The sequence below is a fragment of the Microcaecilia unicolor genome, chromosome 11 (assembly GCF_901765095.1).
Source record: "Microcaecilia unicolor chromosome 11, aMicUni1.1, whole genome shotgun sequence".
NCBI classification, from domain to species: Eukaryota; Metazoa; Chordata; class Amphibia; order Gymnophiona; family Siphonopidae; genus Microcaecilia; species Microcaecilia unicolor.
The window spans coordinates 56,969,953-57,091,848 of record NC_044041.1 but is presented as its reverse complement, the minus strand read 5'-3'; the positions used below and the strand labels follow the sequence as shown (position 1 = coordinate 57,091,848).

The following is a 121,896-nucleotide window of genomic DNA, read 5'->3' as shown; positions in this document are numbered from 1 at the left end:
TTTATTTGTTGCCTTTGTATCCCACATTTTCCAACCGATTTGTAGGCTCAATGTGGTTTACATAGCCCAGTGCCTCTCTAGCCCCCATGTCGCTGTCTGGGTGGGGGCTTGGGGGGCTCTGGGCTACCAGGGCCCGGACCTGTCAAACAAGTGTGGAAGTATGCGCTCAGGCACAATCCTCCCGCATTTTTCTCCTATGATCAGTGCTAATAGTGTGCCTAAATTTGCATGCTATCAGCTCTGCTCATGGCGGTATTACTGCCCCATGCTGTTCCAACGCTAATTTTAGAGCGCTGTTTGGAACAGCGTGAGTCGTCTGATCATCGGGGCCAAAATTAGGAAATGGAGAAGGCACACTGCATATAGGCAAATATTAACCATTTATTGGGCCCTAGGCAAACAAGCACATTGGGTCCCTCATCATAATATAAATATAATATAAATAATCCTTAAATAAATATTATTATTAATAAATACATATAAATATGTTTTACAACTCCTACAAACAGGATGACTAATTCTGGCTGCAGCGGAAAACTGGCAGAGGAGGAAGCAGCAGGTAAGAAGCTCCTCATTGATTCCTGCTGACTAAAGGAGAGGGCACAATGGGTGGGGGGATCAGATTTACAGTGGAGGGCAGCCATGGCTCTGGTTCCCCTGCCCTCCTTTCTGTCAGCAGCTAACATACCAGGTCACACATCTTCCTTAGGCGCTATAGAATTGCACCGTTAAGACAGCCTCTCCTAAACATCTGGGTCCTAGGCACCTGCCTAGTTTGCCTATGCCTTAAACCTGCTCAGTCTCATTGCACTAGGGCAACCAGCGAGAATACGATACCCAGGGGCGCGCACTGCACACAGCCCCCCCAACCCAGCGCCGGGCACATTTTTGTCACGCGCCTGTTGTTTATCCCAGCCTCCCGCGCACGCGCTCCATCCCCCGCACGCAGTCAGGCGCGCGCCCCTTGTTGTGGCTGCAAAAAAACCCACACACTCCCAAGGTCACGCCTCCTTTCCATTTTGCTCCCGCCCAGCATTGCTTACCCAATTGGACTCCTAACCCTCTTTCATTACTTGGCAACTGCATTTACCAATCACAGTTGGAGTTCTTATTCTCTCTCTCCTCTCTTGTTATTTTGTAATGACACGTGCTTCCCTCCCCCGTCTCGCGCGTTGTCTGGTACAAACTGCTGGCTTCCCCTGACTATTCGTTCTCGTCTTCCCTCCTCTCTTTAGCAAAAGAAACATCCTTTGTCTCGAGGCGCCTGAGGTCCGGGATTGGCCCCGGCTGTCTTGCGCGCGCCGCCCATTGGCTGCAGGCAGGCGCTGACGGCATCAGCAGCGCCCGGTCATTGGCCCGGCCGGCTGGGCCGTGAAAATTGTCCAGTAACCGCCGTTTGTACCCTTGCGCCGCCCGCAGCGGCGCAGACTGATTGAGAGTGGACACAGAGGAAAAGAAAGGCGAGCAGAACGCGGGGAGGATGTGTCGCGCGGTACCGGCCCCCGAGGGAAGGGACGGCCCGCGGAGCCCGACGGCCAGTTTATGACGGCGGAAGAAAGCGGCGTAGAGCTGGGACGTGACGGCCGCAGGTTGGGGCTTTCTTTTCTCCTGACGGAAAGGGTTTCACCAAGGCCACGGGAGGGGGATGATGAATGAGCGGGCGGGAGATCCCGGGGCCCCCTCCGGCCTCGTTTATCTGCGCTGCTCCCTTAATGAGCTTCTGAGGAGGGCGGCGGGGACACAACAGCGCAGTGAGTAACCATATTTATCTGGGCCACCCGTACTCGTCCAGGGGAGGAGGTGCTGTGTCCGGTCAGGTGCGAGAATGAGGGTAGTTGTACTCGAAGGGGCAGGTTGCAGGTATTATATCTGGGGAGCGGGCTGATAAAGTAGATGGTGGGGTATTGTTCCCGAGAAAGGGTTAACTACTGGTAGAGGATGGGGGCTCAACACTGGAGAAAGGGGTAGGTGCGGGTAGAGGATGGGAGCAGCACGCCTGAGACAGGGGCAGCTCATGTATGGCCATGATTTTTTTGGAGGGGGGGGGGCTTCTATAGGTTGTTTTTTGACTCCCCCCCCCCCCTCTCCCTTCTAAAAAAAAATGTCCTATTCCCGTGGGGCAAAGTTCAGTGATTTGAGGGGTGATGGGTACATGGCTAGGAGCAGGTACATGAAGGGTTGCCAAGGATTGGTCAAGTAATATGGTTACTGCCAGTCAAGGCAAAGAAAAAATTGGGAACGGAGACACCAAAAGCAACCATTGCTTGGTATAATTTTGGACATCAGCTGCCCTGGGCGAGGGAGGGTGTCTTGCCGTAGTTGTTGTGGGCTTGGTGTATGCTACATATGGATGGGTGGGGGGCGAGGCAGGATAGAATTGTAAGCAGTCCCAGTTCTTTTTTTTGTTTTTGTGAGATGTTACAGGACATAGGGGGCAATGAATATGGAGGAGCGAATGGACAACCGGTCAAAATTTTGTCTAATACTACTTTGATTGTCGGTGTATAACAGCATTCTCTACACACTACAAAACATACGTATATACGCACTACAAAACATACGTATACGTATGTTTTGTAGTGTATACAATTGTTATCTTTCACTCTAAAGTCTTCAGTTAAACAGTGCACGCTCATCAGCCTTTCATCCCCAGTTATTGGTAATCCTTAGGCGTTGAGTATTTATCCTTCCAGAATATTTTGTTTTTTCAGGTAGGATCGCGTGCCCCGTTTCTAGCCATTGTTTAGGAGGAGGATAGTATGAGGTTAATCCCGCAGTCCTGTATGATTTTCACTCTGTACTGTGTGGGCTGGTTGTTGATTCAGTCTATTTTTAGATCGCACCCGTGTACATAATCTGAAAAAGCTGCCTTGATTTTTTTAGACTGTATGTTTATTATTTCTGGCAGAGTTATTCAGCTGGAAGCAGAGCTTTGATTTGTAAGGCTCGTGATGCAGAGATGTTTTCAGTTCTGTAGTCCGTAGTAAACCAGTTCTGAATTGGCTTTCCCTGCTGAAAGATGTTTCTTTGAAGTTTCGAAACAGGGTAGATCTTTGCAGATACATTATTTTTGTATAAATACAAACAGTGAATTAATGCTTTATTGAATACTTCCTTATCTTGGTTTTATATATTATATAATTAATATTGCCCTGATCTATGGATATGGCCGTCTCAATATCAATTAAGAGATGTTTTTGAGTCATCTAGATTTAGGGCTTCTTTTATAAAGCGGCGCTACAGATTAGCGTGCACTGAAAGTGAAGAAACCAATGGAGATTGAATGGGCTTCTTTGCATTCAGGGTGCGCCGCTTTATAAAAGGAGCCCATAGTTTATTACACATACAACTGGAATAATAAATACGGGTCAAGCCTTTTGTCTGCTGACTAGTTGCTAAACAATAGCCATAGACAAATTTCATAGGCCGTAATTAGAGCCACGTGGTTTCCGACGGCGTGCTTCTGCATCTTTTGTGTGCTGGGAGCATTATGGGCGATAGCCATAAAAACAAAGCAAGACTAAAATTACCCAAGACCCTGCTTGCTTAGTTGGGTATACTTGATGCCAGTAACACTTGTAGCCGGTATGTTTGATTCTCATACATTTTCGAAAACTTCGAGAAAGCTAGATAACATAAATAGTATGCCGTAATTAGTTACAGAGCTAGTATATCAGCTTGTACTAAGTAGCCGCGGGGATTTCAGAAGCTTTTGTTTTACACAATAAAATAGACGATAGGTTTTTATGCTAAACCTAACTTACTGACTATAACGACGTAAGATATTTATCTTAAAAGACTGTAAATGTTTGAAAGTAGCCCAGGCATTGTTGGAATACGTGTTGGGAGGGCATGTAATGTGTCTGGCGATAGATATAACAATTTTTAAGCGGAAACACTACTAAGATTATTCATTATAAGAATGTAGTTACATTTTAAAGACTCTGGATTAAGGATCATAAAATAGAACAGTGAAACATTTTTTTTCTTTTTGTAGATGTATATGATGTATTATGGCTCTTAAGCACGATTGTTTGGATAGCAGAGGCCACTTTTAAAAGTCTGTTCGTACTTAGAGGCTGCTGCTATTCTGTTCTGCACATGCTCAACGTGCTTCAGAGCAGTATTTGTTTACACATCCGGGAGCAAAAATAGGACCGCCCATGCTGTTTTCTGATTGGTTCTCCGCTGATGCTTAGCAAAGTTCAGCCGCCTTAAAATGTCAAGTAAAGAAAGCTAAAAGATATGGGGTCGTGCTGGCAATTTATCATCAATCCCTGCGTCCTAATTTCCGTATTGAAACATTTAAGCAAGGCATGGTATTTCCGATATGGTAGTGAGGTGTGGGAGCCGTGTCAGTCCACTTTTAAAGGTAATCATCAATAGAAATAAAAGAAAATAAGATGATACCTTTTTTTATTGGACATAACTTAATACATTTCTTGATTAGCTTTCGAAGGTTGCCCCTCTTCGTCAGATTCACCCCCATCCTGTTAGACTGTCACTGGAATGCTTTGATGTTTCATTTATACTGTCATTTACTAACATTTGCTTATTTCCGATCTGACGAAGAAGGGCAACCTTCGAAAGCTAATCAAGAAATGTATTAAGTTATGTCCAGTAAAAAAAAAAAGGTATCTTATTTTCTTTTCCATGTTTTATTTTGTTTTATTTCTATTGATTACCGCTATGGTAGTAAATCGGATGTTTCTTAAACACCCAGTTGTCAACAGTTTCTCGACTAAGAAAAGTAATTGTATAAATGAAGTCATTAAGGTTAGATTTTTTGGCAAGTAATGTATAGTTTATGTGGTTGTAAAGAGTTAATATTTTTAAAGATATTTTTAATTATTAAAACAAAGGAGGCGATGTAAAGGGATGTTGATATAACAGTCATGCAGTCCTGTATCCTTAAGATTTACCATGTTTACTAATAAAACTTTCAAATATAGTTTTATTTACTATTCTTTGAAATACTTGTGTTCTATTTGTTTGCAGCTATTTAGTAATAAAGAAGTTGATGACAGCAGGGCTGGTCCTACCATTGATCAACTGTGTTTTTTGACACATGGCCCTGTTTTTCAGCCCTACCAACTTACACAAATGAGGTACTTCAGTGAGACTCTACACATGTCTCTGTATTATCCACGGGGCTGCCCCTGGATGGCAGAAGGCTAGTAAACCCATCCAGTCTGCTCACTTAGCCCTGTCCACATTGCAGGGATCTATCCCAGCTATAGAAGCTTGACCACCTGTAGTACATCACAACACTATGGGATGCTTTGCCTAATGAACTAAGAATATGAATAACTACTTTCAGAAAGAAATTGAAGGTGTATAGGTTTTTCCAGCATTTTGTATTAATGAGACATTAGCTTAGCTGATTGAGGTGGTACATATGGCAGATATAGAAACATAGAAACTTCCTTATCCCCAGCAGCAGATGAATCCAGGAACTGGTGGGTTATATCCGCTTACCAGCAGGTGGGAATAGAGAACATTGAAGTGGTGACTCTGGACGTCCAACTCCTTGTGCCTTCAGTATATCTCTATCTCCAGCAGGTGGTGGACGGATTCCCTCCAGCTTTGAGCCAGTAGAGTGAGGGGGGTGTGTGGCTGATGGTGCCACCTTTGAGGACATACTTGGCTCCAGGTCCCTGTCCTACCCCACCCTCCCCTGCTCCCTGAGGTTCTGTCCCTGAGCTGCTTTGCCTTCCTTACATTAAAAACAAAACAAAAAAATGCCAGCATTAACCTCCCCCCCCCCCCCCCCCCCAAAAAAAAAAAAAAAAAAAAACAGGTTTGGGCTGTGGGGAGCGGGAATGCTGTTTGGGCTTCCTCTGGGAGTCGCTGTCATCTTTGGGTTTACCTTTGCTGCCCCGGTGAGTGTTTCTCAGTTTCTTGTCTGGTCTTGGGCTCCAGGTGGGCCAGACTGCGTTATGGCGGTGGAAGCTGTGAACAGGTGTTCCTGCTGCGGGTCCCAGCGTTCTGCAGCGGGAGCATGTATTGCTAGATGCTCCGATAGTTTTGGCAGTACGGTGGGCCATTTGGGGTTGAGGGTGAACCCTCCCACACGGAGGTTGGTGCGCGCGTCATTACAGCTGCAGTTGAGGATTCTGCGCCTTTTTTTCTCAGAGGAATTGTCTCACCCTTCTGGTTTGGCGATTGGAAGTGCTAGCAGTGGGGGGGGGGGGGGGGGGGGCTCTGGAGCCGTTTCAGGCACTTTTTATCCTGCTTTTACATCGGGCTTATTTGCTCCTGGGCAAGCTCAGTTGTCTCAGTCTGCAGGTCTAGAGGGCAGGGATCTTCTTTCTAGCCACAATGAAATAGTGACGCAACTCCATTTTAGAGGTTCCTGCCCAGAAACATAGGAGACTGGTTTCTTTGACTGAGGGAGGGTCCTTGGGGCCCCATTTCCCTCCTCTGTCCATTTTGGTGACCTCTGAGGAATCAGGTTATTCTTCTAGGTTGGAGGAGGGTGCGCTCCTCCAGAGCGAGCAGGATGATCTGACGGCTGTTCGGATTTTTCACAGGGATGAGCTGTAGTCCCTGATTTTGGTGGTCTTGAAGGCCTTAAATATTGAGGACCTGGAGGTGCAAGCGACTTCTTCCATCAATATGATGTTGGCAAGTATGCGGAAACCGTCTAAGGCCTTTCCAATCATGAGTCCATTCAGGAATTAATCACCACCCAATGGTCTGACCCAGGTGCTGGGCTCAAGGTGGTGAGGGTGATGGCCCTCTTTTACTCGGTGAGTCTACTATGTTGGAAACCTTTGCTCTGCCTAAGGTGGACGCCTTGGTTATGGCAGTCACCAAAAAGACCACTCTTCCGGTGGAAGGGGAGGGGGGTGGTGCTCAATGACATGCAGGATTGGCGGCTCAAGGCCTCTCTCAAGCGATTATTTGAAGTAGTAGTGTTGGCTATACAGGGGTCCATCTGTAGTTCTAATGCAGCCAGGGCATGTTTCTCCTGGTTTCAGTAGGGATTGGAACAGGACCAGGACTCTGCTTCCGTTTGCAGTCCTGGTTCCCATATGAAGTCAGGCCTTGCCTGTCTGGTGGATGCTCTCTATAATTTGGTCCAGATATCCACTAAGCTGATGGCTCTGGCGGTTTCTGCCCGCCATCTGTTGTGGTTGCGCCACTGGTTTATGGACATGGTGTCCATACAGCGTCTTACAAGGTTTCCCTTTTGGGATAAGTTGCGCTTTGGCCAGGACCTCAAGAAGATTTTGAAAGATTTGGGAGATTGTAAATCCCATCGTCTTCCGGACGATAGGCCTAAGTCTGGAACTAGGGCAGGTACTTCGAGGTCTCATCAGTATCGGTCCAGTCGGTGGTTCGGCGACTTTCCAGCAGTCCAGATTCCAGCAGCTGTCATACTTTCAAAATATGCGGACTTCTGGATCAATGGCCAGACCTAATGCTCCATGACACCCCTCCCAATGATGGGGCGCAGGTTCACTCTTCGGTGGTTCACATATGGGGTCAGCTGACCCTCTTTTATGAAGAGTGGGCCAAAATTACTACGGATCAGTGGGTTCTCAATCTTGTCAGACAGCTACATACGCAAATTTGTATCACCTGTCGGAGATTCCTTTTTGGAGTCTTGGTGCGCCACCTCCACCAGAAGGGCGGCCGTGGAAGCCATATTGCGGATGTTGCTAGACATCGGGGCAGTAGTTCCAGTACTGCCAGCCGAGGTAAGTGCCGGTTGCTATTCAATTTATTTTGTGGTTCCTCGGAAAGGAGGTTCCTTCCGACCGGTGCTCGACCTCAGGAAGCTGAACCAAGGTCTACGGATGTGACATTTTTGCGTGGAAACAGTGTGGTCGGTGGTGGCATCTGTTAAACCAGGAGAGTTCCTGACAGCGCTGGATCTGAAAGAGGCCTATTTGCACATTCCGATATGGCCCCCACATCAGTGGTATCTAAGGGTTGCGGTGCTATGGCTTCATTTTAATTTTGTATTCTGCCATATGAGCTTGCCACAGCTCCCTGCACGTTTTCCAAAGTGATGGTGGTAGCAGCGGTGTTCCTGCGGAAGGAAGGGGGTCAAGGTTCACCCATACCTCAACGATTGATTGATCCGTGCGGAGTTAGAGCAGGACAGCCGATTGGCCTCCGTTCGGGTTCTGCCATTTTTGCAGTCCCTGGGCTGGGTGGTCAACTTCCCCCAACAGTCACTTGGTTCCTTCCCAGACATTGGAGTATCTGGGAGTGCAGTTCGACACGGCACAGGGACGGGTCTTCTTACCAGAGGGCAGGAGACTCAAACTCATTTCTCAGGTTTGAGGTCTGTTGAGATCTCCGAACCCTTGGGCTTGAGATTATGTTGAAGTACTGGGGTCAAACGGCTGCCACTCTGGAAGTGGTGTCATGGGCTAGAGCTCATATCACCTGCTTCAGCACTCGTTCTTGAGTCGCAGGTCTCCAGTGTTTCAGGATTATCAATGCTGTGTTCCTTGGCTGCCGCAGGCGAGGGGCAGCATGTCCTGGTGGATGTGTGACTGCAACCTCTGGCGGGGAATGCCTTTGGCATCCCCGCAATGGGTGATGTTAGTCACAGATGCTAGCCTTGCAGGGTGGGGAGCTTACTGTCTCCACCAGGTTGTGCAGGGCTGTTGGTCAGAAAAGGAGGCAATGTGGCCCATCAGCCGCCTGGAACTGAGGGCAGTTGTGAAGGCCCTCTGGTTCTTTCAGGATCTGCCGGAGGGTCAGGCGGTTCGAGTCCTGTCTGACAACACCTCAGCAGTGGCCTACATCAACCGCCAGGGTGGTATTCAGAGCTTGACATTGGCTGCATAGGAGTTCAAGTCCGCCGGATTGGACACTCCTCTGCAGCCTTGGCCAGAGGCAGTTCTCCTGTATGTCTTCTCTCCGTGGCCGGATCTGCACCGGATCAAGTGTCATCGGGGGCTGGTGCTTCTGGTGGCCCTGGACTGGCTGCGCTGTCTGTGGAACGTGGATTTGGTTCAACTACTTCAGGGAATCTCCTCTTTGGTTGCTGGTCATGCAGGGGCTCCTGCATCGGGGACCAGTTCAGATGGAAGACTCCTCTCACTTTGGTCTTAAGGCTTGGCTCTTGAGAGGGCGAGACTAAGGAAAAAGGGCTACTATTGCCACTTTGCTTTGAGCCAGGAAGTGTTCCACTACCACAGCTTATGCCAGAGTTTGGTGCACATTTGACACGTGGTGTGTGGCTTGAGCTTGGTCACCCTTTCAGGCGTTAGATTTTGGCCTTTCTGCAAGACTGGTTGCAGAAGGGTTTGGCCTACAACTCGCCAAGGTGCAGGTCATGGCCTTGGTTTGTTTCTGGGTCGGGTGTCTGCTTTGGGATGTCTCCTATACTGAAGGCATGAGGCGCTGGATGTCCAGGGTCACTACTTCACTTTAGTGTTCTCTATCTCCACCTGCTGGTAGGTGGATACAACACATCAGTTCCTGGATTCATCTGCTGCAACTAAAGGAAAGAAAATTTTCAGATAAGACACAATTTTTCCATAGAAATATAACGACAGATAAAGGCCTAATGGCCCATCCAGTCTGCCCATCCTCCGTAACCACTAACTTTCCCTTTTCCTAAAGGATCTCACATGTTTGTCCCATGCTTTCTTTAATTCTGACACAGTCCTTGTTTCCACAACCTACACTGGAAGGCCATTCCACGCTTCCACCATCTTTTCCATAAACAAATACTTTCTTAGATTTATCCTAAGTCTATTTCTTCTTAACTTCACCCTATGCCCCCTCATTCCAGAGTGTTGCTTTATTTGAAAAAGGCTCCCTTCTTGTACATTAATGCCCTTGAGATATTTAAACATCTCTGTCATATCTCTCCTCTTCCTCATCTCTTCGTGTATACATGTTGAGGTTCATAAGCCTATCCCTATATGTTTTATGTCCAAGATCACTTACCAGTTTTGTGGCCACCCTTTGGACCAACACATTCTTGTTTATATCCTTCTGTAGGTGCGGTCTCCAGGATTGCACACGGTACTCTAAATGGGGCCTCACCAGAGACTTATAAGGGCAATATCACCTCTTTGTTCTTGATGGTCATCCCTTTCCTTATGCACCCAAGCATCCTTCTGGCTATGACCGTCTCGTTTTGTACCTGTTTGGAAACTTTAAGGTCATCAGACACAATCACCCCCAATCACTGGTATTTTCTTTAGTTTGAATGTGTTTTTTTTTTTGTTTTGTTTTTATTTTTAGATAGTGTCTAAATGTTTTTTGTTTTTATTTTTTTCTGAAATTGTAGTAATTTTTGGTGGTATTTATGTGTTTATTGTAATACGGACTACACAGCAAAACAGGGAAACACCTCTACATGAAGTCCAAGAAGAAAGAAGAAGTAGAGAGTGTGACACAAGCTTCAACACAGGGAATATCTGTCACAATTCCTTTATTGCACCAGAGACCCTACACGGGGCTGTGTTGAAAAATACAGTATCTGTTGTTGAATGAATTAGAAATCACTAGTGCCCAAAAGGAAATGCGTTGAATACACAGATTCCAAAATTGTGCAAAAAAACGCGTTGTCAACAAAATCGTGACCCATGTCTGGTCTCTGGTGCACTGCAGAAATCATGACAGATACTCTCTGTGTTGAAGCTTGTATTCAACTCTCTACTTCTTCTTTCTTGTATTTATTGGTATAAATCCTCGGCGTTACAATGGACCGCAACTTAACACTAGAGAGCCAAGTGATATCCACAACAAAGAAATGTTCCACTCAATGTGGAAACTCAAAACGCGTGACACAATTCTTCCCAAGGGGAACATTTCGCAACCTGATATAATCAATGGTACTAAGCCATGTAGACTACTGCAATGGAATTTATGTGGGATGCAAAGAATAAACCTTAAAGAAATTCAGACCGCTCAAAACATGGCAGCTAGGCTCATCTTTGGAAAGACGCGATTTGAAAGTGCAAAACCCCTTCGTGAAAAACTGCACTGGCTCCCAATCAAAGAATGCATTGCTTTCAAAATCTGCACTCTGATTCACAAAATTATCTATGGTGAAGCTCCGGGATACATGACAGATTTGTTCGACCTACCAACTAGAAACACAACCGAATCAACACGAACGTGCCTAAATCTGCACTACCCAAGCTGCAAAGGACTCAAATACAAATCAACTTACACGTCCATTTTTTCCTTACATAAGCACACAACTGTGGAACACATTACCAAAAACCTTGAAAATTACGAACGACCACCTAAACTTCCGAAAACACTAAAAACTAACCTGTTTAAAAAGGCATACCCTACCGATCCAACATAAATGCCTGACTCTGCAACACAACAAAACTAAAGAACGTAATGGACATAACACAACTCTTCCGTTGTACGATTCATGTGGCACAGCCACACTAGGGAACTTTATCTTACCACAACATCACTTTGTATTTGTTTACACCAGAGTCTCCGGTACTATGTAAGCCATATTGAGCCTACAAATAGGTGGGAAAATGTGGGATATAAATGTAAAAAATAAATAAGCATTTGATAAAATAAAATACTTTCCCAGTCAGGTTTTGATTGCTTTCTGATAAGTTCTACATGATTTCAGATAACCATACAAACTCCTATTCTCAAACCAGCACCCAGATCACCATCCACCACCATGCCTTACCACCAAGCTCCATAATCTAGAAGGCTATAAATCTAAAGAACTAGCCTTCTAGAACTGTGTGGTCTTGCTGAACAATAACCAGCCATCATAAATGCTGTGCCTACACCATGACCTTCACTCATTCTCTATGAAATGTTTTCAGGAAAGACATTATGATGGTTACTTTACTATACCCACATAAATCTTGAATTAAATTATATTTTGCCTTATCCGCAAAGTTCAAAGTGGTGTACAACATTAAAAATTCAATTTCCTTAACATCAGGGCAGTGCCATCCTTAATAAGCAGGAAGGTATGAGAAACTGATTAGTGGCATTACAGGTATAACCTGCTGATGCTCATAGGAAAGTTCCAGTATTTATCTCATCAGAGGGTAGGTTGTTCAGGCTGGTCCCTGACCTAGCTCCAACATTGCAGGCCTTTACCTTGCGGTTTGGTTGAGCCTAATGGCTAGCTGCTAGGTTTTCTGGACTGGCCCTGGTTGAGCGTGGGGTTTATCTCTGCTGCCCACAATCATCTCCTGTGGGTGATGCTTATGGCTCAGCCCCATGGGGCCTTACAATAAGGGGTGTGGGTCCCCATCCTTCCTACCCCTTACTGCCTTTGCACCTTTTTGGATGCTCTCACAGGGCTCCTATGCAGCTAACTTGTTTGGTTTAGCTTTTCTGCATAGAGAAGCTGTAAAAAAAATAAATAAATAGAAGCTGTCTTTGCAGCCTTAGAGAGTCAGTGCATCTGGAGTAGCAAGCAGGCCTCATGACTGAGCATGGCAGCCAGCCAGTGCTACATGACCTGCAGGAGTTGGCAGTGCAGTACAACTGGTGATTCCCTGTGCCCCTTCATGACAGTTTCCGACTTCAGAAATGGGTCTGGGGGAATACCCAGATGTCTGTGGAGACACCCTCCTCAGACATTGGGACTCTGAACAGCCCTGACGGGTCAGGACTGGTGTCTGCTGTCTCACCCCCAGGTTTATCATAGAATGGACAGATGTTATAAGATTGTATAAATACATAGTTAGAAATATATAGAACAGAATATCATTCTGCCTCATATTGGAATATTGTCATGTCCAACAAGTTCCACATGGCTTGTGAATCTATAAGGAACCTAGGTTCCTTGATAATGTTATTCCATTGACCAGTATACTCTGCATCATCTCCAGTTGTTCCCTAGATTTAATGTTAATAACCATTGATAAAATGATGCAACATTTGCAAGTAGAGTTCGATGTTAAAATATCTACTATAATAAAACTCACCCTCAACATTCTGAAGTCACTCCCTGAAGGGTTCGTCAGTTCATGGTGGTGAAGCCACAACACTGACCATGTCTCTCAGCCCCGCCCTCGTATGACGGACCAATCAGAAAAAACACACTTAACGTTCTGAAACACAAAGGACCATCACAAAACCGTTCCCAGGCAACGCTAGGCAACGTAAGACGGACCTATCAGAGGAAACTACGTGGCAATAAGGGAGGAGCATTCACCAGCTTGAACGAGAGAAGAATATTCCTGCTGTGGTTATGTGCAAAAATAGACCGGGGGGGGGGGGGGGGGGGGGGAGAAATTTTTAAATGCCTAATGCCGGTACTGAAGAGTGCCGGACGGCCTATAGCACAGACTATATTTGGGTTCGCTAGACATGGAGTCTGTGGAGCCAGAGAACAGTGTGCCCCTCACTATCTGGGACGTGGGCGAACAGGACAAGCTGTGGCCCAGCTGGAAGGATTACCTGCGACACAGCCAGCAGCAAACAGCGACCAAGGAAGGGGGAGGAGCGTGTTTCCCTACTCCTTCCCTGCCTAGGAATCGCTGGAGACTGGCTGCCAAACTAACGAAACAACCGCACACCGACGCACCACCTCCATCATTCGAAAGGCATCCACTCTTTCTTCAACAGAAATGCAAACTAATAATACAAAACAAACAAAGAATACCCGGTTTCTCACGCGGCTGCAGGTAACTCCCCACCCCCTTCCTCTTCCCCTTTTGCTGAAGCGGCCAAGGACGTGCCCAACCATCCCCAGCCTCAGGCAAGCCATCTCCCACCTCGGGGATTCCCCAAGCACCCGGAAAAAGATGGCGCTGCTTCCCGCAGCACATAAATGTTCCAGCATTCCCCTGCAGCAGGCCTGAAATGGACCGAACATACCGGATCACCCCCCGATGGCCCAAGACCATGCTCCTCTCCCGCCAACTTAAAACAACCATCCCCATCCTCAGGAAAGCCATCTCCCACCTCCAGGATGCCCAGAACCCCAGCCCAACGGAAAAAGACGGTGCTGCTTCCCACAGCACATTTCACTTCCAGCGTTCCCCTACAGCAGCCCTGAAACGGCCAAAAAATACCGACAGACCAAGAACGTGCTCCTCTACCTTCCGCCCATCTAAAACAACACTGCTGCCTCAGCACAACACAAAAAAAACAAACCCGGAAAAAACAATCCACCACTCAGCAAAGGCTGACCCCCCTACAGCCACATTTACATTTCACCAACAGAAAGACCCCCCTTTACAAACCTCCTTGACAGACAAAACCACACACACACAATACAACAGAAACACACCCTCAAAGCCACACATCAATCCATCCCACTTTGCCAGCACAGCACATCCCCCAACCCCCCACCCAAAAAACAAATACAAAAAAAAGACACACATCAACAACCTGCGCACACACCCCACCCTCACACACACACACAATAACTCTGTGACACATACACACACACACACACACACAAAAAAAAGCCACATGCTAGCGCCCGTTTCATTGGTTTCAGAAACGGGCCTTTTTTTACTAGTCTACTATAATAAAATGCACCCTCAATGTTCTGAGGACACTGACGTCACTGAAGTCAGACTCCTAGAACGGTTCGTAGATTCATGGTGGTGAAGCCACCCCATTGACCCGTGCCCCGCCATCGCGTCAAACGTCATGACGTCGAGGGCGGAAAAAATACACTAAACTAAAGAAAGGGATCGCACCCAGGCAGGGGGAGGAGTAGTTTCCCTACTCTTCCTCCTGCCTAGGAAATGCAGGCTACCAACCTCCCGACCCACCCGTGGAAAAAATGTGGAGGGAAACCACCTCCAAAGCTCCGGAGTCCAAATGACTCTGGAGACCACCGTTCCACGTCCAACCCCCCCCCCCCCCCGCATACGCCCCGCCCACAGAATGCTGGACCCTCCCCCCCGCGTGCCCCCCCCCCCCAAAGCTGAAGTTCAAAAGAAGCCCTGGCCACAAAATGCAGGACGTCCAACACCCCCCCCTCCTAAGCCACCCACCATCGCGTTGCTTTGCCGGCAGGGGACCCGAAACCCCGCCAGCACAAGTCCTCCTGTCTGCTGACTACAGCGTGATCTTCGGTGTTGCTAGCCTGTGCAGGCAGGGCTTCTGTGCGTCTGACATCCTGCACGTGCAGGACGTCAGATGCACAGAACCCCTCCCTGCACAGGCTACCAACGCCGAAGATCGCTGGAGTCAGAATCAGCAGACAACACAGGACTTTTGCTGGCGGCATTTTGGGTCCCCCGCCAGCAAAACTACGCGACGGTGGCGACGGTGGGTGGGATGGCGGCGGGCGGGTGCATCGCGGTGGGTGGGATGGCGAGGTGTCCCGGCAGGACGAAGAAGGAAAGCTGCTGGGGCTGTCTCGGGTGACTGATCTCAAATCTCAAACACAAGTTAGAAGTAGGGAACTGCACGTGAACGCGGTTTCTGGGAATCCCACGGCGATGGAAGTACCGTATGAGTCTATCAGTAACAACATACCTACCCAGGTTCTCTAAGACGTCTCTTCAATAATTTATGCACAGCCAACTACACTTACTGTCTGCCCGACGAGCAAGGAGGTTTAGGTACACACACACACTCCCACACACCCCTCCAACACACACACACTCTCTCTCACTCTCATCTGGCAGCGCTTCCTGAACCCCCCCCACACACACACACTCACTCAATCAGTCATCTGGCAGCGCTTTCTGAACCCCCCCCCCCCCCACACACACACACACACTCTCAATCGCATCTGGTAGCGCTTCCTGAACCCCCCGCACCCCTCTTCTTCCAAGCTGACCCCCCCAACACATCCCCCCCCCACACACACACACACTCTCTCTCTCCCCCTCCCCTCCTCCAGCACACCAATTGCTTGGGTGCAGTGCCGGGAATCTGACACCAGAGACGGGGGGGGGGGGGGGGGGCTGACACCAGAGAGAGAGAGAGGAAGGGAGGTATCTGTCACACACACACTCTCTGTCTCACATGCAGTGTCTTTCTGACTCTCACACTCTGTCTCACATGCAGTGTCTTTCTGACTCTCACTCTCACACTCTCTGTCTCACATGCAGTGTCTTTCTGACTCTCACTCTCACACACTCTCTCACACTGTATCACATTCACTCTATGTGTCACACAGTCACTCACACAATCACTTGGTCTCATACACTCACTCTCACAGAGAATCTGTCTCGCACACACACACACTCACACTGTGTCTCACATACGCACTTGCACACACTCTCATTCTCACACACACACTCTCACAGACACACTCACACCCAGACTCACTCTCTCTCTCACACACACACTCACACTTTCACTCTCTCTCTCACACAGTCACTCTCACATACACTCTCCCAAACATACACACTCTGAGGAAAACCTTGCTAGCGCCCGTTTCATTTCTGTCAGAAATAGGCCTTTTTTACTAGTATGCATTAAAACACATTCGGGCTGAAGCTGTTTTTGACCATGGGCTGAACATACATCTAGTATATATGTATTTATTTGGATTTTGCTTGCACCTTTTTCAGTAGTAGCTCAAGGTGAGTTGCATTCGGGTACACTGGGTATTTCGCTGTCCCTGGAGGGCTCACAATCTAATAAATATGAACAAGAAATTGGAGCCCGAAAAGTAGCAAAATATAAGCATGAGCAAGATTATACCATAGATTTTATTTTTCCATGGATAGACAAACATAGATGGTCATGAAGAAATCACAAGTCCAAGAGGTTGGGATTTTTAAATTAATCTAGTGATTCCTCTGGATAAGAGAACCAAACATCAGATAAAACAGATGCAAACATTAACATGAACAATCAAGTAGGTATTCCTAATGCTTCAGCTACTTCCATATCATCATGCTGATCAATCCATAGACTGGTGGGTTGTGTCCATCTACCAGCAGGTGGAGATAGAGAGCAAACTTTTGCCTCCCTATATGTGGTCATGTGCTGCCGGAAACTCCTCAGTATGTTCTCTATCTCAGCAGGTGGTGGTCACACACAGCAGCAGCTCTGGCTAGGCCTCCAAGCCTAATTTTTAGGTTTTGTTGAGTGCCTGGGGTTGAGGGCTCTTCTTGAGCAAGTGCAAACCTGGTGGCGCCAGGTCCCTCCTTTTCTCCCCCCTCCCGCTGGCTCCGTTAAAAAAAAAAAAAAAAAATTTTGAACGTCCTTAAAGGCGTTTATTTCGACGTTTATTTAAACGTTTATTGCAGCTACTCACTGGGACACCAGGTCGTTACAGCTCGGAGCAGAAAGCAGGTAATTTTTACCTTTTTATAGCGGGCAGGGGGTTCCCCGATTGATCTCCACGTGGCCTATGGCGTCGGAGGGCGAGGGCGCAAAGATTCGCTCCCCGGATCGCTTGAGCGCTTCTAGAGGGGATGCGGGGGTCTTAAAGTCTGATTCGCCCTTGTTGGGTGACAGTTTCGTGACCGATGAGTGTCCCGGTCCTTCCTCCGGTGTGGCGGTTTTTCCCGCCATAAACGCCCATCCCCCGCTGCTCGCCTCCGCCATCTTGGCCGGCCACTCTGCTCGGTCGGCTTCTTCTTGGGCCGCCCTTGAGGTGGGAGACATTAATGCCATGAACGCCCTTAATTTGGGCGACGGCACAAAAGCGGCTAAAGTTAAGCGCCGTTCTTCCCGCGCGGCTCCTTCGCGGAGTGTCGCGCCAGACGCCATCTAGGATGCGCAGCATGTCTCCCCCGCTCTTGCGAGCGCCGGTTGAGGGTGCGTCTAGGGCTGTAGCCCAGGCTGCGTAAGTGCACAGTCTGGGGGGTTTCTCCCCCGAGTTTGTTTTGCTGCTGCATCAGGCCTTCCTTATGCAAAACGCTGCCCCTGCTCCCTCGTCTGGTAAAGAGGTTGAGGCCCCCGGAGGTAAACGCCCTCGGGTTGATTCCCAGGCCTTGGAGGACTTTGTCTCCTCTGATGTAGATGAGGGCAGCGTATCTGAGTTCTCCCAACGGTCCTTTGCGGATTCCTTGGAGGAGACGGATCCCCGCTCGGATGGAGCGGATGACCCCTCTGCAGCGCGGCTCTTTAGCTCAGAGGATTTGCCCAACTTGTTAGTGCAGGCCATGGGCATTTTGAAGATTTCCTCTCCGGAGGACGTCTCTCCCTCAGCCCCTGTTGGCTCTGCCATTATGCTTGGGACGAAGCGCCCGCCTAGAACCTTCCACGTGCATGATGCCATGCACACCTTAATTTCGGCTCAATGGGATGTCCCGGAAGCGAGCCTTAAAGTGGCTAGGGCTATGTCCCGCCTCTATCCTTTGCCTGAAAGTGAACGTGAGGCCTATCTGTGGCCTACCGTGGATTCTTTAATCACTGCGGTGACTAAGAAAACGGCGTTGCCGGTGGAAGGTGGCACGGCCCTAAAGGACGCCCAAGACAGAAGATTGGAGGCGGCCTTAAGGTCGTCCTTTGAGGCGGCTGCTTTAAGTTTGCAGGCCTCAGTTTGCGGCTCCTATGTGGCCAGGGCGTGCCTGACTATGGTGCAGCGGGCTTCCCCCTCGGATCATTCCTTGAGGGCTGATTGGCCGGCCCTGGAATCGGGCTTAGCCTATTTGGCAGACGCTGTATGATGTCTTGAGGGCCTCAGCTAAAGGCATGGCTCAGACAATCTCTGCGCGGCGGTGGCTTTGGCTGAAGCATTGGTCTGCTGACCACGCCTCTAAATCCCGCCTGGCTAGATTGCCTTTTAAAGGCAAGCTGCTCTTTGGGGTCGAGCTGGACAAAATCGTGACTGATCTCGGCACGTCTAAGGGCAAGAAGTTACCAGAGGTCAGGGCTCGGGCTAGTACTCGCCCCGGTACCTCCAGAGGACGGTTTCAGGAAGCCCGTCGGTACCGCCCCGGGCAGGTCGGGCTCCTCTGCCCCCTCTTCCTTCAAGAGGATCTTCTCCCCCAAGCAGCATTCCTTTCGCAGAGACCGCCGTCCCGGAGGTGCTCCCTCCGGTCCTCCCCAGGGTCTCGTACCCAATGACGGGGCCTTGGTCCACGCCCCAGTGCAGATTGGAGGACGGCTGTCCTCGTTTCTGGGAGAGTGGACCACAATAACTTCAGACGCTTGGGTGCTGGAAGTCATCAGAGACGGCTACAAGCTAGAGTTCTGCCGACCCTTAAGAGACGGGTTTGTACTCTCTCCCTGCAAGTCTCCGGTCAAAGCTGTGGCAGTGCAGCAGACCTTGGACAATCTGATCCGCCTGGGTGCGGTCGTTCCGGTGCCAGAAAATCAGCTTGGCAAGGGGCGTTACTCCATTTACTTTGTGGTACCAAAGAAAGGAGGTTCTGTACGGCCTATCCTCGACCTCAAAGGGGTCAATCGGGCCTTGAAAGTTCGGCACTTTCGCATGGAGACTCTCCGCTCTGTTATAGCGGCAGTGAAGGCAGGGGAGTACCTGGCTGCCTTGGACATCAAGGAAGCATACTTGCATATTCCCATCTGGCCTCCTCATCAACGCTTTCTGCGTTTTGCAGTCCTGGGCCGACACTTCCAGTTCAGAGCCCTCCCGTTCGGGTTGGCTACTGCTCCGCGGACCTTCTCCAAAGTAATGGTGGTCATCGCGGCCTTCCTGAGGAAGGAAGGAGTACAAGTCCATCCTTATCTGGACGACTGGTTGATCCGAGCCCCCTCTTATGCAGAGTGTGGCAAAGCTGTGAACCGGGTGGTTGCTCTTTTGAGCTCCCTGGGGTGGATCATCAACTGGGAGAAAAGCCAGCTGCGCCCAACTCAGTCCCTGGAGTATCTGGGAGTTCGATTCGACACCCAAGTGGGCAGAGTGTTCCTGCCAGACAATCGGATTGTCAAGCTTCAGGCTCAGGTGGACCAGTTCCTAGTAGCCTCTCCTCTTCGGGCTTGGGACTATGTGCAGCTGTTGGGCTCTATGACGGCCACGATGCAAGTAGTGCCCTGGGCCAGGGCTCATATGAGACCACTACAACACTCTCTGCTGCAGCGCTGGACTCCAATGTCGGAGGATTATGCTGTGCGCCTTCCCTTGGACCCAGCAGTGCGCAAGGCGCTGAGCTGGTTGACGCAGACAGACAAGTTGTCTGCAGGAATGCCTCTGGTGACCCCGGAGTGGATTGTCGTCACGACAGACGCCTCTTTGTCGGGCTGGGGAGCCCACTGCTTGGGAAGGACAGCGCAGGGGCTCTGGTCTCCTGCAGAGGCAAAGTGGTCTATCAACCTCCTGGAACTCAGAGCCATTCGGTTGGCGCTTTTGGAGTTCATCCCGGTACTGGCGTTGAAGCCAGTACGGGTCCTGTCGGACAATGCCACGGCTGTGGCCTATGTCAACCGCCAGGGAGGTACCAAGAGCGCCCCTCTAGCCAAGGAGGCCATGAATCTATGCCAGTGGGCGGAAGCGAACCTGGAACAGCTGTCAGCGGCCCACATTGTCGGAGTCATGAATGTCAAGGCGGACTTTCTCAGTCGCCATACCTTGGAGCCCGGAGAGTGGCAGCTATCTGCTCAGGCGTTCTTGGACATCACGAAGCGCTGGGGCCAGCCGAGCCTAGATCTGATGGCGTCATCGGCCAATTGCCAAGTGCCGCGCTTTTTCAGCAGAGGACGGGACCCTCGATCCCTGGGAGTAGATGCTCTTCTCCAACAGTGGCCGACACAAGAGCTTCTCTATGTGTTCCCGCCCTGGCCCATGTTGGGCAGGGTGCTAGACCGGGTGGCAAAGCATCCAGGCCGGATAATCCTGGTGGGTCCGGATTGGCCCAGACGTCCCTGGTATGCGGACTTGATCAGGCTCTCAGTCGACGATCCTCTGCGGCTGCCAGTGGAGCAGGGCCTGTTACATCAGGGTCCCGTGGTGATGGAGGATCCCTCCCCCTTTGCTTACAGCCTGGCTATTGAGCGGCAGCGTCTGAGAAAGAAGGGCTTCTCAGACAAGGTCATCGCCACTATGCTGAGAGCGAGGAAGCGCTCTACTTCTACGGCTTACGCCAGGGTTTGGCGTACCTTTGCAGCGTGGTGTGAATCGGGCTCACTTTCTCCCTTCACTGCTCCAATTTCTTCAGTGTTGGCGTTCCTGCAAGAAGGTCTGGAGAAAGGCCTGTCGCTCAGTTCCCTTAAAGTCCAGGTAGCGGCTCTGGCTTGCTTCAGGGGCCGCCTGAAGGGTGTTTCCCTGGCTTCGCAGCCAGATGTGGTGCGCTTTCTCAAGGGAGTTAATCACCTGCGCCCTCCTCTGCACTCAGTGGTGCCTGCGTGGAATCTCAACCTGGTACTAAGAGCCTTGCAGAAGCCGCCTTTTGAACCCTTGTCGAGGGCATCTCTGAAAGACCTGACGTTGAAAGCAGTCTTTTTGGTGGCTATCACTTCAGCCAGAAGAGTTTCCGAGCTCCAGGCACTCTCATGTCGAGAGCCTTTTCTGCAGTTCACTGAGGCAGGAGTGACTATTCGCACAGTGCCTTCCTTCCTGCCCAAGATTGTTTCTCGCTTCCATGTGAATCAGCAGCTCTGTCTCCCTTCATTTCGTAGGGAGGACTACCCAGAGGAATTCTCTGCTCTCAAATATCTGGATGTGAGACGAGTTATCATCAGATACTTGAAAGTGACCAATGATTTCCGGAAATCGGATCATCTGTTTGTCCTGTTTGCAGGTCCTCGTAAGGGTCTGCAGGCTGCTAAGCCTACAGTGGCAAGATGGGTCAAGGAAGCCATTGCAGCGGCTTATGTGGCCGCAGGGAAGGTGCCGCCTATCCAGCTGAAGGCTCACTCCACTAGAGCTCGGGCGGCCTCGATGGCAGAGGCCGGGTCCGTCTCCTTGGCAGAGATATGCAAGGCGGCAACTTGGGCATCGGCCCATACATTCTCCAAGCATTACCGCTTGACTGTGGCTGCTCGGGCGGAGGCCCGGTTTGGAGCTTCAGTGTTGCGGTCAGGGATTTCAATGTCCCGCCCTGGGTGAGTACTGCTTCGGTACATCCCACCAGTCTATGGATTGATCAGCATGATGATATGGAAGGTAAAATTATGTATCATACCTGATAATTTTCTTTCCATTAATCATAGCTGATCAATCCATAGCCCCTCCCAGATATCTGTACTGTTTATATTCTGGTTGAATTTTAGGTTCAAGTTTAGTCTTCAGTTACTTCAGGAGGACTTCGTGTTCAAGTTTTTTCACTTGGATTCTTCAAGAGTTGAGACGAGTTTGTGTTACAGTGAGCTGCTGCATTCCTCTCCCCTCCGTTTTACGGGGCTGGATTGAGACTTAAATTCTGCCGGCACTCCCTCCCGCTTCGTGCGGCTGTAGGGCAGCTTTGTACCCCTCCCGCTTCGGCGGTGTTAGGGTCAGTCAGCTCCTCCCGCGGTTGCAGGATAGGCCAGATCCCCCCGCATCGGCGGGGTGGTGTCCCTCCCCCGCTCCGCGGGGATGAGCTGGACGGATTCCCCTCCCCCACTTGTGTGGGGATGAGCTGGGTTCATTCCCCTCCCCCGTTTCGGCGGTGGTGAGCTGGGCAGAGTGTCCCTTTGTGGGTGTAATTCTCTAAGTGCTGAGTCCTGCGGATGGAGCTTTGATATCGACATACTGAGGAGTTTCCGGCAGCACATGACCACATATAGGGAGGCAAAAGTTTGCTCTCTATCTCCACCTGCTGGTAGATGGACACAACCCACCAGTCTATGGATTGATCAGCTATGATTAATGGAAAGAAAATTATCAGGTATGATACATAATTTTACCTTTTTTGCCACTCACCGGGCTGACACAGGCACAGTCTACAGTGGTAACAACAGCAGGGAGAGCTGCACCCAGATACCATTGTAACATCAAGAAATAATAAATGCAGTCTTTAACTTGTCATCAAAAAATTAGATGAGTTTCAAATTCAGGTTTTACAGTTAGTATTTTCATATGTACCATGTCAGCAATATGATGCATTTAAATTGCAAACAAATGTATATAAATGTTTCAGAAAGTTGAGATTGCAAGTACGTTTTGGTTATTCAGCTTCAAATATTGGATAACAAAATGAAACTCAAACCTTTTCGGATAAATATAATTTTTCCGAGGACATGCAGCCCATAATTCTTACAATTGGGTAGCATGCCTGGTCCGGAGCATCTAACAAGCTTTATCAGAGCTTTGTGGAGTGTGAGGCATGCTCCACCGTTCATGCTCGAGTGCCTTTCTGCCTGCCTTGAGAGCGCAGTTTATAGTTTTGTTTTTTTTCTTTTTCACCGCAATGGAGAGTGGTTGCATTTTGCAGCTGCTCTTCATAATCGGTCCAGGAAGAACTTTTTTTGTGTGCCTTTTGGCATGTTTTTGCTGTATTTTTCATGTGCCCATCTTCGGGTTTTCCCTTTTCCTTCTTCCTTTTAGTGTCTTTTTTTTTTTTTTCCTTCCTTTCTTTTCCGTGTCAGGCCACGTTTAGGCCTTGACTTTGGTAGGTTTTTATCTCTGGTGCCATGCCCCTTTTTCTGGCATCATCACTTCGTTTGATTTGGCTGCAGAAGTTTTTCCGTCAGTGTCCACTCAAGTTTCCAGTGGCTTCAAGTGCTGTACCCGGTGCAGTCGGACCATCTCAGGCAAGGACACCCATTCTCGCTGTGTTTAGGGCCCGACCGTAGCCCTGCTAACTGTGTCTTAGGATGAAGAAGCAAACCTAGATTGACAGAGAGGCTCAACATGAGAGAAGTAACCACACTCTCATGGTAGGCAGGAAGGCACTTGCGCATGAGTGAAGTGACTCCTGTGCTCCACAAAGCTTTGTTTTTTTAACTTGTTACAAGCTCTGGACCATCGTGTTACCTAATTGTGAGAATATAAGGCCTTCTGTCTTAGGAGAATACCTGCTTTATATGATTAATAAAAGTTTATTGATAATCTAAAAGATGCGTAGTTTTGTGTGCTATCTTACATATTCGATAAGGAGATAGAGATGCCCTGTGAAGGATTCTATATGAGCATTCTATAGTTGGCACTGAGAACATTTTTGGGGATTTTACTATAATAGAGAAGTTAACATTTCTCCTTACCCTACCTATTTTTGTTTCCCAGTGTCTACGAAGGTTATCATAAATGTTAGAGATGGCTTGTCCAACCTACAGCCCATGGGTCAGAATCTGGTCCACCAAGTGCTTTTTTTCTGGCACTTGGAAGCTTGGTAGTAATTGTGGTGCTTACAGCGGGATTCCTGTTTTCCCACTATGACTCGGCTGTTTGTAATCTTGAGTTATGTAGTGCCAGATGTTTGGATGGGTAATGTGATATCTAGTCTTGTGAGACTTGAAACTGCGAGACCAACCTGACCTTCTGGCACCATGCAAGTCAAGCTTGCAGAGAGCTGTTGTTGCAGTGGGGAAGCAGGTGTCTCACTGTTTCTTCTGCAGCTGAAGCCAGGTGAAGGGAAAGAGTGGGTGAAGATTGAGGGAGAGGTACATGAGATCGCGTGAGAGAGACTGTGGCGAGGGGATATATATGAGAGAGAGACTGATTAAAGGCTGGAGAAGAGACAATGCACATCATTTTGCCACTATTCGACTAAACATGCGGCAAAATATGATGGTGCATGTTTTGGTCTTCTGAATTTGACCCCTGTAAGAAAAAGGTTGGACAAGCCTGTCCTGGAGGGGCCCAGTGTCCTGAGGGCCTTATGCATGATAGAAGAGTCTTCCCACTCTGGGTATGAAACAAACTTCTCAATTTAGCAACAAAATCCGCTAATAGTGATTGGGACCTTTAAAGTAGTAATATAATGGCACAGTTGGAAATACTCGTAGGTATCCCCTGAATAGCTTTCCCAATGAATATTCACAAGATAGATTTGTTTGCAGTAGAGGCAGTGCATGCAGATCTATCTCATGAATATTAATTGTGGGTATCCTGGAAACCTGACTTGCTGAAATACCTCTAGGGCCAGGTTTGGGAACCAATGCCATAGTCTCTAAGGGGCCCTTTTACTAAGCTGCGTTAGGGCTACCGCATGCCAAATCAGCCCTACCGCCAGGGTAGCGCAGGAGTCCAGCAGTAGTTCCAAAGTTTTTGTGCAATTTCCTGTGGTAGAAACTAATTTTCTACCATGGGGAGCTTTCTCGGCGGTAATCAGTTCGGCCACATTGCAGCGTGGTGCCCGGTTACTGTACAAGTAGTTTGTGAGCCCTTACCGCCTACTAAATAAGTGGCGGTAATGGCTCAGGCAGTAAATAGCCATGCGCTAATTTTAATATACCGCAGGCAAACAAACAAAAAAAAGCAACACTGGGCCTTCAAACTGAGACAACAGGGGTATTTTATTGACAATTGACCTGACACGGGCCGTGTTTCGGCGTTAACGCCTGCCTCAGGGGTCAGGGTTTTAATTGTAAAATGTATGGAATGTATATAGTTGTCCAATGCCTCTGAGAATGGATGTAGAAAATGTTTGAAATCAAGCGTTCCTTTCGGAAAAGGTAACTGCAGTGTGGAAAACGAACTCCTGTATTAGCCTTTTCTTTCACAAAACAGATTTCACAATTGTCAATAAGATACTCCTGTTGTCCGTCTTGAAGGCCCAGTGTTGCTTTTTTTGTTTGTGTACTTTTTATGTATGCTGTATACTCTCTCTGTTTGGCTAATATTACCGCAGGGCCATCTACTACCCCATTTTTAAAAAGGCCTTTTTCCCTGCTGTTATAAAATGTGGCCCATGTGCCCATTTCATGTGCCAAAGCTAGTGCAGATCACTCTTTACTTTGGCTTAGTAAATAGGCCCCTAAGTTCTTCTCCAGTAGGAATATTCTGTGCTTATTTCATCGTTTTAGTTTTTTTTAAATCTGTTATGTTGGATGTTTCTACCTCTTGCTGTGGGAGTTGATTTCATGCATCAATCACCCTCGCAATAAAATTTTTTTTTTTTTCTGATATTGCTTGAGTCAACTATGCTAGGATCTCATACTGTGCTCGGTTCTAGAGCATGTTTTCTTCTGAAAAAGATTTGCAAAGGTTTAATTTAAATTTATAAATATTGCAAGGCAATACATTTGAGATCTTTATAATAAAGGTTAATAAAAGAGATTGTTAATGTTTTTGATGCTAAATACTATAACCAAGTTCTCTATTTTCCTCTTCACTGGTCATATTGCACAAACAAGTGCAGTGTAGTAATGCTGTAGTATATCATGGCAGATCTAATTCAGACTGGCTAAAGTGTAGCTGATGTGAATATTCTGCATGTTATTAACCTTGAGAATAGTTTCTGTATTCTATGTTTGTGGTGTTCATTTAAAATACTCAAATATTTGAGAGTTTAAAGACAAGTTCTGATTCTGGTAATAAGGATTTCATATTGTCTATATTACCCATGTTTCAATATGTTCCATGGTGTTACCTTCTGATATAAGGAAGTTTCTTGATGATGTATGCTAATATTAAGTTTCCATATCATCATGCTGATCAATCCATAGACTGGTGGGTTGTGTCCATCTACCAGCAGGTGGAGATAGAGAGCAATCCTTTTGCCTCCCTATATGTGATCATGTGCTGCCGGAAACTCCTCAGTATGTTCTCTATCTCAGCAGGTGGTGGTCACACACAGCAGCAGCTCTGGCTAGGCCTCCAAGCCTAATTTTTAGGTTTTGTTGAGTGCCTGGGGTTGAGGGCTGCTCTTGAGCAAGTGCAAACCTGGTGGCGCCAGGTCCCTCCTTTTCTCCCCCCTCCCGCTGGCTCCGTTAAAAAAAAAAAAAAAAAAAAAATTTTGAACGTCCTTAAGGGCGTTTATTTCGACGTTTATTTAAACGTTTATTGCAGCTACTCACTGGGACACCAGGTCGTTACAGCTCGGAGCAGAAAGCAGGTAATTTTTACCTTTTTATAGCGGGCAGGGGGTTCCCCGATTGATCTCCACGTGGCCTATGGCGTCGGAGGGCGAGGACGCAAAGAATCGCTCCCCGGACCGCGTGTGCGCTTCTAGCGGGGATGCGCCCTTGTTGGGTGTCAGTTTGGAGGCCGGTCAGTGTCCCGGGTCTTCCTCCGGCGCGGCGGTTTTTCCTGCCATAAACGCCCATCCCCCGCTGCTCGCCTCCGCCATCTTGGCCGGCCACTCTGCTCGGACGGCTTCTTCTTGGGCCGCCCTTGAGCTGGGAGACGTTCATGCCATGGCCGCCCTTGATTTGGGCGACGGCAAAAAGCGGCTAAAGTTAAGCGCCGTTCTTCCCGCGCGGCTCCTTCGCGGAGTGTCGCGCCGGACGCCATCTTGGATGCGCAGCATGGTTCTCCCCCGCTCTTGCGAGCGCTGGTTGAGGGTGCGTCTAGGGCTGTGGCCCAGGCTGCTGAATTGCACAGTTTGGGGGGTTTCTCCCCCGAGTTTATTTTGCTGCTGCATCAGGCCTTCCTTATGCAGAACGCTGCCCCTTCTCCCTTGTCCGATAAAGGGGTTGAGGCCCCCGGAAGTAAACGCCCTCGGGTGGATGCCCAGGCCTTAGAGGACGCTGTTTCCTCTGATGTAGATGAGGGCAGCGTATCTGAGTTCTCCCAACGGTCCTTTGGGGATTCCTTGGAGGAGACGGATTCCCGCTCGGATGGAGCGGATGACCCCTCTGCAGCACGGATCTTTCGTTCAGAGGATTTGCCCAACCTGTTAATGCAGGCCATGAGCATTTTGAAGATTTCCTCTCCGGAGGACGTCTCTCCCTCAGCCCCTGTTGGCTCCGCCATTATGCTGGGGACGAAGCGCCCGCCTAGATCCTTCCACGTGCATGATGCCATGCACACCTTAATTTCGGCTCAATGGGATGTCCCGGAAGCGAGCCTCAAAGTGGCTAGGGCTATGTCCCGCCTCTATCCTTTGACTGAAAGTGAACGTGAGGCCTATCTGTGGCCTACCGTGGATTCTTTAATCACTGCGGTGACTAAGAAAACGGCATTGCCGGTGGAAGGTGGCACGGCACTAAAGGACGCCCAAGACAGAAGATTGGAAGCGGCTTTAAGGTCGTCCTTCGAGGCGGCTGCCTTAAGTTAGCAGGCCTCAGTTTGCGGCTCCTATGTGGCCAGGGCGTGCCTAACGTTGGTGCAGCGGGCTTCCCCCTCGGATCCTTCCTTGAGGGCTGACTGGCCGGCCCTGGAATCGGGCTTGGCTTATTTTGCAGACTTACTGTATGATGTCTTGAGAGCCTCGGCTAAAGGCATGGCTCAGACAGTCTCTGCGCGGCGCTGGCTTTGGCTGAAACATTGGTCTGCGGACCACGCCTCTAAGTCCCGCCTGGCTAAGTTGCCTTTTAAAGGCAAGCTGCTCTTTGGGGTCGAGCTGGACAAAATCGTGACCGATCTCGGCACGTCTAAGGGCAAGAGGTTACCAGAGGTCAGGGCTCGGCCTAGTGCTCGCCCTGGTATCTCCAGAGGACGGTTTCAGGAAGCCCGTCGGTACCGCCCGGGCAAGTCGGGCTCCTCTGCCCCCTCTTCCTTCAAAAGGAACTTCTCCCCCAAGCAGCATTCCTTTCGCAGTGACCGCCGTCCCGGAGGTACGCCCTCCGGTCCTCCCCCAGGGTCTCGTACCCAATGACGGGGTCTTGGTCCATGGCCCCCCAGTGCAGATTGGAGGACGCCGGTCCTCGTTTCTGGGCGAGTGGACCAAAGTAACTTCAGACGCTTGGGTGCTGGAAGTCATCAGAGACGGCTACAAGTTAGAGTTCTGCCGACCCTTAAGAGACGGGTTTGTACTCTTTCCCTGCAAGTCTCCGGTCAAAGCTGTGGCAGTGCAGCAGACCTTGGACAACCTGATCCGCCTGGGTGCGGTCGTTCCGGTGCCAGAAAATCAGATTGGCAAGGGACGTTACTCCATTTACTTTGTGGTACCAAAGAAAGGAGGTTCTGTCCGGCCTATCCTCGACCTCAAAGGGGTCAATCGGGCCTTGAAAGTGCGGCACTTTCGCATGGAGACTCTCCGCTCTGTTATAGCGGCAGTGAAGGCAGGAGAGTTCTTGGCTTCCTTGGACATCAAGGAAGCGTACCTGCATATTCCCATCTGGCCTCCTCATCAACGCTTTCTGCGTTTTGCAGTCCTGGGCCGACACTTCCAGTTCAGAGCCCTCCCTTTCGGGTTGGCTACTGCTCCGCGGACCTTCTCCAAAATAATGGTGGTCATCGCGGCCTTCCTGCGAAAGGAAGGAGTAGAAGTCCATCCTTATCTGGACGACTGGTTGATCCGAGCCCCCTCTTATGCAGAGTGCGGCAAAGCTGTGGACCGGGTGGTTGCTCTTTTGAGCTCCCTGGGGTGGATCATCAACTAGGAGAAGAGCCAGCTGCGCCCGACTCAGTCCCTGGAGTATCTGGGAGTTCGATTCGACACCCAAGTGGGCAGAGTGTTCCTGCCAGACAATCGGATTGTCAAGCTTCAGGCTCAGGTGGACCAGTTCCTAGTAGCCTCTCCTCTTCGGGCTTGGGACTATGTGCAGCTGTTGGGCTCTATGACGGCCACGATGGAAGTAGTGCCCTGGGCCAGGGCTCATATGAGACCACTACAACACTCTCTGCTGCAGCGCTGGACTCCAATGTCGGAGGATTATGCTGTGCGCCTTCCCTTGGACCCAGCAGTGCGCAAGGCGCTGAGCTGGTGGATGCAGACAGACAAGTTGTCTGCAGGAATGCCTCTGGTGACCCCAGAGTGGATTGTCGTCACGACGGACGCCTCTTTGTCGGGCTGGGGAGCCCACTGCTTGGGAAGGACAGCGCAGGGGCTCTGGTCTCCTGCAGAGGCAAAGTGGTCTGTCAACCTCCTGGAACTCAGAGCCATTCGGTTGGCGCTTTTGGAGTTCATCCCGGTACTGGCATTGAAGCCAGTACGGGTCCTGTCGGACAATGCCACGGCTGTGGCCTATGTCAACCGCCAGGGAGGTACCAAGAGCGCCCCTCTAGCCAAGGAGGCCATGAATCTATGCCAGTGGGCGGAAGCGAACCTGGAACAGCTGTCAGCGGCCCACAATGCCGGAGTCATGAATGTCAAGGCGGACTTTCTCAGTCACCATACCTTGGAGCCCGGAGAGTGGCAGCTATCTGCTCAGGCGTTCTTGGACATCACGAAGCGCTGGGGCCAGCCGAGCCTAGATCTGATGGCGTCATTGGCCAATTGCCAAGTGCCGCGCTTTTTCAGCAGAGGACGGGACCCTCGATCCCTGGGAGTAGATGCTCTTCTCCAACAGTGGCCGACACAAGAGCTTCTCTATGTGTTCCCGCCTTGGCCCATGTTGGGCAGGGTGCTAGATCGGGTGGGAAAGCATCCGGGCCGGATAATCCTGGTGGGTCCGGACTGGCCCAGACGTCCCTGGTATGCGGACTTGATCAGGCTCTCAGTCGACGATCCTCTGCGGCTGCCAGTGGAGCAGGGCCTGTTACATCAGGGTCCCGTGGTGATGGAGGATCCCTCCCCCTTTGGTCTTACGGCCTGGCTATTGAGCGGCAGCGTCTGAGAAAGAAGGGCTTCTCAGACAAGGTCATCGCCACTATGCTGAGAGCGAGGAAGCACTCTACTTCTACTGCTTACGCCAGGGTTTGGCGTATCTTTGCAGCGTGGTGTGAAGCAGGCTCACTTTCTCCCTTCACTGCGCCAATTTCTTCAGTGTTGGCGTTCCTGCAAGAAGGTCTGGAGAAAGGCCTGTCGCTCAGTTCCCTTAAAGTCCAGGTAGCGGCTCTGGCTTGCTTCAGGGGCCGCCTGAAGGGTGTTTCCCTGGCTTCGCAGCCAGATGTGGTGCGCTTTCTCAAGGGAGTTAATCACCTGCGCCCTCCTCTGCACTCAGTGGTGCCTGCGTGGAATCTCAACCTGGTGCTAAGAGCATTGCAGAAGCCGCCTTTTGAACCCTTGTCGAGGGCATCTCTGAAAGACCTGACGTTGAAAGCAGTCTTTTTGGTGGCTATCACTTCAGCCAGAAGAGTTTCCGAGCTCCAGGCGCTCTCATGTAGAGAGCCTTTTCTGCAGTTCACTGAGGCAGGAGTGACTATTCGTACAGTGCCTTCCTTCCTGCCCAAGATTGTTTCTCGCTTCCATGTGAATCAGCAGCTCTGTCTCCCTTCCTTTCGTAGGGAGGAATACTCTGCTCTCAAATATCTGGATGAGACGTGTCATCATCAGATACTTGGAAGTGACCAATGATTTCCGGAAATCGGATCATCTGTTTGTCCTGTTTGCAGGTCCTCGTAAGGGTCTTGCAGGCTGCTAAGCCTACAGTGGCAAGATGGGTCAAGGAAGCCATTGCAGCGGCTTATGTGGCCGCGGGGAAGGTGCCGCCTATCCAGCTGAAGGCTCACTCCACTAGAGCTCAGGCGGCCTCGATGGCAGAGGCCGGGTCCGTCTCCTTGGAAGAGATTTGCAAGGCGGCAACTTGGGCATCGGCCCATACCTTCTCCAGGCATTACCGCTTGACTGTGGCTGCTCGGGCGGAGGCCCGGTTTGGAGCTTCAGTGTTGCGGTCAGGGATTTCAATGTCCCGCCCTGGGTGAGTACTGCTTCGGTACATCCCACCAGTCTATGGATTGATCAGCATGATGATATGGAAGGTAAAATTATGTATCATACCTGATAATTTTCTTTCCATTAATCATAGCTGATCAATCCATAGCCCCTCCCAGATATCTGTACTGTTTCTATTCTGGTTGCATTTCAGGTTCAAGTTTAGTCTTCAGTTCCTGTTCAAGAGGACTTCGTGTTCAAGTTTTTCAATGAATTCTTCAAGAGTTGAGACGAATTTGTGTTACAGTGAGCTGCTGCATTCCTCTCTCCTCCGTTTTACGGGGCTGGATTGAGACTTAAATTCTGCCGGCGCTCCCTCCCGCTTCGTGCGGCAGTAGGGCAGCTTTGTACCCCTCCCGCTTCGGCGGTGTTAGGGTCAGTCAGCTCCTCCCGCGGTTGCAGGATAAGCCAGATCCCCCCCGCATCGGCGGGGTGGTGTCCCTCCCCTGCTCCGCGGGGATGAGCTGGACGGATTCCCCTCCCCCACTTGTGTGGGGATGAGCTGGGTTAATTCCCCTCCCCCGTTTCGGCGGTGGTGAGCTGGGCAGAGTGTCCCTTTGTGGGTGTAATTCTTTAATTGCTGAGTCCTGTGGATGGAGCTTGGATATCGACATACTGAGGAGTTTCCGGCAGCACATGACCACATATAGGGAGGCAAAAGGATTGCTCTCTATCTCCACCTGCTGGTAGATGGACACAACCCACCAGTCTATGGATTGATCAGCTATGATTAATGGAAAGAAAATTATCAGGTATGATACATAATTTTACCATCTATAGAAGCATAATAACTTGAGTAGGGGGGGGGATGGTGGGTAAAGGGGGGGGGGGAGAAAAATTTGTTAAACCACAAATCCGATGGCTGATATGCACTTTCTTTAACTCTGAAACATGAGAGGATACCATAGGAGCCGACTCTGTGGGTGCGGTGGGTGCTTGAGCACCCCCAATATTGAGAAAATTCCTTGCATGTGTCCGGGGAAGAGTTATTTCCACTGGGCTTAGCACCCCCAATAATTTTGAAAAGTTGGCTCCTATGAAGGATACTATTGTGTTGTTTAAATGTGTAATTATATGGTTTATTGCCTTTGTATGGTGTCATCAATAAAAAATATTGAAACATAAAATACTCAAATATTTTATAGTAAACATCTTTTATCTGCACACTTGGTATTTCTGTCCATAAAGGTTCCACATTGCAATCTGTTCCCACAAAAGTTTTAGTCTAGCTCGGTGTCCTCTTTAGCATCACCCTTCTGCCAGATTGAGCCATTGTATTATAATTTGTACCCTTGTATTGCAGTGTCCCATTAGTTCTTCATTCCACCACTCTCTTGAGAGGCCTATTATATCTACTTCTTTCAGTAGTTCCCAATCTACAGAAGGGCATTGCCTTCTATCCCATAACTTGTTAATTTCTTCATGCCTTTTGAAAATCCAGATACACTATGATTGACACACCCTTAGCCATGTGATTGATACTACTTTGAGCAGTATTAAAACTAGCAAGGCAAGAGTTCCCTTGGCTAAATCCATGTTGGCTCTGCCAGTTTACTTTGTCATATCTTCCCGGTTGACCATGAAGTGCTTCTGTTCCTTGAAGTCACCATCATCAAAAAAATGTTTGGCATGTGTATCTTTTTCCCCAGCTTATTATATAGTTTTATTCAAATTTGTTATACCGCCTTGTAAACTGCCTTGATCTGCAAGTTAGCAGTCTAAAATCACAAAATAGTGTGAAAAAAATGATAAAAATTGAAAGAAAATACATTCACACAACAGTTTAGGCCTAAAGAAAAACAAGAGCAGCAAAGCAGAAGAGAAGTAATTTCCCTTTTCTGGGACTCCTTTCTCTATACTGCCTTACCTCCCTCCCCCTCCCCCCCACGAGTGCCCCTTCTCTATTTAGTCATCAAGCTAATTCGCTCAAACATTTTTTTTCCCAAAAGTTTTTATTGGTATTTTGCCTCCATGGTCAGCTGCTTTCCATATTCTCCTTTCTTACCATATTAATTCCATATTATGATTTATTAGACTAAATATATGCTTTCTCCAATAATCATGATTTTTGGTGTTGAACTCAATTAAACACACTCTGAATACTCAAGTTAATGCTTTAATCAAAAGATTTTTCTAATTAGATAACCGAGACCTGTCAGGAAATATTTTAGTCAAGAAGAATTTAGACTTAGTCCAGTCTTTATTACTATCTAAACTAGATTATTGTAATCTCAGTTACATTGGTGCCTCTAAAAGTTGCTGCTGCAACAACTGCAGACAAAACAGTATACTGCTGTAAGACTGATATGCTCCTTGAGCAAATATGATAGCATTTCAGGATCCTCATCATGCTTTACTGCCTTCCCACTTCCAGTTTGTAAATTCATTAGAAAAAGTTCCCATAATTTCCTTTTTGCCTTCCAAACTCGGGTTAGGAAGGAATTTCATGGCTGTTTTAAGTCTTCACATTCTTTCTTGACTTAGAAAAGATTTGAAACTTTTATTTAGGAAATATTTGAGTCTTTTAGCCTAACTAGGTAAAAAATTAATATTTTTGACAGTTTGTTTATATGTTTAACTTCATTGTCATTTTCTTAAATACTTATTTACCAGATGATTGTATTCTATTAATTCTAACTCACAAGTGAATGTCTTGGTTTCTTTAACTATGTAAACTGCTTTGGACTTTATGGTATTATGTTATGTTAAATCTTTGCTTCTGTCTTGCCAGATCCCATCCTGAGGACACTTAAGGATTCAACAACATACTTATTGACTCAGAGAAACACTGATGTTGGGCGGAGGCTAAGAAGCATTGGTATCAGTCCCCATTGAAGCACAACATTGAGGACACTGAGGCATTGACATTCATGATACCTGAGAAGCGTCTGCGTCGAGAGAGCCGCTCAATCTCTAAAGACTCAGAGTGGATACATCAGTCACCATTGAGCTAGGACTAGGCCATTGATTCAGCCCCCAATGCCTTTTGTGGACTTGACCACACCAGCAGGCCCATAGCCTTTAATGACTGACTTCGAGGGACAGATCCAGGTGACACTTCAGGAGGATATTGAACACATCCTTGCCCGATGCGATGCGGAGGAACCAATGGCCTTGTTTTTGGGCCCGATGCAGCCCCAACTCGTCCTGGAGGTCCATGTGATAACCTGTTGACCTTGCATTGACACCGATGTATTGAGGAGTGAGTTGACACCAGTCAAGATGGTGGTGTCATTTAGTCACTTGGAGAAGGAAGCTTTTTCGGGTCTTGGGAGACCTCCCGTCCCTCAGCGCTCACGCTCAGAGCCTGGACAGTAGTCCAGTAGATGAAGGCATGTACAGACTCAATATCCAGAAAGGACTGTTTTCCATTCTGATTAGGACTGCTCCTTGGAATCTGAGCAGGAACTAGATATCCTTTTGGAGGTGGGGGTCACTTGGTATCCCATCAGAGTCCTTCCCCATAAAAGGAGAAAGTCTCCCCCTGAGGAGATCTCCTTTACTGTTTTTGTAATGGAGATGGCCAAGTCCATTCCATTTCAGTTGGATGTCTATGAACCCAGGGCCAAGTTATACAGCATCCTTGATTTTGATGCTCCAAAGGAAGCTGTGATGATGCCTGTGCACAGAATCTGTCTATACAGATGAAGCAGCCAAGAAGGCCGACTCTATGTATAGAATCCAGGAATCTCCAGGATTTGAGAAACTCCAGTTTCCTTACCATTCCATAGTGGTTGAATCTGCATTCAAAAGCTCCAAGACTTGCTCCTCAGTGCTCTCAGGGAGAGTGGCTAGGACTTTGGAATCTTTTGGGAGGAAGGTATTTCACAATGCTATGCAAGCTTCACACGTACATTCTTACCAGCTCTTCATTAGTATACACTTGCAGAACTTAGTATGCAATGTGGTGGAGTTTGCAGACAATCCTACCCCCAGAGAGGGCTGCAGAGCTCCATCAACTAGTAGCCAAGCAACAGGAGTGTAGAAAGCACATGCTTTAGTCAATCTATGATGCTTTCGGTATAGTGTCCAGTGCCTCTGCCATGGGTATTGGAATTCACAGATTCGCTTGGCTGCATGCCTCAGACCTAGAACCTGCGGTTCAGGAGAAGCTGGTAGATGTCTTTATGGTGACGAGGTGGAAGAGGTCACTGACCTCATCAAGAAGCATACTGATACCATAAAGTCTACTACTCCTGTTTATTTCTTTAGCGTTACTACACATATGCAGCGTTGTACAATAAATATGTGAGAGAGAGTCCCTGCTCAAGAGCTTGCAGTCTAATCAAGACAGACAAAAAGGATAAATAAGGGAATTACTTAAGTTGGGAATGATAAAACAGACATGGGTATTGAACAAGTGAATAGGAGTTAAAAGCAGCCTCAAAAATGTGGACTTTTAGCCTAGATTTGAAGATGACCAGAGGTAGAGCTTGACGTACTGACTTAGGAAGTCTATTGCAGGCGTATGGTGCAGCAAGATAAAAGGAACTGAGTCTGGAGTTGGCAGTGGAGGAGAAGGGTACAGATGACAGAGATTTACCTGACAAACAGTGTTCCCGGGGAGGAGTGGAGAGAGAGATGAGAGTGGAGGTGAGTCATTCTCCTAGTCCACTCCTGGTGCAGCCTCCACTTCCAGGACCAGGACCTACTACTCTGAAATGCATAGGTTCCTTCCATGCTGTCATCAACCCCAACCAACCTAAAACTCCTGTCCACGGCAGCAGAGAGCTCAGAAGACCCAGCTGGTTCCACATTTCAAAGCAAGGGAAGAGCTTTTGACTGGCTCTAAGAGAGCATAACCACAATAAAAGTGACTGTACCAGATGACCTACCAGTAAGAGGGAGGCTGAATATTTTTTTTTCCCAGGAAAAGTGGCTCTGGTAACATCTAATCAGTGGGTTATCAAAATATCCCAGACAGGTTACATATTTCATTGGCAAAGAATTGTGCTAGATTGCCAACTGAGAGTGTCAGAGTTAAGCTCTGAGCACTAGGAATTGCTTGTTTGGGCACTCATCCCTTTTGCAGGCTAATGCAGCTGAACCATCCCACCTGGGAAAAGAGGGACGGGATCTTATTCCAAATACTTATTGGTCCCCAAGAAAACAGAGGAATTCATCCCATCTTAGACCTAATGGTCCCTGAACAAATATCTATTAACGCGGAAGTTCAAGATGGCTTCCCTGGGCACCTTAGTTCCTATGATTCAAGAAAATGATTGGCTGTGCTCTGTACCCATATTCAGATACATCCCAGTCACAGAAAGTATCTCCAGATTTTGAGTAGGAAAACACCACTACAAGTATTGCATTCTGCAATTTGGCATTGCGTCAGCCCCCAGATTTTTCACAAGATGCCTCGCAGTAGTTGCAGCATTGCTATGCAAACAGAATGCACATTTCCTTGTTTGATTGACTGGTAAAGAGCAAGTCAAAGGAAGGAGCTCAAGAGTCTGTATGCAGAACTATTCAGGTGCTGGAGCTACTAGGATTTGTTATCAATTACCCCAAGTCTCATCTAGTACCAGTTCAACAATTGGAGTTCATAGAAGCTCTGCTGAAGGTGGTTCAAGCCTGAGCTTTATTTTTCGGACCAGTTTGTGGAGAATTTAGTGGCCACAGTGCTATGAGTTTGCTAGAGCCAACAAGTCACAGCTTGGCAGATTTGAGGTTGTTAGGCCCAATGGTCCCAGGCCATCGATAACCTAGTGGATGCCATCACCGCTTCTTTCTAATCTAATCTAGACTCTCTTGTATCCTGCTGGATCCCTGAGAAGGTTTAAAGTGGCTTGCAGCAGAGAAAAAGAAAAATACAATATTCTCTGAAAACAAACGAGCCCAGTTGCATGTGGGTGACATTATCCGATGGAGCCTGGTGTGAACGCTGACTAGCGTATAGATGTTTCAGGATGTTCAAGAAAATTCTAGCAGTGGCCCACTGCATATGCATGGGTCCCTTTTTGCCTAATGCGCGAGCGCAGGTCCCTCAGTCTTCCTTTTTCTGTGAAGCACGGAGGACACATCTTCACAGTCTCCCTCAGCGCTTTTTTTTTTTCTCTGTAGTGCCTTAGGTGGGTTTTTTTCCCTCATTACTTCAGTATTTTCTCTAATTTCTCTTTTTGCTTATTTCCCCTTTTTAGTTCATAGTGTTTTGGCCCTTCAAGTTTTTTTTTTTCTTTTTGCGGCTCGATAGACCCTCTTATACCTGAGCACCAACCTCGCTTTGGATTCTGCACCTTTTGTAGTTCAAATTATCTGTGATCCTTTTTGTGATGTCCAAGAAGACCCCCAGTGGCTTCAAGAGGTGCGCTCAATGTACTTGGGTGAATTCGGTGATCGACCCATACACTTGGTGCATGTGGTGCCTTGGGCCTAGCCATGAGCTTAACTCTTGTTCTCTCTGTTTAAAAATGCAGTTGAGACAGAGCGTGTCAGTTCCACCAGGAGAGACTTTTTGGCTCCTCGAAGGCTTGATCCATTGACGTCGGTACTGGAAGTATCGATCTGTATGGCTACCCAGACATCAGCTACCACTGAGAGTGCATCGGCATCGAGAAGGTCTCCACCTCCCTCGACATCGGGCGCTAATAGTTGGACCCAGGACTGGTCAGCATCAGACGTGACACAGAGAAAGCATACAGCTTTGACGTTGTCCTCATGGGCACTGAAGGACCGCAATGCTACGTTGGGAAGCCCAAGAAGTACAAGCATGTCCTATTTGAAGCATGGTGCCCGGGAGTGTTGGGGCATCGCTGGTACCTGAAAAATGCCAGCACAGAGAGGAGAGTTTCCCCGTCCTTGGTGGAGGAGCTGGTGTGCCAGTCTCTGGTCAGCCAGCTTCCCGTTTCCAGTTCAGCCCCCGCCCCATTCTCGACCTAAGGGTCCTGAACAAATTCCTGGTCAAAGAAAAGTTCAAGATGATTTCCCTGGGCACTCTCCTCATGATTCAGGAGAAAGATTGGCTATGCTCTCTGGACTTGAAAGATGCTTATTTCCACATATTGATAATTCCCAGTCACAGGAAGTATCTTGGATTTCAAGTAGGGAAACACCACTATCGGTATCGTGTTCTGCCTTTTGGCCTTGTGTAAGCTCCCAGGGTATTCATCAAATGTCTAGCAGTAGTTGCATCATTGCTGCACAGACTGGGAGTTTACGTTTTCCCTAGCTGGACATTTGGCTGGTCGAGCACATCACAGGAGGAGACACAAGTCAGTATAGAGAATTATTTGGGTGCTGGAGCTACTAGGGTTTTGTTATAAACTATCCCCAAGTCTCACCTTCTCCCAGTACAGCAATTGGAGTACATAGGAGCTCTGCTCGATACAGTGCAGGCTTGGACTTTTCTGCCCCAAGTGAGAGCAGATGCCTTGGTAACAATTGCCTTGCAAGTCCTAAGCAGCAAACAGATCACAGCTCCGCAGACATTCAGATTGTTAGGCCACATGGCCTCCAGTTGCATCATTGCTACACAGACTGGGAGTTTACATGTTTTCCTGGCTGGACAATTGGCTGGTCGAGCACATCACAGGAGGGGACATGAGTCAATGCAGAGAACTATTTGGATGCTGGAGCTACTAGGGTTTGTTATAAACTACCCCAAGTCTTACCTTCTCCCAGTACAGCAATTGGAGTACATAGGAACTCTGCTCGATACAGTGCAGGCTTAGACTCCACATGGCTTCCACAGTGCATGTCACTCCCATGGCTCGTCTCTATTTGAGCGAGGCCCAGGGGACCCTAGTTTCCCTGTGGTCTCGGGCAGCTGGGAATCTAGCAGATGTCATCCAAGGTCCCTTCCATCTCTGGTGGACAATTCAGTCAAGTTTCAAATTCTGCCGCCTCAAAAGGTGTTGACAATGGATGCATCCATCCTGAGGTGGGGAGCTCATGTCTGTGGTCTTCACACCCAAGAGACATGGTCAGATCAGGAAACAGATCTCCATATCAACCTCCTTCAACTGAGGACCGTTTGGAACGCTCTAAAGGCTTTTAGAAATTGAATGAGAATAATTTAGTTATAGAACCAATCAGGTTGTAATGTACAGTGTGAACAAGCAGGGGGGTACGGGCTCCTACCCCTTGTGTCAGAAAGCGATAGGAATGTGACAATGGACTTTTATTCACGGGATGGTCCTCCAAGCCACATACCTAGCAGGACAGGACAACAGCCTTGCGGCCAGACAGAGCAGGTTATTGCAACCTCGCACGTACTTTTTCAATATGAACATAGCCTGCAAGATCTTCCGAGAGTGGGGCACCCCCTCAGATCTGTTTGTCACTTATCTCAACAACAGAGTCCCCCCAGTTCTGTTCCAGGCTCAGGTCATATGGCAGACTAGCATTGGATGCCTTTCTTCTACATTGTGGTTCAGTTCTTCTTAGACATATCCTCCAATACCTCTAATAGAGAAAACTTTGCTGAAACTCAAGCAAGATTGGAGAACTGTGATCCTAATTGCCCCTTACTGGCTGAGGCAGATGTAGTTTCCTCTTCTGGCGTTATCCTCTGAAGAACCGTGGAGACTGAACTGTTTTCCAACCCTCATCACACAGAACAAGGGATCCCTTCTGCATCCCAACCTCCAGTCCCAGGCCCTCATGGCCTGGATGTTGAGAGCATGGATTTTCAGTCCTTAAATCTGGCTGAGGGTGTCTCCAGAACCTTGCTTGTTTCCAGGAAAAACTCCACTAAGTGTTGGTGTTCTAAGTAGAAGAGATTTGCCGTCTGGTGTGAGGGCAAGGCTCTAGATCCGCTTACTTGTACCACATAAAAACTGCTTGAATACCTCCTACACCTCTTAGAATCTGGTTTGAAACCCAACTCTGTAAGGGTTCATCTCAGAAAAATCAAGTAGGCAGGTGGTCTGCAAATTCCAGACTGAAGGAAATGGTGAGCAGAGCAAAAGTCCAAAATAATACAAAAATACCTGTATTATGCAACAAAAATGGAGGGTTTTGAACACAGCCCGACTTGGTCAAGGTCTGCCAAATGACTGATTCAAGAGGCTAAAATAACTAATAGAAATAAAAAAAACCCCCACAATGTTACTAACTACATAAGTAGGTAAAAAGGTGCAGCAACATAACAATCGTAACACAGGAGAAGCCCATCCTCTTAACTTCCTGAACTGCATTAGAAAATTCCAGCAGGCCCTGGCTCAAGGGGCAAAGGCTAGTTCCATAAGCACAAGCATCAGTCTCTGCAGTGGCTCTAGGTTTTGGCAGCTCCTTGTAGCCGGGATCCATTCATGGCTCCAAAAAGACTGGAGATTTGGGACCTTTGGCTGGAGGTTCCAGATCTGCCCAATGAGGGTGCACCTCTTCTTCCGTGGGTGGGCCTGCATCACTTTGAGCCAGTGGTTCTTCAAGTTGGTTCAGCAGGGTTACGTCCTGGAGTTGACATGTCCTGTGCCCGACTCCTTCATAATGTCACCCCACCCTGCTGCTCTATTGTAAAGCAGCAGGCAGTCACATTTATGCTTCAGCGCCTCCATAGACCTAGGAGCAGTGGAGCCTATGGAGCAGGCACTGGGGCGTTATTCCATTTATTTCATGGCCCCAAAGAAAGGAGGCTCCTTCAACCTATTCAGTAGCTCAAAGAGGTAAAATGCCTGCCTCGAGGTCAGTGTTTTCAGAGACATTTCACTGTCATCCTGTCGGTACACTGCGGGAAAATTTTTGACCTCCCTGGATGTTTCAGATGCCTATCTCCACATCTCAATCAGGGAAGACCACAAGTGCTACCTCCACTTTTATGTGTTGGGCCATCACCTTCTTGTTTCATTCTCTCAACCCTTCGGTCTGTCGACTGAGCCCTTCCATCTTTTCTAAAGTAACAGTGGTGGCTGCTCACCTGTGCTACCAGAGAATTCGAGTTCATCCTTACCTGGACAATTGGCTGACCCAGGCCAACTCGATAGAGGATTCCATGAAAGCTATTTCCCTTCCAGACCTTGGAATACCTAGCAGTTTGCTTCAATATAGCACTGGAAGCAGTTTCTTATAAGGGAGATTGTGGACAAGCTGCAGGCCGCATAAGCTCCACTTGTGGGCCTCAAGGCCCCCTTGACTGTGGATTCACAGTCTTCAGCTCTTGGGTTCCGGGAGTGATTTGGGAAATTAGACCAGTAAGCCTGACTTCATTGCTGGGCAAAATAGTGGAAATTATAAATAGTAAAATTGTGGAAGAGTCAGCGTGGTTTCAGCCAGGGGGAGTCTTTCCTCACCAGCTTCATTTCTTTGAAGGCATGAATCAACATGTGGATAAAGGTAAGCCAGTTGATGTAGTGTATCTAGATTTTCAAAAAGCTTTTGACAAAGTTCCTCATGAAAGACTCACTCCTGAGAAAATAAAAAAAAAATCATGGGATAGGAGGCAATGTCCTTTTGTGTATTAGGAATTTGTTATTGGACAGAAAACAGAGGGTAGGGTTAAATGGCCATTTTCCTTAGTGGAGAAGGGTGGTTATCTTTTCAGAAGATTATGATGGAGAGGGTGAGAGTCCTGATGTGCAGAGCTACTGATTCATTGTGTTGTTTGGATTATTGTCCAAGTACTTTAATGAAGCAACCTTCTATGGAAGCGTCATTATGGATAACTTGGATACTGTTCTACAGATTTGGGACGAATTGTTTTAACTCCAGTTCCTAAATCTGTGTCATTACCATTATCAGAGCCCTCTTCATACCGTACTGTTGCGAGTGTTTGTTTGCAAAGATAACTGAATTGTTGGTGGCGAGTCAGTTGACAGAATATTTGGACACACGAAAAACAGTGAAGGTGACTCAAATGAAACACAGACGATGCGTCCAAGGATCTTGACGATTATTTTCATAAACAGAGGCTTAGACTTGACACGGCCATGTTTCGAGCCTATCTGGCCTGCCTTAGGAGTCCATGAGACTGTGTAACCTCACAGGGATACTGCTGTGTGAAGTATTGGAAGATGTATCTGTCATAATTTTAATTCTTGGGGGGAACTGCTACTTGCCTGGAAATACACGAACGAACTGTACTTTCTAAAAATCACATTTTGAAATGAACAGCTAAACGCCTATTGTCTAGAGATTACACAGACTACTCCAGGAGACTCCTGAATCAGGCCAGATATGCCAAAACATGGCTGTGTCAAGCCTGAGTCTTGTTTTATGAAAATAAATGTTAAGATCCTTGAAAGCATTGTCTGTTTCATTTGAGTCACCTTTATTGTTTTTCGTGTGTTTTCAAGTCTACAAGAGCATTGTTCTTCTGTGAAACATTGTATAGTGCTGGATTGGTTTTAAGAAATTTCTATCTAATAGCTCTTATGCTGTGAAGAAAGATTGTAGTTTTTCTGATTATTGGTGTCCACCATGTGGGGTTCCACAGGGCTCCCTGTTATCTCCCATTCTTTTTAATGCTTTTTGTGTTCTTTAAGATCAGTTTAGAATCAGAAGAATATTTATAGTCTTATGCAGATATATTTTTAATAGGCTATCAGGAGACTCTGTCTTGGTCAAAAATAATTTCTTGTATTGAAAAGACCAAGGCTTGGTCTTGTATTAATAAATTAAAGTTAAATGCCACCAAGACGATAATTCTTTGGATGGGTCACATGCTACCTGCTTTCTCATCTCTTTTAAATGGAAAAGATAGCTTAGAAATAGTTAACCAAATTTTATTAATTTTTTTTTTGTCCTTGTCATGGGAAGTTCAAGTAAAGATCATATCTTGATTTCCTAAAAAATAAAATAAAACCAACCTCAAAGCAGTATTCTTACCATAACTGCATTTTTTTCAGTATTTTAGCTAATATACCCGAAGAGAGAGAATTAACATAATCCAGCTATAACAGGATAAGGGCCTAGACCAAAACTGCAAATTGTGATTCAAGAAAATATGAGCGGATGGTTCTCAATTGTTTCAATTTTTGAAAAAATGTTTATATTTGTTAGCATGTTTTATTTTTAAAATTGTACTTGGTCTAGCACTTAACATTACCTCAGAATTTAGATTAATTTAAATTCCTTCTGGGAGAAATAATTCTAGATTGCAGTCAAATTAGTACTGATTTATTATTTTAAGGACATAAGGCTTTAAGGATTATCAGACTTTTCATTCTCTTATAAAGCTGTTGAAATTTGGAATATACTCCCTTGTTCAGTGAGATGTTTATCCTCATATGAATTATTTCATAAGATGCTTAAAACGTCTTTATTTTGCAGATTTTTAAATTGAATGATCTGTGATTAAATGGGAATTGCTATGGAGTCATTATTCCGTGTCAAGTGGACCAGGGGTCCCCACCTCACCATCTCAGATTTTGATGAAATTTGGTACATAGTTTCTTTATGATAAAAAACTAAGCTGTGCAAAATTTTAGTTCAAAAGACTAAAAATTGGAGGTTCTAGGGGACCTCAAGTAAAGGGTTGCAAAATGTCGCCTGAGCAAAAATGACATTTTGGGCCAACTTCCAGAAGCTGTAAAACTGGAAGTTTTAGTAGTACAAGGGGGATATTTGGAGAACCTGCACTACTTTTAGGGCTTAATGAACTGGCAAAACCCCATGTTCCTAGTCCTCTTACTTTTTGAATGGTTTAGGCTCAAACGTTGCCAAAAAAACGGCAAAAATCAATTTACAGCGATGTTGAGGCTGCTGTAGTTTCTAAACTAGTTGGCCTTTCAGGTTGATTTTTGGTAGGTGTACTAAATGCGTTACGTCAGGCGAGGGCGGGACACGGAAGGATGGAGTGGCCTGCCCTGCTGCTTGCGGCGAGTGCGAAGATGAATGGTCAAAGGAAGCGTTTAAGAGGTTAGTTCCGGGAGCGACTGAGGGCGGGGGGAGCCGGCGATCGAGGGGGTGGAGCCGGCGATCTCGGGTGGGGGGGGGGGTGACCCGATGTTTCCCCGAAAAATAAGGCCTCCCCTGAAAATAAGACCTAGCGGGTCTTGGGGAGCAAAAATTAATATAAGACAGTGTCTTATTTTCGGGGAAACACGGTACTTACCTGTAACAGGTACTCTCTGAGGACAGCAGGCCTTACATTCTCACTCTTCCACCGCCCCTTGGAATAGTCTCCTTTTTTATTTTTATTTTTTCCTTCTTATGCTTTATATTGTACTGCTGGTTCTGTGCTCTCGCATTGGGTGGGAAGGCACTAGAACAAGCGTGGTGGAGCACATCTTGCACTCGAAACCTATTATAAGCTTGTTACAAATCCGGACTGGCAACCTGGGCCCGTGTCTTGAAGTAGGGATATGTTGGATTCTCTATAGGGAGAACTGTTCCAGCAATTGGCAATGGAGTTATATGGATAAGAACATCTGGAAGAAGTAGGAAAACAGGAGGCAAAACTGAAAGGAGCCATTTAAGGACAACAAGCCCATTGCCATGCGCCAACCCTTTAGTAAAAGGGCCCCCTGTTAATAGCTTTTGATTACTCATTGCAGTGATTTAAGTCACTGGTGCCTCTTGGGGCTAAGTGCAGGTCTTATCCCATTTCTTGTATTAAATATAGGTTAATTGGAGGTCACGTGATGCCATGGCTAGCAAGCAGGTGTTGACGGGAGTAGCTCCTGGGCCCCAGCCTCTAAATTTGCTTAATTTGAGGCATATTTCTGGAATACATCGTTGGAATTTACAATACTAAATCAGTCTATGTACGAGTTTGGCTCAGTTTGGTTAAGCTAATGGCTGCAAAAGCACCACGAAGAGAGGAAGAGAAATCGCGCTACAGTGATCTTAAGATGGCAGATGTAAGTGCAGCGGGACCGACTACGGTAAGCTCTGCATGGGTTACCGAGATCGTGACGGAGGTCAAACAGGCTATAGATGCTTTTCTGGATAAACGTTTGCAGCATATAATGGATAAACTAAATATTGTTGATGGAAGGTTGGAATCTTTGCGGGGAGAATTTTCAGCACACTGCCAGCGTGTATTCGACCTTGAAGACCGCGTGCAGTACTTCTCCACGTTGAATGAGGATCTTCAAACTAGGCTCCGAGAGTTAAAGCACAAACTGGATGATATTGAAAATCTTTCTAGAAGTTGAAATCTAAGATTGGTGGGCTTACCAGAGACAATTGTGGAATCAGAGCTCAGAGAGTTCCTGGAGGTTAGTATCTACCTTGCAATTGCAGTCAGAGGCGGGAACTTTATGAATTGAAAGAACTCACCGGTTGGGCCCTTGTTAGCCCATGGATACGTGTCCTTGAGTGGTCATCTTTAAATTACTTTATTATGTACATAAAGCCAAAATTTTGCGGGCTATCCGTGGTAAGGGGCCACTTACCTATGAAAATAAGTTCATACTGTGTTTCCAGGATTTTTCTTCAAAGGTTTCTCTTCTGTGGAAGGTGTACATTGTATTTGCAAAGCAGCACTGGCATCGCATTCAGTTTGCTCTTTTATATCCAACGTGTCTCAAGGTGTTTACTGAAGGGAAACCACAATTTTTTGAGTTGGCAGAAAGGGCTAAGACTTTTCTTCAAACTTTGCCGTCTTCAAGTGACCAACTTTAATTGCTGGCAACGCAGTGGACAGGCTTATATGGACCTTTATCTGGATGTATTCTATCCTTTACCACAAAGTTGAGAGTATGTTTTGATTTGTTCAACTGTCTGTGCTCCCCAGCCCTGGCTTTATTGCTTTTGATGGGGTTGTTAATAAGGCTTTGACTTGGACAATAAGCTACATATGTGAGCAATATCTTAACAGCTATATAAGCCGCCGAGGTAGTGGGGCTGTGCTTTTATTTGAAGATGCTGTAGGCGTTGCTACTTTCCATTGCTGGTGTGTTCTTGTCAGGGACTGCATCATATCGCTGAGACTGGACATGCAGTGGCAGAATTTGGTAACAGCCCAATTTTATGGCAGGGATCCTACTATATTCTCATGTAGACTGTGTGTCAATCTGAGCCGAGGTGGGCATTAAATGACATCATGCTCTTGCATACTCTTGCAAGAGTTACAGTTTTATATAACTGATATTTACATGGATAGTCTTTCATTATATGATGTCATTGCTATGGTGCATAATGTGATACTTTTTTTTTTGTCTCTATGCAAGTTTTGACCCCTGCATTAGCTCCCTTGATACATATTATTTGAAAAGTTACTAGTTTTTGCAGAATGTTGTGTGGAGTTTGGTATGGAGTTAATGCACTTATATTTGGGATTCAAAATTCTGACAGGTGTTTTTCACTTAATCAGAACAGGTTTTTTTTTTGTTACACGTACCAAAAATGCTCTCATCTTTCGTAGTGTAAAAGTTTTGCAAAGAGGTTGGCATTCATGGGGCAGAGTTCCTGTGCAGACCGAGTCCTTATTTGGATAGTGTGTGATGGGATGGGTAAAAAGGGAAATGTTAGGGGGAGGGGAATCAGTAGGTGTATAGTAAGCAACGGGGCTTGAAAGGGTGTTTTTATTTCTTTGTTCGGATGTTCTGTTGTTTTTTTTTTTTTTCATCTCCTTTTTTCTTTTGTTTAATTTTGGCAGAAGTTTGTATTTTGATGTGGAGGCGTGTGTGGTGTGGAACAATACTACTGTTATCTTTTCTTTTTGTTTTGGGTTGAGGGACTGCTGGCAGGGACAATTCCATGACCTTTCACAATATATGGGATTCTTGATTGTATCACTAACATGATATATTATGTCATCGTTTAGAGTCCTGCAGGCTTGAATTGTCAGAGAGCGGACCTGGCTTTTTTTTACAAGAGACACACTTATCTACCACAGAGCACTTTTGAAGTTCAAGAGGTGGTGGGTTGGAGATTTAGTAGAGGTTCCAGCTTTGAATCGTAAAGCAGGACTCTTGATTTTTTTTCGGAAGGGACTGGATGTGCACCAGATTTGGAAAGATCCCAATAATAGGTTTATTTTTGTTAAAGCTACTATTAATAGAAAACGCTTGTTTCTGTGTAATGTTTATGGCCCTAATGTGTATGACCACAACTTTTTAAAGATGCTCACTCATCAGGTATTAGGTTTGCCAGATATTCCTGTTCTTATGGGAGGAGATTTTAATATGGTACCTGACACACACATGTCTAGAGCGCATGGATCTCAATCTAGAATCGACTGTTGGCTTGTCTTCACCACGCTTTTTTTCCTCAGTTCTTGCAGCAGGTATAGGTCCGTGTAGCGTGTCTGACCATGTCATGCCTTAGCGTGGTGTACCTTCACTTTTGGAGTCACAGGGGACTACACATTTCAATGGCGGTTCCCCCTCTCTTTATTTGGGATCATGAATTTTGCAAATATATATCATATGTAAGTGGGCAGAATATCAGGTTCATAATGTGGGGCATGTGCGTACACCTGTACTTTTTTGGGAAGCTGCTAAGGCCGTTTTGCAAGGGGAAATCTTGGCATACACTTCTTTTAAGCGGCAAGTGCAAGATTGAGAGATCTTCAGGCTTGAGAAACAGCTGCGTCAGGCGCGCATCCAGTATAGCATGCATCCTTCTCCAAACAACCGTAATCTATTGTTGGTGCTTCAGACTTCTTTGGGGGAACTTCTTTGTGCACGAGAGATGAAATCAGTGCAGCATTATAGGTACCAGTTACATTGTCATAGTAACAAATCTGGAAAACGTTTGGCAAGACTTGTTAAAACAGTCTAGAGGTTCCTCTACTATTTCCCAGATAGATTGAGGAGATGGAGTGTTGGTGAGAACTGATCGTGAGATAGTGTCTGTGTTTCAGAAATATCAACATCTGTACGCACGTCCCTTGGAGGGAACTGTATTTAGATAGACTAGATTTGCCACGGATTTCTGAGGATTCTATATGTAAGCTTTAGGCCCCTATAATGGAGGATGAGGTGACCCTAGCAATTCAACAAAATGCATTGTATAAGGCACCAGGCCCAGATGGTTTTAGGGCAGAATTTTATAAGATCCTATCTCCCTCCATTGCTCCTACCTTGCGGGTTTATGTACACAGTTTGTGGTAGATGGAGGTTTGCCTCAGTTTTTGCAGAGGGTACAGATTATCTTATTGAAGCCGGGGAAAGATCCTGCACAGCCGCCTTCATATAGACCTATCTCACTTTTGAATGTAGAAATTAAATTGTTTGCCAAGATTTTGGCTAATAGCTGAACCTCAGGTTGGCTTGTTCGAGGACGCACAATCACCCGGAATATGAACATGTGGAACAAACTCATGTTCTCTCTCTGTTGATCAGTTTTGATGCAGCGAAGGCTTTTGATCGTGTTGCCTGGAATTTTCTATTTGCTACCATGTGAAGGTATGGTTTTGGAGACACTTTTTTAAATGCCGTTCAGGCACTCTACACTTCCCCTCAGGGAATGATTTGGGTCAATAATGTTTTTTCCTCCTCTTTTAACATCTACAGATGTACGTGACAGGGTTGTCCATTGTCTCCTTTGTTATTTATTTCCTTAGATCCCTTGATCAGAAAAATTACAGGTAACCCAGACATTAAGGGAGTTAAGATTGGTTCACAGGAATTCATACTGCTTACACAGATGACATATTGGTAAATTTAACAGATCCACGGAGGTCTTTAGAATTCCTTATGGAGAGTTTTACAGAGTATGGTGACTTTTCGGGCTTCAAGTTAAATTTTGAGAAATCCTTGGCATTACCCACTATAGTCGATATGTCAACAGTGGGAAGGCTATTGTGTTGGGCGAGTGATTCTTTTCGTTATTTAGGGATTCAATTACCATGTAAAGCCTCATTGATTTATGACAGTTTAATGGTTTTACTGGATTCTACCAAATTATATTTGGAACAATGGAGTCATATTTTCCTTCATCGGTACATGACCGAATTCAGCTTTTCAATATGGGTGTATTCCTAAGTGGTTATATGCTATGCAGCAGTTACTTCTTAGATTACTAAAGCGGGATTTAAATTCTCTGCAAAAACATTTGTCTAAATTTTGCTGGGTGGGTAAGAAGCCGAAAATGGCTTTTGGATATCTGCTTGGAGCCTGGAAATATGGAGGTATGGGACTCTGTATCACACATTTACATAATGGAGCCAGAGCTGCATGCAAATATGTTCTTCTCTCATGGTTTATATTCATCATGTTGGACGATCACCACTATCCATTAATACCCTAGCTGCTCTGCTGGTTAGATTACTTCTGACTTTCTTGTATCTAAGATTTTGATTAAAAATATTTCTTAAAAGAAAATCTAGAAGAAATGTTATCTTAAGGGTTTATATTTCTTTTTAAATATATTTACAGATTAAAAGTGGTTTAGAGGTCCATAAAATTCAATTCTGTCTTCTTACCAGTAATCCAGGGAAGATAATGCTGTATATAACACACTTTTAAATGTTATTGTTTTGTTTGTAGTGTCTCTATGACCCCTGAGGCAGGCGGGTTTGCCCCGCTGAAACACAGTCCTGTGTTGAATCCATACTGGTGCAAATAAAGGGTTTCCCTGGACAGTTACCTTTGTGGGATTTTTTCGCATTTACTCCCAGAGCTGCTACTCGTGTTGTCTCCTCTACTTTGTCTTATTGCCTTTGTGTTCCTTTAGAGGTGGTTTCCTTTTCTCTTTGCTTCTATAACATGCACATATCATCTTAACCTTTTTCAATTACTTTCCCTTTTCAAATATATTTTTGAGGTCCTAAGTTTAGAATATTTGAGGTAACGTTAACTCCAGAGCTAGAAAAATCCTACCAAATTCAGCAATCATTAATAGAAAGAACGTCATGTTGAAAACATCAGTTTAGAGTGCATTACACCCTTCAGTATACAATCATATTAACTAAAACAGTCTTTTGAAAACAGTGCAGATTTTATAGAGAAGAAATTCCTTAAGACACATAAGTAGATAAAACAGAGGAGAAAGGGGTATCTGCAGGTTTCAGATAATGTCCTTTCTATCTTAAAATCTATATTGAACATGAAACTAATTGCTAATCTATACAACTGACAATCCCTATAAACAGGCTACTATTACAGATCATAGATCAAGCATTGTTGCCTACAGGTACAGTGCAGAAATAAATGGACTAATAAGTAGTTCCCAAACCTGGTCCTGGAGACACCCCAGCCAGTCAGGTGTTCAGGATCTCCACAATGAATATTCATGAGGAAGATTTGCATGCACTGCCTCCACTGCAATCAAGTCTCAATATTCAGTGTGGATATCCTGAATACCTGACTGGTTGGGGTGCCCCCAGGACCAGGTTTGGGAACCACTGGACTAATAGAAAGGAAAATGAACTTACAGCACTGTTTCCTCCTCCTCTCTCCTCAAAGTAAAATTGTATTGATTTGATATCTCTGATAAACATTGCTCTCTAAAATAAACACTTATGCTTCTATGTATATGTTCTGGACTAATTGGATCTATATTTTGGAGAGAGTTTGGCCAACTTAGTGATGCTGATAAAAAAGCAGAATAGGACTTTGCAATATCAGCGTGTCCACTTCTTTCTGCTTTGCAGACTTTAAGTAAATTGAGCAGATGTGAATTTTGATAGTTTACACTATTCAGTATCATTTGGAGATTGAAACGTTGAACATCTTTAGACCTCTGAGTTTATTAACAAACAAAAAAAATGATGAATGTATCTGGAAATTTGATTCTTAGAAAATGACAGGTTCCTCACATCTTGTACTTGTGCAATATTTGCCACACATAGGTAGCATTATCTACAGTATACTGAAAAGTTTTACCTGCTGGAGCATGAGATTAGCTATGGCAACTTATGATCCAAAATGAGTTTTCTGTTTTCAGTTTATAAAGCATTTATAAATGTAATCTCCCATTATTATAGATATTACTAACCTGATGAGAAACCCCTCCCAAGGGTCACTGGGGGGAGAGAACTGGTTGTCCGACAGAGTACCCTATCTTGGTACACCTTCAGGGACAGTAGAAGCTGAAAAACAAAAATTCACGTTGGGGAGACTGGCACAATGTTGACTATTTTTACAATCAAAATGGTGGACAGGCAATGGTGTGTAGACAGTTTCCTGAAGTTTTAAAAGTAACAACGACATATTCTTTCACACAACTTTATTACTCATACTGGGTTAAATGGTAGAGATCCATTCAATAGAATCGTTCAAACCCTGGGGCTTAACTGATTGTAATTTTAAAATCAAAAATTGTTCTCACAATGACTAATAAAGTTGTGTGAGAATATGATGTCACATTCTTTTAAAACCATCAAGAAACTTTGTCTACACACCATTGCCTGCCCACCATTTTGATTGTACAAAACACCAACATTGCGCCTGTCTGTCTGACATGAGCTTCCCCCCCCCCCCCCCCCCCCCCCTTTTCTGAGGAAGGTATACCACAACAGGGTACTCTGTTGGAGAGAACTGAACAGCAATAAATTAATTTTATTGACTTGTTTTAACATTTATATTGGTTACACTGGCAATTATAATAAATACATGCTGTTGGTAGCAATGAGAAGAGGGATGGTCATTTAAATTTACAATTGTTCTATGACAATTTTTCATTAGGAACAACTTTTTTGGAATATTTAATAGGTAGAAAAACACTTGAGCACCTGAGAGATAATTTGTGATGTTGAGAGAGCTGTTATGAGTGCTATTGATATAATTGGCTCCAGGAACCATTGGGCCGGTTCCATTGACTGAGTATCTTCTCCCGATCATAAAATATTAGCTTTATTTAGCTCATGTGAGCTGAGTCTGCGTATAGTTTTGTTTGGATAATCTAAATAGTGGTATCACATAGGATCTTTTTTTTTTTCAGTATGTGATTATACTGTTTCCGTTTTGTTAATATAATCTGTGTTCTCTTACCTTTTATGAAAGAATGGAATTTGATTAGTTTTCTTTTTGTTTCTTTGTTCTTTCACAGTTTTTGACTATTTCCCTTGTGGCGTCTGTGTGGAAAGTGCCACACACACTCCAAAACAACAACGGCTTTTGCTTGCATTTTCCAGTGTTTCTTTTGTCAGCAAGTTCAGCAAAGTTGTAATTCTTCCAATACCAGCCCTGAGCTGAGTGAAGAACCACCTGCAGAGATGGTAAAAATGACAAAATCAAAAACTTTCCAGGCTTACCTGCCAAATTGTCACAGAACCTATAGCTGCATTCACTGTAGAGCCCACCTAGCCAATCATGATGAGCTCATCTCTAAGGCAAGTGTTATATATGTTTTATAGAGTTTGAAAAACTTTCATATAGTTATTGACAAAATGACATTTAACATCAGATGATTAAAAAAAACTGGTGCATGCTCAAGATTGTGTTCTGAATTTTACTCATTCTGATATGTTATATTCTAAATGTTTGGATTTATATCTATATTCTTTTGTCATGTGGCTGTAACATTTTGAATGTGGGTGTTATCCCCTCCTACCAGCAGACGGAGGTAGAGAAAAACTGAGCTTTTTCAGTGAACTAACTGGTATAGCCTGCTGGTACTCTGTGGAAAACACCAGTATTTTCTCTACCTCTAGCAGATGGTAGGTTGTTCAGGGTGTTTTTCTTGGTCTCTGGCCTAGCTCGTAGCTCTGCTGGCCACAGCTGTGTAGTGAGAGAGTCTAATGGCCACTCCCAGGTTCCTGGTTCCTTAATAGACTGGGTTGAGCGCAGAGCACAGATGTGCTGCCCCCAGTTGCGCTTCTTAGTGTCCACAGGGTGAGGCTTAGGCTTCGGCTCTGCCCTGTAGGGCCATGCCAAAGGGGTTTGGGTCACCACCCCCCTCTCCTCCTTGCTCCATACACCCTGTTTGGATGTTTTTTTCTGGCTCCCCTGCTACTACCAGGCAATTGGCTCTGCCAGGTTTAGCTTTATTCCCTTGTACAAGACATAAAGCTAATTGAGTTTCTTAAAAAAAATATTTAAAAGTCTGCACTGCAGCCTTAACAAACAAACAAGAAAAAAAAAACACACCCCAGTGAGTAGGGGCTGGGGCAGTGGAGATGCTGGTGCTCTAGGCCAAAGTCAGCCTGAGCAGTCAGGCAGGCTTGCCCATGCCAGCCACATGGCTGTGCATGCCTTCCAGCAGACACTATTCTGCTTGCAAGAGCCGAAGCTGAGCACAGCTGCTGGTTCTGTTTTTCCCAGTTGCAATGGATCATTTTCAACTTCAAAAATTGGTCCCGGGGAGAAGGTGGGGGGGGGGGGGGGGGGGGCTGCCGAAGTTGCCTCACAGCACCAATGTCTTCAGCGTGAATGGTGGCCATGTTTGAATGTTCCTCTTTCCCTTTTGCTGCAGTTTCTTTGTGGTAGGAGAGGTCACAGACCCCATTGGGGGGGGGGGGGGGGTCTTTCCCTACCCATCCTGGGGCCATTGCTAGGGGGGGGGGGTCCTTCCCTACCCATTATGGGTCCATTGCTGAGGGGGGTGGGTCCTGATGGGAGGAGCACTGTTTCCTTTTAGCTCCAGAGCATAATTCATATGGCTAAGCAGGCTTTGCAGGCAGAAGCTGGCCCCTTGTTCAGCAGTGGGGCCTGAAGGGGCTTAACTAGGGTCCCATGCCAGGCTAAGCACTGCAAAGGGTTACCAGGTGACTTCTGAGAATCAAGAGGATGTTTCACACTACCAGTCTCCCTCAGATTCGGATTCTGAGCAGGATCCTCCAAGAGAGGAGGAAGAATGGTCCATGTGATCCACCTGTTCTGACGAGAGGAACTCTTTCATCTCATTGATGCAGTTACGGAGGCCCTCGGGCTCCACAAGCTCCTGTTGCTGACCCCTCCGAAGGGGACCATCTCCTGGAGAGATTGGCAGGGCCCCTAAAACATTTTCCTCTCCTCAAGGCCCTTTTACAAATGTTAGCTGAGTGGAAGTCCAGGATGGAGCTCAGTGGGGCCAGGGCCCTCGACCGCCTATATACTTTTGCCCCTGAGGAGGTAGAAAGGTACTGGATGTACCCTAGGGTAGATGTTCAGGTCACAGCCGTAACAAAGCAGACCACTGTACCCGTGCAAGGTGGTTTCGCCCTCCTAGAGCGCCACAAAAAGCACATGGAACAGCAGTTTCCATTACATCCCAAAGATGAATCCAGAGACGAATGGATTATGTCCCCCTACCAGCAGATGGAGATAACGAAGAATGCCAGAGCTCTGTCATAAGGGATACTATGCAGTAGCCTCACTTTCATTATTCTCTCTATCTCAGCAGGTGGGTGGACATATCCTGTGCAGCTCTGAAGATGGTACTTGCTCCTGGCCTGTTCCCTTAGGTCTAGTTGAGCTGGGGGTCTTGGCCATCTCTGCCTGCCTGTTGGGGATACACCTGGTGGGGCCAGGTCCATCCCCCCCTTCTGCACTGTGGGCCCTCCTCTCTGGTTCCAGTCTGGCTACACTGATACATTTACCCTGGATGGCTGTTCTCCTACCTGTAAAACAAAAAAAAAGTGCTAGGAGCATAGAATACCTTGACACTTGATGGTTTGTTACTGTGCCTCAGTTTTCTCATCTCCACAACTGTAAGTGCCTCTGCTCCCCATCTGGTTTAGCTGGTAGTGCGGTTAGAAACTGCTACTGTTGCATTCCCGGTGAGCAGTTTCAGGGCATGGCCTTCACTTTCGTTCTATCCAGCCGGCTTCCCGGCTTGATTGGCCCCCAGGATCGGCAGTGGGCATGTGGGACATGGCGGATCCTTGGAAGGCTTCCTGATGGTCAGTTGGTGGGCTATTTGCGTTGGCACCATTGTTTGAGCGCCATCTTTTTTTCATTCCCACCTTAGTAATTCCCTTATCCCTTATTTGTCCTGTTTAGATTGTAAGCTCTTTCGAGCAGAGACTCTCTCTTCATGTCCAGTGTACAGCACTGCGTATGTTTAGTAGTGCTATAGAAAAGATAATTCCTTGTCATCAAGCAGATGAATCCATTACGAGTGAGTTGTGTCCATCAACCAGGGGGGGGAGATAGAGTGCACTGAAAAACCATAGTGCCTCATGGCCAGCTAGCTCCATCTGCCTCTTCAGTATTCTCTATCTCCCCAGCAGGGTGGTCGCAGCTTATTCGGCTCCTTCAGAAAAACTGCCTGGGGTGGCTCCTGTGCTGTTGCCAGTTGTAGCAGGGGTGTTGTGGCTGGTGGTGCCCACTTTAAAGGCACATAGGTTCGCCCTTTCACTGCCTTTCCCACGCTACTGATCCTCCGGAGTGGAAAAAATTTGCCTCTTGAGTTGTTGCCTCTAACTTTCCTCACAGCGTTAACAAAAAAAAAAAAAAGTTGCGTTGCGCTGGAAGCGCTGCGATCTCAGAAAAGAGACTTTCTTCTGATTGTGCTACGGATTGGAGCTCTGTGGACTCAATCCGAGGAGCTAAGAGCATTTGGTAGCTCCTCCGGGGAGGGCCCGCGTTTGGGATGATTTTGGCGCGAATCTGCCATTTTGAATTTCCCGCCGTTTTCGGTGATGGCTGCGGAGGTTGTTAAGCGCTGTTCCCATTGTGGCAAGTGCAGATCAGCAGCAGGGCTCTGTAAATCGTGCTCTTCTGACGTCAGAGCCGGCCCGAGCAAGGCGAGCGAGGTTTCTTCCCGCTCCGTGGAGCTGGCAGCGGGCGCCATTTTGGAACAGCATGGCGCGACCCCCGCTGAGGCGGAGGGGTGTGAGCCTGGAGGGGAGCTTCGAATGGAGGCTGAGAGCCATTTCCCCCGGACTGGAACCGGGAGGCCAGAGTGAGCCATTCTCCCCGGAATTTGTTTTGCTGCTGCATAAAGCATTTATGTTAAAGAGCTGTCCCGCAGGGGTCTCAATCGGCCCGGCTGCCTGTGTCCCCTCTAGTAGAGCCCGGCCTTGAATTGCCGTCAGGTGCATTTTCCCCTGACAGATGGCCGCAGGACAAGCGCAGAAGGATGGATTCCCCTTCAGAGAGTGGCGCACCACCGTTTCTCCCCCCCTCCCCCCCATGGTTGGGATGTGAGGAGTCTGAGGGGTCTGGCAGGCCCTCGTGGTCTGGAGAGCCAGAGGAAGGTGCAGGATTGCCACTAGATCCGGATGATCCTTCCGCAGTGAGGATTTTCCACCGCGATGAGCTGCCAGCGCTGATTTCTAATGCACTGCAGGCCCTCTCTATTGAAGATCCTGCGAGTGCTGAGCTCTCCTCTGCTAATCCGAGGATGACAAGTACTAAGAAGCCTGCTTGAGCCTTTCCTTTGCATGACTCCATCCAAGAGCTTATTTCAGCTCAATGGGCTGACCCCGAGGGGCCTTTGAAAGTTGCCAGGGCTATGGGGCAATTATACCCTCGAAGTGAGGAGAATGTGGCGCGCCTAGCTGTGCCTAAAATGGATGCCCTAGTCACGGCTGTGACAAAGAGAACTACCCTCCCTGTTGAAGGAGGAGTTGCCCGGAAGGACATGCAGGACCGACGCCTTGAATCAGCCATAAAGCGGTCCTTTGAGATTTCAGGCCTATCCTTACGGGCGTCTGCATGCAGCTGTTACGCTGCCCGAGCCTGCCTTGCTTGGTTACAACAGGTAGTGGAACAGCCCGGAGATGGAGCGGAGCCCCTTGCGGAGGTGGTACCGCGGATGGAGTCGGCCTTGTCTTTCTTGGCTGACACCCTTTATGATCTGATCAGAGCTTCGGTTAAACAGATGGCTGTGGCGGTGGCGGTTCGCCGCCTGTTGTGGCTACGGCATTGGGCGGATGACATGGCCTCTTAGCAACGGTTGGTGAAGTTGCCCTTTCGAGGCCTTCTATTTGGTGAGGAGCTGGAGAACATTGTTAAAGGCCTGGGGGATGCCAAAGTCCCGTACTTTTACAGCAGACGGAGAGATCCTCGCTCGGCGGGGTTGGATGCCTTGGTTCAACCCTGGCCTCAGGGCTTCCTGTATGTGTTCCCTCCGTGGCCCTTGATAGGGCGCGTACTCCTGCAGATTTGGCTACATCAAGGAGCGGTGGTTCTCATCACCCCGGATTGGCCCAGGAGGCCCTGGTATGCGGACCTCCGGCGGATGCTAGTGGAGGCTCCCCTGCCGTTGCATCTGATACCGAATCTGTTGTCACAGGGCCCGGTAACCATGGAGGATGCCTGCCGCTTTGGTCTTACGGCATGGCTATTGAGAGGGCGCAATTGAGAGACAAGGGTTATTCCAGTAAAATCATTTCCACTCTCCTACAGGCCCGCAAGCGTTCCACTTCTGTGGCTTATGCCAGGATTTGGCGCCAATTTGAGGCTTGGTGTGCTTCTAAAGCGATTACACCTATTCGGGCTTGTGTCTCGCCGATACTTGACTTTTTGCAGGATGGTTTACAAAAAGGCCTTGTCTATAATTCCCTGCGTGTTCAAATGGCAGCCTTAGCATGTTTTCGAGGGAAGGTCGCTGGCCTCTATCTGGCTGCTTGTCCGGATGTGGCACGGTTTCTTAGAGGGGTGCTTCGGCTGCGTCCTCCCGTGCGAGCTCCATGCCCAGCCTGGAACCTGGGGTTAGTTTTAATGGCCCTTCAGAGTTCGCCCTTCGAGCCGCTTAGGCGAGCTTCGGAGAAGGATGTGACCCTAAAGACGGTCTTTTTGGTGGCCATTGCATCGGCAAGATGGGTATCTGAGCTCCAGGCACTGTCCTGTCGAGACCCATTTCTGCAATTCTCAGAGTCCGGAGTTATGGTACGTACTGTGCCGTCCTTCATGCCTAAGGTGGTTTCAGCGTTTCACCTAAACCAGCCTATTTTCCTGCCCTCCTTTTCTAAAGAGGAGTTTCCAGAATTCTTTGGGCAATTGCACCTTCTAGATGTGCGAAGGGCTCTGTTGCAGTATCTGCGCATACCAAATGTCTTTCGGACCTCTGATCATCTTTTTGTTCTGTTATCAGGTCCGCGCAGAGGGTCTCCAGCGTCTAAAGCCACTATAGCCCGTTGGCTCAAGGAAGCTATTTTTTCAGCATATCTGCTGTATGGCCGGCCTCCGCATGAAGCCTTTAAGGTGCATTCCACAAGAGCGATTTCCTCTTCCTGGACTGAAACTGGAGCGCACTCTCTTCAAGAGATATGTAGTGCAGTTACTTGGGATTCTAAACTCTCTTTTGCCCGACATTACAGACTGGATGTGGCTGCCAGGAGAGACGCGCATTTTGGAGCACAAGTGCTGGTGCGTGGTGTGGCTTGTTCCCACCCTATCTAGGGATTGCTTTGTTACATCCCACTCCTAATGGATTCATCTGCTTGATGACAACAAAGAAGGGAAAATTAGGTTCTTGCCTTGGTAATTTTCTTTCCTTTAGTCATAGCAGATGAAACCATTAACTCTCCCTCAGTGGTTCATCATGTGATTGATGATGTTTTATGTTCAGTTCTTCCTGTAGATATGTTCCCTCATTGGTAGAAGTTAGAAAACAGTCTTCAGGATTTCTGTTCTGTTACAGGAGGTTGAGTTCGTCCCTCCTTTGAATTGTTGCTTCTGTTCTGGGGCGTTCATCCGCTGTGAGGAAAGTTCATGTTATTATATGTGGTGGTGTCACACTGCTTTGGAAGCTTCAAATACTGAAGAGGCAGATGGAGCTAGCTGGCCATGAGGCACTATGGTTTTTCAGTGCTCTCTATCTCCCCCTGCTGGTTGATGGACACAACCCACTCGTAATGGATTCATCTGCTATGACTAAAGGAAAGAAAATTACCAAGGTAAGAACCTAATTTTCCCATAGTAGTAGTCTCTTCTACCTACCTGTTGCGTTGGACTCCACTTCAGTAGCACCCCCGTTTGCTCTGGTGACAATATGCGGGTATGGGCAATGTTTTTGGTGGTGGAGAAATCCTGGGTAGGCCTTTCCTCCATCTCTCCTTCTTACTTGCCAGCACCGCGGCAGAGTTTCTCTCTCTGCCTTGGTGGCCCGTTTGTCTTGGCTATGAGTTAAAAAAACAAACGGTGGGATGCTATGGCACTCCTTCCAGCAGGTGGAGACCGAGAATTCTGACTCTTGTGAGAGCCAACAAGAGCCCTGGCTAACTATAGTAAGATCCAGTATTCCCAGTCTTCAGCAGGTGGACGGTGATGAGCCCTTCGGCCTCATTTTCTTGTTTAATATTGAACTAATATCTTCCCCTTTTCTGTTAAAAAAAAAGAAAAATATATGTATATATATATATATGTACATCTCCGAGGACAAGCAGGCTGCTTGTTCTCACTGATGGGGTGACGTCCGCGGCAGCCCCTCCAATCGGAGATCTTCTCTAGCAAAGACGTTTGCTAGGCCTCGCAAGCACACCGCACATGCGCGACCGTCTTCCCGGCCGAACTCGCTCGTGTTCATCAGTCTTCTTTTTTCCGCGCTCGGGACGGGACGTCTGTGTTTACCGTCGTTCTGTGCCCTGAGGAGACCCTCGCGCTTTTCTTGCGTCCTTCCGTTTCGGAATTCTTCTTTATTTTCTACTTCGCGTGTTCTTATTAAAAAAACAAAAACACTTTATTTTCGAGTTGTTTTTCCTGTACAAGTTTCCTTTCGCTTTCGATAGCGGCCCTGTTGGCCGCCCGTACGGGTTTTTCTCCCTTTTTATTTTTGGTGCCTTTGCCATCATCGCGAATTTTGATTTCGCCGGCGTGATTTTTCCGCCCATGTCATCGAAGCCTCCCAGCGGCTTCAAGAAGTGCACCCAGTGCAACCGGGCTATCTCGCTCACTGATAGGCATTCTTCGTGCCTTCAGTGTCTGGGGGCTGGGCACCGTCCTCAGGCCTTGTACTCTCTGTTGTTTGAAAAAGAGAACTCGGGCGGCGAGATTGGCCCAGTGGAACGTTCTGTTCGGGGCCTCGCCTGCTGTTTCGACGGTCTCAGTATCGAGGTCATCGGCCGGTGCATCGACGTCGGCGGTACTGAGGTCATCGACCGGTGCTGCAGCGTCTACGATACCAAGATCATCGTTGGTACTGATGTCGTCGGAGGGTGCCTCTTCGTCCGGAGTGCAGGTGAGGGCTGTCCATGCCCCTGCTGGTGGCGGTGAGCCCTCGAGTAGGTCTCCCCCTGCCTCGAGGGCTCCTGCGGTACAGCCCCCCCCCCCCCCCCCCCCCGGGATCGACCTTCGGACCAGGCCCCGAGGAAGAGGCGCTTGGATTCGTCGTCCTCGTCGGTACTGGGAGGTTCCGGTGACATGCTTCGTGTGAAGGCAAAGAAGCATCGGCACCGGTCACCTTCCTGTCGTGGTACCAAGAGCTCTGGGTCGCCGTGGGAGTCGGCACCCACTAGGCATCGACGCCGGGAGGACCGCTCACCCTCTATTCAGGAGGTGTCGATGCGCTGTACCCTGGACAGCCCGGTAGATTCTCAGTTCGTCGCCTGTACCAGACTCCCAGCCTTCCTCGACAGCCGCTCTAAGCGAGAACCTCAGGGCCATCCTTCCAGGGATTCTGGAGGAGCTGTTGCGCCCTTCGTCTCCGGTATCGGGGGTGCTTGCGCCGCCGGTGCCGTTGAGTGAGGCGACGGCTGGCCCCTTGCCCGTCGTGAGGTCTCTGGTGCCGGTACCTCTTGCGGTGCCCGCGTCGGCTGCCTCCCAAGCAGACTCTCCGACGACGTCGATGGAGGGAGCTTCATCGCCGCCGATGCGGGAGTCTACTTCTTGACCATGTGTCTACGGAGTCGAGGCGGGCACGGCTTCGGACAGAGGTTCATGAACTAGTGTCCGACACCGATGGTGAGGCCTCGTAGGAGGCAGAGGAAGACGTCGGATATTTCTTAGATGAGGAGTCTGACGGTCTTCCTTCTGATACCACTCCCTCGCCTGAAAGACAGCTTTCTCCTCCTGAGAGTCTATTTTTCGCGGCCTTTGTCCGGAAAATGTCTACGGCAATTCCCTGCCTTTGGTTACGGAGGATGAGCCAAGGGCTGAAATGTTTGAGCTTTTGGACTATCCTTCGCTGCCTAAGGAATTGTCCACAGTACCTATGCATCATGTCTTCAAGAAGACACTGCTGGAGAACTGGGCAAAGCCACTAACTAATCCCCACATTCCCAAGAAGATAGAGTCCCAGTATTGGATCCATGGGGACCCTGAGTTGATGCGGACTCAGTTGCCTCAGGGCTCTGGGGTTGTGGATGTGGCCTTAAGAAGGTCAAGATTTCTAGAGAGTATACTTCGGTGCCCCTGGGCAGAGACTCTTAAACCTTGGATTCTTTTGGGAGGAAGGCCTACCATTCCTCAATGCTTGTAGTCAAAATCCAGTCTTACCAGCTCTACACGAGCATTCATATGCGGAACAATGTGTGGCAGTTGGCGGACTTGGTGGATAAGCTCCCTTCTGAGCAAGCCAAGCCTTTTCAGCAGGTGGTCAGGTAGCTGAAGGCGTGTCGTAAATTCCTGGCCAGGGGTGTTTACGATACTTTTGATGTCGCATCCAGGGCCGCTGCTCAAGGTGTGGTGATGCGCAGACTCTCATGGCTGTGTGCCTCCGACCTGGAAAATAGGATCCAGCAGCGGATTGCAAATTCTCCTTGCCGGGGGGATAATATTTTTGGTGAAAAGGTCGAACAGGTGGTAGAACAGCTCCACCAGCGGGACACCACTTTCGACAAATTCTCCCGCCAGGCGTCTTCAGCATCTACCTCAACTGGTAGACGTTTTTATGGCGGAAGAAGGACTGTTACCTATTCTTCTAATAGGCGTAGGTACAATCCTTCCTCTCGCCAGCCTGCTGCCCAGGCCAAGCCCCAGCATGCTCGTTCTCGTCAACAGCGTGCGACTCAGCAGGCCCCTTTGGCTCCCCAGGAAAAGCAAGGGACGGACTTTTGACTGGCTCCAGCAGAGTATAGCTGAATCAAAGTGTCTGTGCCGGACGATCTGCCGGTCGGGGGGAGGTTAAAATTTTTTCACCAAAGGTGGCCTCTCATAATCTCCGATCAGTGGGTTCTCCAAATAGTCCAGCTGGAAGACTTTGCTGAAACTCAAGCAGGATGGAGGCACCATGATTCTGATCGCTCTCTTTTGGCAGCGTCAGATATGGTTCCCTCTTCTTCCGAAGAACCGTGGAGATTGGAGTGTTCCGACCCTCATTACTCAGAACGAGGGGGCGCTTCTGCATCCCAACCTCCGGTCCCTGGCTCTCATGGCCTGGATGTTGAGAGCGTAGATTTTGCCTCCTTGGGTCTCTCAGAGGGTGTCTCCAGAGTCTTGCTTGCTTCCAGGAAAGATTCCACTAAGAAGAGTTACTTCTTTCTATGGCGGAGGTTTGCCATCTGGTGTGACAGCAAGGCCCTAGATCCTTGCTCTTGTCCTACACAGACCCTGCTTGAATACCTTCTGCACTTCTCCGAGAGTTCATCTTAGTGCGATTAGTGCATACCATTACCGTGTGGAAGGTAAGTCGATCTTGGGACAGCCTTTAGTAGTTCGGGTCATGAGAGGTTTGCTTTTGTCAGAGCCCCCTGTCAAACCTCCTACAGTGTCATGGGATTTCAATGTCGTTCTCACCCAGCTGATGAAACCCCCTTTCGAGCCACTGGATTCCTGCCTCTGAAGTACTTGACCTGGAAGGTCATTTTCTTGGTGGCAGTCACTTCAGCTCGTAGAGTCAGTGAGCTTCAAGCCCTAGTAGCTCATGCTCCTTATACCAAATTTCATCATAATAGAGTAGTCCTCCGCACACACCCTAAGTTCTTGCCAAAGGTGGTGTTGGAGTTCCATCTGAACCAGTCAATTGTCTTGCCAACATTCTTCCCCCGTCTGCATACCCGCCCTGTTGAACGTCAACTGCACACATTGGACTGCAAGAGAGCATTGGCCTTCTATCTGGAGCAGACACAGCCCCACAGACAGTCTGCCCAATTGTTTGTTTCTTTTGATCCCAACAGGAGGGGAGTGGCTGTCAGGAAACGCACCATTTCTAATTGGCTAGCAGATTGCATCCCCTTCGCTTATGCCCAGTCTGGGCTGACTCTTGAGGGTCATGACACGGCTCATAGTGTTAGAGCCATGGCAGTGTCAGTGGCCCACTTGAAGTCAGCCACTATCGAATAGATTTGCAAGGCTGTGACGTGGTCATCTGTCCACACATTCACATCGCATTACTGCCTACAGCAGGATACCTGACGCGACAGTCAGTTCGGGCAGTTGGTGCTGCAGAATCTGTTTGGGGTTTAGAATCCAACTCCACCCCCCTTGGTCCATTTTTATTCTGTTCCAGGCTGCGCTCTCAGTTAGTTGAATAAGTTTAGGTCAATCTCAGTTATGTCCTCGCCATTGCGAGGCCCAATTGACCATGTTTGTTGTTTTGAGTGAGCCTGGGGGCTAGGGATACCCCATCAGTGAGAACAAGTAGCCTGCTTGTCCTCTAAGAAAGCGAAAGCTACTTACCTGTAGAAGGTGTTCTCTGAGGACAGCAGGCTAATTGTTCTCACCAACCCGCCCGCCTCCCCTTTGGAGTTGTGTCTTCCCTTGTCTTTGTCTTTGCTATTTACTGGACTGACGAACACGAGCGAGTTCGGGCGGGAAGACGGTCGCGCATGCGCGAGGCCTAGCAAACGTCTTTGCTAGAGAAGATCTCCGATTGAAGGGGCTGCCGCAGACGTCACCCATCAGTGAGAACAATCAGCCTGCTGTCCTCAGAGAATACCTTCTACAGGTATGTAGCTGTTGCTTTATCTGCCGTCATTTACTATGTTACTATGTAGAAATATTTGAAATAAATAACAGAGCTTCGGCAGTGCCAACTTCACTATGTTATGTGTCCCAATCACGATATATTTTACCTCTGATTCACTAATCAGCTTATTCAGAAGAGGGCGTATTCAAATAAAAAGCTAGTTCTGTTGCTGTATCACACACCCCCCCCCCCCTCCCTGATACTAAATATAAGAGAATAATGTTAAATTAATGAGCAGTGTTACTCAATCACCTCTGATTTGGTCATAGCTTTGAATCTAGATACCTAGATATAGGACTGTAGTTTCATCATTAGAGCTGTAAATGAATGTGTGGATTAGTAATGGTAAGTAATACATAATCAGCAAATCCATTGAAATTTTGTAAGCAGTCATTCCAATTTTTACACCATTAATCCCTTTGAAGTAACAGTTATGTTGCAAGAGCAAATAAGAGGGAAGAGGCGCAATTTGGCATATGCCCCTTCCTAACTTAGGACCCCTTTTACAAAGCGGCAGTAAGCCCAATGCGGGCTTTCCACTCACTAAGAATGAAGTAGTCCCCACCCCCATCAAAAATATACTTACTTTTGTAGCGCCGGTGTGTACCCGGCGATAATTGGGCAGTGCCACGCACTGCTCAGCACAGGAACCTTTTCCTCCACCTCAGTGAGTGGTGGTAAGGGCTCCCCCTCCCCCCCGAAATGGCTGCGCAGCAAGTGCTTCACTTGCCACAAGGCCATTTTCTCAAAAGAAAGACTTACCTACCGCTGCGGTAAAAGGGGGCCTTGGCACTTGTCAAAAACACGCACTGACGCCAGTGCAGGCACCTTTTTGCCAAAGCTTGCTAAAAGGGGCTCTTAGACTCCATAACTTTCATTATTTGAGGCTTGCTGCCCTGGAATAAAACCTGACTATCTGAGTGAATCAATTGGTGTAAATGCATTTGTAGTCTGTTGATCAAAACGTTTGCCAATAACTTAACGTTTGTGCTTAACAAGATGAGTTGATCAACAGATTGTGGGATCTTTCCCTTTAGGAATGACAGTAATTCCCAACAGCCTCATAGGAATTGGCAAGCTTGCACTCCTTGCAGTAAATTAGCCTTGCTAACTGCTCCCCGCAGGTAATTTTAAATGTTATTTTATAACATTTGGCAATCATACTCAACCATCCAGGCACCTTATCTATTTTTAAGCATTATAATTGCTAAATTTCTTTCTCCCTGTGTAATGGGCTTATCAAGCCTAGTTTGATAGCCACCATTATTGAAGGTAAATATAAACCTAGAAGATATTAATGGAATCATAATCTTAAATGAAAGAAGGTAAACATCTAAGCACTGTATAGTTGGCCAGTATATTAAAGTTCATCAGTGATGATAGTAAGGTGTTACTTTTGATTACATTGTATTTGTTAGTGCAACAAAAATTAAGGTTTTTAGACCTTTACTTAAAAATTGTTATCTTTAGTCTTTTCAGGGAAGCCAAGGACGAGCCTACCTCTTTAATTCTGTGTAAGTATAATTGTAAATTCATTTTTATGTGGAGTTTTTTTTTTCTTGTCAATTTTATAAATAAGCACTACCAATTGAGGCTACATTAAAGCTCTTTACAATTAATTCAACTAGTCCAAGACTGACTATATTGTAGTAGCTGACTGTAGAGGAAAAAGGTCATTAACAGTGGAGAAACGTGTGAAAAGCATGTGTGCTATGCACATTACTCCTGGGGGAATCCTGTGCCACTGCAGTGGTCTTCCTATGGTTCCTGTCCTCTCCCTCTACCTAAGCATATGGTCTTAGCTTAGCTTTCTTTCCCCCCCCCCCCCCCCCCCCAGTTCAGCCTGACTAGTTGGTCAGTACTGCAGTCTATGTAGAGGAAGCCACAGATTTTCTACCACACCCTGGTCAGCAAATGCAGTTGGCATGGCTTCAACCGTGGAAATTCATAGAAGTGGAGCCATAGAAGTAGGGTAGAACTGATGCTGAAGTTTTCATTGATTACATGTGTATAAGCATACCAAATTGTTTAGAACCATCAGAGTACACTAGTACATATGAGAAGATTAGGCACATACCTCAACTTTTACATAATAACATAAACCATGTTGGGTCAGACCAAGGTCCATTGAGCCCAGCATCCTATCTCTAACAGTGGCCAGTCTGGATCACAAACACCCAGCAGATCCCAAAAAGTAGCTCTTTCTCATATCTTATTTGCAGGAATGCACCATTGCTCTCCTAAGTCCACCAGATTAGTAATTTTTTATGGCCACTTCCTGCAGGGACTTGTCCCAGCATCCTCTGACAGCATATTCCACATCTTTATATGCTTTTGTTGAAAAACATTCTGTGATTTCTTTCAGTGTGTTGGTCATTAGTTTCATAGAAAATCCTTTTGTCTTATGTTAACCATTGTTGTGTATTTAACCACTCCATAAACGTCTGTCATATTCCTTCTGCCATTTTTGCAAGCTGAAAAGCTCTAGTTTGTTTAGCCTTTAATTTTAAAAGTGTTCTATCACCTTTATCATTTTGATACCTTTCTCTGAACCTTTTCTAGTTCCATTATATCTTTTTTTTTTTTTTTTTTTTTTGATAAGGTGACCAGAACCGCGCGCACACACTAGCAGACCTATACAGAAGCATTATGTTCTCAGTTTAGTTCTCCATCCCTTTTTGAATAAGCCTATCATTCTATTTTTATTTTTTTCTAAAGCAATTATGGCCCACTGGGCTTGAAGGCACATGCTTTTCTAGGCAACATTTTCAAATGTCATGGCTTAAAGCAACAGTGCAGTATTACACTAGGTATTTCCCTGTTCTCAGAGGGCTTACAGTCTGTTTGTCCCAGAGGCAATAGAGGGTTAAATGACTTCTCCAAGGCCACAAGAAGTGTCTGTGGGATTCAAACCCTGGTCTGATTACATTGACATTTTTAAAACCAACCATTCCTTGTCATCTATACCAGACCAGTCCAGACTAATGGGTTGTGTCCATCTACCAGTGGAAGTGAGACAGAGAAAATAGTTCCAAGTAAACCGCCCCTTAAGGGTATCATGCAGCCTGGAAGGTTCAGTATTTTCTCTGTCTCCTAGCGTATGGTGGACGGATCGTGCAGCTGCTCTGGATTGCTGGCTGGTAGCTCCTGTCCCAGATTCTTCTGGTGACAGTGGTAGCTGTGTTGGGGCTAGTTTTAGAAAAAAAGGAAACTTTGTTTTTTCCCTCCTTTTCTGCCTCTGAGGTAAATCTTTATTAATTTTTGTCACTAGTGAAGAAGGTGGTTTATAAAAAAAAGAAGAAACTTTGTTTTTCCTTCTTTCTCTTGCCTGTTACCTGATTTATTTTCCTGCCTTTGGCAATGTATTCTTGGGGGCCGCTTGCGAAGTTTCTTTGAATTTCGCTGGCCGGCATCTGATTCTGATCTTGGACCTTTCTGAGCTGGTACCAGTTGCTTTGATTTTTTTTTTTTTTTTTGTGGGACACGGCTCGTGTCTGGATCACAAAACTCAGTTTTTTTTTCTCTCTTCATGGTCCTAGGAGGCAGCTGGTTCAGAGGGCGGCCCCGTTGCTGGAACTTGTACTTTTGCAGTTCGGAGGTCTTAGTGTCTGCCATTTCCAAAGTGGGGGAAGTCTCTCTCTGGCTACGTTTGGCTGCAGGCTCAGTCTTTTTAGTCCAGGGCTATTTTTTCATTCCTGTCAGCCTTATGCGGCTGTTGGTCAGTTCTTTTCCAGACCGTCTGGTCTCTGCTGCTTCTGGCATATTGCTTGAGACGCCCCTGGTATTTGATTCTTGTTTTGGCAGCAGTTTTTCCTCCCTTCCATAGGGAGGTTTTGGTTCTCTCGGCCCCGTGAATCCCTCCTGTCTGCTCTGGTTTGTCTGCAGGGTACTTTCCTTCTGGTGGGGGTCAGAGTTGCCCTTGGTGTGCAGCTGCTAGCTCAGATCCCTCTTCTGAGTACCCTTGGGAATGCCATTCTTGCCAGTCTTTTGCTTGGACTCAGTTCAGTGTCTATGGGAATGTGCCTTTTTAGGACTAGTTTGCCGCAGCTCTTCCTTGCTTCCCTTGCTTTCAAGCGGGAGTTTTAGCCTGGCACAGGCGGATTTTGCCTTTTCTAGTTTCAGGCGCCTCTCTCCTGGCACATTTGGCACTCCTTCCTTTTTCTGTAAGGGACGCAGTTCTTTCCTGCTGAGCAGATCTATTGCTGTGCATCTGGATTATTGCCTCTTAGCTGTGCGCTTTTCTCTACTTTTCTGCAGGGAAGTGGCTCTGTTCTAGGTCTTGAGTTTGACTCTCCCTTAGCTGTGTTTTCCTCAGTTTGGTGTTAGTGGCCAGCTTCCTCTTTGTTCCTGGCCTGGCAAGAGTTGTTTCTTCCTCACTGCCTTAAGGCTGCATTTTGCTCCCTATGGTCTGAGGATTCCAGCTCCGAGATGCTTACCTCCCTCTTGGCGGAAGTTCTTTCTCTACGTTGACTGCTGCTCCATATCGGTTGCCTAGGAAGGCGGTCATTGTGGCTCAGAGACCACTTCAGGGCCGAGAGTGTCTCTTGGAGCATGGGGCTTTCTCTTCTTTTAGTTTTAGTCCCTCTGGGCCAGAAGAGTGCAGCGCCAGGGCTGCATTTCTACAAGTTGTACTCCTTTCCTGTTGGCCTCCTGGCATCACCTTCTTCTCTGGCTGTTCTCCGGGACTCTGTCTATGCATTTTGCTTGTTGAGCACAGTTCCATCGCTGCATGTTGAGCACAGCTTCATTATTCCATGCAGTTCCTCCGTTCCATGTTGGGCACGGCTCCATCGCTGCATTCTGGGCACAGTTCCACAGTTCCAGGTTGGCTTTGGCTCCATCGCTGTATGTTGAGGACAGCTCTATCATGGTATGTTGAGTGAAGTTCCTTCGCTGCTTATTCTGCAACCTTTCATCTCTGCATGTTGAACGCAGCTCCATTCTCTCAAGTTGAGTGTAGTTCTTTCTCTGCAGGTCTCAGCATGGGGCACAGCTCTGTGCCTGCGTGTGGAACGCAGCTCCACCACCTGTTGAGTGTAGCTTCATCTCTGTATGTTTAGCACAACTCTTCTCTGCAAATTGGGTGAAGTGGAGCACAGCTCTATGACTGCAGGTGCTACACAGCTTCATGTCTGCGTAGGAAGCATAGCTCCTTGTCGGCGTGTGGAGCGCTGCTCCTTGCTGGCATCTGGAGCACAGCTCCTTGTTTGCTTGTGGAAAGCAGCTCCTTGTCTGCGTTATATACACAGTTCCATTGCTACCGCAGCTTCAGTTCTGCAGGTACCTCTAACATCCAGCTTTTCAGTGGGGCACTGCTCATCTTCTGTCTGTTACTCTGCTTGTTCAGTGCATTTCTATCTTTGCCAGAGGTGTGCAACTCTTTCTCTGCCTGTGGTGTGTGGCTCAGTTTGTGTGCTTTGAGTGCAAATCTGTTTGTTTTCGTTGAGCACAGATCCTACTCTGCCTGATGAGTGCAGCTTCTTTTCTGTCCCTTGAGCACAGTTCAGTCACTGTGGAGCATATTTTCATCTTTGCCTGTTGGGCACTGTTTCACCTTGTCGAGAAACCCCAGGTTTTTTTTTTCTGCGGGTTGGATACAGTAACTTCTCAGCAGCTGTGGCATACTGCAGTTTAGACTGCTAGACAAGGCTGTCTTGTCTCCTGTTAGCTACCATTCCTGTGGTACCTTTTCTTGCCGTAGCCTCTTGGTGGCTGGCGAGAAGCTTCTCCATTGCTGGAGTTTGAATTAGTCTCTGCTCCTTTTGTGGCTACTTGGCACCTTGGGGGTCTTTTCTCCACAGTGTGGCTCTCAACTCTATTTTTGTCTCCTTTTGTTCTCTTGGCTCTTTCATCCCTAAGCCCAGAGCGAGCTGGTTGAGGAGTACTCTTTCTACGGTTGTACCCTGGTATGCTGCTACCCTTTTCCTTCATGGTTCTGGAGAGACTAGCGCTCCAGTTAGTTGGTTCTATCGACTCTGTTCTGTGGAGTTGATTCTCTCACTAGGCGCGGGTCTGGGTGGTTCCTGGGCCTTGCTTCCTTCTATGAAGTGTGGCGGACTGTTTGGGGTTGCGTACTCCTAGTACTTGTTAGGGTCGCTTCATCTGACCATCTTGCACTCAAGGCACACTGGCAGGTTTGGGAGTTAGTGTTTGTCCTGCCAGGGTTCGGAGAAGTGGATCCTGGTCTGGGAGAGACAGTTCTTCTCCTTGTTGCTCAGATACGACTGTTGCCTTTCTTCCAAGGGGGGTCCTTTGGCATGAGTATCTTTTGCTGCTTCTTTTACTAGTCTCGGGATAGGGATATATAATTTTTTCTTTTGCTCAGGACATTTGTTTTACGTCCTACGGCTTCAGTTCCTCTTCTAGTGTCTAACTCTGTTCCATTTTGGTAGTCTGGTGGTTCGGATATTCAAATCCTTTTCTGCTGATCATTTTTTTGCTGTGTGTATATAGCTTTGTTGATTTTTCAACCTTCTGCATTCTTCTTTTCTCCCCCCTCCCCCTCCTCTTTGGGAGACTGCTTTGCTACATCCCATTAGTCTGGACTGGTCTGGTATAGATGACAAGGAAGGAAAAATTATGTTCTTACCTGATAATTTTCTTTCCTTTAATCATACCAGACCAGTCCAGATGCCCTCCCTGGCTAAAGTCTGTCAGAGTGTTGTTTCTTTAGGTATCCCTGGCTGTTCCACGACGCTTCAATACAGTGGGATGTCCTACAGCACTGCCTACTTCATCTTCTCTATTCAGTCTCCTGCCACTTGTTGTTGTGCCAGCTCTGTAGGACTCCTGTTACTTGGCATCACGGAGTTCTTTCCCCAGATTCAGGGGTAGATCTCTCTGTGCTTGAGCAAGCTCAGTATGGACCATTCCCTCCCGCTTACTTTACTGTGAGGGGAGGTTGCAGTTGCCTTTGGCCAAGCAGGAACAGTGAGGTTCTGCATATTGGCTCCAAGAGTTTGCCTGTTTGGTATTAACTGTGTTTTCTTCTAGACTTCAGAGCACCATTGCTTGGCTATTCGAAATACTGAACATTCCAGCCTGCACGATACCCTTAAGGGGCTGTTTACTTGGAACTATTTTCTCTGTCTCCTTCTGCTGGTAGATGGACACAACCCATTAGTCTGGACTGGTCTGGTATGATTAAAGGAAAGAAAATTATCAGGTAAGAACATAATTTTTCCTTACTCAGACATTAGAGAGAAAACCAATTCAACACCCCCCCCCCCCCCCCCCAAGAGGGTAAGATCACACAAATGTAGCTTTACATGATTCTGAAAAGTTACATAATCATCAATACCCCTTATATCATTTGGCAAACTATTCCAGAGTTGTGGAACAACAACCGAAAAAGCTTGAATATGTGATTAGCTTTCTGAATAGCGCAAATCTCAGGAGCAAATAAAGATGCACAAAGACAAGCCTGACTAGGGCAGATAGGCTGATATGGCACAAAAAACAGGTACTGCCAAACCACATGAGGATTTAAACTTCGTCAAAATTTTGTATATAACACTATTGGATAGTCAGCTAATCTAACTCTCTAAGAATTGGGGTAATATGTTCATAATGGTACACATCTAGCAATCAATTTCAAAGCCTTTATTGACAGCTCAGGCAAACCAACCAAGACTACATATCATAATCAAAACGGGGAAAGACAAAAGCTTGAAAGGTGGTTTGAGTCTGGAGCCTTAGAGGAATGATCTAATACTATGCAGATCCATAACTTGTAAAACGTATTCCCTATTACAGTATTTATGCACTTTTCATAGAAAGTCAGATATAGTAGAACAAAAAATTGAAACAAAATAGTTCTAAAAGATAGAACTTCCTTTCCTTATGGTTGGTAATTCAAAAATTTCCTGACATTAAATTTAGCTCATCTAGTTGGCAGCCAGAGGTAAAAATTCAGATATAAAAATTTGTTTTGATAGAAATAAAGTGCAGTATGATACTGCACACCTGCTGTTCTCTAGAAAGTGGGAATATCTGAGAATCTTGTGGTGATCTACATTTATATGGAGATGTAGCACCAAGATTAATGGTGAATAGAGCAGGGAAAGCTTATAGAAAGTTTTGTATTGATCAACTATATAATTATCACTGTTATAATTATAGTTAATAAGTCACATGTTACTGCCTTCAGGAATCCAGATATCTGCATTGCAGTTAAGTGGTGTAAGTACTGATGTATGTGAATTTGGCTCTGTACCCTGCAAGGCATGACATGATTTCAGTCAGTTGTGGTGTTTGACTGTGAACTGGCAGGTGCGCAAATTTCTACTTGTCAGAATAACGAGACCCTTCCTCATGATCCTACTTGGTACTTATGAAATAAAGAACAGCAAAGCTAAGCAGACCAGGAGCACACTTTTTATATCCATATACTAGATGATTAGATGACCTTCAGGCAGTTAAGTCAATAGAATGACTAAGTACAATTGCAGGTACTTAAGTAAACTACTTGCTGCTCCTTATTTTGACTTTCTCATTGTTCTTTTTGTACCCTGCAGGGTAAATGTGGGCTGTGGCCCTGCAGAGGAGAGAGTACTTCTGACAGGCTTACATGCAGTTGCTGATATCTACTGTGAGAACTGTAAAACCACTCTTGGATGGAAGTATGTAAGTACCAAATAGACTGAGTTTTCTTGTTTAAACTAATGTTGGGCATGTGGTCAACAGGTTGTGAAAATAAAATTTTGCAGCATGCTGGCTGCTCAGCTACAAAAATACAAAACTGCAGCTAGATACCAGCTCCAAATAAATCTTGTTAAATGGCCTCCGCAGGGTAGTGGTGTAGCTACAAGGGGGGGGGGGGGGGGTGGGAGGGGTGGTCTAGGGCCCATTAATTTCAGCTCAAGTCCCCTCACCTTTAATGGCTGGTGGGGGATTCCAAGCCCCACCAGCTGCGAGTCCCACCTATGCTTTCTAAGCAGCACTTTGGTCAATAGGTACACTTCAGACACCAGTGCTGTCTCTCTCATGTACACAATGTTCAGCAATTGAACTGAGCATGCGTGGGTGTTCCAACATTGGTGGCTGAAGTGCATTACCAACTTGAGCACTGCACTGGCAGGACTCGCACAGGAGATGTGTTTGGCTACCAGGGCCTTACAATTCCAGGGGGGTCTGGGGGTCCCACAGACCTCCAGCTCCTGTGTTTGACAGGTCTGGGCTTTTGACAGCCTGGACCTGTCAAATGAGTGCAGGAGGATTGTCCCTGAGCACATGCTGAGGAACAATCCTCTCGCACTTTACTGTATGATCAGAGATAACAGCGTGCATGAATTTGCATGCTGTTATCTCTGATCATAGGGGCTGTAAATCCCCGCGCTGTTCTAGTGCTATTTTTAGAGCTATGTTTGGAAAAGGGCAGGGCTTTTGATCATCTGCCCATAAGAAAGGAAAGGAGAACATAAGAATAGCCATACTGGATCAGACCAAGGGTCCATCTAGCCCAGTATCCTGTTTCCAGCAGTGACCAATCCAGGTCACAAGTACCTGGCAGAATCCCAAATAGTATTTACATTCCATGCTACCAATCCCAGAGCAAGCAGTAGCTTCCCCATGTCTGTCTCAATAGTAGACTATGGACGTTTCCTCCAGGAACTTCTCCAAACCTTTTTTTTCTTTAAACCCAGATATACTAACCACTATTATCACATCCTCTGGCAACAAGTTCCAGAGCTTAACTATTTTTTGAGTGAAAAGTATTTCCGTTTAACTTCATTGAGTGTCCACTAGTCGTACTTTTTGAAAAAGTAAAAAAAATCTTTCCATATCATCATGCTGATCAATCCATAGACTGTTGGGTTGTGTCCATCTACCAGCAGGTGGAGATAGAGAGCAATCCTTTTGCCTCCCTATATGTGGTCATGTGCTGCCGGAAACTCCTCAGTACGTTCTCTATCTCAGCAGGTGGTGGTCACACACAGCAGCAGCTCTGGCTAGGTCTCCAAGCCTAATTTTTAGGTTTTGTTGAGTACCTGGGGTTGAGGGCTCTTCTTGAGCAAGTGCAAACCTGGTGGCGCCAGGTCCCTCCTTTTCTCCCCCCTCCCGCTGGCTCCGTTAAAAAAAAAAAAAAAAATTTTTGGACGTCCTTAAAGGCGTTTATTTCGACGTTTATTTAAACGTTTATTGCAGCTACTCACTGGGACACCAGGTCGTTACAGCTCGGAGCGAGAAGCATGTAATTTTTACCTTTTTATAGCGGGCAGGGGGTTCCCCGATCGCTCTCCACGTGGCCTATGGTGTCGGAGGGCGAGGGCGCGAAGAATCGCTCCCCGGACCGCGTGTGCGCTTCGACACCCAAGTGGGCAGAGTGTTCCTGCCGGACAATCGGATTGTCAAACTTCAGGCTCAGGTGGACCAGTTCCTAGTAGCCTCTCCGCTTCGGGCTTGGGACTATGTGCAGCTGTTGGGCTCTATGACGGCCACGATGGAAGTAGTGCCCTGGGCCAGGGCTCATATGAGACCACTACAACACTCTGCTGCAGTGCTGGACTCCGGTGTCGGAGGATTATGCTGTGCGCCTTCCCTTGGACCCAGTAGTGCGCAAGGCGCTGAGCTGGTGGCTGAAGACAGACACGTCTGCAGGGATGCCTCTTGTGACCCCGGAGTGGATTGTCGTCACGACGGACGCCTCTTTGACGGGCTGGGGAGCCCACTGCTTGGGAAGGACAGCGCAGGGGCTCTGGTCTCCTGCAGAGGCAAAGTGGTCTATAAACCTCCTGGAACTCAGAGCCATTCGGTTGGCGCTTTTGGAGTTCCTCCCGGTACTGGCGTTGAAGCCAGTACGGGTCCTGTCGGACAATGCCACGGCTGTGGCCTAGGTCAACCGCCAGGGAGGTACCAAGAGCGCCCCTCTAGCCAAGGAAGCCATGAATCTATGCCAGTGGGCGGAAGCGAACCTGGAACAGCTGTCAGCTGCCCACATTGCCGGAGTCATGAATGTCAAGGCGGACTTTCTCAGTCACCATACCTTGGAGCCCGGAGAGTGGCAGCTATCTGCTCAGGCGTTCTTGGACATCACGAAGCGCTGGGGCCAGCCGAGCCTAGATCTGATGGCGTCATCGGCCAATTGCCAAGTGCCGTGCTTTTTCAGCAGAGGACGGGACCCTCGATCTCTGGGAGTAGATGCTCTTCTCCAACAGTGGCCGACACAAGAGCTTCTTTATGTGTTCCCGCCCTGGCCCATGTTGGGCAGGGTACTAGACCGGGTGGCAAAGCATCCGGGCCGGATAATCCTGGTGGGTCTGGACTGGCCCAGACGTCCCTGGTATGCGGACTTGATCAGGCTCTCAGTGGACAACCCTCTGCGGCTGCCAGTGGAGCAGGGCCTGTTGCATCAGGGTCCCGCGGTGATGGAGGATCCCTCCCCCTTTGGTCTTACGGCCTGGCTATTGAGCGGCAGCGTCTGAGGAAGAAGGGCTTCTCAGACAAGGTCATCGCCACTATGCTGAGAGCGAGGAAGCGCTCTACTTCTACTGCTTACGCCAGGGTTTGGCGTACCTTTGCAGCGTGGTGTGAAGCAGGCTCACTTTCTCCCTTCACTGCTCCAATTTCTTCAGTGCTGGCGTTCCTGCAAGAAGGTCTGGAGAAAGGCCTGTCGCTCAGTTCCCTTAAAGTCCAGGTAGCGGCTCTGGCTTGCTTCAGGGGCCGCCTGAAGGGTGCTTCCCTGGCTTCGCAGCCAGATGTGGTACGTTTTCTCAAGGGAGTTAATCACCTGCGCCCTCCTCTGCACTCAGTGGTGCCTGCGTGGAATCTCAACCTGGTGCTAAGAGCCTTGCAGAAGCCGCCTTTTGAACCCTTGTCGAGGGCATCTCTGAAAGACCTGACGTTGAAAGCAGTCTTTTTGGTGGCTATCACTTCAGCCAGAAGAGTTTCCGAGCTCCAGGCAGTCTCATGTCGAGAGCCTTTTCTGTAGTTCACTGAGGCAGGAGTGACTATTCGCACAGTGCCTTCCTTCCTGCCCAAGATTGTTTCTCGCTTCCATGTGAATCAGCAGCTCTGTCTCCTTTCCTTTCGTAGGGAGGACTACCCAGAGGAATACTCTGCTCTCAAATATCTGGATGTGAGACGAGTCATCATCAGATACTTGGAAGTGACCAATGATTTCCGGAAATCGGATCATCTGTTTGTCCTGTTTGCAGGTCCTCATAAGGGTCTGCAGGCTGCTAAGCCTACAGTAGCAAGATGGGTCAAGGAAGCCATTGCAGCGGCTTATGTGGCCGCGGGGAAGGTGCCACCTATCCAGCTGAAGGCTCACTCCACTAGAGCTCAGGCGGCCTCGATGGCAGAGGCCGGGTCCATCTCCTTGGAAGAGATTTGCAAGGCGGCAACTTGGGCATCGGCCCATACCTTCTCCAGGCATTACCGCTTGACTGTGGCTGCTCGGGCAGAGGCCCGGTTTGGAGCTTCAGTGTTGCGGTCAGGGATTTCAATGTCCCGCCCTGGGTGAGTACTGCTTCGGTACATCCCACCAGTCTATGGATTGATCAGCATGATGATATGGAAGGTAAAATTATGTATCATACCTGATAATTTTCTTTCCATTAATCATAGCTGATCAATCCATAGCCCCTCCCAGATATCTGTACTGTTTCTATTCTGGTTGCATTTCAGGTTCAAGTTTAGTCTTCAGTTCCTGTTCAGGAGGACTTCGTGTTCAAGTTTTTCAATGAATTCTTCAAGAGTTGAGACGAATTTGTGTTACAGTGAGCTGCTGCATTCCTCTCTCCTCCGTTTTACGGGGCTGGATTGAGACTTAAATTCTGCCGGCGCTCCCTCCCGCTTCGTGCGGCAGTAGGGCAGCTTTGTACCCATCCCGCTTCGGCGGTGTTAGGGTCAGTCAGCTCCTCCCGCGGTTGCAGGATAAGCCAGATCCCCCCCGCATCGGCGGGGTGGTGTCCCTCCCCCGCTCCGCGGGGATGAGCTGGACGGATTCCCCTCCCCCACTTGTGTGGGGATGAGCTGGGTTAATTCCCCTCCCCCGTTTCGGCGGTGGTGAGCTGGGCAGAGTGTCCCTTTGTGGGTGTAATTCTCTAAGTGCTGAGTCCTGCGGATGGAGCTTGGATATCGACATACTGAGGAGTTTCCGGCAGCACATGACCACATATAGGGAGGCAAAAGGATTGCTCTCTATCTCCACCTGCTGGTAGATGGACACAACCCACCAGTCTATGGATTGATCAGCTATGATTAATGGAAAGAAAATTATCAGGTATGATACATAATTTTACCATTCACTTCTCGTTCTACACCACTCAAGATTTTGTGGACTTGAATCATCTCTCCCCTCAGCAACTGCATGTCGTATATTGTGTGTAGTTTTGGTCATTGTGTATCAAAAAAGATATAGCAGATTTTTAAAAAAAGGTATAGAAAAGGGTGACAAAAACGATAAAAGGAATGGGACAACTTCCCTATGAGGAAAGGCTAAAAAGACTAGGGCTCTTCAGCTTGGTGAAGACGGCTGAGGGGAAATGTGATAGAGGTCTGTAACATACTGAGTGGAACAGATGTAAATTGCTTGATTGATCTCTCCAAAAATACAAGGACTAGGGGGCATGCAAATTTAAACAAGTTGGAGAACATGTTTCTTCATTCAGTGTGTAATTAAACTCTGGAATTTGTTGCCAGAGAATATGGTAAAAGCAGTTAGTGTAGCTGGTAAAGTATTTGGCGGTATACTTTTGGCCCGCTATAGCCATTCTTTCCTTAGCGTCAGCAGCAGATGAATCCAAGAACTGGTGGGTTGTATCCTTCTACCAGCAGGTGGGGATAGAGAACACCGAAGAACAAGCAGTGACCGTGGACGTCCAGCTCCTTGTGACTTCAGTATATCTCTATCTCCAGGAGGTGGTGCACGGAGTTGTTCCAGCTCCTGGGCTTCTTGCTAGTAGAGTGTGGGCAATCTTGAGGACATACTTGTGTTGCAGGTCCCTGTCCTACCCGGTTTTCCCCCTGCTCTCTGTGGGCTCCTTTCAGCTGAAAAAAAAAAAAAAAGATTCTCCTCGCAGCACTGCAGCTCACAGCTGGCATTTAAAAAAAAAAAAAAAAAGAGAGTGCACTTTAGTTCTGCGCATGCTGACTATTCTTCTCTCGAGTGTCTGCCGGGCTGTGTGTGTGGGGGTGGGCTGGAAGCGCCTTTAGGCTCCGCCGGAGAGCAACTGCCACTTTTCTCTTTTCCAGTGCCGGTGAGTGTAACTTTTGCCCTTTTCTCTCTCAGACTGCGCATTTGGTCCTGGCAAGGTTTATGGCGGCGGAGGTTGTAAAGAGATGTTCCCGCTGCGGCTCTCGCCGTTCCGCAGCGTGATCTTGCGCTGTGCCGACTCCATTATGCCCTCTGAGGGGTCTGTTGAAGCAGCAGGAGAGTCTTCCCGCATTTCGGATACTACCGCTCGCGTTGCTGTGATGATGCCTGAGGCAGTTATGGAGCCCGCACCATTTTCTCCCTCTGAGCCCTCCCAACTTTCCAGTTTTTCGACCGTGGGAGTCGGCAGCACAGGGGCGGGCTCGGTTTCTGTTCTTGGAGCCTCTGTTAATGCTGCTGGTGCAGATACCGTTTTTTCTAAAGAGAATTCACGTGAACTCAATAGATCCCACGAAGCGTAAAATGAAAATAAAAATGAAAAGGTGGGAATATGAACCAGGCTATCCAAAAACTGGAACCAAAATGAAATTTAAAATAAACAGTGTTCAATAATTTTCAAACTAATGATAATAAAACAATTCCACATTAAAAGTGACTCGACACAATATTGTGTTTCGGCCAGATGGCCTACATCAGGAGTCTTGTAACTGAGATCAACAGTGAAATAAGATCATCAATTGATATAATAAAGGAATCTCAAATCACAAATGAAAAATCTGCAGACAAGGACTTAAAAATGGTCTTGAAAAAGACCGTTTGGCAAATCCGTCTGCCGCTGCACTCTACAGAGAAGTGATTGAAGTGTTAGGGTGTTTAAGTCCTTGTCTGCAGATTTTTCATTTGTGATTTTGAGATTCCTTTATTATATCAATTGATGATCTTATTTCACTGTTGATCTCAGTTACAAGACTCCTGATGTAGGCCATCTGGCCGAAACAAAGCGTGTCGAGTTATTCTTGCTGACCAATAAATTGTGTAGACTATACAGCATCATCATTTTATTGTGTCGAGTCACTTTTAATGTGGAATTGTTTTATTATTATTAGTTTGAAAATTATTAAACTCTGTTTATTTTAAATTTCATGATACTGTTTTTTTCTCTAGAATTTATACTTCTTCTGCACCAGGCTTAAGAGGGGTTTGCCTTCTATGTCCCCTCCCCTTCTTTAGGCTTCATCGGAGGGCAGGGAGAAAATGATTTCCCAGGGTGACTTAGGATCTTCGTTACCTCTGGAGGAACGCTGTTAAGCGCAGGAGGTTAGCTTCCCTTCAAGATGGAGGATCCTTAGCTCCTCTTTCTCCTTCAGTTTTAGCAGCTTCTGGAGATTTGGCTAGACCTTCTAATTTGGAAGAGTTTGAAGATGGGTATATACTGCTTGGTGAACAAGATGATCCTACGGCAGTTCAAATTTTTTATTGTGAAGAGCTGCCTGATCTCATCTCTGAGGCTTTAGCTGCTGTGAATATTTCTGATCCTGAGGATCAATCTGCAGCTTCTGTTAATGTTAAGATGCCGAGCACATGTAAACAATCTAAAGCTTTTCCCATGCATGAGTCCATTCAATTGATTTCCGCTCAATGGTCTGACCCTTTGAAAGTGGCTAGAGCTATGGCTCGTCTTTATCCAGTAGCCGCTTCTTCCCTGGATTCCTTCACCTTACCTAAGGTGGATGCTATTCTATCTACTTTGTAGTTCCCTGCAAGGGAGGCTCTTACAGACCTATCCTCGACCTCAGGAAGGTGAACTTGTGGCTCCAGATTCGCCATTTTCATATGGAGACTGTTAGATCAGTTATTGCGTTGGTTCAGCCCAGAGAGTTTCTCTCTGCTTTAGATCTGAAAGAGGCATATCTCCACATTGCCATTTTGGCCTCCTCATCAGAGGTTTCTTCGGTTTGCTGTATTGGGCCATCTTTCAGTTCTGCTCTCTTCCCTTTGGCCTAGCTACGGTACCTCGCACCTTTTCCAAGGTTATGATAGTCTTGGCAGCCTTTCTTCAGAAGGAGGGGATCAAAGTTCATCCGTATCTTGACAGTTGGTTGATCCGAGCAGATTCGGAACAAGACAGTCGAACAGCCACTTCTCGAGTTCTAAATTTCATGCAGTCCCTCGGTTGGGTAGTCAATCTGCCCAAAAGCCATTTTGTTCTCTCCTAGTCTTTGGACTTTCTGGGGGTTCTGTTCGATACGGCGCAGGGAAGAGTATTCTTGCCAGAAAGCCGGAGGCTCAAGCTTTGCTCCCAGGTTCATGGCCTGTTGCGTTTCCCCTCGTCCTCGGGCATAAGTTTACGTGCAGGTTCTAGGGTCTATGACAGCCACTCTGGAGGTGGTTCCGTGGGTGAGGGCTCACATGCGTTCTCTCCAACGCGCCTTATTGAGTCGTTGGTCTCCTGTGTCCCAGGATTATTATTGTCGACTGGCATGGCTTCCAGTCGCAAAGGACAGCATGGCCTGGTGGCTGTGTGCCTCCAACCTACAGACGGGAATGCCTATGGTGTCCCTTCGCTGGGTGATAGTGGTCACCGATGCCAGCCTTGCAGGATGGGGGCCTCATTGTCTCCACTGAGTGGCTCATGGACAGTGGTCTCAGTCAGAGGCGCAGTGGTCCGTCAACCGATTGGAATTGAGAGCGATGATGCTGGCTCTGAAGACGTTTCAGGATATCCTGGAAGGTGAGGTGGTTCGAGTTCTCTCCGACAACACCTCGGCGGTAGTTTACATCAGTCACCAGGGAGGTACCCAGAGCATAACCTTAGCTTCGGAGGCAACCGGCCTTCTGCAATGATCGGAGGCTCACCTTCTCTTCCTCTTAGGAGCTCACATTGCAGGGCATAAGTAAGTAATGCCATACTAGGAAAAGACCAAGGGTCCATCGAGCCCAGCAGAGCAATGTGCAAGCTGACTTTCTTAGCTGTCATCTCCTGGACTCAGCGGAGTGGGAACTAGTGACGGAATCTTTCCGTCTAATCTGACAGCAGTGGGGCATCTCGGTCATGGACCTGATGGCAACCAAACAGAACACCAAAGTGCTCCAGTTCTTCAGCAGAAGAAGAGCAGTCTAGACGCCCTGGTGCAGCCATGTCTGACGTTCAGTCTTCTTTATGTCTTCCCTTCTTGGCCTCTTATCGGACGTCTGCTGTATCGGATCAAACTTCATCAGGGTCTAGTGGTGTTGGTGGCTCCGGACTGGCCGCATCTGCCTTGGTATGTGGATCTAGTGCAGTATCTCGTGGAGCCTCCTCTGAGGCTCCCGGTCATTCCCGGGCTTCTTCATTAAGGCCCAGTTCACATAGAGGACGCCTTCCGCTTGGCTTTTGAGAGGGCAAGACTCAGGAAGAAGGGCTATGAGGATTCAGTGATCTCCACTTTGCTTCGCACTAGAAAACGTTCCACTACTTCAGCTTATGCAAGGGTGTGGCGTATGTTTGAGGCGTGGTGTACATTTGAGGCGTGGTGTGCCTAGCGTGCTTGGTCTCCTTTCAAAGCTTCTATTTCCCAGATTTGAGCTTTTCTGCAGGGTGGCCTTCAGAAGGGATCGTCTTATAACTCTCTTTGGGTGCAAGTCGCGGCTGTCACCTGTTTCCGTTGGCGTGTTGCCAGCTCTTCTCTTGCAGCCCATTCGGACGTAGCATGTTTTTTTGAAAGGTTCTTTTCACCTTCGCCGTCCGTGTCCTTCTTGGAAGTTGAATTTGTTGCTTAGTGCTTTACAAGGCCCGCCTTTTGAACCTTTGCTTTCCGGCTTCAGATAAAGATCTCACTTTGAAGACAGTGTTTTTGGTGGCTATTTCCTCGGCGCACAGAGTTTCGGAATTGCAGGCCCTATCATGCCGAGAGCCTTTTTTTTTTCCACAGTTTTCGGACTCTGGTGTCACTTTGAGGACGGTTCCTTCCTTTTTACCCAAAGTGGTGTCTGCCTTTCATTTGAATCAGTCTCTCTTTTTCTTCCCTCCTTTCGGAAAGCGGATTTTCCAGCCAACTTTGCTTTGCTGCGTCTCTTGGATGATCATCGTTCTCTGCTCCGGTATCTGCAGATGACTAATGAATTCCGTTGCTTGAACCATCTGTTCGTACTTTTTTCTGGTCCTAGATGGGGTTATGCGGCGTCCAAGGTGGTGATTGCACGCTGGCTTAAAGAGGCCATTGCTTCAGCTTATTTGGCGAATGGTGCTGTCCCTCCGGATGCTTTACATGCACATTCGACTTTAGCGCAGGCTGCTTCTTCTGCAGAAACGGGCGTACTTTCCTTGGATGACGTTTGTCGCGCAGCTACTTGGGCCTCTCGCCATTTCTTTGTTAAACACTAATGGTTTGATGTAGCAGCAAGAGGGGATGCTCGGGGCGACGGTGCTCTCTTGGGGCACGGCAGTTTCCCACCCTATTTAGTGATTGCTTTGATACATCCCACCAGTTCCTGGATTCATCTGCTGCTGATGCTAAGGAAGGTAAAATTAGGTCTTACCTGATAATTTTCTTTCCTTTAGTCACACCAGATGAATCCAGAATCCTGTCCCTTTCTTTTCTGATGCCTCGCCTTGATTTCTGAGGTTTAATAGACTGTTAGTGAAAGAAGAAGAATTCTACAGACAGAAGACAGTGTTTTTCATGTTTTACTTTTCACTCATTTGAATTTTTTGAACTGTTTCACTCAAGTTTCATGTAGTATGTTCGGCTGTTGCCGCATTGTTGTGAGTAGGGTGTTCTTTTCTCCTTTTCCTCTGCTTTGGGATGCGACTTATACTAAAGTGACAAGGAGATGGACGTCCTGGGTCACTGCTTGTTCTTCAGTGTTCTCTGTCTCCACCTGCTGTTAGGCAGATACAACCCAGCAGTTCCTGGATTCATCTGCTGTGACTAAAGGAAAGAAAATTAACAGGTAAGACCTAATTTTACCATAGAAGATCTAACTGGGTTACAAGGGTTCTGTAGCAGCTAACTTCATTCTGAGGCCAGAATTTACAGCTTTAATCTTTATTGTGAACATTGTACATCTGGAAAGGCTGTTTTCTGATGCATGTGGTTTTTGCCTGTCTTTATTTAAAATAAAAAAAAAAAGTGTGTTTAGCAGGTTTGGCCTCTGCAGGGTTATCCTTTATTTTGGGGATGTTGTACTGTCCTCTGAGAATTACAGCATACCTACGATTTAGACTACTTTTACATATCATCTAGCTCTACCTTCAAAGTGGTAACCTTATACTAAACTGACTCTAAAATTGTGAGAAACAAAAGATTAAAAGGCCATCAGTTGTCTACTCTGGTTTCGGCAGACTATGGCTGAGGGAAGAAGATTGGTAGTCCACTCAAATCCATTCATGCCGGTTCTTGGGCTAGGTTTAGTCGTACTGGAAAAGAAACATGTTTTCTCCAAGGACAGGCAGGATAGTTTCTCACATATGGGTGATGTTACTGACTGAGCCCCAGTGTGGACGCTGCCCAGCATTTTCTAATTTCTAGAAGCCTTTGGCAGACCCCCCACCATGCATACGCAAGTGCCTTCCTGTCTGCCCAAGTCACACAGTACCTGCAGTTTCACTTTCTCTGTGGAGCAGTGAAGACATGCCTTCTGTCATTGTAGCGAGGTGTTTCTCTCTGAAGAGAGTTTTTGCCTTCCTCACAAGCCAATGCAGAGACCTATTCGGGTGTTGGAGTTACTAGGGTATCTATCCCAAGTCCCACCTGCTTACAGAAGCGTTGGAGCCCTGCTAGACACAGTTCAGGCTGAAGCCTACCTGCCTTAGTAACATAGTAGATGACGGCACTTTTTTGTGTATACCTTACCTTGATTTGTACCTGTCTTTTTCACGGCACAGACCGTACAAGTCTGCCCAGCACTATCCCCGCCTCCAACCATCAGCTCTGGCACAGACCGTACAAGTCTGCCCAGCACTATCCCTGCCTCCCAACCAGCAGCCCCGCCTCCCACTACCGGCTCTGTTATCCAATCTCGGCTAAGCTCCTGAGGATCCATTTCTTCTGAACAGGATTCCTTTATGTTTATCCCACGCATGTTTGAATTCCGTTACCGTTTTCATCTCCACCACCTCCCGCGGGAGGGCATTCCAAGCATCCACCACTCTCTCCATGAAAAAATACTTCCTGACATTTTTCTTGAGTCTTCCCCCCTTCAATCTCATTTCATGTCCTCTCGTTCTACCGCCTTTGTATCTCCGGAAAAGGTTCGTTTGTGGATTAATACCTTTCAAATATTTGAACGTCTGTATCATATCACCCCTGTTTCTCCTTTCCTCCAGGGTATACATGTTCAGGTATGGGCAGATGCACTAATTTCCATTACCACTCAAATTTGGTGCAACCAGCAGGTTTCAGCTCAGCAGATGTTGTTATTGGGCCCCATGGCCTCCACAGAGAGTTCCATCACTTCCACTTGTGAGAGACACCATCGGGAAGCTAGGATCCACTGGATCATGCCAGGGGGAATCTAGGATCCACTGGGTCAGACCACGGGGGATCTAGCGGATGTTGTGTTGATTACCCCTAGACTAGCTCAGTTGCTGCTCTGGTGGGCAATTCAAAGTAATTTTTGATTTTGGGACTTCTATTCCAAATTTCTTTTTCCATAGAAAATTCTGACCACAGCTGCATCCAACCTGGGATGGGGTGCCTATGTAGATGGGCTCCACACCTGGGACACTAGTCCAATCAGGAGACTCAGCTACACATCATTCTCATGGACCTGAGAGCAGTTTTCAAGCTTCTCCTTCTTACCTACAAATGCACTCAGTCTGCTGCCCCTCACTACCTTTTTACCCTCATCTCCCCTTACGTTCCCGCCCGAAACCTCCGTTCACAGGACAAATCCCTCCTCTCAGTACCCTTCTCCACCACCGCCAACTCCAGGCTCCGCTCATTCTGCCTCACCCTATGCTTGGAACAACTTTCCTGAGCCCATACGCCAAGCCTCCTCCCAGCCCATCTTCAAGTCTTTGCTTAAAACCCACCTCTTCATTGCTGCGTTCGGCACCTAACTCTTACCGTTCAGTAAATCCAGACTGCCCCAATTTGACTGCCCCTATCGGACTGACCGTTCACTTGTCTTCTAGATTGTAAGCTCTTTGAGCAGGGACTGTCCCTCTATGTAAATTGTACAGCGCTGCGTACCCCAAGTAGCACTCTAGAAATGTTTAGTAGTAGTTTGGAAAGCCCTAAAGGTATTCAGAAATTGGCTATTGAATCAAATTGTTCTAATCCAAACAATCAATTTGCCATGCAGGCAGGTTCAGGATCCTGCCTCTTGTGTCAGGAAGCTGTCAGGATGTGGCAGTGGGCCACCCTCCATGAGTTGGTACTTAGGGCCACATACCTGGTGGGCAAGAACAGCAGTCTAGTGGATAGACTGTGCTGAGTGATGCAGTTGCATGCATGATCTCTCAGTATAACAGTTGCCCACAAGATCTTCAAGAGTGGGGCACTCCCTCTGTGGATCTTTTTTACCACTCATCTCAATAACAGTGTCCCTCAGTACTGCCTCAGACTCAGGTCACATGACAGATTAGCATCAGATGCCTTTCTCCTGGATTGGGGAAAAGGCCGGCTGTACGTGTATCCTCACATTCCTCTGATCATGAAGACATGGTTGAAACTCAAGCAGGATTGAGGCATCATGGTCTTGATCACATCTTACTGACCAAGACAAATATGGTTCCCTCCTTCTGGAGTTATCTTCCTAAGATCCTTGGAGATTGAAGTGTTTTCTGACCCTCATTACACAGAATGAGGGGTTTCTTCTGGATCCAGTTCTCCAGTACCTGGCCCTCAGGGCCTAGATGTTGAGAGCGTAGAATTTGTATCACTTCAACTGTCTGAAGGTGTCTCCAGAATCCTGTTGGATTCCAGGAACGATTCCCCTAAGAGGTGCTATACTTTTTAAGTGGAAAAGGTCGGGCAGGTGCCTAGGTCTGCTCTCTTGCCCTACACAAAAATTGCTTTCTACACCTTTCTGAGTCCGGTCTGAAAACCAACTCTGTAAGGGTTCACCAGTGCAATTAGTGCTTACCATTACCGTGTAGAGGAGTGTGGTAGCCGTGTTAGTCCACTCTTAAGGTTATCAATAGAAATCAAACAAAATAAAACATGGAAAAGAAAATATGATACCTTTTTTATTGGACATAACTTAATACATTTCTTGATTAGCTTTCGAAGGTTGCCCTTCTTCGTCAGATCGGAAATAAGCAAATGTGCTAGCTGACAGTGTATATAAGTGAAAACATTCAAGCATTACTATGACTGTCTGACAGGGTGGGTAGGAGGTATGCATGGGGACATCAAAGCATATCATTGATTTCAGACATAGGGTGAAATCCCAACTTTCCAACAAACAAAAGAGAATCCTGTACAATTTTACCCCACCAGAAAGAGCGGCCATAAGAACCCTACAAACTAACGAACGCATTATCATCAAACCCGCAGACAAAGGAGGCGCAGTGGTAATTATGGACATACAAAAGTACATTGAAGAGGGGCACAGACAGCTCTCAGACAATAAATACTACAGGAAACTAACTGAGGACCCCACACAGGATTACACAAAACAGCTGAAAAACCTTATCAAAACATTTCCTACACAAGCGCAACCTCACCTGAAGAAACTCATACCAAACCAGCCTTCTGTGGGCACATTCTACATGCTACCCAAGATCCACAAACCGGGAAACCCTGGCAGACCAATCATATCAGGTATTGGCACACTCACAGAAGAAATATCTGGATTCATAGAGGGAATTCTGAAACCTCTCGTACACAAAACTAACAGCTTCATACAAGACACCACAGACTTTCTGAATAAATTGAAAAATATCAAGCAACTACCACCTAACACCCTTCTGGTCACGATGGATGTAGAATCACTATACAGCAACATTCCACATGCGGATGGCATAGCTGCATGTGGAAGACTCCTAAAAAAAAATCCACACTAGACCATCAATACTCACCAGAAACTATTACAAAATTAATCAAATTCATTTTAACTCACAACTACTTCCGCTTTAACAATGATACCTATCTACAAATAATGGGCACTGCGATGGGCACCAGGACAGCACCCCAATATGCCAACCTTTTTATGGCTGAGCTGGAAGAGACATTTCTGAATACACACCAGACCAAACCTCTAAAATACTACCGGTACATCGATGACATTTTTATGATTTGGACGGAGGGTGAAGAAACTCTGAAACAATTTTATTCTGCCTTCAATACATACCATCCTACAATCTGATTCAAAATTGACTACTCCCCAGAAAAAGTCAATTTTTTGGACACCACGGTCTCAATCAGTGATGGCTGTATACAAACATCTATATACAAGAAACCCACAGACAGATGCAGCTACCTCCACAACTCCAGCTTCCATCCTTCACATACAAAAAGATCATTTACAGCCAAGCCACAAGATACCACCGTATCTGCTCTGACCCAGGGGACAGAGACAGACACCTTAAAAGCCTGACTGCATCCTTCAAACAGGCTACAACCCCAAAATAATCTCCAAGAATATTGCCTCCTCCCTCAAAACACCCAGGGAGAATCTGCTACAGTACAAGGAGAAAAAATCCACAGACAGAATCCCCCTTGTAGTGACATACAATCCAGAGCTGGAAAAAATGAGGAAAATCGTAAGAGATCTACAACCTATACTCCAGGAGGATGAATTACTGAAAGAGATATTCCCATCCCCACCAGTACTGGCCTTCCGACAACCACCCAACTTAAAACACAAGCTAATCAGAAGTAAACTTCCATCACAGACTGAAAAGGAACAGAAGGGCACACTTCCCTGTAATTTATCCAGTTGCAAACTATGCCAAAATATTTCACAGGACCCCACAGTCATCCACAAAGGAAAGATATTCAACATAAAGGGATCTTTCACTTGCTCATCTTCCAATGTGGTATATATCATTCAGTGTAAAAAATGTAACGAAGGATGCTATATTGGAGAAACAGGCCAGATGCTTAAGACAAGATTCAATTTACATAGACATCACAAGAACAATACTAGTGCCAGTAGGGCTCCCACCCCTGTTGGTCAGCATTTTACAGGACCAGGACACTGTACCAGTGACTTCACAGTGAGAATCCTGAAAGGTATCTTTAAAACCATACAAGAACATAAGACCTTTGAAGTCAGAATGATTGAATATTTTAACACCCAACAGAAAGGACTTAACAAGGATCTGGGGTTCCTAGCCCATTATAAACCATAAAGCTGTATTTCTCTGTTGATCACCCCACCCCTCACCTATCCACACCCATCCTGTTAGAATATCAATTATATGCTTTGATGTCCCCATGCATACCTCCTACCCACCCCCATCCTCCCACCCTGTCAGACAGTCATAGTAATGTTTGAATGTTTTCACTTATATACACTGTCAGCTAGCACATTACTGTGTAGAAGGTAAGCCCGTCTCTATACAGCCTCTAGTTCGATTCATGAGAGGTTTACTATTGATAAAGTTCCCTGTCAAACCTCTGATTGTGTCACGGGGCCTCACCATTGTCCTCACCCAGCTAACTGAAGCTCCTTTTGAGCCACTTGATTCTTGTCATCTGAAGTCCTTGACCTGGAAGGTCATATTTTTTGGTGGCGGTCACTTCAGCTCACAGAGTCAGTGAGCTTCAGGCCATAGTAGCTGATCCACCTTACACAAAGTTTCATCATAACAGAGTAGTTCTCTTCACGCGTTCTAAGTTCCTTCCTAAGTTCCATCTAAACCAGTCAATTGTTCCAACATTTTTCACAAAATCTCATGCCCATCCTAGCAAAAGTGCACTGCACACCTTGGACTGCAAGAGAGCTTTGGCCTTCTATCTGGCGTGGACTAAAACCCATAGACAGTTCACCTGGCTTTTTGTTTCTTTTGATCCAATCAGGATTGGGGGCAGCCATTGGTAAACCCATTTTATACAGGCAGCTAGCACATTGCATCTCTTTCACTTATGCCCAGGCTGAGCTATAGAGGGTCATGTCATGGCTCACGATGTCAGAGCAAAAATGAAAGTATGGGAGAACCAATACAATTCCAACTCGAGGGTAAAAGCAATTTTATTAGTTGGACTTAATGCAGATCTGTGTTTCAGCGCGGGGACGCCTGCCTCAGGAGTCGTCAGATCAATCCCGATGGGTGTGGATATCAGTGTACACAAACTCATGCAGTCACTTTACAAGGTGTGTGAAGAAAGTAAAATATTGTTTATAACTAACTAAATTGCAGGTTTCAAAAAACATGGTCACAAGAAACAGCCATCAGTAGCCCACTTGAGGTCAACCTTGAGCACTATACCCAATGTAACGATGGGTTTGGTCAGACAGTACTGCTGAATTTGTTGGAGTCTAGAATCCAATTCCACCCTCTAGGCCCATTCTTTTCTGTTAAGTGTTGCCCTTGCAAGTCCCTATTAACCATTGTTTGTTTTTGGTGAACCTGGTAGCTAGGGATTCCCACATGTGAGAAACTGCCCTATTTTTCCTCTGAGAAAGCGGTTACTCACCTGTAGCAGGTGTTCTTCAAGGACAGCAGGACAAGTATTTTCATACCTTCCCATCTCCCCTAGGAATTGCATTCTTTATGCTTTTTTAACCAATTGTGGGTCCCATATGACTTGGGCAGGTGCAAAGGCACATGCTTGATGGTGGCCTGCCAAAGGCTTCTAGAATTTACATAAAGCTGGGCAGCATCCACACTGCAGGCTCCTTTTGACGGCATTGCCCATGTGTGAAAATACTTGTCCTAGTGTCCTCGGTGAACACCTGCTACAGGTGAGTAACTTCTCACATGTGGGGTAACATTGTCCACGGAGCCCGGTGCGGACACTGCCATAGTGCACTGTCACTTTAAAACTTTGAGGCAGTGCCTTCCCACCCAACACTTAAGCATGAGTCTAGCAGTCTTGTATTGTCCACGGAGCAGAGAGTTTGGGTTTCCAATCTCTCCTCAGTGCGTCAAACGTTTCCTTTTTTGGTGCCTTCCCTTTTTCAGAATATTTTCTTTCATATTTTACATTTTTCTGTATTAATTTTGTTAACTGTTGATTTTTCAAATTATTTTTCATTTTTCTCTTTTAGGCCTTTGAGGTCTCTGAGCCCTTTTGGCCAGAAAGCATCGACCATTTTAGAGTAGGCAACTACTTAAGCTGCTCAGGCCATTGAGCCTTTTGAACTTGTGTTGGCCATTTTTCTTTCCATGTCTTCAAGGGTGGCGAGTGGCTTTCAGAAGTGTACTCGATGCAATAGGCTGGTGTCAATACAGAAGAACAGAAGCCCTTGCAGTCACACACAGTGAAGGTGACTCAAAGAATGATCAGATGTTCCAAAAGTCTAAAGATTTTATTAACATCCAAGATTTAACACTGGTCGTGTTTTGGCCAATCTGGCCTGCCTCAGGAGTCTAAAGAATTAAAACATTTAAAAGCATACAATGTAATCAAAATGACACAGAGAGAAAAATTGTTATAACAAATCTAAAATAAAAAACATTGGTTACTAATTGTATAAACATACATACAATTAGAAGAGTAGCAACCAGGGGTCCACACTAACAATGTGTCTAATGGAAATGGCAGATGTTTAGAGAAAATCACTACATGAAAAAAATGAATTGGCAAAACATGTTCAGATGGCATATTAATGGTCAGACAAAGGCCTGACACTTTAATCAACTTGCTACTAGTATCCCCTTGAACATTAACAAACTGATTAACAAAATGATACAGCAGTGTATCAGCCAATGGCAGCAAACTCTGCTTATTGTAAATTAGCTCAAAAGGAGCTTCAATTAGCTGTGTGAGGACAACAGTGAGGTCCCATGATACAATCGGAGGTTTGACGGGGAGCTTTGTCACTAGCAAACCTGTCATGAATCGAACTAGAGGCTGTACAGAGATGGGCTTACCTTCTACACAGTAATGGGCCTCAAAACCAATATCATGCCACAAAAATAGTTAAATGAAAAACTGTAAAGTGTTACAGAATTTTAAGTACAGAGCACTCTCTACGGTGGTGGATAGTGTCCCAGAATCTCACCAGGGGTCTACCGTTTCTAACCCTTCCACATCACAAAGTCTTGTCATAGATGCCTGCTTGGTAGATTGGGGTGCTCACCTCAATGTCTTCACACACAGGATTCTTGGTCCCCCACAGGAAACACAACATCATATCAATCTGGAATTGCGAGCAGTCTGGAATGCCCTCAGAACTTTCCAAGACCACATTCTCAGTAAGATAATACTTGTTCACAGAGACAACCAGGTTGCCATGTATTACCTGAACAAACAAGGAGGAGCAGGTTCCTACCACCTCTATATCGACAGGCAATCTAGATATGGACGGGCAGCTTCTCGAAGCATCTCTATATAAGAGCTGTTTAGCTAGCTGACAAACAGAATGCTGTGGTGGACAAATTGAGCAAAGTCCTTCAACCTCACAAATGGTTCCTCCTCATTCCTGTAGCTCTTTGAATATTCCAGCAGTGGGGGACCCCAGCGATAGACCTCTTCATTTCTCCTCGAATCAACAAGCTGCCCTGCTTTTGTTCCAGAATATATGTTCCCAATCATGTGGCCCCAGATGCCTTCTTGCTCCATTTTTTTTTAATTTATTTCATTTGTATCCCACATTTTCCCACCTCTTTGCAGGCTCAATGTGGCTTACAATGTGTCATTGTTAGTAGAGAGTAGATTAGGAAACAACAGTTAGTGTTACATAGAAAGTAGCATCATCAAAATTTAACCAAGTAGATATAAGTAAAAAAAACATTACTGATAGTAGGTAAGGTGGAGATGTCATAGAAAATAGCGTGATCGAAATTCAAAAAAGTAGATATAAGCAAGAACATTGTTGATAATAGGTAAGGTTGCAATGTATTACATTGGGGAACAGATCTTCAATATGCCTTTCCCTCACTGCCTCTGATAAGGAAAACTCTTCGCAAACTACATTGAAACCAGGGGACCATGATTCTAATTGCTCCCTATTGGCCACGTCAAATTTGGTTCCCTCTTCTAGAGTTATCGTCCAAGGAACCATTGAAGTTAGATCCTTTCCAACCCTAATAAAACAGAACGCGGGGTCCCTGCTCTCTAGCCCTGATGACTTGGTCTTGACGAAATAGACTTGCATTCCTTAAACCTTCTAGAAGGAGTCTCTAGAATACTGTTAGCTTCTAGGAAGTCACCTACACAGTAATTCCTTCTGGTGCACAGCCAGAGCACTCGACCCTGCTAGGTGCTTTTTCTTATCCTTATGGAATGTCGCCTTTATCTTTCTAATTCTGGTCTCAAAACGCTTTTTCCTATCCTTATGGAATTTTTCCTTCATCTTTCTAATTCTGGTCTCAAAACTAACTCAGTCAGATTACACTTGAGTGCCATTAGCACTTTTTATTCTAAGGTTGATAATAAGCCAATTTCCATTCATCCCTTGACAGATTCATGAAAGGTTTATTTCATACCAAACCTTCTATCAAACCACCTCCGGTTGTGTAGAATCTGTGTCATCCTTACAGCTCTCATGAAACCTCCATTTGAACCACTCCATTCCTATTCTTTGAGGTTCCTCCTCACATATAAGGTGGTGTTCTTAACACTTCTGCCAGAAGAGTAGCGAACTTCAAGCCCTTGTGGCAGACCTGCCTTTCACTAGGTTCTACCATGATAGGGTTATTCTCAGAATCCACCCAAAATTCCTCCCTAAGGTGGTATTAGAATTTCACCTCAATCAGTCTGTTGTACTTTCTGTCTTCTTTCCTAAGCAACACTGCATACCTTAGACTGCAAGCATGATCTAGCTTTCCTGGTGCGTACAAAACCTCATAGGAAGTCCTCCCAGCATTTTGTATCCTTCGACCCCCTAACAGTAGGTTTGGTGATGGGAATTTCAAATCTATCTGTACTTGGCTGGCTGACTGTATCTCCTACCCATATGCTCAGGCTGGGCTTGACCCTTCATGGCAGTGTCACTGCTCACAATGTAAGATCCATGACAGCTTCAGTAGCCCAGTTCCGCTCTACCTCCGCACCTTCACTGCTCACTACTGTCTGATAGCCAGTTTGGACAAAGAATCCTTCAAAATATTTTTACTACTTGAATGACAACACCACCAGGCTCGCTTTCTCCTTAGTTCACAAGATGATGATTATTTGTGAACCTGGCAGCTAGTGAGTCCCACATGTGAGAGTATCATGCCTGCTTGTCCTCGGAGAAAGCAAAGTTTCTTACCTCTAGCAGGTGTTTTCTGAGGACAGCAGGCATATATTCTGACATCCCTCCGGCCTCCTTCCGTTGGAGTTTTCTTCTTAGCTTTAGTATTATACTACTAGTCCCACGCTCGAGTGTCTGGTAGGAAGGCACCAGCATATGTGTGGTGGGGGCACTGCCTCAAAGTTTTAAAATGACGGTGCATTATGGCAGTGTCAGCTCCATGCTCCGTGGATATTGTCACTTCACTTAAGAATAAATGTTTGCTGTCCTTGGAGAACACCACCTACAAGTATATAACTTTTGCTTCACAGTTGTAGCCTGATAAATCTCTCTCTCTCTCTACTTCAGGAACATGCATTTGAAAGCAGTCAGAAATACAAGGAAGGAAAGTTTATCATCGAACTTGCCCACATGATCAAAGACAATGGATGGGAGTGAATTAAAAGCATTTTCTTTCTCCAAATGACTGGTGTGTTGTGGAACATATTTAAAAGACTAATGCAAGGGGTAAAAAGGACTATGGTTCTGAGAATCTCACAGACTGTGTACAGTAGCTGATGCTGGCACTCCCAGGCCACATTTGCTTCCCCCCCACTGTGTAAGTTTGATTCTTCCTCCTCCCCACCCCTTTTTTAACATATGTATTCTTGTGTGTGAACCATTGTTAAAAAGAAACAGCTTGGTTGAACTTTTTCTAAAACTTCTAGAGCAGTGGTTCCAGCCTCATATACATATGTCCTTTATACCAGTTGCACAGCATCATTTTATTGTGCTATAAAAGAGAAGCAGTCACATATGATTCCCAAGGCTTGAGTCAGCCACATTGCTCTGGAGAAGTGGGACTCATTTTCTTTTACAACCTATGCCTTTAACAATACCTTTTTGCTGTGCATGCTTCATACTTACATGCCTCTGAACATCCTAAACGAGCAGCCTGAAGAAGAATGTATCGTAGGAGTGGCCTATATGTAGCAGTTTTTTGGATAATTTTGACAGTGAAGGAGAGTGCAGGATAGTGATGATCATACTAATACCTTTCAACAAAATGCCCTGGATATTTTTTTCATAAGCATGTGTTTTGTTGTCATATTGGTTAAAAGTATATTTTCCAGTTAAATATGTTCTTGATTTTCCTGACTCGTTTAAGCTAATGGTGCTGACAGTGTGCATCTTTCCCCTTATTTCTGCATTTTTAAGGAACCTATGATTTAGAAGATTGTCATTGATCACTTATCAAATTTATCATATTTTTTGGCAGGCTAATTATTAGAAAAGAACTGGTTGTAACACATTAGAACCAGTAGGATCCAAGGGTGCTAGCTATGTGTATTTTGTTATGTAACAATGAGATTTTTGAGTTGGTATAAAAAGGGATTTTAAAGTGGTACTGTACCTTTTCCAATAGCAAATCTTGGGCCATCCCTGAGGTAGATTATGGCTGGTTCCATATAGCAATGCTGTTTTTATGCACTGGAAAAGAGGACACCCAACCCAGAAGCCTCTCTCCAGCAAAACTAAGGCTACTTGTGTAAGAAGTGAACAGAATCTTAGAATGAAAGGTAATGTCACGTGGAGATTCTCATTCATTCATGTCTTCTTATATTCAAATAAATTGTAACTGGGGGTTAGTGTAAAATAATGGGTGTTTGGTTTACTGGCTAAATCATCTCCCAGTTATATTTGTGATGGTCTTTAGAAAAGAATAAACTAAGGATGACTTTTCCTGGAGGACTAGGGGGAGGAGTGTAAAGGGGTAGGCAGGCGATTATTAGCATTCTAACAAGCTGATTATAAGAGTCTGCAGGAGCACTGTGGACAGTGCACCAAGTATTGAATGGGGTTTTTTTGAATGCTGTGCTTTTGCTAACTTTGTCTTGAGATCCTTCTGGTTTCTTGAATCCAAAACTAATTTTGAGAGCACATTTTTTTTTTAAATTTCGGAACAGATAGGGCCAACTCTGGAGGGTTAATATTTAAGAGAAAATTTTCAGTGTAGCACTTCAGCAATATAAAATTGGAAGCCCTTGCAAATAAAACAATGTTCCCTTTTTTAATGGGACATCTCAAATTCTCAAAAGCTTTAAGTTGCTGCTGCTGTTTTCATATTCTGAGGATATAATTAAGAGAGGCTTTCAAACTATTGCACTTTATTATCCTAAGAAAAGTGAAATGTACACCAGTGAGCTGACTGCTCACTGCCATAACTTGTTCTCATCTGTAGACTCTGCCTCTTTTTTTCACTGAATTGCTTATTTGTATTTTACAAGATACTAAGGTGCCCTTTTACTAAGATGCGGTAAAAGGGGCCTTGTGGTAGCGGCCATTTTTACTGCCCCTTTTACAACAGAGGGTGAAAATAGCCAAAAATGAAATGGCCACGTGGTAAGTTTGCACTTGCCGTGCAGCCATTTTGGGAGGGGGGACTTAACCACCACCAATTGACGTGGCTGTAAGGGCTCCTGTTCTAACCGGGCAGTTTGCAACGCTGCCTGATTACCACTGGGTAATCCCCTGTGGAATTGTTTTTTCAATATTTCCACTAGTGCTGGAAGACCAGCTCCTGTGTTGAGCCGGCAGTAGTTCCGGGTTGCCACACGGCAACCCTTTAGTAAAAGGACCCCTGAGGGAGGAAGTTATTAAGTTGGGCTATTGCTTGGTTATTTTACTGTTAACCCATGTTAATAACTAGGTTTCATTCCATAAGATAGGACGTATGCTAAAATAGCACAAGTTTTTGGTTAAAAAATAACCCATCTTAACTGCAGCCCACAGTGATATTCTTCCTCCCTCCACCCCCCCCCCCCCAAAAAAAAAAAAAAAAAGATGTAAAATTCCTAACTTGAGCCTTTTCTCACCAAATCCTTACATAGATTTACTTGGTGGTTTGGAGTCTGTCTTATTATTATTTTAGTAGCAGGTGTTCCAAACCTCTGGTGCCAAGAGGTTAATGCAAGGCTAGGGATTATAAAACAGCACTGTATTAAAGTTTCTTAATAGTGGAAAGAGAGAGTTTGTACTCTAAAACACTAAAGACAAACAAAAGCTAGCCGCCTTGCTCCCTTTGCATTGATACTTGGCATACCTGAACATCTTTTCTGAAATCCCTTAGCCATTCATCATGCACTTTGAGTATGGCAAAGGCACCAGCAGCAGTTCTCCTGTTTATGTATCAGTGGCTTATTCCATGGTTTTGGTGAAAGTTGGACTCTGATATTGTGGCTCTACTGAGCATGTAACAAGGGCAGTCTGGTCACTGGACCTTGCTTATTTTAGCAGCTTGCCTAGACTTTACTTGAACAGAGAAGACATTTTACAAACCATTTCCCTTTAATCAACTTTTGTACATATATTTTTTTCGGAGTATATTTAAACTTTTGTATGTATGTTTGTCTCATGTAAGTTGAGCACTTTTGTTACTTTCACCCTCTGATCTGCCCTTATCTTTTTTTTGTGAGCTGTTTTGGTTCCATTTGAGGAATTTTTTCTTCATATTTCAGGTTACTTTGTTGTTGCCTGTTTCCTGAATAACATGTGGGCTAGTGTCTTTTTGAAAATGTTTGTGAAACATTCTTTATATGCTAACAGTATTTTATCCTCCCATCAAACAGTTTGGCTGCATCGTTTGATATGATTTTTCTGATCTGCAATTTTTTTTCTAGTTGCCTGTTTTCTAAGCAGTGATTTAGATACAGAAAAGTGTTCTGATGTTGAAAGAAAATTTGCATTGAAGATTTCTTTTTATTTTCATGGCCATTGAAAACATAATTTTGACCAATGACTTTGTAGATGCTAAAACGGAAGTTGAAGGAAAATCACAATGTAAATAGTTGTTAGATTTTTAAAAGGTTTTGCTGAGGACACAGTTCAAACAGGTTTTTGATACAGTCTCTGATGTAAACCAACACTAGCAGCATTGAAACTGAACGACTCTTGAATTTGACTGTGATCCAGCATCAGAAACTTGAAAATAGAGCTTTACTGTATTAGTGCTCTCTTCCAAGTCAGTTCCATGTGGGCAGCTGCTGCTGTCATTTACATGTCTTTGCTGCTGCTGGTTCTCGGTTCGAAGTAAAGGTTGGTTATTGTAGCTACAACTTATAATGGAACAGCCTGCATTAATTTACATGTCTTTGCTGCCGTGCTACACAGGAAAATAATAAACTGAGGCTCCATGCAGAGACATAACACAGTATCTTTTAGTCTGAAGGTATACTGAAATCTAATTTAAAAATGGAATTTGTAATTCCATTCCTTTACATTGTTTAGATCTGTTTCACAAGCTTCTATAAATGCATATTCCTTGGTGGTACAGTAGTGAATTGCACTAATCCATTAACCCCTTACGTAACTATTTCTGGACAGCATACCTAGACTTTTCCCTCAAAATCCATATCAAGAACAGTTTATATGAACAACAATTAGAAGGATACCAAGGTTTTTTTTTTTTTCTTTTCAGCAACTGTTTCATCAGCTACCCATCCTGATAGTAGAGCTTTTACCTGTCCTTAGTGCCCACTCACCTGTATACAGTATGCATTTTCCATCAAGTCACTAAGTTTCTGCTTGTAATTGAATGGCAGGCTGAAACTCCATTTATTTGTTTTTTATGTCATGATTTTATATCTGTTGTAATACAGCTATGTGCTGCTATAGTCACTGTGACCTTCACTTACCAGAATGTGGTAAGGGGCCACATTGATGATTACTTAAATTGGCCACATCTGTTACAAGTCCTGTGCAGGAAATACAATAAATTTCTCATTCACTAGGGTCTGTGAGAATACACAAAACAAACCCACAGTCCTGGGAATCCATTTGCATTGAATGGAAGAGAAATACTATGGCAATAAACTGTTTTGGAAATGGTGAGCTCTTGAGGTAAAACACTAATGCAGGAAATATTAATGCTGTCTGGGGGGCTGGGCCTCCATAGGGTTAATATACAATATCAGCGCTGGCTTTTTTCAATTTAAAGATGTATTTAATTGTTCAGATTCTGTTCCTGAATCTGTATTCAGCTGGACAGAGTCCCAAGGAGACAGTTTTTAGCTGTGTGGCACTGAAGGAAAGGAATGGGAAGCTTTAGAGCTGGAAGGGCACTGTACTTAATCTAAAACTTGTTAGCTAAACCCCATGGTATAAGTACCCACTGTCAAGTGAAGAAAGTAGGGCTGTGACAAGTAACTTTATGATCTAAAGCAGCACATTAGGCTGCAGTGCTTTGCTCTTCTATGTTGGAGTCTTGACGTCATTTCTTTGATGTTTCACAATATTGTATCTGAACTATCACAATAAAGGCTTTCCAGGCTAATATGAGTTATTTTTAATTTTAGCCTCTTCTCATTTTTGTGTACGTTTTTCCTTTTTTTAACTTTATATTTGTTAGAGAATTTTTAAACAATATAAACAAGCACAACAAATCTTGTTCCATAAGAAAAACAAAGGCAAATGAAAAGAAAATTTCAAGTATAAATCAAGCAAATACTCCATTAGTCCTCAACAGTTTAGGAAGGTGGAATAATATCATTGGAATTATCAAGGAAAATATATTTCAATATAAAATGACCTTAACACTTAAACAGCAAGTCATAGTTAAATCACCATCCCCATTGGGAGTTAAAGTTGAAGTTGCTAGAATTAGGAACTTTTTAGCATCCAGAAAGCTTTTTAGCAGATCAGGGACATTAAAAAAAAACATAATTCCCCAAATATTTAACAAGATGTTTGCAAGGATATCTAAGGAAGAATAAAACACTGAGACGACATGTCTTGATGCACTTGGCAAAAAATAATGTTGTTCTCTCCTGCGTTATTCTTGCCAGATCTGTAAATATCTTTCTCCAAAGACCAGGAGGCTATTAATTCTCACAACTGGAGAACGCGGCACCGCGTTGCCTGGTCCGGAACTTATAACGAGCCTTAAGAGCTTTGTGGAACATGAGACATGCTCCACTATGCATGCGTGGGTGCCTTCCCGCCTGCTGCGAGGGTCTGGTTACTGCAGTTCTTTTTCTACCATGGTGAGGAAAAGACTGTGTCTGCGGTTTCTCTTCACTCCCGGACTGTAAGAGCTGCTTTTTTTGGTGCCTTTTGGCTAATTTTTCGTGATTTATTTTAGGCCTTTGTCCCCTCTTCCCATATATTTTTTGTTATTTTTGCCAGTTGTTTCATTTTCATGACTTAGGCCGTGTTTAGGCCTAGTCTCCGGTTGGGTTTTTTTCCTGGTGCCTTGCCCCCTTTTTCAGGCATCATCACATCTTGATTTGGCGTCGGAAGTTTTTCCATCCATGTCCACTAAAGCTTCCAGTGTCTTTAAGCACTGTACCTGCTGCAGTTGGACATTCTGTGCCACAGACACCCATTCTTGGTGTCTTCAGTGTCTAGAGCCTGACCATAGCCCTGCTAATTGTGTTCTTTGTCTCGTATGAAGAAAAGGACTTGGGTGTCCAGAGAGGTTCAATGTAAGATTTTTGCAGTTAAGTCCAGGTCCTTGACGTGGGCATCGAGGTCGGCAGCGTCAATGTCAAAGACTGCATCAGCAGCATTGGTCCGCATGGCTGCTTCAAAAGACCCATGAACACTGGGAGCAGTAGTATGCCGAGTGGGTCTCCACCTGTCTCGACACCAGCTACTGGACCAGGGCCCCTAGGACTGGCCAGCGTCGGAGCCAACCCCGAGGTGATGTGAGGATTTGACATCATTCTCGTCAGCACTGAGGAGTCTCGACACTGAGCTTGCAATGGTGTGCATCGATATTGTGGGTGCTTGCGCCTACCATACAGCACATTGCAGCCCCACTTGGCACTCAGCCTGTGGTGTGGCTGCCGGCGTCGTGTGTGGCCCCAGTCTCGACCACCACCCAAGCCGGTACTCCTTCAATGTCAGTGAAAATGTTTTGCTGGAGTCTAGGCGGGAGCCGACTCCTCGACTCCCCTCTGGTACATGGCTCCTCAAAGTCTAGGCAGGCTTGGTCTCAGCCCTTCCATGAGGAATTTCTGACTGACACCGATGTGGCTTTGGGCGCGCCATCACAGCATGTTTCTCCAAGCCACTTATCTGGCAGGCGTAAACAGTCTGGCCGACAGGCTGAGTAGGGTAATGCAACCTCATGAGTGGTCGCTGAATATGGGTGTGGCCTCCAAGGTCTTCTGAGAGTGGGGCACCCCCTCAGTGGATCTTTTTGCTACTCAACTGAACCACAATGTCCCTCAGTTCTGTTCCAGACTTCAGGCCCACGGCAGACTAGCATTGGATGCCTTTCTCCTACATTTGGGAATAGGCCTCCTGTATGCATATCCTCCCATACCTCTGGTAGGGAAGACCGCTGAAACTCAAGCAAGATCCTGGTTGCGCCCTACTGGCCACGTCCGATTTGGTTCTTCTGGAATTGTCCTCCGAAGAACCATGGAGATTGGAGTGTTTTCCGACCCTCATTATTTAGAACGAGGGGTCGCTTCTACATCCCAACCGCCAGTCTGGCTCTCATGGCCTGGATGTTGAGAGCATAGAGTTTGCTTCCTTGGGTCTTTCGGAGGGTGTCTCCCAGGTCTTGCTGGCTTCCAGGAAAGATTCCACTAAGAGGTGTTACTCTTTTAAATGAAGGAGGTTTGCTGTCTGGTGTGACATCAAGGCCGTAGATCCCCTTTCTTGTCCTATACAGACCCTGCTTGAATTCCTTCAACACTTAGTCTGGTCTCAAGACCAACTCCGTTAGGGATCACCTTAGTGCAATTAGTGCTTATCAACGTGTAGAAGGTCAGCCTATCTCTGGACAGCCTTTAATTGTTCACTTCATGAGAGGTTTGCTTGTGTCAAAGCCCCCTGTCAAACCTCCACCAGTGTCATGGGATCTCAATGTCGTTCTCACCCAGCTGATGAAAGCTCCTTTTGAGCCACAATTCCTGCCATCTGAAGTTGACCTGAAAGGTCATTTTCTTAGTGGCCGTAACTTCAGCTTGTAGGGTTAGTGAGCTTCAGGCCCTAGTAGTGGATGCCCCTTTATACTAAATTTCATCACAACAGAGTGGTCCTCTGCACACACCCTAAGTTCCTGCCAAAGGTGGTGTCGGAGTTCCATCTAAACCAATTGTCTTGCCAACATTTTTTCCCCATCCTCATGCCCACCCTGGCGAAAGCAGCTTGCACACCTTGGACTGCAAGAGAGCATTGGCCTTTTACATGGAGTGGACAAAGCCCTTCAGACAGTCCACCCAGTTTTTTGTTTCTTTTGATCCCAACAGGAGGAGAGTCTCCATTGGAAAACGCACAATCTCCAATTGGCTAGCAGATTGCATTTCCTTCACTTATGCCCAAGCTGGGTTGACTGTGGAGGGCCATGTCACAGCTCATAATGTCAGAGCTATGGCTGTGTCGGTGGCTTGAGCAAGATATCCGACGCAGCAGTCGGTGCTGCAGAATCTGAAGTTTAGAATCCAACTCCACCCCTCTAGGCCCATTTTGTTCTGTTACAGGCTGCACTCTTAGCTGTGAGGCCCAATTGACCAACGTTTGTTGTTTTGAGTGAGCCTGGACCCCACTTGTGAGGATTATTTCAGCCTACTTGTCCTCGGAGAAAGCGAAGATACCTGTAGCAGGTATTCTCCGAGGACAGCAGGCTGATAATCCTCAAAAACCTGCCCACCTCCCTTTGGAGTTGTCTTCTCTTTTACTCATGGCTAAACTAAGAGCGGTGGGTGGGAAGGCATTCGGCGCATGCGCAGTTGGATGAGCAGCCAGCTAAGAAGGCTCTAGCAAACCTTTGCTATTCTAAATGCTGGTTCCCCGGGCCAGCGCAGATCGCCAACCCACTTGTGAGGATTATCAGCCTGCTGTCCTTGGAGAATACCTGCTACAGGTAAGTATCTTCGCTGTATGAGTTAATGGTAAAATAATGTCTTTTAACGGTAGCCCACATTGTGCATATGTTTGCATCAGCTTTTCTAGATTGTGCTTTTATCTCTGCCCTGTAAACTGAAATTGTCAAGTCATTTACTCTCCCAAGTGGCCAATGTAATAAACCATTTGGTAGAACTGCACCGAGTTTCACACATATTGAGAGAGTTTTACTCCCTATGCAGTAAATTCTTGTATGCAAATTAGCTCCATGTTAAAATGTGAACAGGAAAGGAAAAAGTGAAGTTGCTTACCTGTAACAGAAATTCACTGTAGACAGCAACAGTGGTGATGTCATCCTCACTATGCCAACATAGATTTTTCTCTCTTCAGGTACAATTTGAAATGTGTTCCTGAACATGAGCAGGGCTTCTTCTGAGGCTAAGATCATTGTTGGTGGATCATCCTAGGATTGTGGCAGCTCTGCAATGATTTTTAATGGATTTAATGGAGTGTTTTTGAATTTTAACACTTTATGCAAGTCTATAGCTTTTGTAGACTTTTATTTTGAATTTAGAATTTCTCTTATTTTGACCACAAGGACTGGCTCTATAATTGACACACACAGGTTTCCGGTTAACCTGATAGTTCTAGACTCTGTACAGGTGGTGTATCAGTCAGGGTCATGAGGGAAAGGAGTAGTTCCCAGATATTTTGTGTTTGGCCTTTTTTTTTTACCATGAGACTTGTGGCGATTGTGCCTACTCAATGCTGTCTATGAGCCAAGGAGGGGAGGGATTTAGAGGCTTTTATCACTGTTGAAATTTATTTCACAGTTGTCTTACTAGGGCCACTGAGAGCTGCAAGGCTTTTATTTTTCCTTGTTCATTACCCGCTGTACCTCTTATGCCCATTGAGTTTCATTGTGCCTGGGCAGATGGCCTTTATATTATTTGAGTAAAAAAGAGAGGGTTCGAAGTACACAAAAGCACAAATGGACCTCCAGGAACAGGACAAAGAGAGACTTTATACAAAGACCTGACACAGGCTGTGTTTCGGCGACCAAGCGCCTGTGTCAGGGGTCACACACACAAAAAAAGTCCTATATTAGGAAATTCTTACGACACCACTGTTGGAGCTTCAGATTGAATCCTAGGTTCTCCATTTACGATGGAGTAGCGCTGCCTTAAAAGCCACACAAACATTAAAAAATCAGGGTTACAAAGAGCTCTGGGAAGAACACAAAGAAGAGAAATATACTATCATGTCAGAGGATTTGTCTTTTGAAGAACTGTTATCACTGAAGGACTTGGTCTTCAATTTTTGCTTTTGTTGGAGTAGAGAACAGTGCTTCGGCCTGCTATACTCGAACTGTTACACCTGACTCATAGTAACATAGTAGATGATGGCAGAAAAAGACCTGCATGGTCCATCCAGTCTGCCCAACAAGATAAAATATGTGTATACCTTAGCGTGATTTGTACCTGCCTTTTTCAGGGCACAGACCGTACAAGTCCGCCCAGCAGTATTTCCCGCCTCCCAACCACCAGTCCCGCCTCCTATCACTGACTCTGGCACAGACTGTATAAGTCTGCCTTCCACTATCCTCACCTCCCAACCACCAACCCCTTTTCCCCCACCTGCTTCACCATCCAATTTCAGCTAAGCTTCTGAGGATCCATTCCTACTGCACAGGATTCCTTTATGCATATCCCACGCATGTTTGAATTCTGTTACCGTTTTCATCTCCAACACCTCCCGCGGGAGGGCATTCCAGCATCCACCCCCTCTCTGTGAAAAAATACTTCCTGACATCTTTCCTGAGTCTGCCCCCCTTCAATCTCATTTCATGTCCTCTCGTTCTACCGCCTTCCCATCTCCGGAAAAGATTTGTTTGCGGATTAATACCTTTCAAGTATTTGAACGTCTGTATCATATCACCCCTGTTTCTCCTTTCCTCCAGGGTATACATGTTCAGGTCAGCAAGTCTCTGCTCATACGTCTTGGAACGCAAATCCCATACCATTCTCGTAGCTTTTCTTTGCACCGCTCCCATTTTTTTAACATCCTTCGCAAGGTACGGCCTCCAAAACTGAACACAATACTCCAGATGGGGCCTCACCAACGACTTGTACAGGGGCATCAACACTTCCTTTCTTCTGCTGATCACACCTCTCTATACAGCCTAGCAACCTTCTCGCTAAGGCCACCGCCTTGTCACACTGTTTCGTCACCTTCAGATCCTCCAATACTATCACCCCAAGATCCCTCTCCCCCTCAGTACCTATCAGACTCTCACTGCCTAACACATAAGTCTCTCGTGGGTTTCTACTCCCTAAATGCATCACTTTGCATTTCTTCGCATTGAATTTTAATTGCCAGACCTTAGACCATTCTTCTAGCTTCCGCAGATCCTTTTTCATGCTTTCCACTCCCTCCCGGGTGTCCACTCTGTTGCAAATCTTAGTATCGTCCTCAAATAAGCAAACTTTACCTTCTAACCCTTCGGCAATGTCACTCACAAATATATTGAACAGAATCGGCCCCAGCACCGATCCCTGAGGCACTCCACTACTCACCTTTCCCTCCTCCGAGCAAACTCCATTTACCACCACCCTCTGGCGTCTGTCCGTCAACCAGTTCCTAATCCAGTTCACTACTTCGGGACCTATCTTCAGCCCATCTAGTTTATTTAAGAGCCTCCTGTGGGGAACCGTGTCAAAAGCTTTGCTAAAATCTAAGTAGATTACATCTATAGCTCATCCCTGATTCAATTCTCCTGTCACCCAATCAAAGAACTCAATGAGATTCGTTTGGCACGATTTCCTTTTGGTAAAACCATGTTGTCTCGGATCTTGCAACTTATTGGCTTCCAGGAAATTCACTATCCTTCAGCATCGCTTCCATTACTTTTCCAATAACCGAAGTGAGGCTTACCGGCCTGTAGTTTCCAGCTTCTTCCCTATCCCCACTTTTGTGAAGAGGGGCCACTTCTGCCGTTCTCCAATCCCTCGGAACCTCTCCCGTCTCCAAGGATTTATTAAACAAATCTTTAAGAGGACCTGCCAGAACCTCTCTGAGCTCCCTCAATATTCTGGGGTGGATCCCGTCCGGTCCCATGGCTTTGTCCACCTTTAGCTTTCCAAGTTGTTGATACACACTCTCTTCCGTGAACGGTGCTATATCCATTCCATTCTCAGGTGTACTTTTGCCAGTCCCTCGCGGTCCTTCTCCGTGATTTTCTTCAGTGAAACAGAACAAAAATATCTATTTAGCAAATTGGCTTTTTCTTCATCATTATCTACATAGCGGTTCACTGTATCTTTTAGTCTCACAATTCCCTTTTTAGTCATTTTCCTTTCACTAATATACCTGAAGAAATTTTTGTCGCCCCTCCTTACATTTCTAGCCATTTGTTCTTGCGCCTTCGCCAGACGTACCTCTCTCTTGGCTTCTTTCAGCTTCATCCGGTATTCCTCCCCGTGTTCCTCTTATTGAGATTTTCTATATTTCTGGAACGCTAACTCTTTAGCCTTTATTTTCTCAGCCACTTGCTTGGAGAACCATATCGGTTTCCTTTTTCTCTTGCTTTTATTTACTCTGCTTACATAAAGGTCTGTGGCCCTATTTATTACTTCTTTCAGCCTGGACCACTGCCCTTCCACTTCTTGTACGTCCTCCCAGCCCATCAGCTCCTTCCTCAGGTATTCCCCCATTTTACTAAAGTCAGCACGCTTGAAATCCAGGACTTTGAGTTTAAAGTGGCTGCCCTCCACTTCAGCTGTTATATCAAACCAAACCGTTTGATGGTCACTGCTTCCCAGGTGTGCACCCACTCAGACTCCTGTCATTCCAGTGTATCGGCCTGAAGCACTGATCTCTCCTCCAACAAAAATTTCAAGTGCAAATCCTTCAGTGATAGCAGATCTTCAAAAGGCAAGTTTTCTGACATAAGTCATGGGCCTATTGTGGATTAAGAACTGGTTAAAAGAAAACAAAGTAGGATAAATGGTCAGTATTCTCAATGGAGAGGGATAGATAGTGGGGTTCCCCAGGGGTCTGTCCTGAGACTGCTACTTTTTAACATATTTATAAATGATCTAGTGTCAGGGGTTTCTCCGAGGACAAGCAGGCTGCTTGTTCTCACTGATGGGTTGACGTCCTCGGCAGCCCCCTCCATCGGAAAGTTTACTAGCAAAGGCCTTTGCTAGTCCTCGCGCGCCCATGCACACCGCGCATGCGCGGCCGTCTTCCCGCCCGAAACCGGCTCGAGCCGGCCAGTCTTCTTTCGTCCGCGCTCGGTACGGTCGTGTTACGCCGTTCGTGCCCCAGAGAGTCGACCTCGCGCGTCCTTTTCGACGTGTTTTCTCCTTATTTTTCTTTAAAAAGTTCGGGAAGCGCTCCGGAAGTGTTCCGGAAGACCCTTTCGGGTTTTCTGCCCTTCCCGTAATTTTCAGCTTTTGCCCCGTAAGTTTTCTTTCGTTGTCGGGGTAGGCCTAGTTTGGCCTCGGTCGAGATTTTTCTCCCTTTAAATTTTGGTGCTTCAATTTTCGCCATTTCGGCCTTTGATTTCGCCGGCGTGATTTTTCCGCCCATGACATCGAAGCCTTCCAGCGGCTTCAAGAAGTGCACCCAGTGCGCCCGGGTAATCTCGCTCACTGATAGGCACTCTGCGTGTCTTCAGTGTCTAGGGGCCCAGCACCGCCCTCAGAACTGCAGTCTGTGTTCCCTGTTACAAAGGCGGACTCAGGTAGCGAGATTAGCCCAGTGGAACGTTTTGTTCTCGGGCTCTTCGTCGACATCGGCACCGGAGGTATCGAGTGCATCGACGTCGTCAGCGTCCGGACCATCTTCCTTGGCTGCCGCTCCATCGACTGCATCGAGGCATCGGACCTCTGCATCAGCGCCGAGGCATCGGGCGACTGCATCGACGTCGGTGGTACCGAGACTTCGTCTGCTGATGTCGTCGGACGGAGGTGCATCGTCAGGAGTGCAGGTGAGGGCTGTCCATTCCCCTGCTGGTGGCGGTGAGCCTTCGGGTGGGTCTCCCCCTACCCTGAGGGCTCCTGCGGTACAGCCCCCCCGGGATCGACCTTCTTCGGTCTCGGCCCCGAGGAAGCGACGGATGGATTCTACGTCCTCCTCGTCGGTGCCGGGGAGCTCCGGTGACATGCTTCGGAAGAAGTCGAAGAAGCATCGACACCGGTCTCCCCGTGTCGGCACCGAGAGCTCTGGGTCGCCGAGGGATTCGGCACCCAGCAGGCATCGGCACCGAGAGGACCGCTCACCCTCTGTTCAGGAGGTGTCGATGCGCTCCACTCTGGACAGCTCGGAACAGCCTCCTCGCCCGGAACAGGTTCTGACGTCGACGCCTGCATCGACCTCTCAGCCTTTTTCTGCAGCCACTCTGAACGAGAGCCTCCGGGCCGTTCTCCCAGAGATTCTGGGAGAGCTGTTGCGCCCTACCCCTCCGGTACCGGCGGTGCTTGCGCCTCCGGTACCGTCGAGCGTGGCGCCGGCTGGTCCATTGCCCAGGTTGAGGTCCCCGACGTCGGTACCGCGTGCGGTGCCGACCGCGGCCACCTCCCAGGAAGGCTCCCCGACTACGTCGGCGGAGGGAGCTTCGCCGATGCGGGCAAGGGAGTCTACCTCTCGACGCCCCCATCGTGGACGCGGCTCCACGGAGTCGAGCCGGGCGAGGTTGCAGACACAGGTCCGTGAACTTGTGTCTGACACCGAGGGTGAGGCCTCGTGGGAGGACGAAGAAGACCCCAGATATTTCTCTGACGAGGAGTCTGAGGGTCTTCCTTCTGATCCCACTCCCTCTCCTGAAAGACAGCTTTCTCCTCCTGAGAGTCTGTCTTTCGCTTCCTTTGTCCGGGAGATGTCTACGGCCATCCCCTTCCCGGTGGTTGTGGAGGACGAGCCCAGGGCTGAAATGTTTGAGCTCCTGGACTATCCTTCTCCACCTAAGGAAGCGTCCACTGTTCCCTTGCATCATGTCCTGAAAAAGACATTGCTTGCGAACTGGACCAAGCCATTAAGTAATCCCCACATTCCCAAGAAGATCGAGTCCCAGTACCGGATCCATGGGGACCCAGAGCTGATGCGCACTCAGTTGCCTCACGACTCTGGAGTTGTGGATTTGGCCCTAAAGAAGGTTAAGAGTTCTAGGGAGCATGCTTCGGCGCCCCCGGGCAAAGACCCTAGAACCTTAGACTCCTTTGGGAGGAAGGCCTACCATTCTTCTATGCTCGTGGCCAAGATCCAGTCTTACCAGCTCTACACGAGCATACACATGCGGAACAATGTGCGGCAGTTGGCGGGCTTGGTTGATGCTCTTCCCCCTGAGCAAGCCAAGCCTTTTCAGGAGGTGGTCAGGCAGCTGAAGGCGTGCAGAAAATTCCTGGCCAGAGGGGTTTATGACACTTTTGATGTTGCGTCCAGGGCCGCTGCTCAAGGTGTGGTGATGCGCAGGCTCTCATGGCTGCGTGCCGCCGACCTGGAGAATAGAATCCAGCAGCGGATTGCGGACTCGCCTTGCCGTGCGGACAACATTTTTGGGGAAAAAGTCGAGCAGGTGGTAGAGTCTCTCCACCAGCGGGACACCGCATTCGACAAGTTCTCCCGCCAGCAGCCTTCAGCATCTACCTCTACAGGTAGAAGATTTTTCGGGGGAAGGAAGACTGGTCCCTATGCTTCTGGTAAGCGTAGGTACAATCCTCCTTCCCGACAGCCTGCGGCCCAGGCTAAGCCCCAGCGCGCTCGCTCTCGTCAGCAGCGTGCGCCTCAGCAAGGCCCCGCGGCTCCCCAGCAAAAGCAAGGGGCGAGCTTTTGACTGGCTCCAGCAGAGCATAGCCGACATCCAAGTGTCAGTGCCGGGCGACCTGCCAGTCGGAGGGAGGTTGAAAGCTTTTCACCAAAGGTGGCCTCTCGTAACCTCCGATCAGTGGGTTCTGCAAATAGTCCGGCAAGGATACACCCTCAATTTGGCCTCCAAACCTCCAAATTGTCCACCGGGAGCTCAGTCTTACAGCTTCCAGCACAAGCAGGTACTTGCAGAGGAACTCTCCGCCCTTCTCAGCGCCAATGCGGTCGAGCCTGTGCCATCCGGGCAGGAAGGGCTGGGATTCTATTCCAGGTACTTCCTTGTGGAAAAGAAAACAGGGGGGATGCGTCCCATCCTAGACCTAAGGGCCCTGAACAAATATCTCGTAAAAGAAAAGTTCAGGATGCTTTCCCTGGGCACCCTCCTTCCCATGATTCAGCAAAACGATTGGCTATGCTCTCTGGACTTGAAGGATGCCTACACTCACATCCCGATACTGCCAGCTCACAGACAGTATCTGCGATTTCAGCTGGGCACACGCCACTTCCAGTACTGTGTGCTACCCTTTGGGCTCGCCTCTGCGCCCAGGGTGTTCACAAAGTGTCTAGCTGTGGTAGCAGCGGCACTTCGCAGGCTGGGGGTGCACGTGTTCCCATATCTCGACGATTGGCTGGTGAAGAACACATCCGAGGCAGGAGCCCTGCAGTCCATGCAGATGACTATTCGCCTCCTGGAGCTACTGGGGTTTGTGATAAATTATCCAAAGTCCCATCTTCTCCCAGTGCAGAAACTCGAATTCATAGGAGCTCTGCTGGATTCTCGGACGGCTCGCACCTATCTCCCAGAGACGAGGGCCAACAACTTGTTGTCCCTCGTCTCGCGGGTGCGAGCGTCCCAGCAGATCACAGCTCGGCAGATGTTGAGATTGCTGGGCCACATGGCCTCCACAGTTCATGCGACTCCCATGGCCCGCCTTCACATGAGATCTGCTCAATGGACCCTAGCCTCCCAGTGGTATCAGGCCGCCGGGGGTCTAGAGGACGTGATCCACCTGTCCACGAGTTTTCTCAAATCCCTATTTTGGTGGACGATTTGCTCCAATTTGACTCTGGGACGTCCCTTCCAAATTCCTCAGCCACAAAAGGTGCTGACCACGGATGCGTCCCTCCTGGGATGGGGAGCTCATGTCGATGGGCTTCACACCCAAGGAAGCTGGTCCCTCCAGGAACGCGATCTGCAGATCAATCTTCTGGAGTTACGAGCGATCTGGAACGCTCTGAAGGCTTTCAGAGATCGCCTGTCCCACCAAATTATCCAAATTCAGACAGACAACCAGGTTGCCATGTACTATGTCAACAAGCAGGGGGGCACCGGATCTCGCCCCCTGTGTCAGGAAGCCGTCAGCATGTGGCTCTGGGCTCGCCGTCACGGCATGGGGCTCCAAGCCACATATCTGGCAGGCGTAAACAACAGTCTGGCCGACAGGTTGAGCAGGATTATGCAACCTCACGAGTGGTTGCTCAATTCCCGTGTGGTACGACAGATCTTCCAGGTGTGGGGCACCCCCTTGGTAGATCTCTTCGCATCTCGAGTGAACCACAAAGTCCCTCAGTTCTGTTCCAGGCTTCAGGCCCACGGCAGACTGGCATCGGATGCCTTCCTCCTGGACTGGGGGGAGGGTCTGCTGTATGCTTATCCTCCCATACCTCTGGTGGGGAAGACTTTGTTGAAACTCAAGCAAGACCGAGGCACCATGATTCTGATTGCTCCTTTTTGGCCGCGTCAGATCTGGTTCCCTCTTCTTCTGGAGTTGTCCTCCGAAGAACCGTGGAGATTGGAGTGTTTTCCGACCCTCATCACACAGGACGAAGGGGCACTTCTGCATCCCAGCCTCCAGTCGCTGGCTCTTACGGCCTGGATGTTGAGGGCGTAGACTTTGCCTCTTTGGGTCTGTCAGAGGGTGTCTCCCGCATCTTGCTTGCTTCCAGGAAAGATTCCACTAAGAGAAGTTACTTCTTCCATTGGAGGAGGTTTGCCGTCTGGTGTGACAGCAAGGCCCTAGATCCTCGCTCTTGTCCTACACAGACCCTGCTTGAATACCTTCTGCACTTGTCTGAGTCTGGTCTCAAGACCAACTCTGTAAGAGTTCACCTTAGCGCAATCAGTGCATACCATTACCATGTGGAAGGTAAGCCGATCTCAGGACAGCCTTTAGTTGTTCGCTTCATGAGAGGTTTGCTTTTGTCAAAGCCCCCCGTCAAGCCTCCTACAGTGTCATGGGATCTCAATGTCGTTCTCACCCAGCTGATGAAACCTCCTTTCGAGCCACTGAATTCCTGCCATCTGAAGTACTTGACTTGGAAGGTCATTTTCTTGGTGGCAGTTACTTCAGCTCGTAGAGTCAGTGAGCTTCAGGCCCTGGTAGCCCAGGCCCCTTACACCAAATTTCATCATAACAGAGTAGTCCTCCGCACTCACCCTAAGTTCTTGCCAAAGGTTGTGTCGGAGTTCCATCTGAACCAGTCAATTGTCTTGCCAACATTCTTTCCCCGTCCTCATTCCTGCCCTGCTGAACGTCAGCTGCACACATTGGACTGCAAGAGAGCATTGGCCTTCTACCTGGAGCGGACACAGCCCCACAGACAGTCCGCCCAATTGTTTGTTTCTTTTGATCCCAATAGGAGGGGAGTGGCTGTAGGGAAACGCACCATATCCAATTGGCTAGCAGATTGCATTTCCTTCACTTTCGCCCAGGCGGGGCTGGCTCTTGAGGGTCATGTCACGGCTCATAATGTTAGAGCCATGGCTGCGTCGGTAGCCCACTTGAAGTCAGCCTCCATTGAAGAAATTTGCAAAGCTGCGACGTGGTCATCTGTCCACACATTCACATCTCATTACTGCCTGCAGCAGGACACCCGACGCGACAGTCGGTTCGGGCAGTCAGTTCTTCAGAACCTGTTTGGGCTTTAGGATCCAACTCCACCCCCCGAGGGCCCTGTTTGTTCTGTTCCAGGCTGCACTCTCAGTTAGTTGGTAAATTTTTTAGGTCAATCTCATTAATGTCCTCGCCGTTGCGAGGCCCAATTGACCATGGTTGTTGTTTTGAGTGAGCCTGGGGGCTAGGGATACCCCATCAGTGAGAACAAGCAGCCTGCTTGTCCTCGGAGAAAGCGAATGCTACATACCTGTAGAAGGTATTCTCCGAGGACAGCAGGCTGATTGTTCTCACAAACCCGCCCGCCTCCCCTTTGGAGTTGAGTCTTCCCTTGAAGTGTATTGTCTTGCTACATACTGGACTGGCCGGCTCGAGCCGGTTTCGGGCGGGAAGACGGCTGCGCATGCGCGGTGCGCATGGGCGCGCGAGGACTTGCAAAGGCCTTTGCTAGTAAACTTTCCGATGGAGGGGGCTGCCGAGGACGTCAACCCATCAGTGAGAACAATCAGCCTGCTGTCCTCGGAGAATACCTTCTACAGGTATGTAGCATTCGCTATCAACCTGAAGCACTGATCTGTCCTCCAACAAAAACTTGAAGTGCAAGTCCTTCAGTGATAGCATATCTAGTGAGGTCATTAAATTTGCTAATGACAAAGTTATTCAAAGTTGTTAAACCACAAGAGGATTGTGAAAAATTTCAAGAGGACCTTACAAGACTGGGCATCCCAAAGGCAGATGACATTTAATGTGCAAGTGCAAAGTGCTTTTAGCTACGTGATGCAAGATTTCTCATTGAGTCACCAACCAGATCTAGGTGTCATATCGTTGATGATACACCGAAACCCTTTGCTTAGTGTGTGGTGGCAGCTAAGAAAGCAAATAGAATGTTAGGAATTATTAGGAAAGGAATGAAAAATAAAAATGAGAATGTTATAATGGCCTTGTATTGCTCCATGCTGCAACCACACTTTTAAAACTTTAGGCAATTCTGGTCATCTTATCTCAAAAAAAGATATAGCAGAATTAGAAAAGGTACAGAGAAGGGTGACAAATTTATTATTATTTATTAGAATTTAATATACTGCTCAAACAGACTTGAGTGGTGTACATAAAGACAAAACAAAAGTAAGAAAGGAATTCCATTATTAGACTGGAATGATGTACCTCATTCATACCATACAAACAAGAAATAAGCCAACTATAGAAAGCAGGAGCGGGAAGAGCATAACCAGGAAGAGAGGAGAGAGAAGGGGAATGGGACGATAAAAGTAATAGGTAAAAGATCAGTGATAGTCGTGCGAGCAAAAACCTCTCTCAAAAGCTTGTGTTAGTAGGCCTGTTGGTATAACCAGGTTATCGATGCAATGGTTCAGCTCCAGTAGAGGAGGAGAATTAAAAAAAAAAAAAGTAGAAGGAAGAAAACACTGTGATGGGTGAATTAAAGTTGGACAGATTTAGGACCTGCAAGTAGTAAGTGAAAATCATTGATGAGCAAAGTACATAAGTAATGCCACATTGGGAAAAGACCCCAAGGGTCCATCGAGCCCAGAATCCTGTCCACGACAGCGGCCAATTCAGGCCAAGGGCACCTGGCAAGCTTCCCAAAAGTACAAACATTCTAAACATGTTATTCCTGGAACAAGCGCACTGGAGAATAGGGAATGGTCAAAGATGCCAGATAGGGGTTAAAGATGAGAGAAGTTTGAATAAAATAATAAAGGGGGTGGGACAACTTCCCTATAAGGAAAGGCAAAAGCGGCTAGAGCTCTTCACCTTGGAGAAGAGATGGCGGGGGGGGGGGGGGGGGGGGGGGGAGAGATATGATAGAGGTCTATAAAATACTTAGTGGAGTGGAATGGGTAGAGGTGAATCACTTGTTTACCCTTTCTAAAAATACTAGGATGAGGGAGCATGCAATAAAGCTACTAAGTAATAAATTTAAAACAAACTGGTGAAAATATTTCTTCATGAAATGTGTAATTAAACACAGGAATTTGTTGCCAGAGAATGTGGTAAAAGCATTTTCACAGGGTTTAAAAAAGGTTTGGATAATTTCGTAAAAGAAAGTCTATAATCCATTAAGATGGATTTGGGAAAATCCACTGCTTCTTTCTAGGATAAGTAGCATAAACTCTGTTCTACTCTTTTGGGATCTTGCCAGGTACTTGTGACCTGGATTGGCCAATGTTGGGAAACGATACTGGGCTTGAAGGGACCTTCGGACTGTCCCAGGCTGACATCACTTATGTTCTTATAAGAATTTGATAAATTGCCATTTGAGCAAGTTAGACATCACAATCTAGCTAAAACAGAGACAACAGAAGGCAATCAGACCAAAATCTAGGGGGAAAACAAGGAAGGAAGGAATATGACAACTGTAGGAACCAAAGAATACCACCACAGTTGTGTAAAAGTACTTGGAAGGGAAACACCTACCAAGAGCTCCTAGCAAAATAGATAAACAGCCAGGAAAGAAACGATGACGTAACCAAGATTTAAAACTTGATTTAAACCTTGCATAAGAACTTTCAGTATGAATATCCATAGGAAGCGAGTTCCAGAGGTAGGGAACAAGAAAGCTAAAATGTTCCACAAGTGGTATCCAACCTTAATTCTGCAGAAGAAACAAATAATTGGGACATTTAAATCCTGGGATGATAAGGATCACAGCATAGTAAGGGATCAACAAGGAGTCTAGATATATGGTGAGTCCAGTGTAAACATCACAATAGACTAGAATCAGGATGTGAGTACTGGAGGTAGGAGGAGTGGGCATCACTTCTGCCTATTGACCAAAAGTGATTTAGGGGAATGGGAAAGAAGAGCGGTTGGGGCCCATTCGTCTTTTTTTTTTTTTTTGGGGGGGGGGGGGGGAGATGGTAGGAAGGTTCTAAGGCCCTCAGATCACCAGGAATGTTTTTGTTGAGCCATCTGAGATAGTGCTGCATTTCACCTCAGATGAAACTTTGGCTCCCATGCTACAGTTTTTAGTGCAGCTCAGGACTGTAGTAAGGATTCAGCATTAAAGGGAAAGTAAAACCACACCAAAACTTAAATCAGAAACTATTTCTACTTTTCTGGTTTGTATGCATTTTGTATGCTGACCCCTCTACCATTTAGTGTGGTAGTTTTACTGCATATTTTTCCACATTAAAAAACCCATACTACATCTAGTGTAAGATTAGAATGGAAAAAATCCAGAGTAAACTGCAACACAGGAGACTGGGCTAGATCAACCATTGGTCTGACCCAGTATGACTGTTCTTACGTTCTTACTTGTACCCTGACCTGACTGTTGGAGACAGGATGCTGGGCTCCATGAATCGCATTCTGACTCATGGCTTTTCTTATGTTCTCCGAGGACAAGCAGGCTGCTTGTTCTCACATGTGGGTCGGCGGCCCCAGGCACGGAAAGATTTTCCAGTAAAATCCAGAAGTTTTGCAACAGTCCGTAGGACGCGAGGCGGACGCACCGCGCATGCACGGCCATCTTCCCGCCCATGCGCCCGTTCCCGCCTTAGTTTTTTCTTTTCTGCGGCAGGGAAAAACTTTGGTGTTTTAGCGGTTCTTATCGCTTTTTTCGTGGTTTCTGTCGCCTCTTTCCCCTTTTTTCTTTTCCAGTTATATATATATTTTTTAAAAACCCTCTTTTTCCTTAGTGTTTTGCCTAGTTTTCTTTCGTTTCCGTCGCGGCCGGCTTGGGCCGCCCATCTGCAATCCCCCCTTTTTTCTTCGTGCCCTTTACTTGGCACAATTGAGCCGTTCGATTTCGCCATCGCGATTTTTACGCTCATGTCATCGAAGCCTCCCAGCAGCTTTAAGAAGTGTGCTCGATGCCAGGGGTTGATCTCGGGCACTGATCCGCACTCCTGGTGCATCCAGTGCCTTGGGCCCGACAATCGCCCAGACGCTTGCAAGTTGTGTCTTAGCTTGAAAAAGCAGACACAGGCGTTGAGAAGAGCTCTTCAGGACCGTCTTTTCGGAGCTCTGACTGATTCCTCGGCGTCGACATCGGTACCAAGGTCGGGGCACCGGGGATGGCATCAACATGGGGAGCGCAGGTAATGGCTGTCCGAACTTCACCTTTAGCTGGGAGCAGTGAGCCGTTGAGTGGGTCTCCACCTGTCTCGAAGGCCCCTGCTGGGCAGGCCCATCGGGACCGACCGATGTTGGACCCGACCCCGAGGAGGCGTGTGGATTCCACATCCTCCTCGGTACAGAAGAGTACCAGTGACGTGCTTCGGGCGAAGGCTAAGAAGCATCGGCACCGGTCTCCTTCGAGACACGGTACTGGGAGCTCTGGGGCGTCGAAGGATTCAGCACCCGGAAAGCGTCGACATCGGGAGGAGTGCTCCCCCTCCATACAAGAGGTGTCGCTGCGTAGATCTCCGGACAGCCCGGTACCACCTCCCAGGCCTCCACAGATTCTGACATCAACTCCTGCACCTGTCTCTCAGCCTTCCTCGACGGCGACTTTGGAGGAGAGCATCCGAGCCATTCTTCCAGGCCTTCTGGAAGGGCTGCTGCAGCGCTCTGTTCCGATGCCGGGGGTGCTTGTGCCTCCGGTACCGACGATGAAAGTGGCAGCTGGCTCAGGGCCTGTAGTGAGGTCTCCGACGCCGGTACCGCTTGCGGCATCTGCCTCGGCTGCCACCCAGGTAGATTCGACGTCGATGGAGGGAGCTTGCCACCCAGGTAGATTCGACGTCGATGGTGGGAGCTTGGTCACCACCGGCATGGGAGTCGACCTCTTGACATCGCCATCGAGGACATCGTTCCTCGGCGTCGAGACGGGCCCGGTTTCGGACTGCAGTTCGTGAACTATTGTCTGATACCGAGGATGATGCCTCCTGGGATGAAGGGGAAGACCCCAGATATTTCTTTTCTGAGGAGTCTTGTGGTCTTCCTTCTGATCCCACTCCTTCACCTGAGAGGAAGCTTTCTTCACCGGAGAGTCTGTCCTTCTCTTCCTTTGTCCGGGAAATGTCTGTGGGCATTGCCTTCCCTGTGGAAACTGTGGATGAGCCCAGGACTCAGATGCTCGAGGTCCTGGACTATCCTTCGCCACCTAAAGAGTCATCCACTGCCCCTCTGCATAATGTCCTTAAGGAGACATTGTTGAGGAACTGGATGAAACTTTTATCTAATCCCACCATCCCCCCAAAAAAGCAGAGTCCCAGTATCAGATCCATGGGGAACCTGAGTTGATGAGGTCGCAGTTATCTCACGACTCTGAGGTTGTGGATTCCGCTAAGAGAGCCCGGAGTACTAGGGATTTCGCCTCGGCGCCCACAGGGCGAGAAGCTAGGTCTTTGGACTTCTGAGAGGAAGGCCTACCAGTCCTTTATGCTCGTGTCCAGAATTCTGTCCTACCAGCTCTACACGAGCATCCACATGCGGAACAATGTTAAGCAACTGGCGGACTTGGTGGATAAGCTCTCTCCAGAGCACGCCAGGCCTTTTCAGGAGGTGGCCAGGCAGCTGAAGGCGTGTCGCAAATTCCTGTCCATGGGTGCTTCTGACCTGGACAATCAGACCCAGCAGCGGTTTGCGGATGTTTCTTGCTGGGAAGATTTTTGGTGAGAAGGTTGAGCAGATGGTAGAGCAGCTCCACCAGTGGGAATCCGCCCTCGACAAACTCTCCCACCGGGCGCCTTCAGCATCTACCTCAACAGGTAGACGATTTTTCAGGGGAAGGAGGAATGCTCCGTATGCTTATAATAAGCGTAGGTACAATCCACCTTCCCGACTTCTCAGGCTCAGCCCCAGCGCGCTCGTTCATGTCAACAGCGTGCGCCCAGACAGGCCCCTGCAGCTCCCCAGCAAAATCAAGGGACGGGCTTTTGATTGGCGCCAGCTGAGCATAGCTGCCATAAACATACCTGTGCCGGACGATCTACCGGTTGGAGGGAGGCTAAAATCTTTTCACCAAAGGTGGCCTCTCATAACCTCCGACTGGTGGGTTTTTCAAATAGTCCGGTTGGGGTACTCCCTCAATTTGATTTCCAGACCTCCAAATTGTCCACTGGGAGCTCAGTCTTTCAGCTTCCAGCACAGGCAGGTACTTGCAGAGGAACTCTCCACCCTTCTCAGCGCCAATGCAGTCGAGCCCGTTCCACCAGGGCAAGAAGGGCTGGGATTCTGTTCCAGGTACTTCCTTGTGCAAAAGAAAACGGGGGATGTTTCCCATCCTAAACCTAAGGGCCATGATCAAATATCTGTTCAGAGAAAAGTTCAGGATGGTTTCCTGGGCACCCTTCTTCCCATGATTCAGAAAAATGATTGGCTATGCTCTGTGGACTTAAAGGATGCTTACACTCACATTCCGATACTTCCAGCTCACAGGAAGTATCTGCGATTCCGTCTGGGAACACAGCATTTTCAGTATTGTGTGCTGCCCTTTGGGCTTGCCTCTGCACGCAGGGTGTTTACAAAATGCCTGTCGGTGGTTGCAGCATCGCTACACAGACTGGGAGTGCACGTGTTCCCTTATCTCGATGATTGGCTGGTGAAGAACACCTCGGAGGCCGGAGCTCTACAGTCCATGCAAATGACTATTCGACTCTTGGAACTACTAGGGTTTGTCATCAATTCCCAAAGTCTCACCTTCTTCCAGTTCAACAACTAGAATTCATAGGAGCTCTGCTGGACTCTCAGAGCGCTCGGGCCTATCGTCCCGAGATGAGAGCAGCAACCTTCTGTCTCTCCTTTCCATGGCCAGGGCATCTCAGCAGATCACGGCTCGGCAGATGTTGAGACTTCTCAGCCATATGGCCTCCAAAGTTCATGTGGCGCCCATGGCACGCCTGCACATGAGATGTGCTCAATGGACCCTAGCTTCCCAGTGGTATCAAGCTGCGGGGAATCTAGAGGATGTGATCCAGCTGTCCACCGATTTTCACAATTCCCTTCATTGGTGGACAATTCGATCCAATTTGACCCTGGAACGTCCCTTCCAGATTCCTCAGCCTCAAAAGGTGCTGACCACGGATGCATCTCTCCTGGGGTGGGGAGCGCATGTAAATGGGCTCCACACTCAGGGAGCTTGGTCCCTCCAGGAATCAGGTCTTCAGATCAATCTCCTGGAGCTGCGAGCGATCTGAAACACTCTGAAGGCTTTCAGAGATCGGCTGTCCAATCAAATTATTCTAATTCAGACAGACAACCAGGTTGCCATGTACTATGCCAACAAGCAGGGGGGCACCGGATCTCGCCCCCTGTGTCGGGAGGCCGTCCAGATGTGGCTTTGGGCACGCCAGCACGGCATGCTTCTCCAAGCCACGTATTTGGCAGGCATAAACAACAGTCTGGCCGACAGATTGAGCAGGATAATGCAACCTCACGAGTGGTCGCTCAACTCTGGCGTCATAAGCAAGATCTTCCGAGCGTGGGGCACTCCCTCGGTGGATCTTTTTGCCACTCAGCTCAATCACAAGGTTCCTCAGTTCTGTTCCAGACTTCAGGCCCACGACAGGCTAGCGTCAGATGCCTTTCTCCTGCATTGGGGGGCAGGCCTTCTGTATGCGTATCCTCCCATACCTTTGGTTGGGAAGACTTTGCTGAAACTCAAGCAAGACCACGGAACCATTATTCTAATTGCGCCCTTTTGGCTGTTTCAGGTTTGGTTCCCTCTTCTTCTGTCCTCCGAAGAACCGTGGAGATTGGAGTGTTTTCCAACCCTCATCACTCAGAACGAGGGGGCACTTCTGCATCCTAACCTCCGGTCCCTGGCTCTCAAGGCCTGAATGTTGAGAGCGTAGATTTCGCTTCCTTGGGTCTTTCTGAGGGTGTTTCCCGAGTCTTGCTTGCTTCCAGGAAAGATTCCACAAAAGTGTTATTCTTTTAAATGGAGGAGGTTTGCTGCCTGGTGTGACAGCAAGGCCCTAGATCCTCGCTCTTGTCCTATACTACTACTACTACTTAACATTTCTAGAGCACTACTAGGGTTACGCAGCGCTGTACAATTTAACAAAGAGAGACAGTCCCTGCTCAAAGAGCTTACAATCTAATAGACAAGTGAACGGTCGGTCCGATAGGGGCAGTCAAATTGGGGCAGTCTGGATTCACTGAACGGTAAGGGTTAGGTGCCGAACGCAGCATTGAAGAGGTGGGCTTTAAGCAAAGACTTGAAGACGGGCAGGGAGGGGGCTTGGCGTAAGGGTTCAGGAAGGTTGTTCCAAGCATAGGGTGAGGCGAGGCAGAATGAGCGGAGCCTGGAGTTGGCGGTGGTGGAGAAGGGTACTGAGAGGAGGGATTTATCCTGTGAACGGAGGTTACGGGCGGGAAAGTAAGGGGAGATGAGGGTAGAAAGATAGGGGCAGCAGACTGAGTGCATTTGTAGGTAAGAAGGAGAAGCTTGAATTGAATGCGGTATCTGATCGGAAGCCAGTGAAGTGACCTGAGGAGAGGGGTGATATGAGTATATCGGTTCTGGCGGAATATGAGACGTGCAGCAGAGTTCTGAACAGATTGAAGGGGGGATAGATGGCTAAGTGGGAGGCCGGTGAGGAGTAAGTTGCAGTAGTCCAGGCAAGAGGTAATGAGAGCGTGGACGAGAGTTCGGGTGGTGTGTTCAGAGAGGAAAGGGCGAATTTTGCTGATGTTAAAGAGGAAGAAGCGACAGGTCTTGGCTATCTGCTGGATATGCGCAGAGAAGGTGAGAGAGGAGTCAAAGATGACTCCGAGGTTGCGGGCAGATGAGACGGGGAGGATGAGGGTGTTATCAACTGAGATAGAAAGTGGAGGAAGAGGAGAAGTGGGTTTTGGTGGAAAGACGATAAGCTCGGTCTTGGACATGTTCAGTTTCAAGTGGCGGTTGGACATCCAGGCAGCAATGTCGGATAAGCAGGCCGATACCTTTGCCTGGGTCTCCGCGGTGATGTCTGGTGTGGAGAGATACAGTTGGGTGTCATCAGCATAGAGATGATACTGGAAACCATGAGATGAGATCAGGGAGCCCAGGGAAGAGGTGTAGATTGAGAAGAGAAGGGGTCCAAGGACCGATCCCTGGGGAACACCAACAGATAAGGGGATGGGGGTGGAGGAAGATTCATGAGAGTGAACTTTGAAGGTGCGGTGGGAGAGATAGGAGGAGAACCAGGAGAGGACAGAGCCCTGGAACCCAAATGAGGACAGTGTGGCAAGAAGTAAGTCATGATTGACAGTGTCAAAAGCGGCGGATAGATCCAGGAGGATGAGGATGGAGTAGTGGCCTCTGGATTTGGCAAGGAACAGGTCATTACAGACTTTAGAGAGTGCTGTTTCTGTCGAGTGAAGAGGGCGAAAACCGGATTGAAGCGGATCGAGGATGGCATGAGAGGAGAGAAAATCAAGGCAGCGGCTGTGGACTGCGCGCTCAAGTATCTTGGAGAGGAAGGGTAGGAGGGAGATGGGGCGGTAGTTGAAGGGACAGGTAGGGTCTAGTGATGGTTTTTTGAGGAGTGGCGTGACTACGGCATGCTTGAAGGTGTCGGGGACAGTTGCAGTGGAGAGAGAGGTTGAGGATATGACAGATGGAGGGGGTGATAGTAGGAGAGATGGTGTTAAGTAAGTTGGTGGGGATGGGATCAGAGGAACAAGTGGTGCATTTTGAGGAGGAAAGAAGGCGGGCGGTTTCCTCCTCGGAGATATCAGGAAAGGAGGAGAAGGAGGTCTGGGTTGGTTGGTTGAGGGAGAGGGTTGAAGGGTGAAGAGGAGGAGGTGGCTTGGTAGTGAACTCAAGGTTGATCTTTTGCACCTTGTCGCGGAAGTAGTCAGCCAGTGATTGAGGAGAGAGTGAGGGGGGGTGGGAGCGGAGGGCACTTTGAGGAGGGAGTTAAGGGTGGTGAAGAGACGACGAGGGTTAGAGCTGAGAGAATTAGTCAATTGGGTGTAATAGTCCTGTTTGGCAAGGAATAGTGAGGACTGGAAGGAGGATAGCATGAATTTGTAGTGAAGGAAATCTGAATGGGTGCGAGATTTCCTCCAGAGGCGTTCAGCAGATCGGGCGCAGGAGCGAAGGTAACGGATGCAAGGGGTCAGCCAGGGCTGGGGATTAGTACGCCTTGTGGGACAGGAGGTGGATGGT

General features: G+C 47.1%; 1 protein-coding gene across 4 annotated transcripts; it reads left to right on the top strand.

Moving 5' to 3' along the window:
- Positions 1 to 1,172: 1,172 nt before the first annotated feature.
- Positions 1,173 to 98,561, top strand: YPEL1 (yippee like 1). Of its 4 annotated transcripts, none has more exons than XM_030218419.1 (5): positions 1,173 to 1,589; positions 52,197 to 52,479; positions 65,331 to 65,374; positions 72,377 to 72,485; positions 93,583 to 98,561. In XM_030218419.1, exons 2-5 carry the CDS (start codon positions 52,363 to 52,365, stop codon positions 93,670 to 93,672), a joined length of 360 nt encoding a protein of 119 aa, XP_030074279.1. In that variant the 5' UTR covers positions 1,173 to 1,589; positions 52,197 to 52,362; the 3' UTR covers positions 93,673 to 98,561. The 4 variants fall into 4 exon arrangements, with proteins under 4 accessions (XP_030074279.1, XP_030074278.1, XP_030074280.1 ...); XM_030218418.1 differs by having other exon boundaries at positions 1,173 to 1,751; XM_030218420.1 differs by lacking the exon at positions 1,173 to 1,589 and adding an exon at positions 35,116 to 35,193.
- Positions 98,562 to 121,896: the final 23,335 nt, after the last annotated feature.

Excerpts from the sequence above, each read along its gene's own strand:
- YPEL1 (XM_030218419.1), top strand. The coding sequence starts at position 52,363 with ATGGTAAAAATGACAAAATCAAAAACTTTCCAGGCTTACCTGCCAAAT. Across the intron at positions 52,480-65,330 it reads ATGATGAGCTCATCTCTAAG|TCTTTTCAGGGAAGCCAAGG; the intron begins GCAAGTGTTATA and ends TGTTATCTTTAG. Across the intron at positions 72,486-93,582 it reads CCACTCTTGGATGGAAGTAT|GAACATGCATTTGAAAGCAG; the intron begins GTAAGTACCAAA and ends TCTCTACTTCAG.